At 47.5% G+C, this 103584-nt stretch overlaps 1 protein-coding gene across 2 annotated transcripts; it reads right to left on the bottom strand.

The window, feature by feature from the left end:
- Window positions 1-12409: 12409 nt before the first annotated feature.
- Window positions 12410-102151, bottom strand: ZFYVE1 (zinc finger FYVE-type containing 1). Of its 2 annotated transcripts, none has more exons than XM_063947682.1 (11): window positions 99783-102151; window positions 94478-94982; window positions 90369-90583; window positions 74127-74233; window positions 70582-70690; window positions 61870-61967; window positions 61673-61790; window positions 60601-60771; window positions 59529-59709; window positions 59027-59137; window positions 12410-12873 (listed from the first exon to the last, which is right to left on the bottom strand). In XM_063947682.1, exons 1-11 carry the CDS (start codon window positions 100272-100274, stop codon window positions 12641-12643), a joined length of 2340 nt encoding a protein of 779 aa, XP_063803752.1. In that variant the 5' UTR covers window positions 100275-102151; the 3' UTR covers window positions 12410-12640. The 2 variants fall into 2 exon arrangements, with proteins under 2 accessions (XP_063803752.1, XP_063803751.1); XM_063947681.1 differs by having other exon boundaries at window positions 59027-59140; window positions 99783-102150.
- Between the last annotated feature and the right edge of the window lie 1433 nt (window positions 102152-103584).

Here is a 103584-nt window from a genome sequence, read left to right as displayed (position 1 = left end):
CCTCAAAAGCAGTGAACAGTGTTGGCAAAAATGGGAACCTGTACCCTAAAAAAAATACTAACATAGTAGAACAGTATAGAAGTGTATTAGGTCATAATAAAAAAGATTTGGGGACTTAAATTTGGTTAAATTGCTATTTTATGCAAAATCAATTATTAGGGGTACATGAAAATGGGTATAAGTATATATTTGGTTAATTTATGGAATTTAGAAAGAAAAAAAAAAATCCTGCAAGCTTAAAAACACTTGTTCCATACCTTGAACCCCAATATCCATTACTTTATATTTCTCTTACATCCTAGAGGATACTGGGGTCCATTTAGTACCATGGGGTATAGATGGGTCCACTAGGAGCCATGGGTACTTTAAGAATTTGATAGTGTGGGCTGGCTCCTCCCTCTATGGCCCTCCTACAAGACTCAGTTTAGAAAATGTCCCCGGAGGAGCCGGTCACGCTGAAGGAAGCTCCTGTTGAGTTTTCTTCATTTATTTTCTCTGTTATTTTCAGGCAGGGCTGGTTGGCACCAGCCTGCCTGCATTGTGGGACTTAGGAGGGGGAACGGCCCAACCTCTTGAAGGGTTAATGGTCCCGTTCCCCGCTGACAAGACACTGACCTCCTGAGGGAACTATTCGCACGCCGCCACCCCTAATGGAGCCAGAAGAATGAAGAGCGGTGAGTACTGAGCCGGCGTCCCGGTTAGCGGGGTGCGGCCATTATGTCCGCACGAGGGTACGGAGACGCACGGCTTCTAAACGGGGTGGAATGCGTCTCCAGACACTGTACCCAAACTGGCAAACACAGCCTTAAAATGGTTCTGCTCCATTTTAAGCACAAAGATTACCTCAGCCAGTATAAAAAAAGCAGGAAGACCGTGCACCATTGAAGGGGCAGGGCTTCACTTTGAGAGGATCCAGCAGCTCACCAGTGCCAATTTCCCTCTGCAGTGGACACAGACGCTGCCTGACAGGAAAGCGTAGCTCCTCTGGTGTGACTCCAAATTACCTTAGCGGTACCAGGGGGTCATAGCAGGGGGGCAGCGACTATTAGTGTACTAAGTCCCCTATCAGGGTACTTAGTCTGCGACCCAGCTAAGCTTGGCATTAGCGATAAGGGCGCAGTGGGGGCTGGCTCCAAACAACTCTGTGTCTCCCTGAAGGGCTCTTTGTGGGTTACTTATGCTTAACCTGTTCCTGTGGGTGTGTGCTGTCACATTTACATTATGTCAGGCAAAGAGTGTTTCTTGTACAGCGGACTGTTCCTCTTCACCAGGGCACTCACTACTGGGTACTCAAGGTTCACAGAATAGCAGGGCTGAACCGGAGTGGGTTAATTCTCTTAAGTAGAAAGAGTGAAGATCATTTCTTTAACTGTCCCGCAATGAGAAAAAGACGCAATACTTAAAACAGACTGAGTTTATGAACAGCGTCTCAATCCCCTCCCATTTGTCTGCAAAAGCGATCTCTGGCCCCTATCCTGCAGTTTGACTCTTGCTAGGTCAGATATGGAGGACGGGGAGGTGGATTCAGAGGGGTGGGGATGCAGCTCTGTCACAGGTAATAGAGGCTATAAGAGATATTCCGCATATTCCTGATAAGGTGGCAGGAGTGTGAGGAATCTTATTGTAATGTAAAAAAGAAGTCCTCAGTCACTTTTCCTGTGTCAAAGGAATTAAACTCTGTTTGAAGAACCATGGGCTAATTCTGATAAGAAGTTTCAGATCCCTAAAAGGTTGCTCATCTTTTCCTCTGGTGGATAGGAAAAAATGGAAAATTCCACCAATAGTGGACGCATCAGTCTCTAGGCTGTCACATAAAATTGTATTGCCTGTTCCTGGTGCAGCCTCCCTGAAAGACACGGCTGATCATAAAATTGAGACTACACACAAATCATTGTGCACAGCTGCTGGGGTGGCCTAAAGACCCACTATTGCATGTGCGTGGATCACTAAAGCCATTGCTAAATGGTCAGGTAACCTAATTGAGGGGTTAGATTCCTTATCTACGGGGGATGTTGTCTTACTCCTGCAGCATAGACAGGACTATGCAAACTTTATGGTGGAAGCCATAAAGGAAATAGGCATGTTTAACACACGCACCACTGCTATGGCAGTGTCAGCAAGCAGGGGCTGTGGCTACACCAGTGGACTGCTGACTCAGACTCCAGAAAATGCACGGAAGGCCTACCATTCATTGGAGAGGCCTTGTATGGAGATGAATTAGATAAATGGATCTCCACAGCTACTGCGGGTAAGTCTACATGTCTTCCTCCCCCCCCCTCCTCCAGTGGCGCAAGAGGTAAACCATGCAAACGAGCAACAGAGCTGAGGCTCTGCTTCCTCAAAGACTTCAGCATGACGGTGGACCGCAATGCCTGGAAGGCTGTCAGGTGGGAGCCTAACTACAATTATTCAGTCAAATCTCATCAAATTCGTGCCAGGATCCCTGGGTCATAGATCTTATTTCCCAGGGCTACAGACTGATGTTCCAAAAGCTCCTACCTCGCAGATTCTTCAAATCAGGCTTGCCAGTTGCACAAGAGGCAAATATAACTTTACAACATGTCTTCCAAAAACTGGTACAGACTCAGGTCATTGTTCCAGTTCCATCTTATCTACTAACCAAGGGGTACTATTCCAACTTGTCTGTAGTACCAGTAAGGCCAATTCTGAACCTCACATCCTTGAACCCAAATTTACGAGTGTACAAATTCAAGATGGAGTCCCTGAGAGCGGTGATCTCGGGTCTGGAGGAAGGGGAATTCCTAGTGTCTCTGGATATCAAGGATGCATACCTTCATATTCCAATCTGGCCGCCTCATCAGGCTTACTTACAGTTTGCTCTGCAGGACTGTCACTACCAGTTCCAGGCCCTACCATTTGGTCTCCCCACAGCACCAAGGGTGTTGACCAAGATGATGGCAGAGATGATGTTTTTTTTTACTCCGCAAACAGGAAGTGAACATAATTCCATACCTGGACAATCTCCTGATAAAAGCGCCATCCAGAGAAAGGTTGCTGGACAGCATTTCTCTCTAAACCAAACTCCTACAGGATCACGGGTGGATTCTGAACCTTCTGAAATCTCACCTAGAGCCAACATGAAGGCTCCCATTCCTGGGAATGATACTGGACATGGAGTCACAAAAGGTGTTCCTTCTGTTGGAAAAGGCATTGGTAATCGATGTGTCAGGATGTCCTGAAGCCAACCCTGGAGTCTGTGCATCTGTGCACTCTCCTTCTGGGGAAAATGGTGGCCTTTTACGAGACAGTTCAATAGGGAAGGTTTCACGCAAGACCCTTCCAGCTCGATCGGTTGGACAAATGGTCCAGATTGCATCGTCACATGCACCAAAGGCCAGGATCTCCCTTCTGTGGTGGCTGCATAATCTTCAACATCGGGCAATTCAGGTTCAGTCAGGCAATGTGACTGCAGAACGAAAAGCAGAGCAGCAATGTCAGAGGTGTCAAGAATTCTCCTCTGGGCAGAAAGAAACGGTGTGGCGTTGTCAGCGGTCTTCATTCTAGGAGTAGACAACTGGGAAGCAGACATGACCTGCACCCGGGGGAGTGGGGGCCTTCACCTAGAAGTGTTCAGGTGCTTGACAAGTCGATGGGGATAGCCACAGATCGATATGATGGCCTCTCGTCTCAACAAGAAGCTCAGGCGGTATTGTTCCATGTCGAGAGACCCACAGGCGGTGGCGATGGACCCATGGAGTCGTCAGGGCGTTTATCAGATAGTGTACGTGTTTCCTCCACTTCCTCTGATACCAAGAATTCCAAAACGAATAAAAAGGGAAAAAAGGTTCAAGCAATACTCATGGCTCTGGACTGGCCAATAGGATTTTAATTACCTACCGGTAAATCCTGTTTTCGTAGTCCGCAGAGGATACTGGGCACCCACCCAGTGCTTTGTTCTTCCTGCACTGTTACTTGGTTAAGTTATGTTGGTTCAGACGTTCCTGTTCCAAGTTTGGTTAGCTTGGCTTTCCTCTTGTTGTGTGTGCTGGTTCGGAGTCTCACCACTATCCTTACCTATCCTTCTCTCAAAGTATGGCCGTCTCCTCAGGCAGTTTCCACCTGGTAGGAGGGGCATAGAGGGAGGACCAGCCCACACTATCAAATTCTGAAAGTGCCTGTGGCTCCTAGTGGACCAATCTATACCCCATGGTACTAAATGGACCCCAGTATCCTCTATGGACTACAGGAAAAGGATTTACGGGTAGGTAATTAAAATCCTATTTCTCTATCGTCCTAGTGGATGCTGGGGTTCCTGAAAGGACCATGGGGAATAGCGGCTCCGCAGGAGACAGGGCACAAAAAGTAAAGCTTTTCCAGATCAGGTGGTGTGCACTGGCTCCTCCCCCTATGACCCTCCTCCAGACTCCAGTTAGATTTTTGTGCCCGGCCGAGAAGGGTGCAATCTAGGTGGCTCTCCTAAAGAGCTGCTTAGAAAAAGTTTAGCTTAGGTTTTTTATTTTACAGTGAGTCCTGCTGGCAACAGGATCACTGCAACGAGGGACTGAGGGGAGAAGAAGTGAACTCACCTGCGTGCAGGATGGATTGGCTTCTTGGCTACTGGACATCAGCTCCAGAGGGACGATCACAGGTACAGCCTGGATGGTCACCGGAGCCGCGCCGCCGGCCCCCTTGCAGATGCTGAAGTCAGAAGAGGTCCAGAATCGGCGGCTGAAGACTGCAGTCTTCTAAAGGTAGCGCACAGCACTGCAGCTGTGCGCCATTTTCCTCTCAGCACACTTCAGACGCAGTCACTGAGGGTGCAGGGCGCTGGGGGGGGGGCGCCCTGGGAGGCAAATGTAACCTATATAAAGGCTAAAAATACCTCACATATAGCCCCCAGAGGCTATATGGAGATATTTAACCCCTGCCTGGATTCACTAAATAGCGGGAGACGAGCCCGCCGGAAAAGGGGCGGGGCCTATCTCCTCAGCACACGGCGCCATTTCCTCTCACAGCTCCGCTGGTCAGGACGGCTCCCAGGTCTCTCCCCTGCACTGCACTACAGAAACAGGGTAAAACAGAGAGGGGGGGCAAATTTATGGCGATATTTTGATATATATAAAGCAGCTATAAGGGAGCACTTATTATAAGGCTATCCCTGTTATATATAGCGCTTTTGGTGTGTGCTGGCAAACTCTCCCTCTGTCTCCCCAAAGGGCTAGTGGGTCCTGTCTTCGTTAGGAGCATTCCCTGTGTGTCTGCTGTGTGTCGGTACGTGTGTGTCGACATGTATGAGGACGATATTGGTGTGGAGGCGGAGCAATTGCCAAATATGGGGATGTCACCTCCTAGGGAGTCGACACCAGAATGGATGCCTTTATTTATGGAACTACGGGATAGTGTCAACACGCTAAAGCAGTCGTTTGACGACATGAGACGGCCGGACAATCAATTAGTGCCTGTCCAGGCGACTCAAACACCGTCAGGGGCTGTGAAACGCCCTTTGCCTCAGTCGGTCGACACAGACCCAGACACAGGCACTGACTCCAGTGGTGACGGTGACGAATCAACCGTATTTTCCAGTAGGGCCACACGTTATATGATTTTGGCAATGAAGGAGGCGTTACATTTAGCTGATACTACAGGTACCACTAAACAGGGTATTATGTGGGGTGTGAAAAAACTACCTATAGTTTTTCCTGAATCAGAAGAATTAAATGACGTGTGTAATGAAGCGTGGGTTGCCCCTGATAAAAAGCTGATAATTTCAAAGAAATTATTGGCATTATACCCTTTCCCGCCAGAGGTTAGGGAGCGCTGGGAAACACCTCCTAGGGTGGACAAGGCGCTAACACGCTTATCTAAACAAGTGGCGTTACCCTCTCCTGAGACGGCCGCACTTAAAGATCCATCAGATAGGAGGATGGAAAATATCCAAAAAAGTATATACACACATGCAGGTATTATACTACGACCAGCTATAGCGACTGCCTGGATGTGCAGTGCTGGGGTAGTTTGGTCAGAGTCCCTGATTGAAAATATTGATACCCTGGACAGGGACAATATTTTACTGTCGTTAGAACAAATAAAGGATGCATTTCTTTATATGCGTGATGCACAGAGGGATATCTGCACACTGGCATCACGGGTAAGTGCTATGTCCATTTCGGCCAGAAAAGCTTTATGGACGCGACAGTGGACAGGCGATGCGGATTCAAAACGACATATGGAAGTTTTGCCGTATAAAGGGGAGGAGTTATTTGGAGTCGGTCTATCAGATTTGGTGGCCACGGCTACAGCCGGGAAATCCACCTTTCTACCTCAAGTCACTCCCCAACAGAAAAAGGCACCGACTTTTCAACCGCAGCCCTTTCGTTCCTTTAAAAATAAGAGAGCAAAGGGCTATTCATATCTGCCACGAGGCAGAGGTCGAGGGAAGAGACAGCAACAGGCAGCTCCTTCCCAGGAACAGAAGCCTTCCCCGGCTTCTACAAAAGCCTCAGCATGACGCTGGGGCTTCTCAAGCGGACTCGGGGACGGTGGGTGGTCGTCTCAAAAATTACAGCGCGCAGTGGGCTCACTCGCAGGTAGATCCCTGGATCCTGCAGATAATATCTCAGGGGTACAGGTTGGAATTAGAGACAGATCCACCTCGCAGTTTCCTGAAGTCTGCTTTACCAACGTCCCCCTCCGAAAGGGAGACGGTTTTGGAAGCCATTCACAAGCTGTACTCTCAGCAGGTGATAGTCAAGGTACCTCTTCTACAACAAGGGAAGGGGTATTATTCCACTCTTTTTGTGGTACCGAAGCCGGATGGCTCGGTAAGGCCTATTCTAAATCTGAAGTCCTTGAACCTGTACATAAAGAAGTTCAAGTTCAAGATGGAGTCACTCAGAGCAGTGATAGCGAACCTGGAAGAGGGGGACTTTATGGTATCCTTGGACATCAAGGATGCGTATCTCCACGTTCCAATTTACCCCTCACACCAGGGGTACCTCAGGTTCGTTGTACAAAACTGTCACTATCAGTTTCAGACGCTGCCGTTCGGATTGTCCACGGCACCTCGGGTCTTTACAAAGGTAATGGCCGAGATGATGATTCTTCTTCGAAGAAAAGGCGTATTAATTATCCCATACTTGGACGATCTCCTAATAAGGGCAAGGTCCAGAGAACAGCTAGAGATGGGATTAGCACTGTCGCAAGAAGTGCTACAACAGCACGGGTGGATTCTGAATATTCCAAAATCCCAGTTAATGCCGACAACTCGTCTGCTGTTCCTAGGGATGATTCTGGACACGGTTCAGAAAAAGGTTTTTCTCCCGGAGGAAAAAGCCAAGGAGTTATCCGAGCTTGTCAGGAACCTCCTAAAACCAGGAAAGGTGTCTGTACATCAATGCACAAGAGTCCTGGGAAAAATGGTGGCTTCTTACGAAGCAATTCCATTCGGCAGATTCCACGCAAGAATTTTCCAAAGGGATCTGTTGGACAAATGGTCAGGGTCGCATCTTCAGATGCACCTGCGGATAACCCTGTCTCCAAGGACAAGGGTGTCTCTTCTGTGGTGGTTGCAGAGTGCTCATCTATTGGAGGGCCGCAGATTCGGCATACAGGATTGGATCCTGGTGACCACGGACGCCAGCCTGAGAGGCTGGGGAGCAGTCACACAAGGAAGAAACTTCCAGGGAGTATGGACGAGCCTGGAAACGTCTCTTCACATAAACATTCTGGAACTAAGAGCAATATACAATGCTCTAAGCCAGGCAGAACCTCTGCTTCAGGGAAAACCGGTGTTGATCCAGTCGGACAACATCACGGCAGTCGCCCATGTGAACAGACAGGGCGGCACAAGAAGCAGGAGTGCAATGGCAGAAGCTGCAAGGATTCTTCGCTGGGCAGAGAATCATGTGATAGCACTGTCAGCAGTGTTCATCCCGGGAGTGGACAACTGGGAAGCAGACTTCCTCAGCAGACACGATCTTCACCCGGGAGAGTGGGGACTTCATCCAGAAGTCTTCCACTTGCTGGTAACCCGTTGGGAAAGACCAATGGTGGACATGATGGCGTCTCGCCTCAACAAAAAACTGGACAGGTATTGCGCCAGGTCAAGAGATCCGCAGGCAATAGCTGTGGACGCGCTGGTAACGCCTTGGGTGTACCAGTCGGTGTATGTGTTTCCTCCTCTGCCTCTCATACCAAAAGTATTGAGAATTATACGGCAAAGAGGCGTAAGGACGATACTAGTGGTTCCGGATTGGCCAAGAAGGACTTGGTACCCGGAACTTCAAGAGATGATCACGGAAGATCCGTGGCCTCTACCTCTAAGGAGGGACTTGCTTCAGCAGGGTCCCTGTCTGTTTCAAGACTTACCGCGGCTGCGTTTGACGGCATGGCGGTTGAACGCCGGATCCTAAAGGAAAAAGGCATGCCGGAAGAAGTCATTCCTACTTTGATTAAAGCAAGGAAGGAAGTAACCGTGCAACATTATCACCGAATTTGGCGAAAATATGTTGCGTGGTGCGAAGATCGGAGTGCTCCGACGGAGGAATGTCAACTGGGTCGATTCCTACATTTCCTGCAATCAGGATTGTCTATGGGTCTCAAATTGGGATCTATTAAGGTTCAAATTTCGGCCCTGTCGATTTTCTTTCAAAAAGAATTGGCTTCAGTCCCTGAAGTCCAGACCTTTGTTAAGGGAGTGCTACATATACAGCCTCCTGTGGTGCCTCCAGTGGCACCGTGGGATCTCAATGTGGTTTTGGACTTTCTAAAATCTCATTGGTTTGAACCACTAAAGAAGGTGGATTTGAAATATCTCACATGGAAAGTGACCATGCTTCTAGCCCTGGCTTCGGCCAGGAGAGTGTCAGAACTGGCAGCTTTATCTTACAAAAGCCCATATCTGATTTTCCATTCGGACAGGGCAGAACTGCGGACTCGTCCGCATTTTCTCCCTAAGGTGGTGTCAGCATTTCATCTGAACCAGCCTATTGTAGTGCCTGCGGCTACAAGTGACTTGGAGGACTCCAAGTTACTGGACGTTGTCAGAGCATTAAAAATATATATTGCAAGGACAGCTGGAGTCAGAAAATCTGACTCGTTGTTTATATTGTATGCACCCAACAAGATGGGTGCTCCTGCGTCTAAGCAGACGATTGCTCGTTGGATCTGTAGCACAATCCAACTTGCACATTCTGTGGCAGGCCTGCCACAGCCTAAATCTGTAAAGGCCCACTCCACAAGGAAGGTGGGCTCATCTTGGGCGGCTGCCCGAGGGGTCTCGGCATTACAACTTTGCCGAGCAGCTACGTGGTCAGGGGAGAACACGTTTGTAAAATTTTACAAATTTGATACTCTGGCTAAGGAGGACCTGGAGTTCTCTCATTCGGTGCTGCAGAGTCATCCGCACTCTCCCGCCCGTTTGGGAGCTTTGGTATAATCCCCATGGTCCTTTCAGGAACCCCAGCATCCACTAGGACGATAGAGAAAATAAGATTTTACTTACCGATAAATCTATTTCTCGGAGTCCGTAGTGGATGCTGGGCGCCCATCCCAAGTGCGGATTATCTGCAATAATTGTACATAGTTATTGTTAACTAATTCGGGTTATTGTTGAAGGAAGCCATCTTTCAGAGGCTCCGCTGTTATCATACTGTTAACTGGGTTTAGATCACAAGTTGTACGGTGTGATTGGTGTGGCTGGTATGAGTCTTACCCGGGATTCAAAATCCTCCCTTATTGTGTACGCTCGTCCGGGCACAGTATCTAACTGGAGTCTGGAGGAGGGTCATAGGGGGAGGAGCTAGTGCACACCACCTGATCTGGAAAAGCTTTACTTTTTGTGCCCTGTCTCCTGCGGAGCCGCTATTCCCCATGGTCCTTTCAGGAACCCCAGCACCCACTACGGACTCCGAGAAATAGATTTATCGGTAAGTAAAATCTTATTTTTTGTCACCCAAAAAAGCTACATGCCATTATTGGACAATTCAAAACTTATAAGGGGGGTGTCTAAGGGATTTTGGACCAAATTCCCACATTTTTACCTTTTAAAATAGGGATTGTGCCCTACTTATCACCTGATCAGAGCAGGTGAAATCAAATTTGCAATAAAACCTATGGAGACTTTTCACAGCTAATTGGATACCTGGTTTTGCAATCATGATAAAAATCCATTTTTATCACTAACCACGTTTTCACAGCTAATAGGATACCTCCCTTATCATCTTTGAAAATGTTCCGTAAAGAATGGAAAATGGGAAAAAGTACTTCTCTGAACTACATCAACATTTAATGATTTGTCAATGGGTAATAAATTATTTTTCTATTACACGGGTATGGGAAAATTCAATTCTCCAAAATAACCGCAAATTGACTTGCGGTACTGAATGACAGTCACTTTGTGACCAGTAAACCTCACAGCAGTGATTTGTGGATACCACAATGTGTGCATATGAACCTGGCACCACAAAGTTGAGAAATTAAACCCAATCCACCTTAATGTTATGTTTTAAAACAGAAAAATCTCAGTATAACACAGCAACGCGTGCAAGATGGGTGGTTTTCAGTATGCCGACTGATGGGATCCCGGCGCACAGTATACCAGCGCCGGGATCCTGACAGCCGGCATACCGACACTTATTCTCCCTCGTGGGGGTACACGACCCCCCTGAAGGGAGAATAAAATAGTGTAGCGCACCACCGTGCCCGTAGCGTGGCGAGCGCAGTGAGCCCGCAAGGGGCTCATTTGCGCTCGCCACACTGTCGGTAAGCCGGCGGTCGGGCTTCCGGCACCGGTATGCTGGTCGCCGGGAGCCCGACTGCCGGCATATCGTAGTGAACCCGTGCAAGATATATAAGGACAAGGAGATAGACATACTGCAGTAACACTGAGACAAAGCACTGACCACATTATGAGTTCCTAACCTTTTATGCGTTACTACGGAATGTATCAACAAAATGCGTAATTTTCTTTTCTCCTTTTACAAACTGGTGAGAAGGCACTTACAGATCAAAACTAAATAAATTACTACTCTTGTATATTTTAGAATACAATACAATGATTACAACAGTCTGACAATAAATTAAAAACAAGCAATCAATTCAATCATTCAAACAGAAAGGAATGCTGTGATACTGTAAAGGCCATCTACTTGGTATTATATACCAAGATTACAAATGCTAAAGCTTCAGTATAACTATATATAAATAAATACAGTATATATATTCCTTATATGATTCCACTCCACGTACCTCTTCAGTCTACAGGGAAAAATTACATTTATACCTTTCAAATGGAAGCAGTAGGGATAGATGTATAATTACCATTGTACCCCAACCATATTGTGAGGAATCCTAGCAATCTTCTGAAGTTTGTACCGGCCAATAGAGATTGGCAGTGTAGTCTAAACATGTTCTGAATAAAGTGGCATTGGGTTATCTACACGGTCGAGTCACATTATTATGACCACCTCCTACATGTGATGGTAGCGCGTAGCCCGTGAAGTATGTCACGTTTTGTGCGCTGGCTTGGTGGGTATGTGAGGTGTGCGAAAGGCTGTCCGCACACATCACTTGTTGCTGTCATGGGTAAAAGGGGCAATTTATAAGAGTTACAAAAAGGGATGATTATCAGCTTTCAGGCCAAGGGTGGTAGTATTTCTGAAACGGCGCAGTTGGTGAGCTGTTCGCGTGCTGCCGTGGTGAAGGTGTATTGTGACAGGACAAATGGCCCCATTGTGAATAACAGACATGGAAACTGCGGAGCACCACGTGCCATTGATCTGAGAGATGAACGCTGGTTATGAAGGTGCGTGAGGGCCGACCGACACGCTACACGTGAGCGCCGACCAACACGCTACAGTGGAGCAGCTCACCTTCAAAATGAACCTGGGGGCTACCAGACGTGTGTCTAAAATGACGGTTCAGCCCGTTTTGTGCAGTACAGACAGCAGCTAGACTGTTACTTTTAGCTGCTGGTAATAATAATGGGACTCAAACATGTAGAATATTTTCAGTTTAATGATGAACCCCTAATGTAGTATTAGGTTCATTATTCATTGCTTACAAATTTGACGAAGAAGTGTAATGAACAAGCAGCTATATAAAGCTTGAAATGTGTCTTAATGCCAATGTATACAGCATCACAGTCACTTATTTCAGTCCCATACCTCTAACCGAAGCCAAATGATCATTATCACAAAACACACTGCAGTATTAATACACATATATCCCATGAATGCTAGATCGCTTCTTCATACAGTAAAAGATGAAAGGTGGTGTTATACTTTGGGACAGGTCATTTGCATTATACGATTGTGCTCCTGTAGGTAGTGTGGAATCCCAGCCTATAAAATAAGTGTGAGTATTGCTGGACAGAGGCAGCACTAGCGCAGTCCTATTGTAAGGATGCAGCAAGGGATATAGGAAATTATTTGTTCTTAATATCACAACGTTCTTCTGAATGTTTTTATTCCAATATTACAAAGTGCAGATTATATGCTGTTTGGTCTCCTAAACAGAGATGTGGTGCCATTTTGTTTAACAGGATGATATAATAATGAGACCACAGCCGACAGGTCAGAGCATGCACTGGCAAAGAGGCCTATGGATGAAGAGCGGTTCCGTTATGATCTGGCCCTGAGTAGGTATTGAATTGTAAAAAGATGGTGACGGCAATAGAGGGTTATAGATCACCAGGTTTCTTATTGCAGAGAATGCAGACACGGACAGGGTGATCCCAGCCTCTGGAGGGGACCGGTCGTCTATCGCTGGAACAGTCACCACAGAAACCCTGGCCACAGGCTCGGCAGTGGTGCTTAGAGAGCTTGACGTTAAATTCTCTCTTGCAGTTGTAGCAATGTGTGATCTCGTGGTCTGGAATCCAGTATGTAGGTCTTGCAGCATCCTTCATAAGCCCTGAAAATATTCCAATATTATATAGAATTATGGTAAAGAAAATGGACTGCATCTCCTGTGAAACATGTCTACGTTCTCTACAACAAGAAACATTTCCTACAAAAATCATTGCTTGATATACATACTTGTCCTCCTTTCATTACAGCGTGACCTCTACCTTGCCTAACACACCCCACCCAAATCTAACTCTGCACATAGTACATCTGCCCCACCTGCAGTGCACATGGTTTTGCCCATTAGTGTGCTTTTTTGGTTTGCTTAAACAAACCTGAATAAAGGCCCAAATGCATAGAGCAGAGGTTCCCAAACTGTGTGCCGTGGCTCCCTGGGGTGCCTCGGGACACTTGCAGGGGTGCCCTGGGTTGGTGGTCCAGGACCAATTCAAATTATTCAGGGTCAATATAAATAGGCAAAACCAGTGCTGGTGGCTGCCAGTCATAAAATATGTGGCCAAACAGAAGCAAATCTTGTCCCTCACCACACAGCTGACCCTAAGGATGACATATAAACGCAATCTACTTAATGTAATATTTATTTCTAAATTTCTCAATAAGAAATTTTTGGCCTAGGGGTGCCGTGAAGAAAATTCTGATATTCTAGGGCACAGTGATTCAAAAAAGTTTGGAAACCACTGGCGTAGAGCCAAAATTAAAAAAAATGTGCAATATAGAACACATATTTAGAAAGTTTAATTTTTTTTAATTCAATAGTTTTTATTGATTTTACATTTGTATTGTAAACAATAAGACAAAACCATTAACCAGCAAAACAAAAAGAAAAGAGATAAGAAAAAGGAAAATAGAAAGAACAAAACAATGTGCAAAGCAAGGGAATACGCAGATTCCCAATTCACAAAGTTACTACATTACACTCATAACAAATAGGACGTGCAGGCTTATCTCTCAAATATACCATCGTGAGTCAGAAGAGATGACATCAAATTGACATAATCAGATATATCATTCAAATACTTGCAGACAGCCGACTCGCCATTTGAATATAGTTATACATCACTAACGTCAAGTATGGGTAAGTATGTGGCTGGCCGCGGGCCCCAGGGGCGACACATGAAAGGGATAGTCCCATAGCTAATATAGACCCTTCTCACATAACTCCACGAAGCGTGGCTCATCCCCCCCCTCACACTCCTGTATTAGACACGCAATGGAAAGTGTCAGTCATTATGGTTCGTCGAGTTAGGAGAGGTGAGCCATCTGCCCCATATGTCATAGTACTTCTTCCCCGCCTTCCTGGCCATGTATACATACTTCTCGTGGGCGGTTGTTGTATTAACAAGCGAGACCCAAGATTGTACAGTAGGAGCATCCATAGCCAGCCATAATCTAGCAACACACACCTTAGCAAGAGCACATAGATTGATCAGGTATCGTTTGCTAGGAGCATCCAGGGCGTCCTCCTCCAAGGCTGACAACACACACACCCCACCGGGGTACATACTACCGATGGAATTCCAGTCGACACTAGGACTTTGATAATACCAGGCCAGAATACTACCATCTCAGGGCAAAGCCAGATAATATGCCAAAAATCCGCACCCAAATCACCACATTTTGGACATCTGGCCGAGTGGATACCGCCTATGCGGGCTAATCGCACTGGCGTCATATACACTCTGTGCACAAACAATTGGATTTGCCGATATCTAGAGGTAGTGGTAGCTAATCGTGGAGAGCATAAAGCTCCTTCCCAGATCTCGTCTGAAATTGGTCCCAGGTCAGATTCACATTTATTTCTAAGAGAAGACAACGGGCGGAATAGTGGGACTGAAGCATATTCGTATATATATTGGAAACCAAATGGCTGCCCTCCAGAGTTTGCAAAAGTGATTTAATTGGGGAGTCTAGAATCATCGGAGGGGTGTTAGAAAATTGTGCCTTAATCGCATGTCGCAGCTGCAAATACCGATAGAAATATAGAGATGGAACATTGAAGTCCTGTTGGAGCTGCTGCAAAGATTTTAGTATATCGCCATTATACAAATGCCCCAGGGATGTTACCCCCTACTTCCCCCATACCACCCTGGTGGTTTGGAGCGAGGCTAATTCCAGGAAACCAAGGACATTGTCCAATGGAGTGTCCGGGTCTATACCCTGGCCCTTCAAAATAGCATGTACTTGCTTCCATATAAAAGTGGCTTGTTTCATTATAGGGACCTTAGACAGTTTAATATTCCCACAAAGTAGCAGTTGTAACGGCGTGCCATCAGGATATTCCTGCAAGAACATTTGCGAGTGCATAGTGAGACTATCTGAGTTAGTCACCCATTCCCAAATATGCGCTAATTGTGCAGCGTAGTAGTAAAATTTAAAAATAGGGAGGGCCAAGCCCCCTGCCGATCTTGGTCTAGACAAGGTGTTAAGCTTCAAACGTGCTCTTCTGCTGGCCCAGATCAAGGAAGACAGCAAGCTATCAATTTATCTGAATATCTTTAAGCCAATATATATGGGCGACTGCTGAAGAACATAGAGGAGCTTAGGTAGATACACCATTTTCACCAGGTTGACCCTACCAGTAATAGTCAGAGGCAAATTCCCCCAAACCTTGACTTTCGAACGGAGATAGACAATCTGCGGTGTAATATTAAGAGAGACATAAGTACAAGGGTCATTCGACACCCATATCCCCAGATACTTGAAGGAGTCTACCCACTTAAGTGGGATATGAATCAGTGGGGAAACCGTTATCGGACCCCTAAGCGGAGTGATATTCGATTTGTCCCAGTTTATAGTAAGCCCGGAGAAACGTCCATAAGTATTTATTATATCCAAAATTATAGGCATAGAGGAGACATAATCATCAATAAATAGCAAGAGATCATCCGCATACAATGCTATTCTATCTTTGATTTAGATTTGAAAGGATGCACACCTTTCCCAAATCAAAATCTGTATGCAATTTTTTCTTTTATTGAAGCATAAGCATCAGTAACAGACATTACAAATAGCAGATACAACATATGTAACATTTTGATGTGAGCATATTGATACAATAAGACAGTGTTGTTACAGACCATTATTCCAAAAGAAACTAAGGGCCCTACACACATAGCGACCCGCCGCCGAGCTGCCCGACGGCCGACAGGTGACCCAGCGGTAGGAGGGAGGTGGCGACGGGAGTGAGTTTTCTTCACTAACCCCCCCCCCGACACACACTTACCGTTGTTAAATCTTTCTGCTAGGTTCACTGGGCTCCACAAGTAATAACATCGGGGTGTAGAGTAGGATCTTGATTCCAGGCACCAACAGGCTTAAAGCTTTGACTGTTCCCAAGATGCATAGCGCCGCCTCCTCTATAACCCCACCTCCGTGCACAGGAGCTCACTTTTCGATAACCAGTCCAATGCAGTAGCAGGTAACAGAGACGACAGTCGTTAGTAGCCACACACTCACGACAGGAGAGGGCGTCAGCGGCTATCCCATACCAACCCAAAGAAGCTAAGTTCGTCAGGGTGGGCGCCTTGTGGAGCCCAGTGAACCTCGCAGAGAGAGGTTTAACAAATGTAAGTTCTTAACATATTAACATAAACCTTGTTTTCTGCTGCGGGGTACACTGGGCTTCACAGGGAATGACATTGGGGATGTCCTAAAGCAGTTCCTTATGGGATGGGACGCACTGTAGCGGGCACAATAACCCGGAGTCCAAAGGAAGCATCCTGGGAGGCGGAAGTATCGAAGGCATACAACCTTATGAACGTGTTCTCTGAGGACCACATAGCCGCCTTGAACAATTGGTCAAGGGTCGCAACACGGTGGGCCGCCCAAGAAGGTCCAACCGACAGAGTAGAATGGGCTTTGATTGTAGCAGGAGCTGGAAGACCAGTCTGTACATAAGCATGTGCAATTACCATTCTAATCCATCTGGCCAAGGTCTGCTTGTTAGCAGTCCAGCCACATTTGTGAAAACCAAACAGAAACGAAGAGCCGGTACCACAACCAAAGACCGCTCTTTGGAGGACAACTCGGGAGAACAAAAGGCCGGAATCACAATCTCCTGGTTAAGGTGGAAGGAAGATACCACCTTAAACAAATAACCAGGGCGCGTTCTAAGAACCGCCCGGTCACGGTGAAAAATCAGATAGGGGGACTTGCAGGATAACGCACCCAAGTCTGAGACCATTCTAGCAGAGGCAATAGCCAGCAAAAATAAAACCTTAAGGGAAAGCCACTTAAGGTCTGCATACGCAAGAAGTTCACACAGATACTCTTGCAAGGCCTCCAGAACCACCGACAAATCCCAAGGGGCCACAGGTGGCACATAAGGAGGTTGAATCCATAACACCCCCTGAGTGAAAGTATGAACATCAGGCAGGGTAGCAATCTTTCTCTGAAACCATACCGACAAGGCAGAAATGTGAACCTTGAGGGAGGCCAGACGAAGGTCTAAGTCCTGTTGTAGGAAAGCCAAAAGTTTGGCCGTACTAAACTTGTAAGCATCATGGTTATTAGACACGCACCAAGTAAAGTAAGAATTCCAGACCCTATGGTAAATCAGAGCAGAAGCTGGCTTACGGGCCTTCAACATAGTTTGAATGACCGCTTCAGAAAACCCTTGGCCCTCAAGACCGAAGCTTCAAGAGCCACGCCGTCAAAGTCAGTCGGGCCAAACCCTGGTAAACACAAGGGCCCTGAACGAGGAGGTCTGGTCGTTGTGGAAGTAGAAGGGGACAATCTAGCGAGAGGCCCTGTAGATCGGGGAACCAGTGCAGTCTGTGCCACGCTGGAGCGATCAGAAGTAGTATTCCTCCTTCTTGCTTGAACTTCCTTATTACTCTGGGCAGGAGTGACACCAGAGGGAACACGTACGGCTGCTTGAGGATCCCTTGTCCTTGGTCCGAAGACCGGCACCTTGTGATCGTGTCGAGACGCCATCAGGTCCATATCTGGAAGGCCCCACCTGTCCACTAGGAGTTGGAACACTTCTGGATGGAGGCTCCACTCTCCGGCGTGCACGTCCTGACAACTGAGAAAGTCTGCTTCCCAGTCGAGGACCCCCGGAATGAACACTGCCGATATGGCTGGCAGATGGCGTTCCGCCCACTGAAGAATCAGTGATACTTCCCTCATTGCCTTGCGCCTTCGAGTACCGCCTTGATGATTGATGTATGCCACCATGGTGGCGTTGTCTGACTGTACCTGAACAGGTCTGTTCTGTATCAAATGCTGGGCCAAGTTCAGTGCATTGAACACTGCCCGCAGTTCCAGAATGTTTATCGGGAGGAGAGACTCCTCCTTGGTCCACCGACCCTGAAGGGAGTGTTGCTCCAACACTGCGCCCCAACCCCTCAGACTGGCATCCGTTGTCAGAAGGACCCAGTTGGAGATCCAGAAGGGATGACCCCTGCTCAATCGTTGGTCCTGAAACCACCAGCTCAGTGGACAGATGGACTTCCGGAGACAAGGAGATCTGATCCGGTGAGACAGGCCATCCCACTTGGCCAGAATAAACTTCTGAAGAGGGCGGGAATGGAATTGAGCGTACTCCACCATGTCAAAGGCAGACACCATGAGACCTAGTACTTGCATTGCCAAATGTATCGACACTTGCGGACGAAACAGGAAGCGTTGAATCTTGTCCTGAAGTTTCAGGACCTTCTCCTGAGACAAGAACAACCGCTGGTTGTGAGTGTCCAACAATGCCCCCAGGTGCACCATGCTCGGAGCAGGGACCAGGGAAGATTTCTTCCAGTTGATCAGCCACCCGTGAGTTTGCAGAAACTGGATCGTCAGAGCCAACTGACTTAGGAGGATTTCTGGGGAGTTTGCCAGGATCAGTAAGTCGTCTAGATACGGGAGGATCCTGATCCTTGAGACTGAGAATGGGCTGCAAGGACCCGTTCGGTTTCGGGACTAGAAACAGCGGTGAATAGTACCCCTTGCCTCTCTGAGCCAGAGGCACCTGTACTACCACTCCTGTGTCCAGGAGGGACTGTACCACCGAATGAAGGAGTTTTTGCCTTCACCGGATCCGGCGGGACGTCTGTCAGGCAAAAAAACCTCAAGTGACGACTTCCCGTACCCAGTCATCTGAAGTGGTGTTCAACCATTCCTGGGCAAACCCCAGAGGGAGGCCCGCCCCGTCATGCGGCAGGCTTGTCTGTTTTGGAAGCAGGCTGACGGGCAGCCCAGGCCCGCTTGGGTCTGGGTTTAGCAGGTTTGGAAGTACGGGCTTGTTTTGGGTACACCTGACCTTTTGCCTTTCCTGGAGGACGAAAGAGGCGAGAGAAAGTACTTTAAGCCTTCGACGCCGAAGGTGCCGTACTCAGTAGGCAACCTGTTTTAGCAGATGCCAAGTCAGCCACAATCTTATTGAGGTCCTCCCCGAAAAGAATGTCTCCCTTAAAAGGGAGCACCTCTAGGGTTTTCTTAGAATCCAGATCCACAGACCAGGATCTAAACCAAAGGATACATTGAGCCAAGATGGACGTAGTAGCAGCCTTGGCCACCAGCACCCCGGCATCGTAAGCCGCCTCCTTAAGATAATGACAAGCCGTGGTAATATATGAGAGACATTGTCAAGCATGATCAGAAGCGTTGGAAGGTAGCTCCGCCTCCAACTCCTGAGCCCATGCTTCAACAGTCCATGTCGCTGAAATGGCTGGCCTGTGCACAGCCACTGTAAAGGTGTAAATCGCCTTTAAACAACCCTCCACACGTCTATCCGTCGGTTCCTTCAGAGAGGTGATGGTGGTCACTGGCAGAGCTGAAGAAACTACCAATCTTGCCACCTGGGAATCTACAGACGGAGGAGTTTCCCAATTTTTACTCGGCTCCGCAGAGAGAGGATAGCGAGCCAACATTTTCTTGTGCGGCATGAACTTTGTTTCTGGATTTTCCCAGGATGCCTGACGCATGTCAGCCAGGTGCTGAGAATGAGGTAAAACTTGTTTAACCACTTTTACATTTAAATCTGTCCTGATTTTTAGAAACAGCCTCAGGCTCTGGTTCATCAGAAACTTGAAGAATCAGCCTGATAGCCTCAATCAAATCAGGTACATCCACCTGTGACCGTCCTTCCCCATCTGAAGCATCAGAGTCAGTGTCTGTGGGGTCAGTGTATGCGCCATCCTCATCAGAGGTGGTGTCTGGAACAGTGGTGGATTATGAGGAAATAGCGGCCCGTTTAGAAGACATCTTAGTCTTAGGTGGGCTAGAGTTAGACTTCTTTTTAGTCAGTGATTGGTTCAAGTGCTGTAACTGAGAAGAGATCTGATCTGCCCATGGTGGATTGACTGCAGGGACCATAAACTGCTGTACTGACATAGTAGGTCCCACAGGGGGCGTAAGTTTAGTTACTAGCGCATTTAATAACGTGGAGAAGGTAGCCCAGGGCGGGTCATTTTGGACCCTCGTTGCTACAAACCCACTGGGGGGCAAAGAACCCCCAGAACCTGAACTCTCTGCTGCCATGTTTTCTTCAAATGTGTCTGCAGCATCACCTCCACCCAATGTGGGATCAGCCCCAGCCCCATTGCCCCTTGTAGCTGACATAATAATAAGCTCAATATCAGGCAACCTACTACAATATTAGCAGCACTATATCTAGCAAGAACTCCCAGTATAGTGTATCAGCACAAACCTGGTATCCAAGAGATATATGGTGACTAGAACTCACAGAGAAAAATACACAGTAGGTATATCCTGTGAAACCCCTATATCTACTAATAAACCTGGTGCACTGAGCCCCCTCAGGTTACAGAATATAGGGGTAGCAGGCCGAGTGAAATACACGAAATGGCAGACACTCAGCAGCTACATGCACACACACAGAAAGTTACAATGTACAATGCAGAAGCTACATCACAATAAAACTGCACTGTACCAGCAATATGAGAGAGAGAGAGAGAGAGAGACAGTAGATATAGCAAATCAAAGTAAAAATAAGAATTTACTCACCGGTAATTCTATTTCTCGTAGTCCGTAGTGGATGCTGGGAACTCCGTAAGGACCATGGGGAATAGACGGGCTCCGCAGGAGACTGGGCACTCTAAAAGAAAGATTAGGTACTATCTGGTGTGCACTGGCTCCTCCCTCTATGCCCCTCCTCCAGACCTCAGTTAGGGAAACTGTGCCCGGAAGAGCTGACATTACAAGGAAAGGATATTTTGAATCCAGGGTAAGACTCATACCAGCCACACCAATCACACCGTACAACTTGTGATAACCTTACCCAGTTAACAGTATGAACAACAACTGAGCCTCAGTCAACGGATGGCTCATAACAATAACCCTTATTTAAGCAATAACTATATACACGTATTGCAGAAAGTCCGCACTTGGGACGGGCGCCCAGCATCCACTACGGACTACGAGAAATAGAATTACCGGTGAGTAAATTCTTATTTTCTCTGACGTCCTAGTGGATGCTGGGAACTCCATAAGGACCATGGGGATTATACCAAAGCTCCCAAACGGGCGGGAGAGTGCGGATGACTCTGCAGCACCGAATGAGCAAACACAAGGTCCTCCTCAGCCAGGGTATCAAACTTGTAGAACTTTGCAAAGGTGTTTGAACCCGACCAAGTAGCCGCTCGGCAAAGCTGTAAAGCCGAGACTCCTCGGGCAGCCGCCCAAGAAGAGCCCACCTTCCTTGTGGAATGGGCTTTTACTGATTTTGGATGCGGCAATCCAGCCGCAGAATGAGCCAGCTGAATCATGCTACAGATCCAGCGAGCAATAGTCTGCTTTGAAGCAGGAGCACCCAGCTTGTTGGGTGCATGCAGGATAAACAGCGAGTCAGTCTTCCTGACTCCAGCCGTTCTGGAAACATATATTTTCAACGCCCTGACTACGTCCAGCAACTTGGAGTCCTCCAATTCCCGAGTAGCCGCAGGCACCACAATAGGTTGGTTCAAATGAAACGATGATACCACCTTTGGGAGAAATTGGGGCCGAGTCCTCAATTCTGCCCTGTCCATATGGAAGATCAGATATGGGCTTTTACATGACAAAGCAGCCAATTCCGACACACGCCTAGCCGATGCTAAGGCCAACAACATGACCACTTTCCACGTGAGATACTTTAGTTCCACGGTCTTAAGTGGCTCGAACCAGTGGGATTTCAGGAAATCCCAACACAACGTTAAGATCCCAGGGTGCCACTGGTGGCACAAAAGGGGGCTGAATATGCAGCACTCCCTTAACAAATGTCTGAACCTCAGGCAGTGAAGCCAGTTCTTTTTGAAAGAAAATGGATAGGGCCGAAATCTGGACCTTTATTGACCCCAATTTTAGGCCCATAGTCACCCCTGACTGTAGGAAGTGCAGGAATCGACCCAGCTGGAATTCCTCTGTAGGGGCCGTCCTGGCCTCACACCAAGCAACATATTTTCGCCATATACGGTGATAATGCTTTGCTGTCACGTCCTTCCTAGCCTTAATCAGCGTAGGAATAACTTCATCCGGAATGCCTTTTTCCGCTAGGATCCAGCGTTCAACCGCCATGCCGTCAAACGCAGCCGCGGTAAGTCTTGGAACAGACAGGGCCCTTGTTGCAGCAGGTCCTGTCTGAGAGGCAGAGGCCATGGGTCCTCTGTGCGCATTTCTTGCAGTTCCGGGTACCAAGTCCTTCTTTGCCATTCCGGAACAATGAGTATTGTTCTTATTCCTCTCTTTCTTACTATTCTCAGTACCTTGGGTATGAGAGGAAGAGGAGGAAACACATATACCGACTGGTACACCCACGGTGTCACTAGGGCGTCCACAGCTATCGCCTGAGTGTCCCTTGACCTGACGCAATATCTTTTTAGCTTTTTGTTGAGGCGGGACGCCATCATGTCCACCTGTGGCAGTTCCCATCGGTTTGCAATCTGTGTGAAGACTTCTTGATGAAGTCCCCACTCTCCCGGGTGGAGGTCATGTCTGCTGAGGAAGTCTGCTTCCCAGTTGTCCACTCCCGGAATGAACACTGCTGACAGTGCTTGCACGTGATTCTCCGCCCACCGAAGAATCTTTGTGGCTTCCGCCATTGCCATCCTGCTTCTTGTGCCGCCCTGGCGGTTTACATGGGCGACCGCCGTGATGTTGTCTGACTGAATCAGCACTGGCCGGTTTCGAAGCAGGGGCTCTGCTTGACTCAGGGCGTTGTAAATGGCCCTTAGTTCCAGTATATTTATGTGTAGAGAAGTCTCCAGACTTGACCACCGTCCTTGGAAGTTTCTTCCCTGAATGACTGCCCCCCATCCTCGGAGGCTTGCATCCGTGGTCACCAGGACCCAGTCCTGTATGCCGAACCTGCAGCCCTCGAGAAGGTGAGCACTCTGCAGCCACCACAGAAGAGACACCCTGGCCCTTGGGGACAGGGTGATCAGCCGATGCATCTGAAGATGCGATCCGGACCACTTGTCCAACAGATCCCACTGAAAGATCCTTGCATGGAACCTGCCGAAGGGAATGGCTTCGTATGAAGCCACCATCTTTCCCAGGACTCGCGTGCAGTGATGCACCGATACCTGTTTTGGTTTCAGGAGGTCCCTGAACAGAGATACTAATTCCTGGGCCTTCTCCATCGGGAGAAACACCTTCTTCTGTTCTGTGTCCAGAATCATGCCCAGGAAAAGCAGACGCGTCATAGGAATCAGCTGCGACTTTGGAACATTCAGAATCCAGCCGTGCTGTTGCAACACTTCCTGAGAGAGTGCTACACTGATCAACAACTGCTCTCTGGACCTCGCCTTTATGAGGAGATCGTCCAAGTACGGGATAACTATAACTCCCTTCTTCCGAAGGAGTATCATCATTTCGGCCATTACCTTGGTAAATATCCTCGGTGCCGTGGACAGGCCAAACGGCAACGTCTGGAACTGGTAATGACAGTCCTGTACCACAAACCTGAGGTACTCCTGGTGAAGTGGGTAAATGGGGACATGCAAGTAAGCATCCTTGGTGTCCAGCGACACCATAAAATCCCCCTCTTCCAGGCTTGCAATAACCGCTCTGAGCGATTCCATTTTGAACTTGAATTTCTTTATATAAGTGTTCAAGGACTTTAAATTTAGAATGGGTCTCACCGAACCGTCCGGTTTCGGTACCACAAACATTGTGGAATAGTAACCCCTTCCCTGTTGAAGGAGGGGGACCCTGATAATCACTTGCTGGAGGTACAGCTTGTGAATTGCCACCAGTACTACCTCCCTTTCCATGGGGGAAGCTGGCAAGGCTGATTTGAGGTAACGGCGGGGAGGAGTCGCTTCGAATTCCAGCTTGTATACCTGAGATACAATTTGTACAGCCCAGAGATCCACCTGTGAGCGAACCCACTGGTTGCTGAAGTTTCGGAGACGCGCTCCCACTGCACCTGGCTCCGCCTGTGGAGCCCCAACGTCATGCGGTGGACTTAGTGGAAGCAGGGGAGGACTTTTGTTCCTGGGAACTGGCTGCATGGTGCAGCTTCTTACCTCTACCCCTGCCTCTGGCAAGAAAGGATGCACCCCTGACCCTCTTGCCTTTCTGAGAACGAAAGGACTGCATTTGATAATACAGTGCTTTCTTAGGCTGTGAGGAAACCTGAGGCAAGAAAGTCGACTTCCCAGCTGTCGCTGTGGACACGAGGTCCGATAGACCGTCCCCAAACAATTCCTCACCCTTATAAGGCAAAACCTCCATGTGTTTTTTAGAATCAGCATCTCCTGTCCATTGCCGAGTCCATAAGACCCTCCTGGCAGAAATGGACATAGCATTAATTCTAGAGCCCAGCAGGCAAATGTCCCTCTGAGCATCCCGCATATATAAGACGACGTCTTTTATATGGCCCAGGGTTAGCAAAACAGTATCCCTGTCGAGGGAATCAATGTCGTCTGACAGAGTATCTGTCCATGCTGCTACAGCACTACACATCCAGGCTGAAGCAATAGCAGGTCTCAGTAGAGTACCAGAGTGTGTATACACTGACTTCAGGATGGCTTCCTGCTTTCTATCCGCAGGCTCCTTTAGGGCAGCCGTATCCTGAGACGGCAGGGCCACCTTTTTAGATAAGCGTGTCAGCGACTTGTCCACCCTAGGGGATGTTTCCCAACGTAACCTGTCCGTTGGCAGGAAAGGGTACGCCATCAGTAACCTCTTAGAAATCACTAGTTTCTTATCAGGGTAACTCCACGCTTCTTCGCATAATTCATTTAATTCATCAAATGGGGGAAAAGCTGCTTTTTCTCCCCAAACATATAAACCCTCTTGGTATTAACAGGGTTAATCTCAGAAATGTGTAATACATCTTTCATTGCAATAATCATGTATCGGATGGCCTTGGTCATTTTAGACTGTAAATGTGCCTCATCATCGTCGACACTGGAGTCGGACTCCGTGTCGACATCTGTGTCAACCATCTGAGATAGAGGGCGTTTATGAGCCCCTGACGGTTTCTGAGTCGCCTGGGCAGGCACGGGCTGAGACCCCGGCTGTCCCAAGGCTGCAGCGTCATCAAACCTTTTATGTAAGGAGCTTACATTGTCGTTTAAGACCTTCCACATATCCATCCAATAAGGTGTCGGCCCCGACGGGGGCGACACCCCACTTATCTGCCCTTGCTCCGCCTCCACGTAACCCTCATCAAACATGTCGACACAGCCGTACCGACACACCGCACACACACAGGGAATGCTCAGACTAAGGACAGGACCCCACAAAGTCCTTTGGGGAGACAGAGAGAGAGTATGCCAGCACACACCACAGCGCTATATAACACAGGGATTTTCACTTATAATAAGTGATTACCCAATAGCTGCTTTATATGTCTTATTTGCGCCTAAATTTATGTGCCCCCCTCTCTTTTTTACCCGTCTTGTACCTGGATACTGCAGGGGAGAGCCTGGGGAGCTGCTTCCAGCGGAGCTGTGAAGAGAAAATGTCGCTGGTGTGCTGAGGAAGAAGGCCCCGCCCCCTCAGTGGCGGGCTTCTGTCCCGCTTTCTGTGTAAAAAAATGGCGGGGGTTTTTACATATATACAGTGCCAGACTGTATATATTTATTTTTATTGCCAAAAGGTACTTCAATTGCTGCCCAGGGTGCCCCCCCCCCAGTGCCCTGCACCCTACAGTGACCGGAGTGTGTAAGTGTGCTGGGAGCAATGGCGCACAGCTGCGGCGCTGTGCGCTACCTTAAATGAAGACAGGAGTCTTCTGCCGCCAATTTCGTCGTCTTCAAGCTTCTGTTCTTCTGGCTCTGCGAGGGGGACGGCGGCGCGGCTTCGGGAACGGACGATCGAGGACAGGTGCCTGTGTTCGAACCCTCTGGAGCTAATGGTGTCCAGTAGCCTAAGAAGCACAAGCTAGCTGCAAGCAGGTAGGTTTGCTTCTCTCCCCTTAGTCCCCCGTAGCAGTGAGTCTGTTGCCAGCAGAAGCTCACTGAAAATAAAAAACCTAATAAATACTTTCTTTACTAGTAAGCTCAGGAGAGCCCACTAGGAGCACCCAGCTCTGGCCGGGCACAGATTCTAACTGAGGTCTGGAGGAGGGGCATCGAGGGAGGAGCCAGTGTGCACACCAGATAGTACCTAATCTTTTCTTTAGAGTACCCAGTCTCCTGCGGAGCCCGTCTATTCCCCATGGTCCTTACGGAGTTCCCAGCATCCACTAGGACGTCAGAGAAAACTGGATGTAAATCACAGGGTACATGTACTACCCAAACCTGACTGTATGCACTTTCTTAACCAACACTGTCCACTGACAGGTAGAATACTTAAGTGTCCTGTAAAATGCACAGCGCTGATGTGCAGGCGGCTTTACAGAGGAGGATTTGCCCAAGCAGTCCCAGGAACAGCGCAGCTCTGTGTAGTGGCGGCTGACAGGGAGTGAGGGAGAGAGATATACAGCTCCAGGGCGGGAACATTTGCCTAAATGGCGCCCTGGGGCTGGGGGAAGGGCTACAGGTCAAAGCCTTATCCCCCTTGCTGGCTTCCCCACCAGGCGCTGCGGGCTGCAAGCAAACGGTTTTTGAAGAAAACCGACCTGTGCCCAGTGTCCTGGTGGCTAGTGGAGCGTCTGCCCCTTACAGTGTCCATGCCAGCGCGCAGCCCTCCTCCCACCGGCCGCGCCAGATCGTGATTACAGCGGTCCAAAGAGACCCCTTACCTCCCCTTGTATACGGCCACGCGATCCCGATGCACAGCGGTGAGTGTGTGACTGAGAAGAATACCGGAGCCTCTGCTGTAGTTACCCGGCAACCAGGGCACGGGAGTCTACAGAGCCGCTGGATGGTGATGGAGCTGCAGCAGGGGATGTCTGTCTGACGTCTAGTCACTGCTGCAGCCCTTGAAGTCTTTTCTTCTGAAATATGCTTTTCTTAGGGCTGCAGGAGCAGCCCCCTGTTGACTGCCTGCTTACTGCAAAGCACCAACTACAAAACTGAGCTCCTGTGCACGGAGGCGGGGCTATAGAGGAGGCAGCGCTATACATCTTGGGAACAGTCAAAGCTTTGAGCCTGTTGGTGCCTCGGATCAAGATCCTACTCTACACCCCGATGTTATTCCTTGTGGAGCCCAGTGTACCCCGCCGCAGAAAACAGGCTCAACACTATTGTGGCGACTGATTTCAGAATGTACCAATCTGTGTTCCTTCAAGATCCTAAAGCAGCATTTTTCAACCACTGTGCTGAAGCACACTAGTGAGCAGTTCTGAAATGTGCCACCAGATATGCCTGCTGGCGCACGTTCATTTATTATTTCGGGCTCGGGCAGCGCTGGGCTCTTCCAATTGACCCAGGCGCAGCCCGTGACCTATGGAGCCGCAGCGTGACTCGTAGGTCATGCACGCCACTTTGCCTGCTCGCCCAATGTTGTTCCTCACTCCTCACTGCTGGCTGCACCACTGAAGGAGGGAGATGGAAAACAGCTTCTTCATGGCTACAGGTCTTACTAACCTACTGAAGTATAGTAGGTTCCAGTATATTTTTATTTATTTTGTTATTGTTGGGGCCAATGTGTGCTGTAATTAGTGTGGGGGACAATGTGTTTTTTTTCCCCCGTGGTGGCCTGTGTGTTTTGTGGGGGTTTTTTGCTCATGGGGTACAATGTTCTGTGTTTTTCCCATGGAGGACTGATGGTGTGCCTTGGCAATTTTAAAATCTTGTTCGGTGAAAAAAAAAAAAAAAAATATGTTGAAAATAACGGTCCTAAAGAGACCCTAAATATATTTTAATGCATGTAAATAACAGTGCATCCAGAAAGTATTCACATCGCTTCACTTTTTCCACATTTTGTTCTGTTACAGCCTTATACCAAAATGGAATGCATAAATTTTTTCCCTCAAAATTCTACACACAATACCCCATAATGAAAAAGCAAATTTATTAAAAATAAAAAAAAATAAGAATGATAGAATGGTTATGGCTAAAACCAAGTTGGGTAAAGGACCTCTGACATAACCTGCGGGAGGAGCAAAGGCGAACATGGTACCCAAAATATACCCTCACCGGCTTGCTTCACTCACCACCGAGTTACTAAAAGGAGTAGTTGTTGGTGTGGCTAGTGAACGCCCGCCTGGCTCCTCCCTCTGAGGTCTTTTAGAACACTTGGTTCTAGCCTCTACCATGACAGAATGCTCAGGCAATGGGGTAAAAAGTAAAAACCTAAAGCAAAATGAGAGATTCTACAAACATTCTGTTTTTTTTCTCCAAAAGGAGGCGGTACCAAGTATTGACCATAGGATGCACACTGCACATTAATGGTTTTATTTCAATCAATTGCGGGAATGAGATTAACTTTTGTTGGGTGGACAAACAGAATTGAATTTACCTTAGCTTACCTACAGGCAGCTGCTATTTATACTACCAAAGCTGACATGCCATGCACTGTCAGATCCAGGTTAAGAGGCCCATACACCTGTGATGAATTGGGACAAATCTGATGTTTTGCAGATTGTGTTGATAAATCTGCAATATATAGGGTCACAGATCGCAGATTTCAGCCACAAATAGATTGGGATTGTTAAATCAGGGTTTTCAAGATGTTTAATTTCACAGATAAATTGGGATTGTAGAATGCTAGTGCATGGGTAACAATCCGCAGATCCGCAGACCGTTTCTAGTAAACTGATGAGTCTTTAAAGACTGGCAGATCTGTTTAACGGAAAATGATCTACAAATCACTGAAAAATGTCTAATGTATGAGCAAGTCAGATGCATTGGGTAAATAAATAACAGGATCTGTGAAACCATAAATAGTGATTGCTGATGTATGGGCCCCTTTACACTGCACCTGTAAGTGCTGACAGACAGGGAAAGCGGAGGCAGATTTCCCATGCTGCCACAGTTGTCAATATTAGGACATCACAAAATTTGTTTTTAGCAAGGCAGAAGCTCACAGTGATCAGGTAATTACAAAATCACCCCCAACAGTCTTCCCAATGCAATAGAGCTCCAAGCTGTCGGACGTACCCTGGTGAAAAACAAAGGACTATTCCTACGCTGACAAATTTTTCCTCCTATTGACATTATGACACTCTGGGGCAGATGTATTAAGCCTGAAAAAGTGATAGAGATGTGATAAGTGGAAGGTGATAACTCCAGGGCTGGCGCCACCATTAGACAGCTTTAGGTTGCCGATAAAAGCTCAGCTGAGCTCCTCCTCTTCTTTGAGAGACCTGGAGCAGGGATGCTGCGGCCGCCCAACTCTGTAGCACTGTCTGCTCCTTTTTCTGCAATCAAGATCGAACCTGGCATATTCCCGCCCCCACCAGACAAAACCCTCCTTAATTCAGACTCCCACCGCCCGATCCTGCGATTACATCCCCCATGTGACCAGACCTCCCCCCTCTGAGACTGCATTCTGCATGGACCCACAACATCCCCCCCCCCCCCCCCCCACAATTGCATTCCGCTTATTAAACCCCCCTTCTGTGAATGCCTCTGCACGTTACCTGCACTGGTCGCTGCCAGAGTGAGGTCTCCGGCTCTACGCCAAACTGACACATCCTCCTGGGCTTTCAGCAGTGACAAGCACAGTAAATAAAGAGTGGGCACTCACCCCACCACCCCTGGCTGGCCAGACTCTATCCTCCCCTCTTGAAGAAGACGATGAAGAGGCTGCCAGGTAGGCATCAAAATATGGGAAATAGGCTCTGCACTAGATCCCTCCTCAGTGAGTGCTGTTTGGGGATGTGTTAGCAGGGACAGTGAAATCTACAAATGGTCTCTCCGACACTGCACTAATTGACACTTGCCATTCTGAAGTGTGTGGTGGCAGGGACAGTGGTAACTATAGAGGGTGCAGGGAAGCAATCCCACTGCACCATTTTGAAAATATATAAAATAATTGTATTTTTTTTTTTTTTTTTAGTACTGCTGCGCGCCAGGTTCGGGGCCTGGCAGTTAACTTCCTTGGTGGTAGGCTGGTGGGAAGCAGAGTACAGAGCTGCCCTCAATGTGTGACCGGAGTGACGGCTTGTTGGAGGGAACCAGGAAGCATAGCAACAGTACAATCTGTGTCGCACACTCCCATTGATGAGCCCCCCTCTTCACTACAATCTATCTGTCTATGCCATCTGTTAATCTATCCATTTATGCCCCCATCCATCTATCTATCTATCTATGCCCTAACCACATCAGTCTATCCATCTATGCCCCCATATGGTGCTGTCTGTCCGTCTATGCCCCCGTCCATCTGTACATTTATCCATCTTTCACTCTGCCTGACACGGTCTCTCTCTCTCTCTCTCTCTCTGACACCGTCTCTTTCCCTGACACTGTCTCTCTGTATCGTTCTCTCTCTCTCTCATACCCTCTCTTTCTCTCCCTGAAACTCACTCACTCTCTCTTGCTCCCCTCTTTCACTCTACCATTTCGTGGCACTCTTTCACTCCCGCTTGCACCCCTCCCTTACTCTTGCTCCTCCCTTTCTCTCTGACACCCTCTCTCCCCCCTCTAGTCCCTTTTTTTCCCTGACACATCTCTCCATTCTCTCACTGCCTCTTTTTCATGAAACCCTTTCTCGCTTCTCTCTCTCTCTCTACTCTTGATATCCTCGTCTCTCACTCCCCTCTCTCTCTCTCTCTCCTGCCCCAATAAGGGGCACTGTAGTGGCAATGGTTCGGGAAGGGAAGGCTTTTAAGATTTTACTATGGGGCCCACAAAGTTCTAGTTATGCCCCTGGAACTGCACCATCCAACGCTGTGGGGATAATTTTTATGTATATGGCTCTGACTTTTGAATACCACAGAGTATTTGATAAATATACGTTTTGGTAAAAACTTACCGTTGATAACGGTATTTCTCCTAAGTCCACAGGATAACATTGGAATATGATGAAGTGACAGCGGATTTGCACCAAATCGGTCAAAGCTTTTCGGCCTCCCAGCATGCAACGGGCCCGTGTATATATCCCCGCCTCCTGGCTCAGGCAAATCAGTTGTATTCCCAAAGCTTAAGCCAGGAGCATCATAGATGGCCCTAATCATGCGAGAACACCACACATACACACCCTTTCGTACAAGAAGGAAGAGGTTAGTGAGTAAAAGGATCCTCAAATTAGGTGTGTAAGGGTCTGATCCCTGTGGAACCTGTGGACTTAGGAGAAATACAGTTATCAACGGTAAGTTCTTACCATAACGTACATTTCTCAGTCTGGGTCGACAGGTTATCCGCAGGATAACATTGGGATTTCCCAAAGCAATTTAATGGTGGAGATGTTCCTGATTGGACAGGAGAATCCTTTGCCCGAATTCAGCATCCTGAGAGGCAAAGGTATCCATGGCATAATGTCTAATGAATGTGTTAATGAAAGACCATGTGGCTGCCATACATATCTGTTTTGCTGAAGCACCACGTTGTGCTGCCCATGATGGACCTACCTTACGAGTAGAGTGAGCAGAGACATTAGCCGGAACAGGGAGATCAGCGTGAGAATATGCTTCTGAAATAGTCATCCGAAGCCACCTTGCCAGTGTCTGCTTGTCAGCAGGCTATCCTCTCTTGTGAAATCCGTAGAGAATGAAGCGAGAATCTGTCTTTCTGATGGCACTGGTACGATACACGTAGATCCTTAAAGCACGGACCACGTCCAGCAATGCATCTCCCGCAGAAAAACCCGGTACCTGGAAAGCCGGGACTACAATTTCTTCCTTAAGGTGGAATTTAGACACCACCTTGGGAAGATACCCAGATCTAGTTCTGAGAACTGCTCTATCTGGATAAAAAAAAAAAAAAAAAAAATAAGAATTTACTTACCGATAATTCTATTTCTCGGAGTCCGTAGTGGATGCTGGGGTTCCTGAAAGGACCATGGGGAATAGCGGCTCCGCAGGAGACAGGGCACAAAAGCAAAGCTTTTACAGGTCAGGTGGTGTGTACTGGCTCCTCCCCCTATGACCCTCCTCCAGACTCCAGTTAGGTACTGTGCCCGGACGAGCGTACACAATAAGGGAGGATTTTGAATCCCGGGTAAGACTCATACCAGCCACACCAATCACACCGTACAACTTGTGATCTAAACCCAGTTAACAGTATGATAACAGAGGAGCCTCTGAAAGATGGCTTCCTAAACAATAACCCGAATTAGTTAACAATAACTATGTACAAGTATTGCAGATAATCCGCACTTGGGATGGGCGCCCAGCATCCACTACGGACTCCGAGAAATAGAATTATCGGTAAGTAAATTCTTATTTTCTCTATCGTCCTAAGTGGATGCTGGGGTTCCTAAAAGGACCATGGGGATTATACCAAAGCTCCCAAACGGGCGGGAGAGTGCGGATGACTCTGCAGCATCGAATGAGAGAACTCCAGGTCCTCCTTTGCCAGGGTATCAAATTTGTAAAAATTTACAAACGTGTTCTCCCCTGACCACGTAGCTGCTCGGCAGAGTTGTAATGCCGAGACCCCTCGGGCAGCCGCCCAAGATGAGCCCACCTTCCTTGCGGAATGGGCCTTAACAGATTTAGGCTGTGGCAGGCCTGCCACAGAATGTACAAGTTGAATTTTGTTACAAATCCAACGAGCAATCGACTGCTTAGAAGCAGGTGCACCCAACTTGTTGGGTGCATACAGTATAAACAGCGAGTCAGATTTTCTGACTCCAGCCGTCCTTTAAATGTATATTTTTAAGGCTCTGACAACGTCCAACAACTTGGAGTCCTTCAAGTCGTCTGTAGCCGCAGGCACTACAATAGGCTGGTTCAGGTGAAACGCTGATACCACCTTAGGGAGAAAATGCGGACGCGTCCGCAGCTCTGCCCTATGTCGAATGGAAAATTAAATAAGGGCTTTTATAAAACAAAGCCGCCAGTTCAGATACTCTCCCGGCCGAAGCCAGGGCCAGTAACATAGTCACTTTCCATGTGAGATATTTCAAATCCACATTCTTTAGTGGTTCAAACCAATTGGATTTGAGGAAATCTAAAACTACATTTAGATCCCACGGTGCCACCTTAGGCACCACAGGAGGCTGTATATGCAGTACTCCTTTGATAAAAATCTGGACCTCAGGGACTGAGGCCAATTCTTTTTGGAAGAATATTGATAGGGCCGAAATTTGAACCTTAATAGACCCCAATTTGAGACCCATAGACAATCCTGATTGCAGGAAATGTAGGAAAACGACCCAGTTGAAATTCCTCCATCGGAGCACTCCGCTGCTCGCACCACGCAACATATTTTCGCCAAATACGGCGATAATGCTTCGCGGTGACTTCCTTCCTTGCCTTTATCAAGGTAGGAATGACTTCTTCTGGAATGCCTTTTCCTTTTAGGATCTGGCATTCAAACGCCATGCCGTCAAACGCAGCCGCGGTAAGTCTTGAAAAAGACAAGTACCCTGCTGAAGCAGGTCCCTTCTCAGAAGTAGAGGCCACGGATCGTCCGTGACCATCTCTTGAAGTTCCGGGTACCAAGTCCTTCTTGGCCAATCCGGAGCCACTAGTCTTACTCCTCTTTGCCGTATAATCCTCAATACCTTTGGTATGAGAGGCAGAGGAGGAAACACATATACCGACTGGTACACCCAAGGTGTTACCAGCGCGTCCACAGCTATTGCCTGCGGATCTCTTGACCTGGCGCAATACCTGTCCAGTGTTTTGTTGAGGCGAGACGCCATCATGTCCACCATTGGTTTTACCCAACGGTTTAATAGCATGTGGAAAACTTCTGGATGAAGTCTCCACTCTCCCGGGTGAAGGTCGTGTCTGCTGAGGAAGTCTGCTTCCCAGTTGTCCACGCCCGGGATGAATACTGCTGACAGTGCTATCACGTGATTCTCCGCCCAGCGAAGGATCCTGGCAGCTTCTGCCATTGCCCTCCTGCTTCTTGTGCCGCCCTGTCTGTTTACATGGGCGACTGCCGTGATGTTGTCCGACTGGATCAACACCGGTCTTCCTTGAAGCAGAGGTTCCGCCTGGCTTAGAGCATTGTAGATTGCTCTTAGTTCCAGAATGCTTATGTGAAGAGACTTTTTCAGGCTCGACCACACTCCCTGGAAATTTCTTCCCTGTGTGACTGCTCCCCAGCCTCTCAGGCTGGCATCCGTGGTCACCAGGATCCAATCCTGCATGCCGAATCTGCGGCCCTCCAATAGATGAGCCTCCTGCAACCACCACAGAAGGGATACCCTTGTCCTCGGCGACAGGGTTATCCGCAGGTGCATCTGAAGATGCGACCCTGACCATTTGTCCAACAGATCCCTTTGCATGGAATCTGCCGAAAGGGATTGCTTCGTAAGAAGCTACCATTTTTTCCCAGGACTCTTGTGCATTGATGTACAGACACCTTTCCTGGTTTTAGGAGGTTCCTGACCAGGTCAGATAACTCCTTGGCTTTTTCTTCGGGAAGAAAAACCTTTTTCTGAACTGTGTCCAGAATCATCCCCAGGAACAGCAGACGAGTTGTCGGCATTAATTGGGATTTTGGAATATTCAGAATCCATCCGTGCTGCTTTAGCACCTCTTGAGATAGTGCTAAACCCATCTCTAGCTGTTCTCTGGACCTTGCCCTTATTAGGAGATCGTCCAAGTATGGGATAATTAATACGCCTTTTCTTCGAAGAAGAAATATTATCTCGGCCATTACCTTTGTAAAGACCCGAGGTGCCGTGGACAAACCAAACGGCAGCGTCTGAAACGGATAGTGACAGTTTTGTACAACGAACCTGAGGTACCCCTGGTGTGAGGGGTAATTGGAACGTGGAGATACGCATCCTTGATGTCCAAGGATACCATAAAGTCCCCTTCTTCCAGGTTCGCTATCACTGCTCTGAGTGACTCCATCTTGAACTTGAACTTCTTTATGTACAGGTTCAAGGACTTCAGATTTAGAATAGGCCTTACTGAGCCATCTGGCTTCGGTACCACAAAAAGAGTGGAATAATACCCCTTCCCTTGTTGTAGAAGAGGTACCTTGACTATCACCTGCTGAGAATACAGCTTGTGAATGGCTTCCAAAACCGTCTCCCTTTCTGAGGGGGACGTTGGTAAAGCAGACTTCAGGAAACGGCGAGGTGGCTCTGTCTCTAATTTCAACCTGTACCCCTGAGATATTATCTGCAGGATCCAGGGATTTACCTGCGAGTGAGCCCACTGCGCGCTGTAATTCTTGAGACGACCGCCTACCGCCCCCGAGTCCGCTTGCGAAGCCCCAGCGTCATGCTGAGGCTTTTGTAGAAGCCGGGGAGGGCTTCTGTTCCTGGGAAGGAGCTGCCTGTTGCTGTCTCTTCCCTCGTCCTCTGCCTCGTGGCAGATATGAATAGCCCTTTGCTCTCTTATTTTTAAAGGAACGAAAGGGCTGCGGTTGAACGGTCGGTGCCTTTTTCTGTTGGGGAGTGACTTGAGGTAGAAAGGTGGATTTCCCGGCCGTAGCCGTGGCCACCAAATCCGATAGACCGACCCCAAATAACTCCTCTACGCATCGCCTGTCCACTGTCGTGTCCATAAAGCTCTTCTGGCCGAAATGGACATAGCACTTACCCGTGATGCCAGTGTGCAGATATCTCTCTGTGCATCACGCATATAAAGAAATGCATCCTTTATTTGTTCTAACGACAGTAAAATATTGTCCCTGTCCAGGGTATCAATATTTTCGATCAGGGACTCTGACCAAACTACCCCAGCACTGCACATCCAGGCAGTCGCAATAGCTGGTCGTAGTATAACACCTGCATGTGTGTATATACCTTTTTGGATATTTTCCATCCTCCTATCTGATGGATCTTTAAGTGCGGCCGTCTCAGGAGAGGGTAACGCCACTTGTTTTGATAAGCGTGTTAGCGCTTTGTCCACCCTAGGAGGTGTTTCCCAGCGCTCCCTAACCTCTGGCGGGAAAGGGTATAAAGCCAATAACTTCTTTGAAATTAGCAGTTTTTTATCGGGGCACCCCACGCTTCATCACACACGTCATTTAATTCTTCTGATTCGGTAAAAACTACTGGTAGTTTTTTCACACCCCACATAATACCCTGTTTAGTGGTACCTGTAGTATCAGCTAAATGTAACATCTCCTTTATTGCCAAAATCATATAACGTGTGGCCCTACTGGAAAATACGGTTGATTCGTCACCTTCACCACCGGAATCAGTGCCTGTGTCTGGGTCTGTGTCGACCGACTGAGGCAAGGGGCGTTTTACAGCCCCTGACGGTGTTTGAGGCGCCTGGACAGGCACTAAGTGAGTGTCCGGCCGCCTCATGTCGGCAAACGACTGCTTAAGCGAGTTGACGCTATCCCGTAATTCCACAAATAAAGGCATCCATTCTGGTGTCGACCCCCTAGAAGGTGACATCCTCATATTTGGCAATTGCTCCGCCTCCACACCAATAACGTCCTCATACATGTCGACACACACGTACCGACACAGCAGACACACAGGGAATGCTCTATACGAAGACAGGACCCACTAGCCCTTTGGGGAGACAGAGGGAGAGTCTGCCAGCACACACCAAAAAGCGCTATATATGACAGGGATAGCCTTATGATTAAGTGCTCCCTTATAGCTGCTTTTATATTAATATATTGCCATTTATTTTGCCCCCCCTCTCTGTTATACCCTGTTTCTGTAGTGCAGTGCAGGGGAGAGACCTGGGAGCCTTCCTGACCAGCGGAGCTGTGACAGAAAATGGCGCCGTGTGCTGAGGAGATAGGCCCCGCCCCTTTTCCGGCGGGCTCGTCTCCCGCTATTTAGTACATTTAGGCAGGGGTAAATATCTCCATATAGCCTCTGGGGCTATATGTGAGGTATTTTTAGCCTTTTTAAAGGTTTTCATTTGCCTCCCAGGGCGCCCCCCCCCCCAGCGCCCTGCACCCTCAGTGACTGCCGTGTGAAGTGTGCTGAGAGGAAAATGGCGCACAGCTGCAGTGCTGTGCGCTACCTTAAGAAGACTGCAGGAGTCTTCAGCCGCCGATTCTGGACCTCTTCTTGCTTCAGCATCTGTGAGGGGGCCGGCGGCGTGGCTCCGGTGACCATCCAGGCTGTACCTGTGATCGTCCCTCTGGAGCTTCATGTCCAGTAGCCAAGAAGCCAATCCATCCTGCACGCAGGTGAGTTCACTTCTTCTCCCCTCTGTCCCTCGTTGCAGTGATCCTGTTGCCAGCAGGAATCACTGTAAAATAAAAAACCTAAGCTAAACTCTCTAAGCAGCTCTTTATGAGAGCCACCTAGAATTGCACCCTTCTCGGCCGGGCACAAAAATCTAACTGGAGTCTGGAGGAGGGTCATAGGGGGAGGAGCCAGTACACACCACCTGACCTGTAAAAGCTTTGCTTTTGTGCCCTGTCTCCTGCGGAGCCGCTATTCCCCATGGTCCTTTCAGGAACCCCAGCATCCACTTAGGACGATAGAGGAAAAAAAAAAAAAAAAAAAACACATCAGAAATGGGGAACAACATGATAATGCCCCTAAATCTGACACTCTTCTAGCTGACGCCATGGCCAGTAGAAAGAGAACTTTAGCTTTCAACCATTTAAGATCCTCTTTATTAAGTGGTTCAAATGGGGCAACTTGAAGGACCTTTAGGAGTAAAGTTAACGCCCAAGGCACTGTAGGAGGAACAAAAGGAGGCTGAATGCGCAGCATTCCCTGGAAAAGAGTACACACATCCTGTAAGTTGGCAATTTTCTTTTGGAACCATACAGTTAATGCTGATACTTGCACTCTCAAGGAAGCCACCTTCAAACCTTTATCCATTCCTTCCTGAAGGAATGCCAAGAACCTGGAAACTCTGAAAGACTAAGGGGTATATTCAATAAGAGTCGGATCCATTCAGACATGCAGTTGTCGGAATGGATCTGACAACCCCTATTCAATGGACAGCCAAATCAGACTGTCGGAATTCCTGTACACAGGGACCCGTCCTGCCGCTGCTGTCAGCGGCTGCAGATGCACCGACAGCAGCGGCCAGGTGTGCAGATGGCGGCGGGCGAGAACGGAACGGCGGTGGGGGTAAGCTGGCCGGCCGGGGGAAGCAGAGATCGGCGGCGGCAGGAGTAGCTGGCTGCAGGGAGAGATGTGCCTGCAGGCACCAGGGAGAGCACAGATCGGCGGCCGGCGGGAGGAGCTGGCTGTGGGGGGACAGGTCTGCGGCGGCGGGGGGGAGGCGCTGCAGGGAGAGAAGTGCCTGGCCGGGGGACGGCCAGGCACCTCTCTCTCTGCAGCGCCTCCCCCCCCCGCCATGTCCCCCCGCAGCCAGCTCCCCCCGCCGGCCGTCGATCTCAGCTCCCCCAGCCGCCCACAGCACTGCTCGTCTTCTCACCTCAGACTTGTTATCAAGTTGGATTGAGTTTGTCAAAAAAGGGGCCAAAACCTGTCAAATTTGGCACCATTTCTGACAGAAGCACGTGGATGGTCGGCTATTCCGCCGATCCACGTGTTTTCCGACAAGTCGGGAATTCCAGACTTATTGGAAAAAATTAGCCCCTATTGAATAGGTCGGAACCCCTTCCGACCTATTTCAGTCGGAAGGTGCCGTCTTTCTGACAAGACGGCAGCTTCCGACAGTTATTAAATACAGCCCTTAGGGTCCATATTCTGTTCACTGCACCAATGAATATAGGTGTGCCATATTCGGTGATATATGCGAGCTGCTCTGAGCATTGTTTGAATTACCTGTTGTGAGAATCCTCTTGACGTCAGGATAGAGGTTTCAAGAGCCACGCCGTAAAAGACAGTCGATCCAGATGTCTGTGATAACAAGGACCCTGCATCAGTAGATCTGGACGTTGAGGGAGCTTGAGTGGAGCATCCATCGACATTCTCTGCAGATCTGTGTACCAATGCCTTCTGGGCCAAGCCGGAGCTATTAGTATCACGGCACCCTTTCCTTGCTTTATCTTTCTCACCACTCTGGGTAATAGGGTGATTGGAGGAAACATAAGCCAGATGAAAGTCCCATCTCACCGACAGTGTATCCACAAAGATAGCTCTCGGATCCTTTGTTCTTGACCCGTATGCGAGAACTTTGTTGTTCTGACAGGACGCCATGAGTTCTCTCTGGAAACCCCCACTTGTCTACTAGAGTCTGGAAGACCTCCGGGTGTAGAGCTCATTCGCTTGCCTGAATGCCGTGTCGACTGAGAAAATCCGCTTCCCAATTTAGGACCCCCGGAACGAACACTGCGGACAAGGCTGGATGATGAAGTTCTGCCCACGTTAGTATGTGACTTACCTCCTTCATCGCTTTTCGGCTGCGAGTTCCTCCCTGATGGTTGAGGTACGCTACTGTCGTCGCATTGTCCGAGCGGATCTGAACTGGTTTTCCTTGAAGAATGTCCTTTGCCTGAATCAGTGCCATGTATGAGGCCCGAAGTTCCAATATATTTATTGGCAGGCAACCTTCTTCCCCTGGAAACACAACCTTCCTGACACTGCTCCCCAGCCCTGGAGACTGGCATCTGTTGTCAGAATTTCCCAATCTGATATCCAAAAGGGTCTCGCCTTGTCCAGATGGGATGTCTGTAGCCACCAGGCTAATGACCTTCTTACGTCTATCATAAGAACCATAGTCTGCGTTTTTATCGTCTGATGCAACCCATTCCATTTGGCAAGAATCAGATGCTGCAGAGGCCTTGAGTGGAACGGTGCATACTCCACCATGTCGAATGTTGACACCATCAATCCCATCACAAGCATTGCTGCGTGAATGGATACCTTTTTACTGTGTAGCAGGTCCTGAATCCTTGACTGTACCTTAGATATCTTGTTCAGAGGTAAAATTACTCTCTGAAGAATTGAATCCAGTACAGCCCCCAAGTGAGTCATCCGCTGTGGAGAGGATTTTGCCCAATTTATGAGCCATCCGTGCCTTTGCAGACATGTTATTGTCTGTTGCAGATGACATAAGAGTAACTCATGCGACTGTGCCAGGATTAAAAGATCACTGAGGTATGGAAAAATTCTTATCCCCTGCTGGTGGAGATAAGCTGCCATTACCACCATTATCTTGGTAAATACTCTGGGGACTGTGGCTAACCCAAAAGGCAGGGCCTGGAACTGAAAATGCTGTTGGAGGATAGCAAACCTGAGAGAACACTGATGGGACAGTGCTATAGGAACATGTAGGTAAGCATACTGTATATCTAGGGATACCATATAATCCCCTGGCTCCATGGCCAAAATGATGGAACATAAAGTCTCCATATGAAATCGAGGTACCCAAATGTACTTGTTCAGCACTTTGAGATTGAGAATGGTCCGAAATGACCCATTTGGTTTCTGAACTAGAAGCAGGTTGGAGTAAAAACCCTGTCCTCGTTGTGCAGGAGGAAATGGAATGACTACTCCTGACTGAAACAATTTCTGAACTACCTCTTGCAAAGCCCTGGCCTTCGTGTCTACCAGAGACGGGCTGATACAAAAAAAAAAAAACAAAAAAAAAAAAAAAAAACACACCTTTGAGGAGGGTGCTTCTTGAAGGCAAAAGCATAACCTAGAGATACTGCTTCCTGCACTCAGGCATCTGTTGTAGACTGCTGCCAGATCTGTGCAAACTGAAGAAGTCGGCCCCCCACCCTGGGATCCCCCAGGTTGAGGCCCACACCATTATCTGTTTTACCAACCAGTCCTCTGGTAGCCCAATGCTTTTTAGTATTACCAGACTTGTTGTATTGGGACTGCCTGCCATCACTTTTTCCTTTAGCTTTTCCTTGAGACCGAAAGGGACAAAACTTTAGGTTTGAAATTGTATGTGGAAGGAAATATGAGCTTCTTGGAGTCTGCTTCCGACTCCAAAATATGTCAATTCTTTACCAAAAGAATATCTCCAGAAAATAGGATTTTGGTACTTACCAGGTAAATCCTTTTCTTTGAATCCATAGGGGGCACTGGAGTACTCTTGGGATATGGACGGCTTAGCAGAAACAAAGGCACTGAATATTTAAATTTAGAACTTTCCACCCCTCCATATCCCAGAGTACCTCAGTGTACTACCTCAGTGTTTTTTACTGAGCCGAACAGGAACTATAGAGAGGTTGACAATGGAGAATTCCTATAACATAACGGACAACAACAAAGTTGACACATAACGTTACTGACAACTAAACAGTTGACACCATAACCGATAGACCTTTATAATTTGAACCAATCGGTGAAAATGTGTTACCATAAGCTCCTCTGAGCTTAATACAACCCAGGTAAAACTGCTCTGGGTGGGCGTCCAGTGCCCCCTATGGATTCAAAGAAAAGGATTTACCTGGTAAGTACCAAAATCCTATTTTCTCTGACGTCCTAGTGGATGCTGGGACTCCGTCAGGACCATGGGGATTAGCGGCTCCGCAGGAGACAGGGCACAAAAATAAAAGCTTTAGGACTAGGTGGTGTGCACTGGCTCCTCCCCCTATGACCCTCCTCCAAGCCTCAGTTAGGTTTTTGTGCCCGTCCAAGCAGGGTGCAATCTAGGTGGCTCTCCTAAAGAGCTGCTTAGAAAAAGTTATTAGGTTTTTTATTTTCAGTGAGTCCTGCTGGCAACAGGCTCACTGCAACGAGGGACTTAGGGGAGAAGAAGTGAACTCACCTGCGTGCAGGATGGATTGGCTTCTTAGGCTACTGGACACCATTAGCTCCAGAGGGATCGAACACAGGCCCAGCCATGGAGTCCGGTCCCGGAGCCGCGCCGCTGACCCCCTTGCAGATGCCGAAAAGTGAAGAGGTCCAGAAACCGGCGGCAGAAGACTTTTCAGTCTTCATGAGGTAGCGCACAGCACTGCAGCTGTGCGCCATTGTTGTCAGCACACTTCACACCAGCGGTCACTGAGGGTGCAGGGCGCTGGGGGGGGCGCCCTGGGCAGCAATGATAATACCTTGTTCTGGCTAAAAATACATCACATATAGCCCCTGGGGCTATATGGATGTATTTAACCCCTGCCAGGTCTCACAAACACCGGGAGAAGAGCCCGCCGAAATAGGGGGCGGGGCCTATCTCCTCAGCACACAGCGCCATTTTCCTGCACAGCTCCGCTGCGAGGAAGGCTCCCAGGACTCTCCCCTGCACTGCACTACAGAAACAGGGTAAAAAAAACAGAGAGGGGGGGCACTTTTTTGGCGATATTGATATATTAAGCTGCTATAAAGGAAACAACACTTCTGTAGGGTTGTTCCTATATATTTATAGCGCTTGGGTGTGTGCTGGCAAACTCTCCCTCTGTCTCCCCAAAGGGCTAGTGGGGTCCTGTCTTCGATAAGAGCATTCCCTGTGTGTCTGCTGTGTGTCGGTACGTGTGTGTCGACATGTATGAGGACGATGTTGGTGTGGAGGCGGAGCAATTGCCGGTAATGGTGATGTCACCCCCTAGGGAGTCGACACCGGAATGGATGGCTTTGTTTATGGAATTACGTGATAATGTCAGCACGTTACAAAAATCAGTTGACGACATGAGACGGCCGGCAAACCAGTTAGTACCTGTCCAGGCGTCTCAGACACCGTCAGGGGCTGTAAAACGCCCTTTACCTCAGTCGGTCGACACAGACCCAGACACGGACACCGAATCTAGTGTCGACGGTGAAGAAACAAACGTATTTTCCAGTAGGGCCACACGTTATATGATCACGGCAATGAAGGAGGCTTTGCATATCTCTGATACTGCAAGTACCACAAAAAGGGGTATTATGTGGGGTCTGAAAAAACTACCTGTAGTTTTTCCTGAATCAGAGGAATTGAATGAAGTGTGTGATGAAGCGTGGGTTAACCCCGATAGAAAACTGCTAATTTCAAATAAATTATTGGCATTATATCCTTTCCCGCCAGAGGTTAGGGCGCGCTGGGAAACACCCCCTAGGGTGGATAAGGCACTCACACGCTTATCAAAACAAGTGGCGTTACCGTCTCCTGAAACGGCCGCCCTCAAGGATCCAGCTGATAGGAGGCTGGAAACTACCCTGAAAAGTATATACACTCATACTGGTGTTATACTGCGACCAGCCATCGCCTCTGCATGGATGTGCAGTGCTGGGGTGGTTTGGTCGGATTCCCTGACTGAAAATATTGATACCCTGGATAGGGACAGTATTTTATTGATTATAGAGCAATTAAAGGATGCTTTTCTTTATATGCGAGATGCTCAGAGGGATATTTGCACTCTGGCATCGAGAGTAAGTGCGATGTCCATATCTGCCAGAAGAAGTTTATGGACGCGACAGTGGTCAGGTGATGCGGATTCCAAACGGCATATGGAAGTATTACCGTATAAAGGGGAGGAATTATTTGGGGTCGGTCTATCGGATTTGGTGGCCACGGCAACAGCCGGGAAATCCACCTTTTTACCTCAGGTCCCCTCCCAACAGAAAAAGACACCGTCTTTTCAGCCGCAGTCCTTTCGTTCCTATAAGAACAAGCGGGCAAAAGGACAGTCATATCTGCCCCGAGGCAAAAGGAAAGGGTAAGAGAGTGCACCAAGCAGCTCCCTCCCAGGAGCAGAAGCCCTCCCCGGCTTCTGCAAAGCCCTCAGCATGACGTTGGGGCTTTACAAGCAGACTCAGGGGCGGTGGGGGGTCGACTCAAGAATTTCAGCGCACAGTGGGCTCACTCACAGGTGGACCCCTGGATCCTGCAGGTAGTATCTCAGGGTTACAGGTTGGAATTCGAGAAGTCTCCCCCTCGCCGGTTCCTAAAGTCTGCTCTGCCAACGTCTCCCTCAGACAGGGCGACGGTATTGGAAGCCATTCACAAGCTGTATTCTCAGCAGGTGATAGTCAAGGTACCCCTCCTACAACAGGGAAAGGGGTATTATTCCACACTATTTGTGGTACCGAAGCCGGGGGGCTCGGTAAGACCTATTCTAAATCTGAAATCTTTGAACCTGTACATACAAAAATTCAAGTTCAAGATGGAGTCACTCAGAGCAGTGATAGCGAATCTGGAAGAAGGGGACTTTATGGTGTCCCTGGACATCAAGGATGCTTACCTGCATGTCCCAATTTGCCCTTCACATCAAGGGTACCTCAGGTTCGTGGTGCAAAACTGTCATTATCAGTTTCAGACGCTGCCGTTTGGATTGTCCACGGCACCTCGGGTCTTTACCAAGGTAATGGCCGAAATGATGTTTCTTCTGCGAAGAAAAGGCGTATTAATTATCCCTTACTTGGACGATCTCCTGATAAGGGCAAGGTCCAGAGAACAGCTGGAGGACGTAGTAGCACTAACCCAAGTAGTGCTGCAACAGCACGGGTGGATTCTGAATTTTCCAAAATCTCAATTGACCCCGACGACACGTCTGCTGTTCCTGGGAATGATTCTGGACACGGTTCAGAAAAAGGTGTTTCTTCCGGAGGAGAAAGCCAGGGAGTTATCCGAACTGGTCAGGAACCTCCTAAAACCAGGAAAAGTGTCTGTGCATCAATGCACAAGAGTCCTGGGAAAAATGGTGGCTTCTTACGAAGCGATTCCATTCGGCAGATTCCACGCACGAACTTTTCAGTGGGATCTGCTGGACAAATGGTCCGGATCGCATCTGCAGATGCATCAGCGGATAACTTTGTCTCCACGGACAAGGGTGTCTCTTCTGTGGTGGTTGCAGAGTGCTCATCTGTTAGAGGGCCGCAGATTCGGCATACAGGACTGGGTCCTGGTGACCACGGATGCCAGTCTGAGAGGCTGGGGAGCGGTCACACAGGGAAGAAACTTCCAGGGAGTGAGGTCAAGCCTGGAGATGTCTCTTCACATAAATATACTGGAGCTAAGAGCGATTTACAATGCTCTAAGCCTGGCAAAACCCCTGCTTCAGGGTCAGCCGGTGTTGATCCAGTCGGACAACATCACGGCAGTCGCCCACGTAAACAGACAGGGCGGCACAAGAAGCAGGAGGGCAATGGCAGAAGCTGCAAGGATTCTTCGCTGGGCGGAAGATCATGTGATAGCACTGTCAGCAGTGTTCATTCCGGGAGTGGACAACTGGGAAGGGGACTTCCTCAGCAGACACGATCTACACCCGGGAGAGTGGGGACTTCATCCAGAAGTCTTCCACGTGATTGTGAACCGTTGGGAAAAACCAAAAGGTGGATATGATGGCGTCCCGCCTCAACAAAAAACTGGACAGGTATTGCGCCAGGTCAAGAGACCCTCAGGCAATAGCTGTGGACGCTCTGGTAACACCGTGGGTGTTCCAGTCAGTGTATGCGTTTCCTCCTCTGCCTCTCATACCAAAAGTACTGAGAATTATACGGCAAAGGGGAGTAAGAACGATACTCGTGGCTCCGGATTGGCCAAGAAGAACTTGGTACCCGGAACTTCAGGAGATGCTCACGGAAGATCCGTGGCCTCTACCTCTAAGACGGGACCTGCTTCAGCAGGGACCGTGTCTATTCCAAGACTTACCGCGGCTGCGTTTGACGGCATGGCGGTTGAACGACGAATTCTAAGGGAAAAAGGCATTCCGGAAGAGGTCATCCCTACCCTGGTAAAAGCCAGAAAGGAGGTGACTGCACAACATTATCACCGCATTTGGAGAAAATATGTTGCGTGGTGTGAGGCCAGGAAGGCCCCGACGGAGGAATTTCAACTGGGTCGATTCCTACATTTCCTGCAAACAGGATTGTCTATGGGCCTCAAATTAGGGTCCATTAAGGTTCAAATTTCGGCCCTGTCGATTTTCTTCCAGAAAGAATTGGCTTCAGTTCCTGAAGTCCAGACTTTTGTAAAAGGAGTACTACATATACAGCCCCCGGTTGTGCCCCCAGTGGCTCCGTGGGATCTTAATGTAGTTTTGGATTTTCTCAAATCCCATTGGTTTGAGCCACTCAAATCGGTGGATTTGAAATATCTTACATGGAAAGTAACCATGCTACTGGCCCTGGCTTCAGCCAGGAGAGTGTCAGAATTGTCGGCTTTATCGTATAAAAGCCCATATCTGATTTTCCATTCGGACAGGGCAGAACTGCGGACGCGTCCTCAGTTTCTGCCTAAGGTGGTTTCAGCGTTTCACCTGAACCAGCCTATTGTGGTGCCTGCGGCTACTAGCGATTTGGAGGATTCCAAGTTGCTGGACGTTGTCAGGGCATTGAAAATATATATTTCAAGGACGGCTGGAGTCAGAAAATCTGACTCGCTGTTTATACTGTATGCACCCAACAAGCTGGGTGCTCCTGCTTCTAAGCAGACGATTGCTCGTTGAAATTGTAGCACAATTCAACTTGCACATTCTGTGGCAGGCCTACCACAGCCTAAATCTATCAAGGCCCATTCCACAAGGAAGGTGGGCTCATCTTGGGCGGCTGCCCGAGGGGTCTCGGCATTACAACTCTGCCGAGCAGCTACGTGGTCGGGGGAGAACACGTTTGTAAAATTCTACAAATTTGATACCCTGGCTAAAGAGGACCTGGAGTTCTCTCATTCGGTGCCGCAGAGTCATCCGCACTCTCCCGCCCGTTTGGGAGCTTTGGTATAATCCCCATGGTCCTGACGGAGTCCCAGCATCCACTAGGACGTCAGAGAAAATAAGATTTTACTTACCGATAAATCTATTTCTCGTAGTCCGTAGTGGATGCTGGGCGCCCATCCCAAGTGCGGATTGTCTGCAATACTTGTACATAGTTATTGTTACAAAAAAATCGGGTTGTTATTGTTGTGAGCCGTCTGTTCAGAGGCTCCTACGTTTGTCATACTGTTAACTGGGTTCAGATCACAAGTTGTACGGTGTGATTGGTGTGGCTGGTATGAGTCTTACCCGGGATTCAAAATCCTTCCTTATTGTGTACGCTCGTCCGGGCACAGTATCCTAACTGAGGCTTGGAGGAGGGTCATAGGGGGAGGAGCCAGTGCACACCACCTAGTCCTAAAGCTTTTATTTTTGTGCCCTGTCTCCTGCGAAGCCGCTAATCCCCATGGTCCTGACGGAGTCCCAGCATCCACTACGGACTACGAGAAATAGATTTATCGGTAAGTAAAATCTTATTTTCTTTTTCATCCACTAGGGGTCACTGGAGTACTCTTGGGACGTACCAAAGCTTCCCTCGTGGGCGGGAGAGCTGTTTGACACCTGTAACACTAGGCGGCCAAAGCTAGATGCTGATGCCGCAAACGTTTCAAACTTGTAAACGCGCACAAACGTGTGCACTGAAGAGCATGTAGCCGCACGGTCAAGCTGCGTCGTAGAAGCTCCCCGACCAGCTGGTCATGACGTTCCCACAGAACCTGTGGGATGAGCTATTACTGATGTAGGCGACTGTAACTTAGCCTTAAGGTAAGCCTGACGTGTAGTCAGTTTTATCCATCTGGATAATGTCTGCTGAGAAGCTGGCTAACCCCACTTGGCAGCATCATAAAGAACAAACAACGTATCCGTATTACGAACTGTAGACGTTCGGAACATATAAACGCGTAATGCGCGTACCACATTCAGAATTCTAGAATGTGCTGTCAACACAGGAACCACTATTGGTTTATTGATGTGAAAAAATGACACTAGCTTTGGTAAGAAATCGGAATTCGTCCGAAGTTCCGCTCTGTCATCAGGAAACCCAAATACGGTGGCTTGCAATACAAGGCACCCAAATTTGAAAAACGCCTTGCCGAATCTAAGGCTAGAAGAAAAAACGTTTTCCAAGTGAGAAACTTAATCCCCACTTGTTGTAAGGGTTCAAAATATGAAGACTGTAAGAAATCTGAACCCAGCTTCAAGTCGCCTGGCGCTGTAGGTGGGATAAATGGAGGCTGCACTCTGAGGACACCCTGTAGAAAGGTGTGTACCGACGGCAATAGAGCCAATCGTCTTTGAAAATAAATTGACAACACAGATACCTGCACCCTCAGTGTAGATAAACGCAGTTCTCCATCCCACCCAGTCTGTAAAATAACAGAATACGGGTAACTTGAAAGATGATGTCGGAAACTTCCGAGCTTCACACCAACCTATATAGGCACGCCAAATTCTGTAATAATGAGCTGCCGTAACCGGCTTCCTAGCTCGTAACATGGTTGGTATAACCGATACTGTAATGCCCTCTCTCTTTTCTTAAGAGGGCGGTCTCAACAACCACCCCGTCAACCGCAGGCGCGGTAAATAGGGGTAAAAGAACGGTCCCTGTTGTAACGGGTTGGACGTAGTATGAGCGGCCAAGGATCGTGTGCGAGTATTCCTTGGAGATTCGAGAAGCAAGCTCTCCGAGACCCATGAGATATCACTAGTATGACTGTGACGAACTGTCTTATGATCCGTTTTAGCAACGGAGAGAGCAGCGGAAAACGGTGGAACCAGATACACGAGGCTGTACGACCACGCGAATGTGAGAGCATCCACCGCCACTGCCCTTGGGATCTGTCGTTCTGTACACATACTGGGCGTTTGTAATTGTGGCGAGATGCCATCATGTCCACCTGAGGGTAACCCCACCTGTGGACCCACGTGTGAAACACCTCTCGATTTAATGCCCAGTTTCCTGGATGAAAATCCCGACGGTTGAGATCATCTGTCTCGCAGATGTCCACTCCCGGAATGAACCCAGTCGACAATATCACCTTGTGGTATTCTGGGCAATTGAGGATTCGAGCTACCTCCCGCATTGCCATGCGGCTTCTCGTCCTCCCTGGTTGTTGTGTATGCAACTACCGTTGCGTTGTCTGACTGCACTTGGACAGTCTGAAAGCGAAGCATGTAGTGCATTGTAAATTGCACGGAGTTCCAGGACCTTTATAGACAGCAATCTGTCGTGATCCGTTTTAGAAACCCTGTCGCTGACCATTTTAAACTACAACTCCCCAACCTCTGAGACTCTCGCCCAGAGTAGAGACACCCTCGCCCCCCTGTGGGAAACGCGAGTGAAACCCGCCGAACTGAAGCGCTTCGAAAGCACATCATTGTTCCTAATAGGCGAATACACCAATGTACCGCTAGTGTGCGTGGCTTTTGCACTAATTGTACCAGATGGTATAATCTGTTCTTTCTGGTGTAGTAGGTAAATCTTTGATTTATCGTATCTGTAATCATACCTAGGAATTGAAGTCGTTCAGACGGAATTAGATGCGATTGTTTTTGAACTTGACACTGCAACCGTGGTGTACGTTAGCAGCGCAAGTAAGAGGAACCTCTGTTGAGACAGAGCTCTTATAAGCAGATCGTCTAAGTATGGAACGATTGTCACTGCCAGGGCTCTGAGATGAGCTATCATCACCAACATCACTTTGGTGAATACCCAAGGCGCTGACAAGAGGCCAAACGGTAGAACCTGAAACGGTTAATGGTTGTGGCGTATTGCAAAACGCAAGAACCTGTGATGAGGTGACCAAACCGGAATGGGTAAATACGCATCCTGAAGATCAAGCGCAATCATGCAATCTTGTGGCTCCAAATATGCAAATACTAACCGCAGAAAATCCATTTTCAATCTGTAGTAAGTGACTTGCTGATTGAGACTGCGACGGAGCCCGCAAATAACCCTGACTCTGTTGGTGTACCAGGCTTGGAAATAAAAACAGCTGAAACCAGCAGAGACTGAATGGCAACCTGCCAAAACGCCTAATTTCGTCCGACAGAGGCAGTCTTGTCTTTTAACCTTTAAATAGCGGATACATCCATGAGTGGATGGCTGGAAACCCGGCAAATGTAACGTGTAAAGGCGCGCTTCCACAATTGGAAATTTGAGATGGCCTGAGAGGCCGTCAAGCCACTGGCTTGTTGTGACTTTAGCGCCCTGGCGTTACAAGGCGTGACTGTTTTTGTACCACAGCCTTGAAAAGACTGAAGTCTAAAGGCTTTAAACGCTGGACCAGAGTATTTCCGTCTTGATACCGGAGGAGCCAAACAACTTCTGGCCTTGTCGTGCTGAAACTAGCGACGATGAAAAGCGAGAATCAAGGTAACAGGCGTCAGCAGAAGCTTTACAGAGATACTCTGCAGTTTCTCATTAACGATAAGTCTAACGTGATCGTCATTGTTTCCATACATAGAAAGGTTTGACACAGACGAATTCACCAATGGCGTATTCTCCCATTTAGATGTGGAAACGGGTAAATAGACTTAAATCTTAGTCAGATATTCTAAATAAGAAACTCATTGAAGATCTGTCGTTTATTAAATACGACGGATTAGATGTTAGAGTCTCCTTAGTCTCTGTAAAATTGAGACACTGACTCACTGGTCATTAGCAATGTATGGTTGCCCAAACCCCGCACTATCTGACTGCTGGTCTAATGTGCCCTTCTCACTCGTAGTTATCGCTGTGAGGTTTGACATAGAATTGTCAGACTGCATTAAATTATAAGACCAGTTACATTAACACCCTGGTACCCTAAAGGGAAGTTGGACCTTTGGAAAGGCTGAGACTCCTCCGTTAGAGCTGGCGGAGTAACTTCCGAGACTCCGATCTTACCGCTCCTGTCGAGCGGAGTCAATTTGAATTGCCAATGCTTAACATAGGATCTGGGAATGAACCGGCTTCCGGAGTGGAAACCTACAAAGCAACTGAATCTGTGGTAGATTTATGTACAGACATTGTAGTAAACCTTATTTTTAGTCTGTGTTGGAGCCCTACCCCTTATACACACAGACAACACAATAGCCAAAGGCCAGACACTTGCATGACCCAGTAAAATCTTTACTTAAGGTGTGTAATATTATATATATATATATATATATATATATATATATATATATATATATATATATATATATATATATATATGTCGAAATACAGTTCACATGGGCAGCCTATGTGAAACCTGAAAAAAAAAAAAAGGGTCGGCTGCGCTTATGGTGTTTTACAAATAGGTATAAATCATGGAGAGTTGACAGATTTATATATAAAACAGGTTTATTATGATATAAAATACATCAACAAATCATGTGTAACCTAATAAATGAATAACTGTACTCTGAGACACCGTTATGTAAACACACAGTATCAATCAAGCTCTATGTATAATGTTCCCCTGATTCAGGGTTTCGGATTGTTACTTGTTATCAATTGTAACCAAGATGAAACTTAAATAGTAACACTTAAACTCTGCAATAAATTGTGACTAAGAGATGGATAAAGACAAAAAAAGTTTTTTTTCCCTCCAATGATCGGAAGCAGAAAAGCAAGGGCCCAGCGAAAAAATAAAAATAAAAATGTATTATACAATATACAGTTTTTACCTCTCCTGTGGGCTGGTGCTACCGAGCGTCCTCGGTGCAGTCCTATATTGAGCCCACCGTATGCTGTTTAGGGAGAGAGATTTGGTGAAGAGGTGTTTATCCCAGTTTGCTGTTGGATAAGTGAGTCCCGGATGCAGGATGATTACTTGTGTTTTACCTAGGGCTGGTGGAAATCCTTTAGGTGCCCTGAGCATCGGTATTAGCACATCTTCCAGAGCATCAAAGGAACACACGCTGCTGCCGCTAATTGCGGTGGAGACTCACAGGTGAAATGCCGGTCGGATCTGCCGCACCGACATGCACAAGGATGAAGCGCTATCCCGCGTCCAAGGAGCTGTTTAAATAATGCTGGCTGGCGTTACCAGATGTAGCTGTATGGCGGTGATGCGGGCTGTAGTTTTCCCACTGCCGGGGAACAGCTATCGGAGCTCGCAATGTCCCGCGGCTCGTATCAGCCGTCAGACGCCGTTCAGAAGTGGCAGTATAGCCGCCGTGCAGGCTGAATAGCTCTCCGTGGAGGGCAGAGTTTCTTGGAGCTGTGGAGCTGTGGTACAGGTGAATCAGAGACAGAAAAAGGGGAGGAGCCTAACGCGTTTCGTCACGATTAAACCTGAACCAAAATTCCCACTAACACCCCTGCGCCTCCGTGTGGAGTAGAGAGGTAGGGCAGGAATGTTCTGGAATTACAAACTGGAAGAAACATGGTTAAAATGGCCCCCTATGCCATGCTTACACTGATAATCACAGGACAGAGTACAATACCTGCTGCAGTGTTAATAGACTCAATAGACTATTATACATTGATAATCACAGTCTAGAATACAGTGATAAACACATGCAGGTTACAATACATGCCTTCAGTGTTAATATAGGCTCAATAGCCTATTATACAGTGCATAATCACAGGCAGGTCACAATCCAGTTAATATAAGCTCTGCCTGCAGTTAATTTTGTATTAACATTTCTATAGATATGGCAGCCTGCTATTCTTTCCCCTTGCAGCCGCGCTGTAATCAGCCAGGTCCCCCCCCCCCCTTTCCTGTACTCCCTGTAGCGCTGTCTCAGCGGTGAGCCGGGAAGTCATTGCAGGGAGGCGAGGGACACATTTCAGAGCAGCGGAGGTCGGCTGGCCGGAGCGCGTAGCTGCTTCCGGCGTCTCTAGCCGAGCTGCGGCGCGTCTCCCCCTCTGGGCGCTGCACTTTCAATACAGTGCTGGCGGAGCGCCTGGCGGGAGGACGGAACGCCTGGGGCGGGCGGCCGGAGCGGGCAGACGGCGCGCTGGACGGAGCGGCTGGGGCGGCTATTATGAGCGGCAATGAGCGGGCGGCATTACCAACGGACCCCACACAGCGGGGCGGCTTCTAAGCTCCGAGTTCTCCGGTCATGGCTGCGACAGGGCTTCTATCTGTAAGCTCCGTCCAGCTCTTCAGGTCATGGCTGCGACGGGGCTTCTATGTGTAAGCTCCGTCCAGCAGTTGCAGGAGACAGTGGGCTGCCTGTGGCTGTGAGGGTGCTCTTTGTGAGGACCGACACGCCATGCGCTGCCCGTGCAGCGGCACTATCCCGGACCCATGTTTTTCCGGAAACTGGGAAGGGATGTGCTTAAGTGAAAAAAATGTAAAAGTAAAAATGAAAATTTTAATAAAATCTTCCACCAAGTGTGGGATCTCCCCACAAGCCTGGTTAGTGCTGTGAGCACAGAAAAAACACTGAGGTAGTACACCGAGGTACTCTGGGATATGGAGGGGTGGAGAGTTCTAAATTTAAATATTCAGTGCCTTTGTTTCTGCTAAGCCGTCCATATCCCAAGAGTACTCCAGTGACCCCTAGTGGATGAAAAAGAAAAAGCCAAAGATTCCAAAACATTTTTAGATTCTGAATCAGATTTCCATGTACGTAGCCAAACTGCTCTGCGAGCAGCTATTGTTGAAGCTGATGCCCTGGAGGCAATACTACCCATATCCAATGCTACTTCTTCCAAGAACATTGCATCCTGTTTTATATGTGTTATATGGGATTTTTGCTCTCTAGATGCTATTGAAAAAATCCCCCTCCAATGCATCAGCCCAGGCAGCCACTGCTTTTGCCATCCAAGCTGAAGCCATGGCTGGCCTTATGACTGCCCCAGACAGGAACAAAATGTTTTTTTTTTTTAAATCATCCACTCTCCTATCTGTGACATTTAATGATGTTGAATGTAAAGGTAATGTAGATTTTCGCACTAATCGAATCACATGTGTATTTACTTTAGGAGCCACCCTCCCTCTTTTTAAAAAATCCCCAGCTGGAAGAGGATAATTGGAATTCCATTCCTTAGGAATTGTAAACTTCTTATTGGGCGTAGCCCAAGCCTCTTCCATGATTTCCGTCAGCTGATCTGACCCTTGAAACTCAGTCTTAACTGTTTAGGGACGTTTAAACACAGGTGCCTTGGTATTTAACACAGGCTCTGCTGAATCCCTAAGGATAGAATGGCCTTCATTGCTTTAATTAACTCAGCTATATCAACTGAGCTGAGACCTTCCTCCTCCTCTTCGTATGCCGAACCAGAGATTATTGAGGTGTCATCCTCCGATGAATCCTCATCTGAAACATGTGTAGCCTGTGAGGATGAAGATTTACTTACCACTAGCTTATCAACCTGTTTCTTTTGAGGGGCAGCTGCTGGAAGTGATATAACGCAGGTGGGAAGCTGCATGTAAGGGTTAATCGTGTAACCGGGTGGTCTTCTGGTTGACGAATGTCGGGATCCCGGCGCACAGTATACCGGCACCGGAATCCCGACACCCGGCATACCGACACATATTCTCCCTCGTGGGGGTCCACAACCACCCTGGAGGGAGAATAAATAGCGTGGCGAGCACAGTGAGCCCGCAAGGGGCTCATTTGCGCTCGCCACAGTGTCGGTATGCCGGCGGTCGGGCTCCCGGCGCCGGTATGCTGGTGGCCGGAAGCCCGGCCGCCGGCATACCATACTACACCCGTGTAACCTATCCCTGGTACAGGAGTTGGAGGAATTATCCGTTTAGCTATACTGGATAATGTCTGTGCAAACATAGCCCGAGGTGGATTGACCTGCACCTGAATCTGCCTTGTACTTTATAAGAGACCTTGGTGAAAACTATAACAATTTGCACACACACCATCCTGAACCAGATCCTGAGAGGTTAACACAGCTTTGCAAGACAAACATGATATGAGTGTTGGTGTTGCAGTGAGTGTATCATCCTCACCTTTGCCGCTCTTAGACATGATAATAAACACTTCCACAGTGCACTACACAATTTGTGACTGTAATCACTAAGCTTTTTAAAGTGACTTACCATCCGACCCTACCCATGCACCAGCATTGAGGATCGGAATAGAAAAAAAAAAAAAACCTGACAGAATATATAGTAAGGCCAGCAATCACACTAGCAGTCAGTCACATGTTATACATAAGTATAATAAGCAATATGAGCACATCATCAACTACATTTCAAGTATGTAGAACATATTACCGAGTCATGTTTAAACAGATCTACCCGTATTCAGACACATAGCGAAAGAAACAGTAATAGTATACAGACTCATATGCAATAGGCACTTATCTAACTATTCATACTCAAAAAGGAAGATAGAGACTTAGTGCTGTATTACCCGTACTCAGCAGAGTGGGATACAGGGAGACTCACCTCGCATCCAGGACCGATCAATACGTTTGCAAACGCTGAACGGATCCAGACACTATTAGTGTACACTGCCGCTCCATGAACCTATAGTGAACACAGACGCACCAGTCACACAGCCGCCTATGCTGCGACTGGGTCCCCTTCGTGTACAGCGTCTGAGACAGAAGCGGGAAACACTTCATGGCGGGAGACTCTGAGGAAACTGGTCATGAACCGGGGGAAGAGGCGACCAGGAGAGCGTCTGACTCCCCACTGCTGACATCAACCCTAGGGATCGCGGCCTCATACTATTCCTGGTGCGCTCTGATCCCCAAGGCCTAGCCACCTGCCGAGGTGGCAGCCGCGTCAGCGACTGTTTGGTAGTCTCCTCCCAAAATAGTGCAGCTGTGTCTGTATTCCTCTTCTAAGCGGAACCGATGCCTTACCCTCTTCCCCGTGCTCCGGCCACAGCCTGGTAACGTCTGCTAGACCTGCTAGTATATCCGACATATACGCCCGCCAAAACAGCACTGTACTCGTGGGTAAGCGCTGTCGCAAGCCGGCGGAGAGTTGTTGGAGCAACTTTCTAAAGTACGTATAAGACGCTTTTTAGAAAGATCACTCAAGAAAAAAATAGTAAGACTATAAAAATAAAATAATAAAGCTTAGGGCTGCTAAAAACCAGTAGCCCTCTGACCATGGTCCAGCTCCTGCCGCACCAAACAAAAAAAAACTGATTTGCCTGAGCCAGGAGGCAGGGATATATGTACGGGCCTGTTGCATGCTGGGAGGCCGAAAAGCTTTGACCGATTTGGTGCAAATCCGCTGTAGCTTCATCATATCCCAATGTTATTCTGTGGATAACCTGTGGGCCCTGCCGGAGAAAACGCTTTTTACCTAGGCCAGGGTTGGCCAACTAGTCAGTGGCAAAGAGCCAGAAAAGATCTGTAGTCAAGGATAAGAACCATATCATGCGCGAGCAAAAATGGAGGCGTGGCATGGTTGTCAAAGCCACACCCCATTTTGATGCGCACACCTTTCAGTTTGACATTTGTAGGAGTATGACCTTGTGTCATAATCCCATTTTTAGTCATGTTGTACAGTGCCACATACAAATACACCCCCACTGCCAGATACACATCTCCCCAGTGCCAGATACGTCCCCACTGCCAGATACACGTCTCCCCAGTGCCAGATACACGTCTCCCCAGTGCCCGATATGCCCCCACTGCCAGATACACGTCTCCCCAGTGCCAGATATGCCCCCACTGCCAGATACATGTCTCCCCAGTGCCAGATATGCCCCCAGTGCCAGATACACGTCCCACCAGTGCCAGATATGCTTCCATTGTAAGATACACATGTCCCCCCAGTGCCAGATATGCCCCCACTGTCAGATATGCCTCCACTGCCAGCTACATGCCCCCAGTGCCAGAAGCACATCCCCCCAGTGCCAGATACACGTCCCCCCCCAGTGCCAGATACACGTCCCCCCCGTGCCAGAAACACATGTGTCCCCCCCCCCCCTGCCAGATATGCCTCCACTGCCAGCTACACGTCTCCCCAGTGCAAGATACACATCCCCCCCAGTGCCAGATATACATGTCCCCCCACTGCCAGATACACATGCCCCCCCAGTGCCAGACACACATGTCCCCCCCAGTGCCAGACACACATGTCCCCCCCCCAGTGCCAGACACACATGTCCCCCCCCCCAGTGCCAGACACACGTCCCCCCCCCCAGTGCCAGACACACGTCCCCTCAGTGCCAGATATGCCCCCAGTGCCAGATACACGTCACCTCAGTGCCAGATATGCCCCCAATGCCAGATACACGTCCCCTCAGATCCAGATATGCCCCCAATGCCAGATACACATCCCCTCAGTGCCAGATATGCCCCCAGTGCCAGATACACGTCCCCCCAGTGCCAGAAACACGTCCCCCCCATGCCAGATATGCCCCCAGTGCCAGAAACACATGTCCCCCCACGTGCCAGATACACGTCCCCCCAGTGCCAGATATGCCCCCAATGCCACAAACACATCCCCCCAGTGCCAGATATGCCCCCAGTGCCAGATACACATGTCCCCCCCATGCCAGAAACACATGTCCCCCCCCCGTGCCAGGTACACGTCCCCCCAGTGCCAGATATGCCCCCAATGCCAGATACACCTGTCCCCACACTGCGCCCCCCCAAGTGCTGCTCACCGCCGTGCTGCTGCTCTGCTCAGTCTGCTGCTTGTGAGAGGAGTAGAGCGCAGCGTGCGCTTCTCCTGCCCCTCAGTCTCCACTCTCCGGCGGCGTTGATTCGCTCTAATTAGGCGCCGGTCCGTGAGCCGGAGTTCGGACCGGCAGCAAAGACTCCTGATTGGCTGCCGGTCCGCGAGCTCCAATTGGCTCATGGGCCGGCGCCGAACACTGCAGATTAGGGCAGCGGGAGGCGCCGCAGGAGCTTACGAGCCGCATGCGGAGATGGATAGAGCCGCATGCGTCTCGAGAGCCGTGGGTTGGCCAACGCTGACCAAGGCAATACTGGTTCATTTATACTGTGATTTGTACCCTTTAAGTTGCATAATACAGGTGTTGCTCTGAGTTGCGAAGCAACGGAGGTAGGGAGATCCTGGTACACCGGCATGTCTCCTGTGAACTGCACTACCCAGAGAATACCTCTGCATGTTGCCCTTTTGTACATTGACACCTGATTTTTGAGATGTGGTGGGTTATTTATGTATTACAACATCATTATCAACCCAGTTCACCTACGTCTCTTAAATACTAGCGCCTATAGTGCACAATAGGGTGGATGTATGAAGCTGTGATATGGGGGGGGGGGGGGGGGTAGTGGTCTCAGCGCATGTTATGTGCGCCGATACTGTTTCCGCCCCATGTATTACTGCGGCGTGTGTGCAATGCATGGTAACGGGTGCTATGTGCCCCTGTCATTATCGGCACTGCTGTCTTTAAGTTACATTGCCCTGCATATTGGTGTGCTAAGAACGGTCAGTGGTACTGACACCTGCATCTATAGATTTCGACACAGCTGCAGATGTCTCTGCCCCATTGACAGCCACTGTAATGGCTGCCCAGGAGCGCAGGGCCAGCATCAGCCCATTCTAGACAGGGGATTGTGATGTGATGCCCTCTCAGTGAACATCATGATCCACTTTGTGAAGTTTTATTGGATCTGTTGATTTGTTACTGATCTTTTAGTTAGTCTATTTTGATCAGCTTGGGCTTTCATTTGCAAGCTGGTTTTGTGGTTTGCATTCTGGTATGAATGTTAAACGTTAAATTGGGTTGTGCTTTGTTTAGTCAGTCATCTAGGCTATATTGTCTGTATTGGTCATCATGTTGTGACCGGTCTTCTATACGGTCTTACATGGTGTCTGGGAGACCTTGGCTTTTGGTGTGGCTTTGGCTACGGGTAGTGGCAATAAGGCAATGCTTTTTAGTGGCTGATTGTCTGCATAGTTTTCTTGATACTCTTGTTATTATAATCCTTCCTGTGTACAGTAACCCTGGACATATGTTAGTCACCACTACCTCTGGGGGGGGGGTATCAGCGAGAGAAGAAGGGGGGGGGGGGGGGGGGGGGGGCAGTGGCCTAACAATTTGCCTAGGGTGCCTCAAACTTTACACCTGCCCTGGATAACGCACCAGCCAATCATTCCGGTTTTGAAAAAGGACAGGAGATAAGTGGAAGGTGATAACGCACCAGCCTATTACTTCTTCAGTCTTAATACATATGCCCCACTGTTCTTATGGGATCACCAGTTAGAAAAACTAAATAGTAAGAGAGCACTCGCCATAACAGGTCACACTTTCATTTGGGACGATGCCCAGCACTTTTCTAAACGCTTTCCGGTGACAGAAAGGGCATAAAGTGAAACACTAGGATTTTGCCTGTTAAGAGGAGCTTTAGTCAATGGTGGTGGCATGCCAGGGAGCCATCAACAAAAACATATTTTCATGCCAACCCCAATCTGAAAAATGGGTTTTGTTAAAGTGGCTGATAGGATACAATCTTACCTAGAGGAATGTCAATGGCTGTGGCCACTGCCCCTAATGTGTTCTGTACAGCCTCCCCGACCTTCCTCGCCATCAGAGTGCCGCCCTCCTCATCTTCAGTGGCATCAGGAACTACTATAAGAAAAAGGCAGTTACGCAGTGTTCTACATACATACTGCATGGAGAGCAACAGTTGCTAAGCTCTACAGTACCATGGGAAACAAACTCAAAAAAATATAATATTTATTCTCCAGTTAGCATCACAGTAGCAAATGTTAAGATTAGCCAGACTATACTGATCCAAGTTTACTACATGAAATAAATAAAAGGTTGTTCTGAATAGATTGTTCAGCAAATGCTGAAGACCCAAACTAGCAATACCTGGATATCTGACTGCTATCACATGACACCAATAAGACCAAGCATAAGAAAAGCCACATTAATGCACAACTTTCAAGTCGCAATATGAAGAATTTTGACACTGGACCCATTAGCATTTGTAGCTCCTAAACAACAGTATTACCACTTTGGATGCCTCTCAGATCATAGCAGCAGTCACAGACACGCACTGGGGACAGGCCCCAGCCTCGCTCAGGCACCGGGCGGCTTTTGGACGAGCAGCTGTCACAGAAACCCTCTCCGCAGGCCCGGCAGTGATGTTTGTTGTCATTATCTTTAAAAGGGGTTCGGCACTTTGTACATTCCTGTGAAAAATGAACAGCCATTCAAGGGCTTAATATCAAAAGTATAAGTTATTTAGGAAAGGCAAAACATTAATACCTCAAGCTTACTGCCTGTAAGACACTAGCGCCTTCTTAAATGGAGATGTCCACCTGCAAACTACTTCTCTGCTGATATGCTTAGGTTACTATAATAATTTATTTACTGGGACTTCTGTAAGTTTTAGTAGATAACTCTTTGGTCCCGTCCTTGCAGGAGCAGGAAGGGTTAGGGTCGGTCCCGTCCTTGCAGGAGCAGGAAGGGTTAGGGTCGGTCCCGTCCTTGCAGGAGCAGGAAGGGTTAGGGTTGATCCCGTCCTTGCAGGAGCAGGAAGGGTTAGGGTTGGTCCCGTCCTTGCAGGAGCAGGAAGGGTTAGGGTTGGTCCCGTCCTTGCAGGAGCAGGAAGGGTTAGGGTTGGTCCCGTCCTTGCAGGAGCAGGAAGGGTTAGGGTTGGTCCCGTCCTTGCAGGAGCAGGAAGGGTTAGGGTTGGTCCCGTCCTTGCAGGAGCAGGAAGGGTTAGGGTTGGTCCCGTCCTTGCAGGAGCAGGAAGGGTTAGGGTTGGTCTCATCCTTGCAGGAGTAGGAAGGGTTAGGGTTGGTCCCGTCCTTGCAGGAGCAGGAAGGGTTAGGGTTGGTTCCGTCCTTGCAGGAGCAGGAAGGGTTAGTTGCTTTTGTTGCCTTGGAATTTGATCAAACACTAAAAAAATTAGCTAATACAAGTCTGTATATCCTTATACCAGGGTAACCAACACATATCTGCCTGCTAAATATAAATCATTGTGGGAAAGCAAGGCACGAAGTAAGAAAGTAAAAGCAATGTACTTTGTAAAAATTACACAAACATAGTAACAACAATAACAGTAGTAAACACCATACCAAAATCTGGGAGTTAGGTTTCCAGTAAGCTGGGGCAATCTGATCAGTCAACCAGGATGTGACGGCTTTGGTGGGTCCAATGCTTAATTCAGTCACAGACTGTGCCATGAAATTCATACCATCTAGAAGACGTTGCGCTGCATTGTTATTATCCTTTAAGAATCCATCTGACTGAAAGGAACCAGAATTATGGGAAAGGTCATTAATATTCCTTGGGAAAAAAACATTAACATTAAAACATTCTTCTTCTGTTAAACAGATTGTATTACAGCTGGTCTGGAGCAGTCATGCCTGGAAAGCCTGACTCGGGATTAATGAGTAAAGTCTCAGGATCACTCAGCCCTGTTAGTTCCCGATTGTCTCATAGTCTGCTGGTGCTAAAGACTGGATTCTCCCAATACTTGAACATCTCCATTAAAATAAGGGGGCTTGTATATGGCAGTAAGGTAAACTATGGCCAGAGTGCAGATCATTGGAGTAACAGGGAATGAGCATAAGGTATACAGCACGGAAATAGTGGCAGCAACTAGGTGTCAACATTTAATAGGGATGCAGTCACTATACCAGCTGTCAGGATCCAGGCGTTCAGGAGACAGACGCCGGAATCCTGTCAGCCAGTGAAATACCGGCACACGGAATCCCGACAATCGCTCGGAATATCCACTTGGTTGTTGGGTCCACGCCACCAACAGAGTGAGAATAGATCCTGTGGCAGGCGAAGTGAGCCACTGGGCCCGAAGCGTAGCAAGCACAACAAGCCCGCGAGGTGACTCGCTGTTACGATTTCGGCAGACAGGATGCCGCTGTCGGTATAGTAACAGCCGGTATCCCATCAGCCGAGATTTCATATGCATTCCATCTAATAGGCTATGTTGGAATAACAGAGGCATCATTATATGTGCCGTGGGCACAAGGTAATAGAGGCTTCGTGGATGAAAGCAACAATGCCTCATTGGTGTTTAACATCTACATTACCAACACTGGGGTATATTGGACTCTTTTCACTGCTTAGTCTGGAGTTGACAATTTATGTGAGTAACAGAGAAGAGAAGAGAAGAGAAGAGGCTCTTACTCCAGGCCAGACATGCTGTATCTCTGTGCGCACAACAGTGTCCACTGGATCCTGGTTTCCAAACCAGTATTGGCGGCTGCGGTAGATCACCCCACAGGTTGGGCACTCGATTACATATCTATGAGCAGAAACAAACAGGTCATGTAATAGGAAGCATGTCAAACAGGAGTTCGTATGAAGCGAGGTACACATCTTACCCAGACCAGGCATACTTGGCGAGGCCAAGCCAGGGGGAGTCTGTGGAAGCAGAGGTTTTGGGAACCACATTCACCTCCTTCCCACTTTCATAACAAGCCTGAAATACAGGTTTAGGGATATATAAAGTGATTAATTGATGTAGTATTAGGGATGGGCTGCACAAGAGCTTTAGTCATTTGGTAAAAAGAAAATCAATTTCAAAACAGATTGTTTTGTAACATACAGTATGGTTTCCAGTGAGATGGGACTACTGGTCCAGGCCTCAACATACCAATTAGCCCACCATCATGACTGCTAGTGCAGGGAGTGTAGACGCCGACATGCACTGATCAGCCCACCATCATGACTGCTAGTGCAGGGAGTGTAGACGCCGACATGCACTGATCAGCCCACCATCATGACTGCTAGTGCAGGGAGTGTAGACGCCGACATGCACTGATCAGACCACCATTATGACTGCTAGTGCAGGGAGTGTAGACGCGGACATGCACTAATCAGCCCACCATCATGACTGCTAGTGCAGGGAGTGTAGACGCGGACATGCACTAATCAGCCCACCATCATGACTGCTAGTGCAGGGAGTGTAGACACAGACATGCACTGATCAGCCCACCATCATGACTGCTAGTGCAGGGAGTGTAGACGCCGACATGCACTAATCAGCCCACCATCATGACTGCTAGTGCAGGGAGTGTAGACGCCGACATGCACTAATCAGCCCACCATCATGACTGCTAGTGCAGGGAGTGTAGACACAGACATGCACTGATCAGCCCACCATCATGACTGCTAGTTCAGGGAGTGTAGACGCGGACATGCACTAATCAGCCCACCATCATGACTGCTAGTGCAGGGAGTGTAGACGCCGACATGCACTGATCAGCCCACCATCATGACTGCTAGTGCAGGGAGTGTAGACACAGACATGCACTGATCAGCCCACCATCATGACTGCTAGTTCAGGGAGTGTACACGCCGACATGCACTAATCAGCCCACCATCATGACTGCTAGTGCAGGGAGTGTACACGCCGACATGCACTGATCAGCCCACCATCATGACTGCTAGTGCAGGGAGTGTAGACGCCGACATGCACTAATCAGCCCACCATCATGACTGCTAGTGCAGGGAGTGTACACGCCGACATGCACTGATCACAGCTCCTCCACTTCTCACAACAGGCCCTTGTTATTTTTCAGTCCAAGACCCATGTGGTCCTTAATCTGGCCCTGCTACACCAATGAGATTGTCTGGCAGCGTCATGCACCCTACCTCCTTCATTTGTCTAGTACAAACATCAGGGGAATAATGGGGCAGATGTATTAAGCCTGGAGAAGTGTTAAAGCAGTGATCAGTGCAAGGTGATAAATCAGCCAGTCAGCTCCTAACTGTCAATTTACATATTGGAGCCGATTGGCTGGTGCGTTATCACCTACCACTTATCACTGATTTATCACTTCTCCAGGCTTAATACATCTGTCAGCACACTGGATAACATCAGCAATAGGATTTGAAAACTACATGGTGGTAGAAATTTCAGAGCCCTCAGTTGCACACATTTGCAAATGTACGGGAAGCCCCCAGGTCGCTCCAAGGAGTCTCCAAGCACTGGGGGTACCTAACATGAAGTCTAAAGGCCCATATAGATGGGCCGATGTGGGAGAGATGTGTGCTGAGCGTGCGGGGGGAGACGGGGGGGGCGCTCATTTCACCCAGCAGGTGAAGTGAGCGACCCGCTAGATTGGCCTGCATGCAGCAGCGATAGCTGTAGGGGGTACACATGGAGCGATAATGCTCAAATTCTAAGCAATCTATTCAGATTGCTTAGAATATCGCTCCGTGAGTACCCCCTTAAGTCTGGGGCATGACACCTCACAAACCGGTAAGGGCCAGACACCCCGAGGCAGCACCAGTGTGAGGTTAAAGAGTAAGTGAATATTAGGAAGCATAGGCTACATATAAAAGAATATACACATGAAAAAATAAGATTTTACTCACCGGTAAATCTATTTCTCGTAGTCCGTAGTGGATGCTGGGAACTCCGAAAGGACCATGGGGAATAGCGGCTCCGCAGGAGACTGGGCACAACTAAAGAAAGCTTTTAGGTCACCTGGTGTGCACTGGCTCCTCCCACTATGACCCTCCTCCAAGCCTCAGTTAGGACACTGTGCCCGGACGAGCTGACATAATAAGGAAGGATTTTGAATCCCGGGTAAGACTCTTACCAGCCACACCAATCACACCGTATAACTCGTGATACTTTACCCAGTTTAACAGTATGAAAACAACTGAGCCTCTCAACAATAACCCTTTAGTTAACAATAACTATGTACAAGTATTGCAGACAATCCGCACTTGGGATGGGCGCCCAGCATCCACTACGGACTACGAGAAATAGATTTACCGGTGAGTAAAATCTTATTTTCTCTGACGTCCTAGTGGATGCTGGGAACTCCGAAAGGACCATGGGGATTATACCAAAGCTCCCAAACGGGCGGGAGAGTGCGGATGACTCTGCAGCACCGAATGAGAGAACTCAAGGTCCTCCTCAGCCAGGGTATCAAATTTGTAGAATTTTGCAAACGTGTTTGCCCCTGACCAAGTAGCAGCTCGGCAAAGTTGTAAAGCCGAGACCACTCGGGCAGCCGCCCAAGATGAGCCCACCTTCCTTGTGGAATGGGCTTTTACTGATTTAGGATGCGGCAGTCCAGCCGCAGAATGCGCCAGCTGAATTGTGCTACAAATCCAGCGAGCAATAGTCTGCTTAGAAGCAGGAGCACCCAGTTTGTTAGGTGCATACAGGATAAATAGCGAGTCAGTTTTCCTGACTCTAGCCGTCCTGGAAACATAAATTTTCAAGGCCCTGACTACGTCCAGTAACTTGGAATCCTCCAAGTCCCTAGTAGCCGCAGGCACCACAATAGGTTGGTTCAAGTGAAAAGCTGATACCACCTTAGGGAGAAACTGGGGACGAGTCCTCAATTCCGCCCTATCCATATGGAAAATCAGATAAGGGCTTTTACATGACAAAGCTGCCAATTCTGACACACGCCTGGCCAAGGCCAATAACATGACCACTTTCCACGTGAGATATTTTAGATCCACGGTTTTAAGTGGCTCAAACCAATGTGATTTTAAGAAACTCAACACCACGTTGAGATCCCAAGGTGCCACTGGAGGCACAAACGGGGGCTGAATATGCAGCACTCCTTTCACAAACGTCTGAACTTCAGGTAGTGAAGCTAGTTCTTTCTGGAAGAAAATCGACAGAGCCGAGATCTGTACCTTAATGGAGCCTAATTTCAGGCCCATAGTCACTCCTGCTTGTAGGAAATGCAGAAATCGACCTAGTTGAAATTCCTCTGTTGGGGCCTTTTTGGCCTCACACCAAGCAACATATTTCCGCCATATGCGGTGATAATGCTTTGCAGTTACATCTTTCCTGGCTTTAATCAGCGTAGGAATGACTTCCTCCGGAATGCCCTTTTCCTTCAGGATCCGGCATTCAACCGCCATGCCGTCAAACGCAGCCGCGGTAAGTCTTGGAACAGACAGGGCCCCTGCTGCAGCAGGTCCTGTCTGAGCGGCAGAGGCCATGGGTCCTCTGAGATCATCTCTTGAAGTTCCGGGTACCACGCTCGTCTTGGCCAATCCGGAACCACGAGTATTGTTCTTACTCCTCGTTTTCTTATTATTCTCAGTACCCTTGGTATGAGAGGCAGAGGAGGGAACACATAAACTGACTGGTACACCCACGGTGTCACTAGAGCGTCCACAGCTATCGCCTGAGGGTCCCTTGACCTGGCGCAATATCTCTCTAGTTTTTTGTTTAGGCGGGACGCCATCATGTCCACCTGTGGCCGTTCCCATCGATTTACAATCAGCGTGAAGACTTCTGGATGAAGTCCCCACTCTCCCGGGTGGAGGTCGTGCCTGCTGAGAAAGTCTGCTTCACAGTTGTCCACTCCCGGAATGAACACTGCTGACAGTGCTAGTACGTGATTTTCCGCCCATCGGAGAATCCTTGTGGCTTCTGCCATTGCCATCCTGCTTCTTGTGCCGCCCTGTCGATTTACATGGGCGACTGCCGTGATGTTGTCTGACTGGATCAGTACCGGCTGGTGTAGAAGCAGGGATTTTGCCTGACTTAGGGCATTGTAAATGGCCCTTAGTTCCAGAATATTTATGTGTAGGGAAGTCTCCTGACTCGACCATAGTCCTTGGAAGTTTCTTCCCTGTGTGACTGCCCCCCAGCCTCGAAGGCTGGCATCCGTGGTCACCAGGACCCAGTCCTGTATGCCGAATCTGCGGCCCTCTAGAAGATGAGCACTCTGCAGCCACCACAGCAGAGACACCCTGGTTCTTGGAGACAGGGTTATAAGGCGATGCATCTGAAGATGCGATCCGGACCATTGGTCCAACAGGTCCCACTGAAAGATTCTGGCATGGAACCTGCCGAAAGGAATTTCTTCGTAAGAAGCCACCATCTTTCCCAGGACCCGCGTGCAGTGATGCACCGATACCTGTTTTGGTTTCAGGAGGTCTCTGACTAGAGATGACAGCTCCTTGGCTTTCTCCTCCGGGAGAAACTTTTTTCTGGACTGTATCCAGAATCATACCCAGGAACAGTAGACGTGTCGTCGGAACCAGCTGTGATTTTGGAATATTCAGAATCCAACCGTGCTGGTGTAGCACCTCCTGAGATAGTGCTACTCCCACCAACAACTGCTCCTTGGACCTCGCCTTTATTAGGAGATCGTCCAAGTACGGGATAATTAAAACTCCCTTTCTTCGAAGGAGTATCATCATTTCCGCCATTACCTTGGTAAACACCCTCGGTGCCGTGGAGAGTCCAAACGGCAGCGTCTGGAATTGGTAATGGCAATCCTGTACCACAATCTGAGGTACTCCTGGTGAGGATAGTAAATGGGGACATGCAGGTAAGCATCCTTGATGTCCAGGGATACCATGTAATCCCCCTCGTCCAGGCTTGCAATAACCGCCCTGAGCGATTCCATCTTGAACTTGAATTTTTTTTTATGTATGTGTTCAAGGATTTCAAATTTAAAATGGGTCTCACCGAACCGTCCGGTTTCGGTACCACAAACAGTGTGGAATATTAACCCCGTCCTTGTTGAAGTAGGGGCACCTTGATTATCACCTGCTGGGAATACAGCTTGTGAATTGCCGCTAGCACAGCCTCCCTGTCTGAAGGAGTAATCGGCAAGGCAGATTTTAGGAACCGGTGGGGTGGAGACGCCTCGAATTCCAGTTTGTACCCTTGAGATACTATTTGCAGGATCCAGGGATTCACCTGTGAGCGAGCCCACTGATCCCTGAAATTTTTGAGGCGGCCCCCCACCGTACCTGGCTCCGCCTGTGGAGCCCCACCGTCATGCGGCGGACTTGGAAGAAGCGGGGGAGGACTTTTGCTCCTGGGAACCTGCTGTTTGTTGCAGCCTTTTTCCCCTACCTCTGCCTCTGGACAGAAAGGACCCGCCTTTTCCATGCCTGTTTTTCTGAGTCCGAAAGGACTGTACCTGATAAAACGGCGCCTTTTTAGGCTGTGAGGGAACATGGGGTAAAAATGCTGACTTCCCAGCAGTTGCTGTGGAAACTAGGTCCGAGAGACCATCCCCAAATAACTCCTCACCCTTATAAGGCAAAACTTCCATGTGCCTTTTTGAATCTGCATCCCCCCTGTCCACTGGCGAGTCCATAAGCCTCTCCTAGCAGAAATGGACAATGCACTTATTTTAGATGCCAGCCGGCAGATCTCCCTCTGTGCATCTCTCATGTATAAGACTGAGTCTTTTATATGCTCTATGGTTAGCAGAATAGTGTCCCTGTCTAGGGTGTCAATATTTTCTGACAGGGAATCCGACCACGCAGCGGCAGCACTGCACATCCACGCTTCTTCACACACCATTTAATTCTTCTGATGGGGGAAAAACTACGGGTATTTTTTTCTCCCCAAACATAATAACCTTTTTAGTGGTACCTGGGTTTATATCAGAAATTTGTAACAACTCTTTCATTGCTTCAATCATGCAACGAATGGCCTTAGTGGACATTAGACTAGACTCATCGTCGTCGACACTGGTGTCAGTATCCATGTCGACATCCGCATCTGCCATCTGAGGTAGCGGGCGTTTTAGAGCCCCCGATGGCCTTTGAGACGCCTGGACAGGCACGAGCTGAGAAGCCGGCTGTCCCGCATTTGGCATGTCGTCAAATTTTTTGTGTAAGGAGTCGACACGTGCACGCAATTCCTTCCATAAGTCCATCCACTCAGGTGTCTGCCCCGCAGGGGGTGACATCCCTTCTATAGGCATCTGCTCCGCCTCCACATCATTATCCTCATCAAACATGTCGACACAGCCGTACCGACACACCGCACACACACAGGGAATGCTCTAACAGAGGACAGGACCCACAAAAGCCCTTTGGGGAGACAGAGTGAGAGTATGCCAGCACACACCAGAGCGCTATATAATGCAGGGACTAACTGAATTATGTCCCCTATAGCTGCTGTTATATATACTGCGCCTAAATTTAGTGCCCCCCCCCTCTCTTTTTTACCCTTTTCTGTAGTGTAGACTGCAGGGGAGAGCCAGGGAGCTTCCTTCCAGCGAAGCTGTGAGGGAGAAATGGCGCCAGTGTGCTGAAGGAGATAGCTCCGCCCCTTTTTCGCGGACTATTCTCCCGCTTTTTTATGGATTCTGGCAGGGGTAATTATCACATATATAGCCTCTGGGGCTATATATTGTGGTATTTTTGCCAGCCAAGGTGTTTTTATTGCTGCTCAGGGCGCCCCCCCCCCTAGCGCCCTGCACCCTCAGTGACCGGAGTGTGAAGTGTGTATGAGGAGCAATGGCGCACAGCTGCAGTGCTGTGCGCTACCTTGGTGAAGACTGAAGTCTTCTGCCGCCGATTTTCCGGACCTCTTCTTGCTTCTGGCTCTGTAAGGGGGACGGCGGCGCGGCTCCGGGACCGAACACCAAGGCCAGTTCCATGCGGTCGATCCCTCTGGAGCTAATGGTGTCCAGTAGGCTAAGAAGCCCAAGCTAGCTGCAAGCAGGTAGGTTCGCTTCTTCTCCCCTTAGTCCCTCGCTGCAGTGAGCCTGTTGCCAGCAGGTCTCACTGTAAAATAGAAAACCTAATTATATACTTTCTTTTTAGAAGCTCAGGAGAGCCCCTAGTGTGCATCCAACCTCGGCCGGGCACAAAATCTAACTGAGGCTTGGAGGAGGGTCATAGTGGGAGGAGCCAGTGCACACCAGGTGACCTAAAAGCTCTCTTTAGTTGTGCCCAGTCTCCTGCGGAGCCGCTATTCCCCATGGTCCTTTCGGAGTTCCCAGCATCCACTAGGACATCAGAGAAAGTGTAATTAAAAAAAAGTGATATTAGTAGAAAATTATAGGAAAGGGAAACAAAGAGCTAGATTAAATGTTACAGTGTGCTACCCCAAAGCAGCTCAGCCCCACCAGTCCAGGAAGCACTGCGCCCCAAACTCATCCTCAAAACTAATACAGCATGCTTGGTACATGGCCACATAATAATGGCATTCACAAAAGCAACTAATTGAGAGCAATATTACCTGGAGATACCCCTTTATTCTCCTGTGGCACTGCAGGAACTAGCATGCCCTCCTAATGCTGATCCCATCCGAGCCTTTCGGAACAGCAACAAGAAGTTTGGTAACTGCTCTTATCCAAGTTTGGGTTGAGTTTGGGGCACGGTGCTTCCTGGACAGGTGGGGCTGGGCTGCTTTGGGGTAGCACACTGTAACATTTAGTTTAGCACTTAATATATCCCTGTCATATCATTTTTACTAATATCACTTTTTTAATTACACTTTTCATGTGTATCTTCTTTTATATATAGCCTCTGCTTCCTAATATTCACTTACACTTTAACCTCACACTGGTGTGCTGCCCTGGGGTGTCTGGCCCTTAACGGTTTGTGGGGTGTCGCGTCCCAGACTTAGACTTAATGTTAGGTACCCCCAGTACTCAGACGCCTTGAAGCGACCTGGGGCTTTCCATACCTTTGCAAATGTGTGCAACTGAGATCTCTGAAATTTCTACCACCATGTAGTTATCAAATCCTGTTGCTGATGTCATCCAGTGTGCTGGGGGATACTAGTGCTTCTTGTTCAGAATAACCCCTCCCTTACATGCACCTGGATGACATTACTAACTGGATAAGAGCAGCTGCCAAACTTCTTGTTAATACATCTGCCCCAATGTACTTAAGTGTTTAATCCAGGGGTGGAGAACCTTTGGCCCTCCAGCCATTAAACTACACATCCCAGCATACCCTGCCAACAGTTTTCACATGGTCAAATAGCAAAACTGTAGCAGGGCATGCTGGCATGTGTAGTTCAGCAACAGCTGGAGGGACAAAGTTTCCACACCCCTCATTGCAAGAGGTTACAGGGGTCTCTTAGGGGGAAATGTGATGTGAAATGGAGAACGCATGGAGGTTTCAGTTTGTTTGGGTGTTATTATCTTGCATGTTTTAATCACAGACACTGGAAAATAATCCTGTAGCTTTCCACTTAAAGTTAAGAACCAAGCTGGTTGTAAAGTTGCAAATCCATCTGACAATGCAGTAGTCACTTTACTCCCATATCTGAACTTATTCTTGACAGTCTAACTAAATTGTGCAGCTGCGTTTCTCCAATGCTTCATCTCTTGGTGGCTCACCTTACATGTGAACACTCGATTGTCAAACTGGTGGGAGTAGCGGCAGCGTTTCAGGGCCTCATGCGGAAGTCCTTCCTTGGAGTGATTCATGCTGTTCCTGCACCCTGCTCTAGAGAACCGGAGATTACAGTCAGACTGTGGGAACCAGAAATCACATCGCAAAATCATGCTTAAAACCCACATGTTCTTATGGATTTTGTTTAAAGTAAACCCTTATTTTATGCTATGATAAATATATATGTTTTACACGTTTTGCAGAATTCTCATTTTATTGTAAATAATGGGGTACAGGTTGAGTATCCCTTATCCAAAACGCTTGGGACCAGAGGTATTTTGGATATCGGATTTTTCCGTATTTTGGAATAATTGCATACCATAATGAGATATCATGGTGATGGGACCTAAATCTAAGCACAGAATGCATTTATGTGACATATACACCTTATACACACAGCCTGAAGGTCATTTTAGCCAATATTTTTTATAACTTTGTGCATTAAACAAAGTGTGTGTACATTCACACAATTCATGTATGTTTCATATACACCTTATACACACAGCCTGAAGGTCATTTAATACAATACTTTTAATAACTTTGTGTATTAAACAAAGTTTGTGTACATTGAACCATCAAAAAACAAAGGTTTCACTATCTCAGTCTCACTCAAAAAAGTCCGTATTTCGGAATATTCCGTATTTCGGAATATTTGGATATGGGATACTCAACCTGTATATGCAATTGCCGCAATTCGACTGTTTTTAAATTCGACAGTCACTTACCCTCCCACCGGGACCCGAATTCGACATTCAATAAAAAACGGATTTGACAGTCCCGCTATCGAAAAACGGACCAATTGACTGATAGTGTGCGTCCTGGATTCGACATTTTGGACGGCACAAAAATGGTTAAAAAACCCTGGAAAAAAAAATGCGTGGGTCCCCCCTCCTAAGCATAACCAGCCTCGGGCTCTTTGAGCCGGTCCTGGTTGTAAAAATACAGGGGGGGGGGGGGGGGGGGATGGGGGGGAAATGACAGGGGATCACCCGTATTTTTTAGAACCAGCACCGGGCTCTGCGTCCGGTCCTGGTGCAAAAAATACGGGGGACAAAAGACGTAGGGGTCCCCCGTATTTTCAACACCAGCACCGGGCTCCACTAGCTGGAGAGATAATGCCACAGCCGGGGGACACTTTTATATCGGTCCCTGCGGCCGTGGCATTAAATCCCCAACTAGTCACCCCTGGCCGGGGTACCCTGGAGGAGTGGGGACCCCTTAAATCAAGGGGTCCCCCCCTCCGGCCACCCAAGGGCCAGGGGTGAAGCCCGAGGCTGTCCCCCCCCATCCAAGGGCTGCGGATGGGGGGCTGATAGCCTTGTGTCAAATAAAATAATTGTTTTTTGCAGCAGAACTACAAGTCCCAACAAACCTCCCCCGCAAGCTGGTACTTGGAGAACCACAAGTACCATCATGCGGGGGGGGCGCTGGTACCTGTAGTTCTACTTCAAAAAAACAAAAACAAATAAAAACAGAACAGTACACGCACACCGTGAAAGTAAAACTTTATTACATACATGCCGACACACACATACTTAATTATGTTCACACGCCGACTCTGTCCACGTCTCCAAGATGAATCCATGGGGTATCTAAAAATAAAATTATACTCACCAAAATCCAGTGTAGCTAGCAAAAAAAGAGAACGCATTACCCGGACCACGCACTGAAATGCTGAGACCCCCTGTGACTCCTGTCACAGAGGGTCCCTTCAGCCAATCAGGGAGCGCCACGTCGTGGCACTCTCCTGATTGGCTGTGCGCGTCTGAGCTGTCAGACGGCACATCGCACAACCGCTCCATTATCTTCAATGGTGGGAACTTTGCGGTCAGCGGTGAGGTCACTCGCGGTCAGTGGCTGACCGCAGGTAACCTCACCGCTGACCGCAAAGTTCCCACCATTGAACATAATGGAGCGGTGTGTGCTATGCGCGTCTGACAGCTCAGACGCGCACAGCCAATCAGGAGAGTGCCACGACGTGGCGCTCCCTGATTGGCTGAAGGGACATTCTGTGACAGGAGTCACAGGGGGTCTCAGCATTCGGGGAAAGGGTAACATGGGACCCCTTTTAGTGCGTGGTCCGGGTAATGCGTTCTCTTTTTTTGCCAAGTACGTGGATTACAAAAAAGAACAGGACACAGCTACACTGGATTTTGGCGAGTATAATTTTATTTTCAGGTACCCCATGGATTCATCTTGGAGACGTGGACAGAGGTCGGCGTGTGAACATAGGTAAGTATGTGTGTGTCGGCATGTATGTAACAAAGTTTTACTTTCACGGTGTGCGTGTACTGTTTTTATTTGGGTATTTTTTTTGCAGTAGAACTACAGGTACCAGCGGGCCCGTTTCCCCCCCCGCATGCTGGTACTTGTGGTTCTCCAAGTACCAGCTTGCGGGGGAGGCTTTCTGGGACTTGTAGTTCTGCTGCAAAAAACAATATTCTTTTCTTTGACACAAGGCTATCAGCCCCCCATCCGCAGCCCTTGGATGGGGGGGGGGAGACACAGCCTCAGGCTTCACCCCTGGCCCTTGAGTGGCTGGAGGGGAGGGACCCCTTGATTTAAGGGGTCCCCACTCCTCCAGGGTACCCCGGCCAGGGGTGACTAGTTGGGGATTTAATGCCAAGGCCGCAGGGATCGATCAATTTTACATTTTTTTTTATTAGATTCCGCCAGCAAAGTGAGTCGGAATAAAATTGACGAAATTACTGTCGAAAAGCACTGTTGTCGAATCGACATTCTTCAATTGAATATACTTTTGTCGAAAAGCCGCATTTGTAACATTGCAGACATGTCGAATTTGAGTAAATGTCGAATTGCAAAAAGTCGAATCTGAAACGGCAGGTTTTTTGTCGAAAAGTACTGTATTGCATTGTCGAATCCAAGTCGACATGTTTTTTTTGTCGAAAATGCCGACTTTTGCTGCAATTCAACCGCAATTGCATATACCCCAATGTGTTTTAAAATAGTGAACTTGATTATACGTCACAATTCATAAATCGGACTACAACTTTTCTACATTTTGAAGAAAACCAAATCACCTTCTCGGCAGGACTTTTACTAGCTACCTGGGACAGTTCAGAAGCTAGGACTTGTGTAATAGCTTTGCGGTCTCCTAGGTAACATAAATGAACTCTACTACTGCACAGTCAGTCAAACACATTAATTTATACATGATAGCATTGCCAGTAAGTCATTTTCAACATTTAAACCTTGTGTTTTAAGACCACTTCCCAATAAGAAAAAAATAAATCTAGATAGATTTACAGTAGTATGATAATTAAACAGCAAGCCTGGGTGTGTAGGAATGATAACAGAATAGTTGGCAGTGATCTAGAATTTAACATAATTAAATGTGTTATACGGGAACATACTGTAGCACATATTCAGCTTTTAATAAATTTAGCATCTGGCAATTGGAGATTCCATTTTTGTATTTCAAAATGTCTCTCGCTCGCTCTTTGCTTATCCAACACTATGGGACACCTACCCACAGCTGAGACACAGTGAGGAACAGGTGAAATACTCATCAGGGAAGAAACAGCTGTGCGTCATTTGGTCATCTGGTATCTCCCCACTAAAGCGATCACTCAGGGCCTAGAAGGAAACATAGGTGGGTTATATAAACTGAAACTTCACATTATTATTTATTTATGGCTTGTAGTCATTAAGAGCCATTTACTGGTATAGCCCAGTTTTATGCACACATAGCAATATTGCAGCACAGCGGCTAGCGGAAGGTGGTGGGGTCATTGGTTCGAGTCCAACCAGGGCACTATCTGTGTGGCGTTTGGAGGTTCTCTCAGTGTTTGTGTAGGTTTCCTTCAGTCACTGAGGTGTCTACTAACAGTCCAAGGATGTCTAATCTGTAAGCATGTTTAGTAGGGCATTTGGAATGTAGTCTCCAATGGGACAAGGACTGTTCAAGACATATTTTCTGTGCAGTGCTGGCAAATAAGTGTTGCTATATAAATAAACGACAATAATAAAAGAATACATTTTGATGGGACGCAGTTTATCCAGACATCAATTTAAATGCTGGCGCGGAGATGCCGAACGCCAGAATCCCAACTGAACCACCAACGGACTTCCATACTACTAAACCATGGATGGGGGGGGCGCGACATTTAGGTTTAGAATGTGGAGGGAGGGTTAGGCTGCAGGTGGGGGTGTGGGCGGTTAGGGTTAGGCACCCCAGGGGAGAGAGGGTTGGGTCAGAGCATGGTGCCGTCATGCCCTGACAGACACTGAGTCAGGGCCCTACAGGTCGCACTGCGGCCAATAGGATCTGGCGGGCTCCCCCATTGCACATATCACTGGTTTATCACTTCCTTATGCCTTCTCCAGGTTAATACATCTGCCCCACTGTTACCTGTGTGGCAATTGGGAGCACTACCGTGTGGCGGAATGTGAATTGAGGTGACTAGATTACAATACATATTATGTAACCGTATAATATTATATATATATATATATATATCTGTTTGTCTACCTCTGTATTACTGTATGTGAAAGTGGGTTACTCTTTATACAATGGTATATATTATGCGAAGACCACAGTGTTGTGTCAGACTATTAAATCTCCCTGGTGAGCTAAATAAGTGGTTAAAAAGAAGAAACAGCCAGAACACAAACAATCTAATATATAAAAATGAAAAAATAAGAATTTACTTACCGATAATTCTATTTCTCATAGTCCGTAGTGGATGCTGGGAACTCCGAAAGGACCATGGGGAATAGCGGCTCCGCAGGAGACTGGGCACAAAAGTAAAAGCTTTAGGACTAGCTGGTGTGCACTGGCTCCTCCCCCTATGACCCTCCTCCAAGCCTCAGTTAGGATACTGTGCCCGGACGAGCGTACACAATAAGGAAGGATTTTGAATCCCGGGTAAGACTCATACCAGCCACACCAATCACACCGTACAACCTGTGATCTGAACCCAGTTAACAGCATGATAACAGAGGAGCCTCTGAAAAGATGGCTCACAACAATAATAACCCGATTTTTGTAACTATGTACAAGTATTGCAGACAATCCGCACTTGGGATGGGCGCCCAGCATCCACTACGGACTATGAGAAATAGAATTATCGGTAAGTAAATTCTTATTTTCTCTGACGTCCTAGTGGATGCTGGGAACTCCGAAAGGACCATGGGGATTATACCAAAGCTCCCAAACAGGCGGGAGAGTGCGGATGACTCTGCAGCACCAAATGAGAGAACTCCAGGTCCTCCTCAGCCAGGGTATCAATTTTGTAGAATTTTACAAACGTATTTGCTCCTGACCAAGTAGCTGCTCGGCAAAGTTGTAAAGCCGAGACCCCTCGGGCAGCCGCCCAAGATGAGCCCATCTTCCTTGTGGAGTGGGTATTTACAGATTTTTGGCTGTGGCAGGCCTGACACAGAATGTGCAAGCTGAATTGTACTACAAATCCAACGAGCAATAGTCTGCTTAGAAGCAGGAGCACCCAGCTTGTTGGGTGCATACAGGATAAACAGCGAGTCAGATTTTCTGACTCCAGCCGTCCTGGAAACATATATTTTCAGGGCCCTGACAACGTCTAGCAACTTGGAGTCCTCCAAGTCCCTAGTAGCCGCAGGCACCACAATAGGTTGGTTCAGGTGAAACGCTGAAACCACCTTAGGGAGAAACTGAGGACGAGTCCTCAATTCCCCCTGTCCGAATGGAAAATCAGATAAGGGCTTTTACAGGATAAAGCCGCCAATTCTGACACGCGCCTGGCCCAGGCCAGGGCCAACAGCATGACCACTTTCCATGTGAGATATTTTAACTCCACAGATTTAAGTGGTTCAAACCAATGTGACTTTTTGGAACCCAAAAACTACATTGAGATCCCAAGGTGCCACTGGAGGCACAAAAGGAGGCTGTATATGCAGTACCCCTTTTACAACGTCTGAACTTCAGGGACTGAAGCTAGTTCTTTTTGGAAGAAAATTGACAGGGCCGAAATTTGAACCTTAATGGACCCCAATTTCAGGCCCATAGACACTCCTGTTTGCAGGAAATGTAGGAATCGACCCAGTTGAATTTCCTCCGTCGGGCCTTACTGGCCTCGCACCACGCAACATATTTTCGCCAAATGCGGTGATAATGTTTTGCGGTTACATCCTTCCTGGCTTTGATCAGGATAGGGATGACTTCATCCGGAATGCCTTTTTTCCTTCAGGATCCGGCGTTCAACCGCCATGCCGTCAAACGCAGTCGCGGTAAGTCTTGGAACAGACAGGGTCCTTGCTGAAGCAGGTCCCTTCTTAGAGGTAGAGGCCACGGATCCTCCGTGAGCATCTTTTGAAGTTCCGGTTACCAAGTCCTTCTTGGCAAATCCGGAGCCACGAATATAGTGCTTACTCCTCTCCATCTTATCAATCTCAGTACCTTGGGTATGAGAGGCAGATGAGGGAACACATACACTGACTGGTACACCCACGGTGTTACCAGAGCGTCTACAGCTATTGCCTGAGGGTCCCTTGACCTGGCGCAATACCTGTCGAGTTTTTCCCAACGGTTTATAATCATGTGGAAGACTTCTGGGTGAAGTCCCCACTCTCCCGGGTGGAGGTCGTGTCTGCTGAGGAAGTCTGCTTCCTAGTTGTCCACTCCCGGAATTGCTGACAGTCCTATCACATGATTTTCCGCCCAGCGAAGAATCCTTGCAGCTTCTGCCATTGCCCTCCTGCTTCTTGTGCCACCCTGTCTGTTTACGTGGGTGACTGCCGTGATGTTGTCCGACTGGATCAACACCGGCTGACCTTGAAGCAGAGGTCTTGCTAAGCTTAGAGCATTGTAAATGGCCCTTAGCTTCAGGATATTTATGTGAAGTGATGTCTCCAGGCTTGACCATAAGCCCTGGAAATTCCTTCCCTGTGTGACTGCTCCCCAGCCTCGCAGGCTGGCATCCGTGGTCACCAGGACCCAGTCCTGAATGCCGAATCTGCGGCCCTCTAGAAGATGAGCACTCTGTAACCACCACAGGAGAGACACCCTTGTTCTTGGTGACAGGGTTATCCGCTGATGCATCTGAAGATGCGACCCGGACCATTTGTCCAGCAGGTCCCACTGGAAAGTTCATGCGTGGAATCTGCCGAATGGGATTGCTTCGTAGGAAGCCACCATTTTACCCAGAACCCTTGTGCATTGATGCACTGAGACTTGGCTCGGTTTTAGGAGGTTCCTGACTAGCTCGGATAACTCCCTGGCTTTCTCCTCCGGGAGAAACACCTTTTTCTGGACTGTGTCCAGGATCATCCCTAGGAACAGAAGACGAGTCGTCGGAAACAGCTGCGATTTTGGAATATTGAGAATCCAATCGTGCTGCCGCAACACTACCTGAGATAGTGCTACACCGACCTCCAACTGTTCCCTGGATCTTACCCTTATCAGGGAATCGTCCAAGTAAGGGATAACTAAAATTCCCTTCCTTCGAAGGAATATCATCATTTCGGCCATTACCTTGGTAAAGACCCGGGGTGCCGTGGACCATCCATACGGCAGCGTCTGAACTGATAGTGACAGTTCTGTACCATAAACCTGAGGTACCCTTGGTGAGAAGGGTAAATTTAGACATGAAGGTAAGCATCCTTGATGTCCCGAGACATCATGTAGTCCCCTTCTTCCAGGTTCGCAATCACTGCTCTGAGTGACTCAATCTTGAATTTGAACCTCTGTGTAAGTGTTCAAAGATTTTAGATTTAGAATCGGTCTCACCGAGCCGTCCGGCTTCGGTACCACAACAGTGTGGAATAATACCCCGTTCCCTGTTGCAGGAGGGGTACCTTGATTATCACCTGCTGGGAATACAGCTTGTGAATGACTTCCAAAACTGTCTCCCCGTCAGAAGGAGACATCGGTAAAGCCGACTTTAGGAAACGGCGAGGGGGAGACGTCTCGAATTCCAATTTGTACCCCTGAGATATCACCTGAAGGATCCAGGGGTCTACTTGCGAGTGAGCCCACTGCGCGCTGAAATTCATTGAGACGGGCCCCCCACCGTGCCTGATTCTGCTTGTAAAGCCCCAGCGTCATACTGAGGGCTTGGCAGAGGCGGGAGAGGGTTTCTGTTCCTGGGAACTGGCTGATTTCTGCAGCCTTTTTCCTCTCCCTCTGTCACGGGGCAGAAATGAGGAACCTTTTGCCCGCTTGTCCACGAAAAGACTACGCCTGATAATACGGCGTCTTCTCATGTTGAGAGGCGACCTGGGGTACAAACGTGGATTTCCCAGCTGTTGCCGTGGCCACCAGGTCTGAAAGACCGACCCCAAATAACTCCTCCCCTTAATAAGGCAATACTTCCAAATGCCGTTTGAAATCCGCATCACCTGACCACTGTCGTGTCCACAACCCTCTACTGGTAGAAATGGACAACGCACTTAGACTTGATGCCAGTCGGCAAATATTCCGCTGTGCATCACGCATATATAGAAATGCATCTTTTAAATGCTCTATAGGCAAAAATATACTGTCCCTATCTAGGGTATCAATATTTTCAGTCAGGGAATCCGACCACGCCAACCCAGCACTGCACATCCAGGCTGAGGCGATTGCTGGTCGCAGTAGAACACCAGTATGTGTGTAAATACATTTTAGGATACCCTCCTGCTTTCTATCAGCAGGATCCTTAAGGGCGGCCATCTCAGGAGAGGGTAGAGCCCTTACAAGCGTGTGAGCGCTTTATCCACCCTAGGGGGTGTTTCCCAACGCACCCTAACCTCTGGCGGGAAAGGATATAATGCCAATAACATTTTAGAAATTATCAGTTGTTATCGGGGGAAACCCACGCATCATCACACACACCTCATTTAATTTCTCAGATTCAGGAAAACTACAGGTAGTTTTTCCTCACCGAACATAATACCCCTTTTTTTGGTGGTACTCGTATTATCAGAAATGTGTAAAACATTTTTCATTGCCTCAATCATGTAACGTGTGGCCCTACTGGAAGTGACATTTGTCTCTTCACCGTCGACACTGGAGTCAGTATCCGTGTCGGCGTCTATATCTGCCATCTGAGGTAACGGGCGCTTTAGAGCCCCTGACGGCCTATGAGACGTCTGGACAGGCACAAGCTGAGTAGCCGGCTGTCTCATGTCAACCACTGTCTTTTATACAGAGCTGACACTGTCACGTAATTCCTTCCAATAGTTCATCCACTCAGGTGTCGACCCCCTAGGGGGTGACATCACTATTACAGGCAATCTGCTCCGTCTCCACATCATTTTTCTCCTCATACATGTCGACACAAACGTACCGACACACAGCACACACACAGGGAATGCTCTGATAGAGGACAGGACCCCACTAACCCTTTGGGGAGACAGAGGGAGAGTTTGCCAGCACACACCAGAGCGCTATATATATACACAGGGATAACCTTATATAAGTGTTTTTTCCCTTTATAGCTGCTGTATTGTTTATACTGCGCCTAATTAGTGCCCCCCTCTCTTTTTTAACCCTTTCTGTAGTGTAGTGACTGCAGGGGAGAGCCAGGGAGCTTCCCTCCAACGGAGCTGTGAGGGAAAATGGCGCCAGTGTGCTGAGGAGATAAGGCCGCCGATAAGGGGGCGGAGCCTATCTCCCGTTTTTCTATGTACTCTGGCAGGGGTTAAATGCATCCATATAGCCCAGGAGCTATATGTGATGCATTTTTTGCCATCCAAGGTGTTTTTATTGCGTCTCAGGGCGCCCCCCCCCAGCGCCCTGCACCCTCAGTGACCAGAGTGTGAAGTGTGCTGAGAGCAATGGCGCACAGCTGCAGTGCTGTGCGCTACCTTGTTGAAGACCGACGTCTTCTGCCGCCGATTTTCCGGACCTCTTCTGCTCTTCTGGCTCTGTAAGGGGGACGGCGGCGCGGCTCTGGGACCCATCCATGGCTGGGCCTGTGATCGTCCCTCTGGAGCTAATGTCCAGTAGCCTAAGAAGCCCAATCCACTCTGCACGCAGGTGAGTTCGCTTCTTCTCCCCTTAGTCCCTCGATGCAGTGAGCCTGTTGCCAGCAGGACTCACTGAAAATAAAAAACCTAATTTAAACTTTTACTCTAAGCAGCTCAGGAGAGCCACCTAGATTGCACCCTTCTCGTTCGGGCACAAAAATCTAACTGAGGCTTGGAGGAGGGTCATAGGGGGAAGAGCCAGTGCACACCAGCTAGTCCTAAAGCTTTTACTTTTGTGCCCAGTCTCCTGCGGAGCCGCTATTCCCCATGGTCCTTTCGGAGTTCCCAGCATCCACTAGGACGTCAGAGAAACTGTCCTTTACAAATCCACAAGCGAAGATCGTGAAATTTTACATACGATCGTATTAAAACACAGCGGAGGCAACTAAAACAATTAGAAATCCCTAGCATCTCTAGGGGAGCAGACAGCAGCACAGAGTATATAAGGAGACAGCATAACTCTGGAATTTCTGGAGCAATCTACTAAAAAATTGGTACACATATGCCTTACAATCTGGCAACAAACACTGTGGGGGGGAAGACACCCCTAGCACCCCTAGGGGTAAGGCAGCAGCACTGAGTATTTCAGCATACAGCATAACTCTGGAATGCCTGCAGCAATTGACAACAAACTTGGTACACATATGACTTACACTCTGGAAACACACACCGTAAAGGTCAGACACCCCTAGGGGTGGGACAGCAGCACAGAGTATTTCAGGAGACAGCATTAGTCCTGAATGCCTGGACCAATTTACAACAAATTTGTTACCCATATGAATTACAAGCTGGGAACACTGTAACCCTAGGGGTGAGGCAGCAGCAAAGAGTTTTTCAGCAAACAGCATAACTCTGGAAGGCCTGGAGCAATTTACACCAAACTTGCTACATATATGACTTACACTCTGGGAACAAACACTGTGGGGGTAACATACCACTAGCACCCCTAGGGGTGGGCCAGCAGCACACGCTATATCAGGACATGCATGATATGTCAGTGATGACAGGTCTGCATGTGACATGGCCAGTGACATGATGTGAGGAGGGGAATGGAGGTAGCACAAGCCCACACACTGAGCGTTCTATAGTGGAAGTAGCACGATCCCCCAGCAGCACAGAGTATATCAGGAGATACATAATGTGCTATGCTATATAAGAAACTATAAATAAATCGATAATTTCACAGGGGCACTGACATGATGTGAGGAGGGGAATGGAGGAAGCAGGAAGCCACAGACTGAGAGTTGCATAGTGGGAAGAGCAGGGTCCCCTGGGGGAACAAAAATGGATCCGGCCACTACACAAAGTGCGTCAGGAAGCAAGATATGCCTATATACTAGATCTCCAACCAACGTAAATTAACAACTATCATTCTAATTTACCATCCTCATCCCGTAGCAAAGCACGGGTATTCCGCTATCTACAATGTTATTTATACTGTGTGTTCAATATTTAAAATTTATTTTTGTAAACAGACAGACATTCTTAAAATCCCGGGCAACGCCAGGTACTCCAGTTAGTATCTAGTAAAAGTTACACAAGGACAATTTATAAAGCTGAAATTCTAGTTTACCCCATGCTTTTACCCACCACATGCATGCCATGCTAGCAAAATGGATATATTGCCTAAAACATGGCACATGTTAAGTGAAATACTTAACATGTGTCATGATAAAAAGATCAGTGCAGTGTTACAAGAAGATACATCCAGCTCACATGACTATTACATACAGCCACGGCTGGTCAATTGCAGAGCATGACCAATCAGACAGATTGTCGAAGTCAAAAATATTACATAAAGAGAACATACAAACTACACACATTTAAGTCGCTATACTTGCAAATACGCGCAGCGAGCACAGCCATATATGGTAACACACGCATTTACACGGACATGCCAGAGATGGATTCGACACTTATTTCATACAGTACATAATTATAATAATATCAAGCGCCAGACATCATGATGATTTAAAATTATCTAATGAATTAATGTCATGAATGTGTATTATTTGAACAAAGTAAGATAGACCTGTCATATTTACTATTAAAACAACCAGCTTAATGTGTAGATTAATTTGATACTTGTTATGAAGTTGTGGGACATTGCAGCGAATAGTTATGATTACATGTTTAAAAGCTAAAATCACTTTTGGTAGAACAATGGATGTTACAGTGAACAGGAAACTCAGGCCAGCCCCTTTGGATGTCTTCAAGGCTGAATCTGATTACCATATACAAAGGAACTGGTGACTCATCATGAGTCCCCTCCCCCAGAAACTAGATGAGACATAAGCTGACCACACATGAGGTCAGTTACTTGCTTTTTGGTCTCAGAGGATGATGGAGGAGTTGCTGGCAGTTCAGTTCCTGTATTTATTTACAGAGAGAGGGAGACATAAGCTGCATTGGAGGGAATGGTAATTGTATCGCTGGCATGTAACTGAAACTGTATGTAATGGCATATAACTGTATGTTCTAACTGCTTACTGTGTGAGTGTAACCATGTAACTATAAGTATATTGTACTTTGTAATAATAAGAATTTACTTACCGATAATTCTATTTCTCGGAGTCCGTAGTGGATGCTGGGGTTCCTGAAAGGACCATGGGGAATAGCGGCTCCGCAGGAGACAGGGCACAAAAAGTAAAGCTTTAGGATCAGGTGGTGTGCACTGGCTCCTCCCCCCATGACCCTCCTCCAAGCCTCAGTTAGGATACTGTGCCCGGACGAGCGTACACAATAAGGAAGGATTTTGAATCCCGGGTAAGACTCATACCAGCCACACCAATCACACTGTACAACCTGTGATCTGAACCCAGTTAACAGTATGATAACAGCAGAGCCTCTGAAAAGATGGCTCACAACAATAATAACCCGATTTTTGTAACTATGTACAAGTATTGCAGATAATCCGCACTTGGGATGGGCGCCCAGCATCCACTACGGACTCCGAGAAATAGAATTATCGGTAAGTAAATTCTTATTTTCTCTATCGTCCTAGTGGATGCTGGGGTTCCTGAAAGGACCATGGGGATAATACCAAAGCTCCCAAACGGGCGGGAGAGTGCGGATGACTCTGCAGCACCGAATGAGAGAACTCCAGGTCCTCCTTAGCCAGGGTATCAAATTTGTAGGATTTTACCAACGTGTTTGCCCCTGACTAAATAGCCGCTCGGCAAAGTTGTAAAGCCGAGACCCCTCGGGCAGCCGCCCAAGATAAGCCCACCTTCCTTGTGGAATGGGCATTTACATATTTTGGCTGTGGCAGGCCTGCCACAGAATGTGCAAGCTGAATTGTATTACACATCCAACTAGCAATAGTCTGCTTAGAAGCAAGAGCACCCAGTTTGTTGGGTGCATACAGGATAACAGCAAGTCAGTTTTCCTGACTCCAGCCGTCCTGGAACCTATATTTACAGGGCCCTGACAACATCTAGCAACCTGGAGTCCTCCAAGTCCCTAGTAGGCGCAAGGCACCAAAATAAGCTGGTTCAGGTGAAACACTGACACCACCTTAGGGAGAGAACTGGGGACGAGTCCGCAGCTCTGCCCTGTCCAAATGGACAACCAGATATGGGCTTTTTTGAGAAAAAAACCACCAATTTGACACTCGCCTGGTCCAGGCCAGGGCCAAGAGCATGGTCACTTTTCATGTGAGATGCTTCAAATCCACAGATTTGACTGGTTTTAAACCAATGTGATTTGAGGAATCCCAGAACTACGTTGAGATCCCACAGTGCCACTGGAGGCACAAAAGGGGGTTGTATATGCAATACTCCCTTGACAAACTTCTGGACTCCAGGAACTGAAGCCACTTCTTTCTGGAAGAAAATCGACAGGGCCGAAATTTGAACCTTAATGGACCCCAATTTGAGGCCCATAGACACTCCTGTTTGCAGGAAATGCAGGAATCGACCGAGTTGAAATTTCTTCGTGGGGCCTTTCTGGCCTCACACCACGCAACATATTTTTGCCACATGTGGTGATAATGTTGTGCAGTCACCTCCTTTCTGGCTTTGACCAGGGTAGGAATGACCTCTTCCGGAATGCCTTTTTCCCTTAGGATCCGGCGTTCCACCGCCATGCCGTCAAACGCAGCTGCGGTAAGTCTTGGAACAGACATGGTACTTGCTGAAACAAGTTCCTTCTTAGCGGCAGAGGCCATAAGTCCTCTGTGAGCATCTCTTGAAGTTCCGGGTACCAAGTCCTTCTTGGCCAATCCGGAGCCATGAGTATAGTTCTTACTCCTCTACGTCTTATAAGTCTCAGTACCTTAGGTATGAGAAGCAGAGGATGGAACACATACACCGACTGGTACATCCATGGTGTTACCAGAACGTCCACAGCTATTGCCTGAGGGTCTCTTAACCTGGCGCAATACCTGTCCCGTTTTTTGTTCAGACGGGACGCCATCATGTCCACCTTTGGTATTTCCCAACGGTTTACAATCATGTGGAAAACTTCCCGATGAAGTTTCCACTCTGCCGGGTGGAGGTCGTGCCTGCTGAGGAAGTCTGCTTCCCAGTTTCCATTCCCGGAATGAAACACTGCTGACAGTGCTATCACATGATTTTCCGCCCAGCGAAAAGTCCTTGCAGTTTTTTCCATTGCCCTCCTGCTTCTTGTGCCGCCCTGTCTATTTACGTGGGCGACTGCCGTGATGTTTTTCCCACTGGATCAATACCGGCTGACCTTGAAGCAGAGGTCTTGCTAAGCTTAGAGTATTATAAATTTACCCTTAGCTCCAGTATATTTATGTGGAGAAAAGTCTCCAGACTTGATCACACTCCCTGGAAATTTTTTCCTTGTGTGACTGCTCCCCAGCCTCTCGGGCTGGCCTCCGTGGTCACCAGCATCCAATCCTGAATGCCGAATCTGCGGCCCTCTAGAAGATGAGCACTCTGTAACCACCACAGGAGAGACACCCTTGTCCTTGGATATAGGGTTATCCGCTGATGCATCTGAAGATGCGATCCGGACCATTTGTCCAGCAGATCCCACTGAAAAATTCTTGCGTGAAATCTGCCGAATGGAATTGCTTCGTAGGAAGTCACCATCTTTACCAGGACCCTTGTGCAATGATGCACTGATTTTAGGAGGTTCCTGACTAGCTCGGATAACTCCCTGGCTTTCTCTTCCGGGAGAAACACCTTTTTCTGGACTGTGTCCAGAATCATCCCTAGGCACAGCAGACTTGTCGTCGGGATCAGCTGCGATTTTGGAATATTTAGAATCCACCCGTGCTGTTGTAGCAGTATCCGAGATAGTGCTACTCCGACCTCCAACTGTTCCCTGGACTTTGCCCTTATCAGGAGATCGTCCAAGTAAGGGATAATTAAGACGCCTTTTCTTCGAAGAAGAGTCATCATTTCGGCCATTACCTTGGTAAAGACCCGGGGTGCCGTGGACAATCCAAACGGCAGCGTCTGAAACTGATAGTGACAGTTCTGTACCACGAACCTGAGGTACCCTTAGTGAGAAGGGCAAATTTTGGACATGGAGGTAAGCATCCCTGATGTCTCGGGACACTATATAGTCCCCTTCTTCCTGGTTCGTTATCACTGCTCTGAGTGACTCCATCTTGATTTGAACCTTTGTAAGTGTTCAAATTTTTTTAGATTTAGAATAGGTCTCACCTAGCCTTCTGGCTTCAGTACCACAATATAATGTGGAATAATACCCCTTTTCTTGTTGTAGGAGGGGTAATTTGATTATCACCTGCTGGGAATACAGCTTGTGAATTGTTTCCCATACTGCCTCCTTGTCGGAGGGAGACCTTGGTAAACCAGACTTCAGGAGCCTGCGAAGGGGAAACGTCTCGACATTCCAATCTGTACCCCTGGGATACTACATGTAGGATCCAGGGGTCCTGTACGGTCCCAGCGTCATGCTGAGAGCTTGGCAGAAGCGGTGGAACGCTTCTGTTCCTGGGAATGGGCTGCCTGCTGCAGTCTTCTTCCCTTTCCTCTATCCCTGGGCAGATATGACTCTTATAGGGACGAAAGGACTGAGGCTGAAAAGACTGTGTCTTTTTCTGCAGAGATGTGACTTAGGGTAAAAACGGTGGATTTTCCAGCAGTTGCCGTGGCCACCAGGTCCGATGGACCGACCCCAAATAACTCCTCTTCCTTTATACGGCAATACACCTTTGTGCCGTTTGGAATCTGCATCACCTGACCACTGTCGTGTCCATAAACATCTTCTGGCAGATATGGACATCGCACTTACTCTTGATGCCAGAGTGCAAATATCCCTCTGTGCATCTCGCATATATAGAAAATGCATCCTTTAAATGCTCTATAGTCAATAAAATACTGTCCCTGTCAAGGGTATCAATATTTTTAGTCAGGGAATCCGACCAAGCCACCCCAGCTCTGCACATCCAGGCTGAGGCGATCGCTGGTCGCAGTATAACACCAGTATGTGTGTATATACTTTTTATGATATTTTCCAGCCTCCTGTCAGCTGGCTCCTTGAGGACGGCCCTATCTATAGACGGTACCGCCACTTGTTTTGATAAGCGTGTGAGCGCCTTATCCACCCTAAGGGGTGTTTCCCAACGCGCCCTAACTTCTGGCGGGAAAGGGTATACCGCCCATAATTTTCTATCGGGGGGAACCCACGCATCATCACACACTTCATTTAATTTATCTGATTCAGGAAAAACTACGGTAGTTTTTTCACATCCCACATAATACCCTCATTTGTGGTACTTGTAGTATCAGAAATATGTAACACCTCCTTCATTGCCCTTAACGTGTGGCCCTAATAAGGAATACGTTTGTTTATTCACCGTCGACACTGGATTCAGTGTCCGTGTCTGTGTCGACCGACTAAAGTAAACGGGCGTTTTAAAACCCCTGACGGTGTTTCTGAGACGTCTGGACCGGTACTAATTGTTTGTCGGCCGTCTCATGTCGTCAACCGACCTTGCAGCGTGTTGACATTATCACGTAATTCCCTAAATAAGCCATCCATTCCGGTGTCGACTCCCTAGAGAGTGACATCACCATTACAGGCAATTGCTCCGCCTCCTCACCAACATCGTCCTCATACATGTCGACACACACGTACCGACACACAGCACACACACAGGGAATGCTCTGATAGAGGACAGGACCCACTAGCCCTTTGGAGAGACAGAGGGAGAGTTTGCCAGCACACACCAAAAACGCTATAATTATATAGGGACAACCTTATATAAGTGTTTTCCCTTATAGCATCTTTTATATATTTCTAACGCCAAATTAGTGCCCCCCCTCTCTGTTTTAACCCTGTTTCTGTAGTGCAGTGCAGGGGAGAGCCTGGGAGCCTTCCCTCCAGCCTTTCTGTGAGGGAAAATGGCGCTGTGTGCTGAGGAGATAGGCCCCGCCCCTTTTTCGGCGGGCTCGTCTCCCGCTCTTTAATGGATTCTGGCAGGGGTTAAATATCTCCATATAGCCCCCGGAGGCTATATGTGAGGTATTTTTAGCCAAAAAAGGTTTTCATTTGCCTCCCAGGGCGCCCCCCTCCCAGCGCCCTGCACCCTCAGTGACTGCCGTGTGAAGTGTGCTGAGAGGAAATGGCGCACAGCTGCAGTGCTGTGCGCTACCTTAAGAAGACTGAGGAGTCTTCTGCCGCCGATTCTGGACCTCTTCTCGTTTCAGCATCTGCAAGGGGGCCGGCGGCGAGGCTCCGGTGACCATCCAGGCTGTACCTGTGATCGTCCCTCTGGAGCTAATGTCCAGTAGCCAAAGAAGCCAATCCATCCTGCACGCAGGTGAGTTCACTTCTTCTCCCCTAAGTCCCTCGTTGCAGTGATCCTGTTGCCAGCAGGACTCACTGTAAAATAAAAAACCTAAGCTAAACTTTTCTAAGCAGCTCTTTAGGAGAGCCACCTAGATTGCACCCTTCTCGGCCGGGCACAAAAATCTAACTGAGGCTTGGAGGAGGGTCATGGGGGGAGGAGCCAGTGCACACCACCTGATCCTAAAGCTTTACTTTTTGTGCCCTGTCTCCTGCGGAGCCGCTATTCCCCATGGTCCTTTCAGGAACCCCAGCATCCACTAGGACGATAGAGAAATATATATATTGAATCCATATCCTTTTAATAGCAAATATATACTTTAATGAGCTTTGGAACTCAGATAATGTGTGGGTGTATTGTTTTCTCTTATGGGATACAGTGTTTTGCGATATATAGTGCACATTCATGGGATATGACAAGAGGTGCAGGCGTTTACAATATATATTAGAGCGGGCATTTTAAATATTTGTGAGAAATCAATTTGGCATTCTTAAGATGTAGCAGAGTGCAGAGCAGTTCCCCGGGACCTCAATGCTGCCACCTGCTGTGCACTGTGGTGACAAAGATCAACTCCAGTTACCATGGCAACTACAAAAAACTTCTTTAACTTTTTGGCTGTAAATCTACTGTACACTTTAAAAAGGGACACACCCAGGTTCCACTACTCCACTTTATTGTAATACTGGATACACAACTTGAATTCCACAGTCCAAAAAGTAATGAAGTAACCATCTATTAAACCAAAAATATTTGTAAAAAACAACAATCATGCAGAGTTTATCTGACAGAACTATGGGCATAACTCAGCGTGAGTTGTAGTTTTGCGAAAAATACTGATCTATCTGAACAGAACTGCAATATATGGGATTAAGTTACTGTGGAAATAACACATTTGTTCTGTTTTGTGACAAAAGGACCATTTCAGGAAAGTTTATCAAATTCCAGAACCACCCACAACTTTCATAAGCTTTCCTATTCAATTACAGTGAGATGTAGATATATTGGCAGCAGTTGGGATCCCGGCGGTCAGGAGACCGATGTCGGAATCCCGACCAATGACAATGACGCCAGCCTGAATCCCGGTTCACAGGGCCTATTTCCACTTGTGAGTGTCTACAACACTGCAATCCTGCAGCGTGGAGAGCGCAGCGAGCCTGTAAGGGGCTTTGTTGAGCTTGCTCCCTGGCGGCATTCTAGCGGCCGGGATCCTGGCCGCCAGCATCCCATACCCAACACATTACATCCCCACATATCTTCACTTTCTCCTCCTCCTCCTGACCCTGGCCAACATATGCTGCGCTATATAAGAAACTTAATAAAATAAAGACATTTATCTCGCACTACAGTTAATTTTAGGTTTATTTTTAGATTCTCTTAAATGTTGCCACATAAGCACAGGGGCCATCCACCTCGTAGGACAAGTTAAAAAAAGGAAATACTATATTGTTGCCATGGGACATTAACAAGCTAAATTATAACCATTATACATTGTTATAGCACCAACTTACACCGCACTGTATTTCGCTTCCATTTCAGTCAGTGCCCCAGCGCATTTTGAGAGAGTCCAATTAAATTACCAGTAGGTTTTTGGAGTGTGCGATCAAACCTATGCAAAAAATCCAGAGGACATACAAACTCCACATATATAGGCCTACAATCAGGAAGTGAATGGCAGTGTGATACACTATGCCATTGTGCTGACGAAATTTGACAAGGACCAGGGTATCCTGGCAGCTAGTGTGAACAGCTCAACACCCACACATAGGGGTCAATTTACTAAGATGGGAGTTCTATTTAAGATGGGATGTTTCCCATAGCAACCAGATTCTACTTCTCATTTATCTAGCACCTTCTAGAAGATACCACCTGGAATCAGATTGGTCGCTATGGGCAACATCCCATCTTAAATAGAACTCCCATCTTGGTGAATTTACCCCAAAGTCTAAACCTGTCAGGAAAAGACAATCCATAACATAACACTCATGGTCACATTACCTTCAGAGCCTTGTAGATGACACCGGGGTGACGAGATGAGCGCGTGGTGTTGTTCTCCAGCTGCTGTTCTACCGCACGTCTAAGGCCTGAGAAATCTGTCGGTGGGTTATAGGTGCGAGTCCCCTTGTAATGTATAGAGCTGAAGGCTTCTGGGAAACGGCCAAGTCTACGGAATCTGTCCTGAATCACCTTCTCTGGTATTTCAGAGGCCTTTTCTAGAAAAGGCACATTCAAATATAAAAATTATAAATTAATAGCATTTGCATAGCATGCCACACAGCATCGTGATATAGGGATCGTAATCCCAACACAATTTATTCAAGAGAAAGAAAACAAAATAATATCACTTCAAAACTTTAACCCTCAGCGGACCAACACTTATGTTGTTTAAAACCTGGTTGTGGTAGTAACTACATTTACTGATCCAAAACAGTTAAAATTACTTTGCTTAAGATGCCTCCATAAACTCATCTGTGTGACCTGACTGGTCCACCAAAACCATCACTAATATACTGGTGTATTGGAATCTCATTGCTAGACTAATGGAAATGCAGTATCTTCTAGACAAAGCAACTCTTTGTTCGACCACCAGCGACAGAGGTCTATTGGAGTCTATGGACTATTAGAGACACAGAGGAATACATTTGGTAATCCAGAAAAGGGTCACCACTGTTTTACACAAGAAAAAAAAAAATTAACAAAAATAAACCCTATGTAAATACTTGGCACAGTAACAGATATTTTAGCAATACGAGATTATGCCGAGTAGCTGTAACATAAGAAACCAGTCCAAGCTGTACAGATATGCGTGCTAGCATACGGACTTAAATCAATGAACCCGATACCCTTCAGGGGACACAAGGGCATCCCTTTAACCTTCCAAAGGACCAGACATTACCTTTAATCTCAGAAATACATTAAGGGGCATGGGCATTTGTAACAATTATCTGGCTCTAGAAGTGATGTGTAAGAAGAAAAATGATTGTACAAGCAAATATTTAACATGTGGTCTGCTACCCATTACCAGGGAGTGTTCCAGAGGAACCCTCTCCAGGCAATTTCTGTGGAAAGTTTCCCATCGGCTGATGGTGTTAGCTGATGGGCTAAACTACAGAGTTTAGTTAATCTGCAGCCCCATAGAAACCTATGAGGGTTGAGGCTGCTATCAGTAATGGAGGGACTCCAGAAAATACATCTGCTGTGGTCCCTCTTTCATACATACTGGGGCTCCTAAATATTTGTGGGTACTTGCAGAATACGGGCGTTATTGGATATGTGCCGCAGTTATTAACTAATAATTAGGCCTTTGAACCAAAGAAAGATCTCTACCCGTAATAACATACCAGCAGGCATTTTAAAGTGTTACAAGTAATAACACATTTTATAGTATAGCAGGAAGGAGCCGGGAATGCCAGTGAGGTCAGAGGTCAGCCTGTGGTTTCATCAATAAACTTAATTGGTAAGAATAACATTGGAGTCAAAAATAGTAATTATGAAACGGTTGATTGTAGTTTCTTCAGATGAACTGTAGGAGGCACCAGGAAACAGGCTTCTTGTCTGTCACTTGTGTGAACACTACTGCACACGTGAGACTGGAAGAGTAATAGTGTCAGCACTGCAGAGATATCCGAGTGACAGACATACACTGGAATGAAGTATTCAGGAAAGTCAGGTCCATAGCCTCATCAGGCGTATCATTAGGCTTGTGTCCCTTTACAGAAATGCAGCAAGTCATGCAGAAATGCTAAGCTTGTCCAATCAATTAGCTTCATCATGGAGTTTGATTATTGAAGTATGCCTACTTAAATTGGCTGCCTTAATGTCTAACGATTACATCAAATATTTTCTCCAATGATTTCATAAACAGATTCTCTTTCATGTGGGGTGCTACAACTCACATTTCTATTGGAACATATTGGGGGGGGGGGATGGGGTGGTTGAACTACGGTCATGCACTGTGCGATGTTAACAGATGTCTACCTGAGCATATAAACAGGCTGCAATGGAGCTAGAGTAAGCTCACCTGGTACACATTGATTTATTTAGTGCCCCACACACACACCCATTGAAAAATAGAGCCAACATGTACAACATAAGCGGATATTTGTGCCATTAGAAAGCCCTTGGTGACAGAGGGAGTAAATCGGCACCAGAGAAATGGATGGTTAGGGGTTATCATGCTTCTCTGATCAGGGGTGCAGAAATCAGATCCACATTGCCATCTACGGCACTTTAGACTTACCCATTCCTTCAGCATGCAATAGAGGCCAACACCAAGCACTGCCTAATAATTACTCACACGTTGCTATAGGGTATCATCTGGACCTAAACAGGGGTGCGGTGTCTCCTAATGAAATCTTATTTTATCTATATTACTCAGACATAACCCAAAGCATTACACCAAGTACACAGTGGCAGATTAGATTTACACTATGAATAAAATGGGGATGTAGTCATTAAGCCAACATTCAAAATATCACCACCACTATGTTGACCGTTATGTCGACATGTGGGTTAGGCAGCGGGTGGGAGAGTTAAGTACTAGGTGCTAGGGTAGGAACACTCCCCAGAACGTTGGAGCATCAGAAATGTGACCCGGCAGCGACGCTCATATGACTGCCGGGACCTGAAAGCTGCTGCAGCCATCAGAAGCTGGTACGCGACTTCTGTTCCACCAAGGAGGATGTGGACAGTCTAACATGTCAACATTTCATCAGCGTCTTCAAGATGAAGGTCAATGTTGACTATCATATCACACCCATAAAAAGTTACATGTACAGGTAGGTTTGTAATTCCTATAAGATACCTTTTCATATTGGATAAAACTAAATTTTAGATTTAGTGGCCATTTTAAAGTGAAGATTTTGTGGGTGGAATATGAAAACAAAACCCCTCCTCCACATTTAACCCTGGTTCTTACAATACTGATTTTTAAGAAAGGAGATTTTATTTTTTGTTAATTATTGTTATTACTTTATTTTTTAATTAAGGAAGCTGCAATTATTTGCCCCAACTAGAGTCACTGCAGAGATCAAAGATTGTTCGATCCAATATAATTTAAAACTACTGTTTTACCTCTTTTGCCGGAGGGGAGGGGAGGGGAGGGGAAGGGAAAGGAAAGGAAAAGGAAAAGGAAAAAGGAAAAGGAAAAAAGGAAACCGCTGTGGTTACTCAGCCGTTACTGCAAGTATGTAACGAACTGCTAAAAAACCAAACATAAAATATCAGAGCTTGGTGGAAACCAATACACTGGCACCTTCAGGAGTCATAGTACCATAGATAGTCACTTGTAAACTATTTTTTAATCTCAGCAGGATCTTTAAACCACCTTCATTATACATTTATCACCTTTGAAAACACAAAACACGCAGACCCATTTGTGGGGTACACGGTGCCCAGATATCATTATTATTACTACAACAACAACCAGAAAGCATTGCATAGACCCCATTACATATAGACAGCCACAGAACAGATGGTGTATAGCGCACACACAGAATTTTTTAAGTGCTTTTTTCAGGGGAGGCTTAAGAAAGGGGGGGGGTGTTTTTACGTGCCATATGCATGCGCAGAGTAGACTTTGGGATTGTGCCAGTCTACTGCACATGTGCAGAACACTGGGAAACTCAAAGAAGCAGGATTAAATTGGAAGAGGAGCTATGCAGTGACCAGGGAGATAGGAGGAAGAGGACTGCACAGCAGCTGGACCCAGCATAGAAGAGTAGACCACAAGCGTAGGTAGTAATAATATGTAAATGTGGCCTGAGGTGGAATGGGTGTGGCGTTTAGGAGAGGCTTCCTGTCCATGACATGGAATGTACAAGATGCAAACCTTTTCAGTATTTCGATAAGGTTAGTCTTACTACCAACCTTATTGTGTGCTTCAGTATCAGATATTGTCAAGTCACTGTCTTTGGCTGGATGAATAAATTACATTTTTATCTACTTAATTGTACTCTAAAAGAGGTCCAATTTTACATTGACCTATACAACACAGTGCCATCATCTATTTTATACATAGAAACTGGCACGGAAGAAATGTGCTTACATAATGCACAGTCGCACTCCATCATATAATCTAATATTCTGGTCAATACATAATGACTCACCTGATCCCAGCAGCTTGGTGTGTACAGTCTCGTGAAAGATGATGACGCCAGGCCCCAACGTGGAAAGTGGCACATCTAACCCACAGCGTGCAGTAGTGGCTTTCAGCTCCTTAGTAAAATGTTTCAAGTAGGCTTCAGAGGCATCACCAAGAAACTTAAAGAGGTCATTGTGCAAACGATCAGCATGAGTTCTATAGATAACAAGATCTGAAATGGCCAAGACTTTCAGCAACAACCTCGTTCTCTGACTCAGATTGACAGTGGCTCCAAGCAATCCTTCTGTGTCAATGACAACAACTTTATGGACGGGATCAAGCGCTGCCCAGACACCAACTGTGCAAGACTCCTGAGCGGGAGAGGTTTTAAAGACTTCACGTCCATAGAAGAAAGTGTGGTTAAGCGTATGGGATTTGCCATCACCTGTGTTTCCGAAAATTGAGACAACTTTCAGCAAATCTTCTGGGTTGCAATACAGTTTCTTCAGGAAATCATCTTCACCTTCCACCTTAAAATTCAGAAAACAGCTTGTGAAAAGCATTTTGCCATAGTGTACCTTCAGGTTAAATAATAATAAATTCTATTTTACATAAGCGACTTAATTGTACATATGGGGAAAATGGCAAGACCTTATGAACATTCTTAGCAAAAAATAAATGTACACAAACAGTTTAAATATTAAAATATTATACATAAACATGTCGACGAATCACAACGCTCATAATTCCAACAAAAGGTTAGGGGATCCCCATTAGGCACTAAAGGGAGGGGTTGGTAAGGGGTTAGGCTGCTGAAGGGGATGGTTTGGGTTAGGCTGTGGGAAGAGTGGGTTAGGGTTAGGAATAGGGTTACAATACTTACCAAAATCTTGATCATCAGGATTCCGCTGTCAAGATTCTGACTGTTGGCGCGCTGAGCGTCGGGATATCGTACCCAACCCCAAAATAACCTCTGGGCTTTTTTCTAAACTCAAAATAACTAACACGTTTCGGAAAATGGACCTAAACATGGTCTCCAAACAAGTAAATGAGTTATTAGGATACTAGATTGTTTACCCACTCCAGAATAAAAAATACTTTGTAACAACACTTATTATTGACAAACTACAGGTTTATACAAAGAACGATCCCATCCTCAATTACGTGTATTAGGACTGGTAAAGAAGTGGAAGTGCTGGAAGATCGGAGCCTTCATTGAAACCAAAATTGTTCTTCTCTTCAACTTGGGTCCTATGTTCAAAAAATTTATAGAAACAACGCATTGATGAGAAGCCTAACCTTAGTAACCAGAGGGAGCCAGTCAAAGTGTTTTAACCTCCCCATAGATTTAACTCCCGTATGGGGTAAAGAGCTGGTACTGCAGCTGACAAACAGAGGATCATCTGCAAAATGTAAATGTTTCATCTCTGAGAGTTTCTGTCATTGAGGCACAATGTAAAGTCATCACTACGTGGTTCAGAAGAAGTGGTTTTAGTAAAATGGTTCTAGGTCTACCAGATAAGAGCTGGATCTGTAACTTTGGCTTGGGATCTCCTCTACATATTTGACAGCACTACCCCTTTTGAAACGAGATCATCTAATTAGCTAAGGCAACCATATGTGAGGAGGTCCCAGAAGATCCCACATAATGCTGTGAAAGCAGTGATAACAGGGAAATTGAGGTCATGCAATCTTCTATTAGTTATGGTATGACAGGCTGAACTAGATACGTACATGGCATCACATTATCAGCTGTGGATAGCTTTACTATTACATGGTTCTTCTGGTTAGAATTTAAAGCATCTGATAAGGACAAGGCATTTATGGTCTAACTATCGAATATCTTCTATTATCATGCTTACTTGGGTACAGTCTATGTTTTCATGTGATATGGCCCCCACCCATCTCCCGCTCCTACCTCACTTTCCCTCCTTGCCTTCATTCTAGTTCATGTAAGAAAATTTGGGCTCCTAATGTACATTGTTACTGTTATTTTCGACTGTACTGTATAAAGATAAAAATAAAAAAAAATAAAAAAAAGAAGTGTAAGTGACTGAAGCATACTTGCCTACTTTTGAAAAAGCATTTCAGGGAGATTGTGAAGGTAACACCTATCAGTGCGGACGTGTACTGCTACATCTGAGAGGCATGTCATGAAAATAACTTACATCCAAGTGTAAATGAGCCCCAAAATTAGTAAGATCTACTTGTTGAAGAAAAGACTGATATTTTGCAGGGTTTTTTTGTGCATTGTGTTTTACAAGAGGTTCCATATACTGTAAGTGGCCACAAGAAACCTTTAATATGCATGTAGGCATAGGGATCATTGTGCCTTATAAACAATATAGGCAAATGGCACTGATGATCCTATTTGAATGTATGTATCTCTGATTTCTCTTTTTTTCAGGGAGATTGAAGGACTATTCAGGGAGTGATGGAGATTGCTACTATTTCAGGGAGTCTCCTGCAGAATGAGGGAGGGTAGGTAACTATGGACTGAAGTGCTTAGTTTGATACCAACTGTGACGGTTCTCATTGCCCGCCAGAAGGAGCCAACTAATGCTGGTCACTGTATTTTTCCACGTGGACGTATAAGTATTTATATCACCACAAAATGCAGTAGTGGATACAAAAGGTAGCGGAGCATTTCAGTATTGCTCCAGTTGCGGGACAGCTGCTCTGAAAGCACCTGTCCCACCATAACCAAGTTCAAACTGCTGGGTAATGCAAGTGTGCATGTAGAAACAGGGAGGGCCGCTGGAAATGGGAGGGATCTGGATCTCACTTCAGAACTTTTTCCATTAGGGAGGAGCAGGCAATCGGGGACTAACACTTTGACTTTGGTTGTGGGGAACCGATCATCACATAATTAAAAAAAATTGGGCATTTGCTAAATACATGGTAGCTGCAGCGGCACGTAACAATGAATGGGTCTGTTACTTAATATATGCGGAAACTAATGATTCCGGATGTGTAATATACCCATAATGAATAGACCCCATAACCTGCTTGTAATATGATTATGTCATCAGACTGAAAACAGTTCTGTCCTTCTGTATTGCTAGCTAGTGAGGTCAGAAGATTTGGCTGCTCAGTCCATACAGAGCGAAGGTAACATGGTACATTATACAGAGCTATAGGAGCTAATTCAGTAAGGATTGCAAGTTCTGCTAATCGCATGCTGGGGGCCGCCCATCGCAGGGCAAGGCCGCCCAGCATGCCGAGTGCCGCCTCCTCCCATTCAACAAGCAGAAATGGCGATCGCATCGCCATTTCGGCTGGTTAGCAGAAGGATGCGCCAGCAGGAGGCCCGCCGCCATGGTTCCGATTGCGGCGACTGCGTGTGACGTCACGCAGCCACCGCATTCACGCCCCCATTTACCGGCCTCCGCAACGCTCCATTAGGAAATGGAGCGTTGCCCCCCCCCCCCCGACCCGCTCTGCCTGATTGACAGGCAATCGAATTTTCTGCAGCTCCCCGGCAAAAAATGTGGGCGCGTGCCCAGGGAGATCCGGTCTCTAAGTCGACAGTAACTAGGTCGACAATGTCTAGGTCGACCACTATTGGTCGACAGGGTCTTTAGGTCGACATGAGTTTTTCACAATTTTTTTCTTTTTTTTTGAACTTTTTCATACTTAATCCACGTGGACTACGATTGGAACAGTAAACTGTGCCGAGCGAAGCGGTAGTGGAGCGAAGGCACCATGCCCGAAGCATGGTGAGCGAAGCGAGCCATGCGAGGGGACGCGGTGCACTAATTGGGGTTCCCGGTCACTCTACAAAGAAAACGACAACAAAATAGCATAAAAAACTCATGTCGACCTTTTGACCTGTCGACCTAGAACATGTCGACCTAATTACTGTCGACCAATTGTAGTCGACCTAGACATTGTTGACCTAGTTACTGTCGACCTTCAATACCACACCCTGCCCAGGACAGGTGCTGCGCCAACATATTTTTTTGTAATTTTTGCGGTTGGATCGCACATCCAACCTGAATTAGCTCCACAGTTTGGCCGTTAACACACCTCCTGCTTGTGGAGCCTAACTCGCTATAGATCGCTATAGAGGCTGAGATATCAATTTTCGCAACCCTGTTAATGCTAAAAATGTGAAGAGCTGCCCAGAAAGGATAATAGACGCCCACCGTTGTGATCACATATCTGCGTAGGCATTAGCAGAATCACAATGCATATGCACAAAACAAGCACAATCAACAGCTGCAGCTGACCCTTGCCTAATCAAATCAATGTGAATGCAGTTGCAGCATTCGCAGATGACATCAGATACACGCCCCAAAAACGTCCATCACACGCCTGCGTTTTCCCAACCACTGCCCGCATACGCCATGTTACCATCCACAAATGGCCATTTCCTGTCAATCAAATTGCGTTCTCGTTACACGCCATAGCATCTTGATCTCTGCACATGTGCAATGCGTTCACAGCACATGTGCAGTCTGCTGATAATTTCTCACTGCACGCAATCGTTTGTGAATCAGGACCAGCGTCCATTTAAATTCACTATTCCTGTTGCGCTGTTAAATTGGTTTAACCCAGCCCATGGAGCATTGAGTATGACCACTGCCGACCACCTAATACATGATGCGTGACAACATTAAGTTTAAAGGGCTCCTACAAATGCTATGTGCATATTACATTCATGGACTATTATCAGTTAAAAAAAAAAAAAAAAAACTAAAATAAAAATAATAAAGAAAAACTGCTATAGGCCTACTTTCCCCCCCGTCTATCTATCCTCCCCAGCTATCAATGCCTTCCCATGTGGTCTGGTCATGGAGGAAACAGTTTTAGAAGACCTGCTTGCATAACACCAATATAATGATTACATAATCCCTGGGGGTATCCCAGCATTCTATTTGCAGTAACATCAGTCAGATGACTGAACGCCCAGATGTTACACAGGTGATTGGTCATTTCTGTGCAGTAGCTATGCAGCTGCTCCTGCACAGAAACTCATTCCAGGGTCCCACCACCATGATATGCGGATGGTAGGCGGACGGGCGGTGGGTTGGGGGGGGTAGGGTAATCACACTTTCCGCTCATAGCACCATACCTATAAATAGTGGTGATCACCTTTATTACAAACATATCACAACAAATTTATGAGTGGAAATAAAATGCCTGCGTAGTGAACCTGAAACCTCCCTACCCACTAATGTAATATTAATGTATTAGGTCATCTTAGCTGACCAGTGTCAGATAACAGGTTGCAATTCAGCAGCACATCAAAAAATAAGTGCTATGCTTTAAATACACCAATGAAATTGAATGTGGACCAACGTGACACTAAACCCATGTAGACCAACCTGAATCTCTTCCGTTTTATCCACCAGAAGAAAACTGACCACTTTCTCCGTCATCTTCTTTTTCTGGGTCTCCTCGTCCACCTTCGTGTCATCCTGGGGCTCTGGGCTCTTGGCGGTTTGGTAAAAAGATAATGGATGTTTTCTCTTGTTCCCTCCAGAGTGATTACGCTTTTGACATTCAGCACAAAAGTCCATTTTACAGGTGAGACACCGTACGGCTGCCCGCTGTCTAGTTCCATTTGTGTTATTGTGCATGGCACTTGTTCCTTTGCAAGAGGAGCAGTAAGGGACATAACCAGGTAGTAGCCGGGTCCGCTCATGGTTCTGAAGTCTCTCTTGCTTGTGTAGAACTTCCTCACATCGCGGACACTGTATTGTATTACACTCATCACACTCAAACACCGCTTCATCACTGCCGGAACATGCAAAATTCTCTTGGCACATTAAACCAGCAGCCATAGTTTTATCAACTGCTGGCCCCTGGCTGCTCATTTTCTAGGTACAGCACAAATTCCTTGCAGATCGCTATTTAAGGACAGAGGTTACGTTTACTTAAGACCTAATTAATTTTGCAAAATAAAAAAAATATATATGTCTTGATCTACTTTAAAACCCCAAAAATATTTTTATAGCACTATATATACACATATATATACACTGTCAGACATTTGTTACACTGTTTGCTTATTAAAAAGACTTATGCAGGACTTCCAAAAACATAGACAGGGGACGCCTATTAGACTTAATGGGGTATGCCTTGCAGTCTGAAACACTGCATTATAAAATGCCTTTGAAATATTAAACGTCTGCCTGCGAAACTACCATTGAATTCTACAGAAGAGTTGAAAGATGGGAAAATTTTCAGAAAAATTATAGACTAGGCTTGATCAACAGAATGATACAATGCTTCCAAGATAAAAAATAAATAAAATGAAGCAACAGGCACATAAGTATATGAATACCTGCTAAGAAAATGTAAACAGCAGTATTGCTTCCTGAGATGCTATTTCCTGTTATGAAAGCAGATGTGTCACTGGCTGTTATTCTCACGTGAACACGAAGACAAATAATAATCTGCCTGCCTTCCAGAACTGTTCTCTCAAATATAAATAGGCAAAGTGCTGAAGGAGAATAAAAAAAAATATTTTGCAGGGATGAGTAGGTCTTCTAAGGCCAAGGTGGGAAAATCATTAGCATAGCCGGGATATTACGATATTGAAGAGGGACAGGACGCAGCAGCAGGTAGCCCAGGTGACATCTGACAAGAGATCTTTTTCAATACAGGTTCATAGATTTGAAAATAAGTCATCTACCATGGCACTGCCTTTCCAGCTACGCTGCTCCAGTTATAGTAACAGTATTTTTACATTACAGCTCAAAATAAACACGGATGTCATCAGATGCTGCTCCCAGTGAACAAATGATCTTTAGAGGACACCGGATTTTGAGGTTATCGATCTAAATCATCTAGGATATTCCGTAGAGGAGCCAAATACACAGATCTTATGGCGCCACGGATGCAAACACACAGATCACTGATCCAGACACACAAACACACATTGGGATCTTAAGGGAACACTGATCCAAACACACAGGAATCTTAAGGGATCACTATCCGGACAAACACACAGGAATCAACGATCCAAACACACAAACAGGGATCTTATGGGATCACCGAGCCAAGCACACACAAACACACAGGGATCACTGAACCAAACATACAGAGGGATCTTATGGATCCAGAAACACAGGGGAATTTTATGGGAGCACGGATTCAGACACACACACACACAACTAAGAGATCCACTAATCCAGATACACATAGAAGGGAATCTTGCAGGATCCCTGATCCAGACAGTGAGGAAGATCCAGTAGTAGCTGGGTTAGCGCAGAGAGACAGCAGAGGATCCGGTGCAGGAGGCCGGGGCAGGTTTATTAGTGTTGGCCGCTCTGCACGGAGCTCAAGGCAGACCCGGGTCCAGGAGGGGTCTGGGATACGCTGCGGACACCTATTGTTTACCGCACAAGCCGGCAGTGACTCAGGGATCGCACCGCAGCTCCTCGGCCAGGGCTGTCCCGCTGTCACAAACGGAGCACGAAGCGTTTCCCGGGAGTAGGAGGAAGCACGGAGAGGGCTGTGTAGCGGGGTTAGGGGGTGTTCTCGTTGCTCCCGGGTCAGGTCCCCGCTGACTCCTGACACCGTGAATCAGCTGATCGCTCTGAACTTCGGCTTATTTACCGTACGGGATGACATGGCAGACGTCACGGGAGGGCCGGCCCGGCGGGGTATGCCGGGAGTTGTAGTTCCGCCGGGTTCTGCCAGCGCCTGCGCGTCCGGCAGGCGAGACTCACCCTCCCATAATGCAGCAGGGCGAGCGCGGCATGACGGGAATTATAGTTTCCGCTGACCAATAGTTTTACAGTCAGTCAGTAAGGAGTATATTTACCATTTGTTGGGAATTGATCCCGATAATAGGGGTAAATGTACCAAGCAATGATAATAAGAGTGGAGAAGTGAGCCAGTGGAGAAGTTGCCTATTGCAACCAATCAGCATTGAATTACCATTAATATTTTGCATACTATAAAATTATACAGAACAACTAATTGGTTGCCATGGGCAACTTCTCAAGTGGCTAACTTCTTATCTTCACTTATCGTGACAATAAGAAATGATAATTTTAGCTTGAATTAACCATTATGCACATGAAGGACCGGACGTGTCCCTGTAATGCATAAGAGGTATAGCGATGGCAAATGCGATCACTTTACTTACAGGGTTGGACACTGGCTGAACTACTGCGCATGTGCTATTGGAGAGTGCCCAGGAGGGATTAGGAATGGTTATCGGTGGGTAAACCATCAATGATTTCCATTGGTGGTTTAACCCAAACTTGCCTTCCTTCTCAGCCCCCCGGAAAGGCAGGCAGTTGTCTCAATTCTGACCTACTACCCCCTTCAGCTTTTAGTGAAAGTGGGCAGTGCGGGATTGCGATGATGGGAATCACATAATCATAGCCTTGCCACCCGTTCTACAGTGCCTATTTCCTGTAGAGCAGTGGGTGTTCTCATGGCCACACCCCTAGCACGCCCACCACCCAGCCAACCACGCCCCTGGCAAGCCCAGCACCCACCGGCCACGCCCCCTATGCCCGGAAGAGGGGGCTGCCAGGTCGGCAAGTATGGTTTAACGTTGATGGTATATAAAACCATCTACAGGGTAACCTTCAATGGTTTCACCTACCGATGATCCTTCCTGCTCTGCGATTCACAGGTCTGCGGGTCAATCAGAGCTTGGGTGTAGTGCTTTGGGGGTGCATCGGAAGTGGTGCTAGGCTTTGTGACTAAGGGGGGGATGGGGGATAGTCTGTTTGTGTTGTGTTCCATTGATGGTGGAGAACCATTAATTCACTGCCATCAATGGCATACCCATCTACCATTTGTGGGTAACCATTGATGGTCAATGGCCAACCCCAAGAGGGAGCCTTCTGATCCCTTTCCTAGGGAATTTAGCGTAATGTAGCAGAGGGCTGATTTGGGCATATGGTTCTTCTGGGGCAAGATGGGGTGGTCTTGCCTCTTAAAAGCCTGGCCTGCTCGGCCAGCATGCATGAGAAACAGGGCGGGTCACAATAACATGCTCCTGTGATGCAAGGTCACACCCCCAATGAGGTGTGGTCATGTAGACCCTCCGAGTCAATCAGTACAAAATGCTCTGTTCCTGGATTTCCCTATTAGTTTATGATTACAGTCACCAGTGCTGAAATGATGAATTGATGAGAAGGCGGTCTGAAAACGGGTGAC

The sequence above is a fragment of the Pseudophryne corroboree genome, chromosome 12 (genome assembly GCF_028390025.1).
Source record: "Pseudophryne corroboree isolate aPseCor3 chromosome 12, aPseCor3.hap2, whole genome shotgun sequence".
NCBI classification, from domain to species: domain Eukaryota; kingdom Metazoa; phylum Chordata; class Amphibia; order Anura; family Myobatrachidae; genus Pseudophryne; species Pseudophryne corroboree.
This window is presented reverse-complemented; position numbering and strand designations above follow the sequence as displayed.

What these genes read in the sequence shown, in the direction of transcription:
- ZFYVE1 (XM_063947681.1), bottom strand. Translation starts at nt 100,274, where the DNA reads ATGAGCAGCCAGGGGCCAGCAGTTGATAAAACTATGGCTGCTGGTTTA. An exon ending in CACCAAGCTGCTGGGATCAG is followed by an intron (nt 90,584 to 94,477) that starts GTGAGTCATTAT and finishes TGCCTTTTCTAG; the next exon opens with AAAAGGCCTCTGAAATACCA. An exon ending in TCTGAGAGGCATCCAAAGTG is followed by an intron (nt 59,141 to 59,528) that starts GTAATACTGTTG and finishes TTTTTCTTATAG; the next exon opens with TAGTTCCTGATGCCACTGAA.